Genomic DNA, 114,523 nt, shown 5'->3' with positions numbered 1-114,523 from the left:
CGTGGCAGATGTGTTGTTGCCTACCCTTACCACCTGGGGGCGGCCCGTCAGGAAGTCCAGGATCCAGTTGCAGAGGTAGGTGTTTAGTCCCAGGGTCCTTAGCTTAGTGATGAGCTTCGTGGTGTTGAACGCTGAGCTGTAGTCAATGAACAGCATTCAATCAGTGTAGATGAAGGGGAGTATACAGGTTAAAGAAGGATTTTTAAGCCTTAAGACAATTGAGACATGGATTGTGTTTGTGTGCCTTTCAGAGGATGAATGGGCAAGAAAATATTTAAGTGCCTTTGAACGGGGTATGGTAGTAGGTGCCAGGTGCATCGTTTTTTGTCAAGAACTTCAACACTGCTGGGTTTTTCACGCTCAACAGTTTCACATGTGTATAAATAATGGTCCACCATCCAAAGGACATCCAGCCAACTTGACACAACTGTGGGTCGCATTGGAGTCAACATGGGCCAGCATCACTGTGGAATGCTTTTGACACCTTGTAGAGTCCATGCCTCAACAAATTTAGGCTTTTCTGAGGGCAAAAGGGGGGGTGGGGTGCAACTCAATACTAGGAATGTGTTCCTAATGTTTGGTACACTCAGTAAACTTTCCCTCTTACACACCAAGGGTCCTGCAGCAACAGTAAACTTTCCCTCTTACACACCAACGATCCTGCAGCAACAGCAAATGTAAATTATAATTAATGGGGAAAGAATGCTTGGGTTAATACACTTTTTGTTAGGGCAAATCAAGTCTGATATTTTTAAGTGGAAATTCCAAACTTTAGAAGCCTTTTTAAACCTAGAATACACTACAAGTTTGCATGTCCTGCTGTACAGGAAAATTCCTGCAACAACATCAGGATTATCAAATTAAGATACTGTAAGGTTCTACATTTATTTTCTTCGTCAACCTTGTGTCCTATTTTGTTGTGTTCTTGAACGTAGCCCTGTCTTTCATTATTTGTTCATTGATTTCACCTGTGTTAGTTACCCACCTGGTCTCATCAGCTCCTTATTTAGTTCAGTTCATTCTGTTTGTGCCTTTGTGAGGTATTGTTCGTTTTGACTCTACTAAGCCTTTTCCTAGCACGCTTGTGAGAACCAGTTATAGCCTTCAGTCCTAGTTATGATTCACCTGCCTGTTTGCCTACCTGTGTATGACCATTGCTTGTGACCACGATTCCTGCCTTCTGTGAAGGCGAAATAAACACCTACCACGCTCTGCTTTTTCTCCCTGAGTATTCATTACAGATACGGCATCTGTATATGCATTTGACTATGAAGGGCAGAGCAGGTCAATTCTGATCACAACTTTAAAGTATCATCAGGGTACACAAGTGGCTGTTAACCTGAAGAAGTATGCTGTTTTATATTCCGGAAACCTGGTAAGAGATTACCATCTGAGTCATCACTGCACTCTGCTAGGGGCTGACCCTTGACCTTCAAATGAAATCAAAAGTTATTTGTCACATGTGCCGAATACAACAGGTACAACCTTACAGTGAAATGCTTACTTACAAGCCCTTAACCAACAATGCAGTTTTAAGAAAAATACCTTAAATAAAAGTAACAAATAATTAAAGAACTGCAGTAAAATAACAATAGCGAGGCTATATGCAGGGTGTACAGAGTCAGAGTGCGGGGGCACCGGTTAGTCGAGGTAATTGAGGTAATATGTACATGTAGGTAGAGTTATTAAAGTGACTATGCATAGATAATAACAGAGTAGCAGCAGTGTAAAAAAGGAGGGGGGGGGGGTCAATGCAAATAGTCTGGGTAGCCATTTGATTAGATGTTCAGGAGTCTTATGGCTTGAGGGTAGAAGCTGTTTAGAAGCCTCTTGGACCTAGACTTGGCGCTCCGGTACTGCTCGCCGTGCAGTAGCAGAGAGAACAGTCTATGACTAGGTTGGCTGGAGTCTTTGACCATACTTGTGCTAGTATGGTGCGAGAGTGGCGAGAGTGGTAGCTGGTCCTGTGCAGACTGATTACAGAATCATACAGCTCTACACCAGCTGTACTCTGTGAGACTAGTCTATTTATTCCGAACCTGCAGGCAGAGAGTAATCAGAGGAGAACTGACACTCAAGAATGTTGCACTGAATAAAGGCTTGGCAAAACTCAATTTCCAAGGCTTCCCTACTTTGCACAGGAGAGAAAGACAGAGCACACATGCATGAATTCATTTTTGTATTGAGGAAGTATGGCTCTGGTGTGTGTGTGTGTGTGTGTGTGTGTGTGTGAGAGAGAGAGAGAGAGAGAGAGAGAGGTGGGCATGACACTGAATTGTGGCCAGTGAGGAACATTTCACATGGTGAAATATGTAAAGTATACATTTATATGTAAAAGCAAATAATACACGTTTTGTGAAACTTTGCTGAATCTATCCAATGAAATATGTTTATCTTGACCACAAGGATACCATAAATTTGCTCTTTGATTTCAGATGTCTAAGGAACAAATCTGTGGCACGTATGGCAAGCTGTTAAAGTATCTGAGTTGTTATGTACAACATAATGAGTTATTAATATATAGGTCCCCTTCCTTGACGGTTTAAATTAGGAAGTATTGCTGTTTTACTTAATTTCGAACTCGAGATCTTACTATGCTTGTAGAAAAGGCCTTCATATTTAGATTTCAGTCAATCACCCATCATTTTCTGTCCAATCAGAGACATTCTCTTTAGCCTGCTCAGAGTCCTGCCTCAAGTTAGTGAGTTGCGGTGAAGACGGAGAACGGACAGTTGGTGATTATCCACAGAAGTAATAAGAAGACAAGTTGCAGCATGTTTTATTGTATTTGTGTGAGAAATAATATGTGATGTTTATCATACTGTGTGCTGTCGGGGGGATAAAGTAATCCGGGATATTATAAAGTTGTATGTTGTAATTGCTTATGAGTCGTTATTGCTAGCAAATAGCTAGTTTGCCAGGCCAACTATTTTCTATGCGTCATGCACATGGTGCATGGCATGTTATGTTCATGCTTGAGATATAAGAATATTTGTCATTTTATTATCGCGGTCATTCTATGCAGAGTTTGTTAACATTTTACAGCCTGCTTGCAACCGCACCGGCTTATTAAAGATAACATGTTTAAGTTGTGTTAGTGAGCGCTCTCGCTCTGTCCACCAATTTCATGGTCAGTATGCAGGTATTGCACCTTGCAGTGGTCACATGTCCTTGCGGGCCACTTTATAGTTTGCCGTCTAGCATTCTAGCAGTGCATTGTGTAGCAGTGTATAGACTCCAGCTGTATTCTGCTATTGTAATTCATGTTGTCTTATTCCACATTATTTAGATGTAATATAAGCCTATTACATACAGTTGAAGTCGGAAGTTTACATACACCTTAGCCAAATACATTTAAACTCGCCTTTTCACAATTCCTGACATTTAATCCTAGTAAAAATTCCCTGTTATAGGTCAGTTAGGATCACCACTTTATTTTAAGTATGTGGAATTTCAGAATAATAGTAGAGAGAATGATTTATTTCAGCTTTTATTTATTTCATCACATTCCCAGTGGGTCAGAAGTTTACATACACTCAATTAGTAGCTGGTAGCATTGCCTTTAAAATGTTTAACTTGGGTCAAACGTTTCGGGTAGCCTTCCACAAGTTTCCCACAATAAGTTGGGGGAATTTTGGCCCATTCCTCCTGACAGAGCTGGTGTAACTGAGTCAGGTTTGTAGGCCTCCTTGCTCGCACACGCTTTTTCAGTTCTGCCCACAAATGTTCTATAGGATTGAGGTCAGGGCTTTGTGATGGCCACTCCAATACCTTGACTTTGTTGTCCTTCAGCCAGTTTGCCACAACTTTGGAAGTATGCTTGGGGTCATTGTCCATTTGGAAGACCCATTGCGACCAAGCTTTAACTTCCTGAATGATGTCTTGAGATGTTGCTTCAATATATCCACATAATTTTCCTCCCCATGATGCCATCTATTTTGTGAAGTGCACTAGGCCCTCCTGCATCAAAGCACCCCCACAACATGATGCTGCCACCCCCGTGGGATGGTGTTCTTCGGCTTGCAAGCCTCCCCCTTTTTCCTCCAAACATAACGATGGTCATTATGACCAAACAGTTCTACTTTTGTTTCATCAGACCAGAGGACATTTCTCCAAAAAGTACAACATTTGTCCCCATGTGCAGTTGCAAACCGTAGTCTGGCTTTTTTATGGCGGTTTTGGAGCTGTGGCCCTTGCTGAGCGGCCTTTCAGGTTATGTCGATATAGGACTCGTTTTACTGTGGATATAGATACTTTTGTACCTGTTTCCTCAAGCATCTTCACAAGGTCCTTTGCTCTTGTTCTGGGATTGATTTGCACTTTTCGCACAAAAGTACGTTCATCTCTAGGAGACAGAACGCGTCTCCTTCCTGAGTGGTATGACGGCTGCGTGGTCCCATGGTGTTTGTACTTGCGAATTATTATTTGTACAGATGAACGTGGTACTTTCAAGCGTTGGACCAGACTTGTGGAGGTCTACAATTGTTTTTCTGAGGTCTTGGCTGATTTCTTTTGATTTTCCCATGATGCCAAGCAAAGAGGCACTGAGTTTGAAGGTAGGCCTTGAAATACATCCACAGGTACACCTCCAATTGACTCAAATGATGTCAAGTAGCCCATCAGAAACTTCTAAAGCCATGACATCATTTTCAGGAATTTTCCAAGCTGTTTAAAGGCACAGTCATCTTAGTGTATGTAAACTTCTGACCCACTGGAATTGTGATACAGTGAATTACAAGTGAAATAATATGTCTGTAAACAATTGTTGGAAAAATTACTTGTGTCATGCACAAAGTAGATGTCCTAACCGACTTGCCAAAACTATAGTTTGTTAACAAGAAATTTGTGGAGTGGTTGAAAAACAAGTTTTAATGATTCCAACCTAAGTGTATGTAAACTTCCAACTTCAACTGTAGGTGTTCCTTTTGCCCAGATGGGAAAGGGCAGAGTGGAGTGCAATAGAAATTGCATCATCTGTGGATCTGTTGGGGTGGTATGCAAATTGGAGTGGATGTAGGGTTTCTGGGATAATGGTGTTGCTGTGGGCCATGGTCAGCCTTTCAAAACACTTCATGGCTACAGACGTGAGTGATACGGGTCGGTAGTCATTTAGACAGGTTATCTTAGTCCCTGTGCACAAGAACACTATGGTGGTCTGCTTGAAACATGTTGGTATTACAGACTCAGACAGGGAGAGGTTGAAAATGTCAGTGAAGCCACTTGCCAGTTGGTCAGCGCATGCTCGGAGTACACGTCCTGGTAAACCGCCTGGCCCTGCGGCCTTGTGAATGTTGACCTGTTTAAAGGTCTTACTCATGTTGGCTACGGAGAGTGTGATCACACAGTCGTCCGGAACAGCTGATGCTCTCATGCATTTTTCAGTGTTACTTGCCTTGAAGCGAGCATAGAAGTAATTTAGCTTGTCTGGTACTGTAGGTTTGTGTCACTGGGCAGCTCACGGTTGTGCTTCCCTTTGTAGTCTGTAATAGTACTACACCGGCGTCGGAGCCGGCGTAGTACGATTCAATTTTAGTCCTGTATAGAGCTTACAGTGAGCTTACAATGAAAAATGAAGGTATTTTTTTGCAGAAAGTGGCCATGGCCAATATTACTAATGTTTATAATAGAAGGAACGTAGCCAGCTACATTTACTAATGTTTTACTGAAAGTTAATCTTGCATTTTACCGGAAAAAAGTAGGCTGGCTACACCAAGAAAAGTACTGAAAAAAAGTAGCTACACATCACAGAGCGCTGTCTGCTGATATAATGCCCCTTTGTGAATGCCCATCTGATTGGAGAAATGCAACTGTGTCTCCAATCAACAAAATGTGTCTGCTGTTGAGCAGAAATTACAATTAGAAGCATTTTAGATCTACGTTTACAAAATGCAGCAAGATATTTCTTATGCGTTATATCTCTTTTTCCTGTGTGAAAAACAAAGAATTCTGCGTTAACGCGACCCCTAAATTTAACTGGCTAGTTATCTAAGTGGCTGAAATAATAAGGTGACGGGGGCATCATCACATTGTGTTAGCGTTATGCCGTGTTTGAGAAGTCAAAGCCCTTTGGATGAGTTATCTGTACAGCTACCACTGCTATCTTTTGATTTTCTTTTTTTTTCTTCTCCTCTCCATGCTTGGTTGTCTGCTCCTCCCCATCTTCTCCAAGCAGAGCAGGCAGACCTGTTGCCCTATGCCCTAGTGACTCTAGACTCCACATAGACACAGTGTGTACACATGCTGCTCCAGAGCCCATGCTGTTCTTCCTTCAGACAAGCATGCGTCAAAACTTGGTTCATTTGCACAATGTCTCTCGTTCACATTCGCTTGTAAATGTCCAAACTCACCAAATATGACATTCGGTAGCTCTTACCTATATATGTATATCTTTAAGAGCTGGATTGCCTGTCTTAGCATTTTTTACATTTTTGTTTGCTCTTATTAGCATATGTACCTAGCAGCCTCAATGAAAATTCACTATTACTTGTGCTAATTTTGTTAGCATTCTGGTAATAGACGTCCAATGGGCTTTTTACATTTTTTGGAACCCCTTGGGTACTAAGCCGATAAGACTGTAAATCCCGGGATAAGAGAAGGACTGTATGACAATATATAAAAACCTGGATACCGCCCAACCCTCATTTGTAGACTGCAAATTGACTACAAGAATTCCAAAGAGATATAATATTTGACTAAAACAACAATTTCAAACTTTGCTTACATTTGTATACGATCACACGTGCCTCTCTATTATGCGTGGGAATACAGATTTCCTAAATTAAAATCCCTTGGAGACAATTTCCTGGTGTTTTTACAGTCTTTTTTTACAACAATAAGTTTTTCCCAATATATAAAAAATTTGCTCAGAAAAAATGAAACCCCTCACGGGCAAAATTCTGCCCACCAGTTGGGGAACCCTGCTATAAGCACCACTGAATAATGTTAAACTTTGAAATCACCCAAGTCCCGTCTTGGCCAGGCAGGCAGTGATTGGTCCCGCCGACCAATGACACTGAGGGTATAATGCGCACTGCCCTGACCAAGAGTGTCACTCTTGCTTTATTCAGACACCACTGTTTATTGAAAGCCACCATTCTACTCATCATTAAATTAATCTTTACTTATTTTTTGTCTAAATTGCTCAACTTCGGACAGTCTACGCCGTCGACCGAGCGGTGAACATGATATTTTAGATTTTATTTTAGATTTATTCGATGTCGGTCTGTTTAGTATCCTAAGTCAGCTAGCTTGCTAGCCACTCCTTGCTAACAGTTCTTCTAGCTAGCTAGCAAACACGTCACTCCTGCAGGAGACTCAGGATTCTGAAGTAATTATATTATAATTGCCTTCCCCAATGACACTCAAACAGTTTTCTTAACCTTTGAGTGAGGGTACCAGAGGGATTCCTTCTGGGTTTTTTGTTTTTAAAGATTTTTTCTCCTCAGGTCGGGATTGCCATCCCCTGCCGGGATAAAACAGTGTGTCAAGTGTAAGGCGCACATGTCGGGGAGGGACGGACACAGAGAGTGCGCCCGATGCCTCGGACCAGAGCACGCGGAGGTGGCTCATACGGACTCCTTCTTCTGAATGACCTGTCCTTTGCCTTTTCAGTTTCAAGACCCTCGATACAGCTGCATCCTTTAACTGAGCCTGCATGAGACAGTTCCTCTTGCACTGATAGCCTTAGTGTGACCGTGGATATCCAAGTTACACAGTCATGCTGTTGTGCCTGAACATTACTGAGTGTTGCTTTTACTGTCTCAGGTGAGTTTTTCTCTGTGCATTCCTTCATGTAATTTTCAGCATGCAAAGGAGAACGTGACAGAAAGTCTGCATCAGTGTTTACCTTTCTAGGACGATAATTCAGTGTGAGATTGAAGTCAGACAGCTCTGCCACCCACCAATAACATTCAGTCTTTCTGTAGTTAGTACATACAGTGGCTTGCGAAAGTATTCACCACCCTTGGCATTTTTCCTATTTTTCTGCCTTACAACCTGGAATTAAAATGTTTTTTTGGGGGGGGGTTTGTATCATTTGATTTACACAACATGCCTACCACTTTGAAGATTCAAAATATTTTTTATTGTGAAACAAACAATAAATAAGACAAAAAAACAGAACTTGAGCGTGCATAACTTGTCACAACTTCCGCCGATGTTGGTGCCTCTCCTTGTTCGGGCGGCGTCACCGGCTTTCTAGCCGCCACCGATCTATGTTTCTTTCTCTATTTGTTTTGTCTTGATTGTACTCACCTGGTTTCCATTACGTTATAATTTATTCCCTATTTAACCCTCTGGTTCCCACATGGTTTTGTGCGTGTTTTTTCTTTGTTAAGTGGTCGCTCTTTTGTGTCAAGCTGGATTGTTTTCCCTGTATGGAATTAGTTTGTGATTTATTTCGAGTAAAGTATGTTTTTACTCAGTTCTGTGTCCTGCGCCTGACTCTGTCCTACCCGCTGCACACAGACACCTAACATACCTATTCACCCCCCCAAAGTCAATACTTTGTAGAGCCACCTTTTGCAGCAATTACAGATGCAAGTCTCTGGGGGTATGTCTCTATAAGCTTGGCACATCTAGCCACTGGGATTTTTGCCCATTCTTCAAGGCAAAACTGCTCCAGCCCCTTCAAGTTGTTTGGGTTCTACTGGTATACAGCAAGCTTTAAGTCATACCACATATTCTCAATTGGATTGAGGTCTGGGCTTTGACTAGGCCATTCCAAGACATTTAAATGTTTCCCCTCGAGTGTTGCTTTAGCAGTATGCTTAGGGTCATTGTCCTGCTGGAAGGGGAACCTCTGTCCCAGTCTCAAATCTCTGGAAGACTGAAACAGGTTTCCCTCAAGAATTTCCCTGTATTTAGCGCAATCCATCATTCCTTCTATTCTGACCAGTTTCCCTGTCCCTGCTGATGAAAAACATCCCCACAGCATGATGCTGCCACCATCATGCTTTACTGTGGGGATGATGTTCTCGGGGTGATGAGAGGTGTTTGGTTTGCGCCAGACATTTTCCTTGATGGCCAAAAATATAAATTTTTGTCTCATCTGACAAGAGTGCCTTCATCCATATGTTTGGGGAGTCTCCCACATATGCCTTTTGGCAAACACCAAACTGTCACGACTTCCGTCGAAGTCGGCTCCTCTCCTTGTTCGGGCGGCGTTCGGCGGTCGACGTCACCGGCTTTCTAGCCATCGCCGCTCCATTTTTCATGTATCCATTTGTTTTGTCTTGTTCCCTGCACACCTGGTTTTCATTCCCCAATCAATCTACAATATTTATTCCTCTGTTCCCCATCATGTCTTTGTGAAAGATTGTTTGTGTTACGTGTTTATTGTTGACGCGCCAGACTGGTTTGTTTTTTCCGTGGTATTTCATGAAGATGTTTATTGTTAAACATAATTCTTGTGACTGTTTTTCACTTTTGCCTTAATAAAGTGTGCGCCTGTTCACCAATCTCTGCTCTCCTGCACCTGACTTCGCTACCAGTACGCACACACCTGACACAAACGTGTTTGCTTATTTCTTTCTTTAAGCAATGGCTTTTTTCTGGCCACTCTTCCGTAAAGCCCAAATCTGTGGAGTGTACAGCTTAAAGTGGTCCTATGGACAGACACTCCAATCTCTGCTGTGGAGCTTTGCAGCTCCTTCTGGGTTATCATTGGTCTCTTTGTTGCCTCTCTGATTAATGCCCTCCTTGCCTGGTCCATGAGTTTTGGTGGGCAGCCCTCTCTTGGTAGGTTTGTTGTGGTGCCATATTCTTTCAATTTTTATAATGGATTTAATGGTGCTCCGTGGGATGTTCAAAGTTACCGATATTTTTTTATAACCCAACCTGATCTGTACTTCTCCACAACTTTGTCCCTGACCTGTTTGGAGAGCTCCTTGGTCTTCATGGTGCCGCTAGCTTGGTGGTGCCCCTTGCTTAGTGGTGTTGCAGACTCTGGGGCCTTTCAGAACAGCTGTATATATACTGAGATTATGTGACACTTAGATTGCACACAGGTGGACTTTATTTAACTAATTATGTAACTTATGAAGGTAATTGGTTGCACCAGATCTTATTTAGGGGGGCTTCATAGCAAAGGGGGTGAATACATATCACGCACCACTTTCCCCCCCAAAAAATGTGTTGAATTTTTTTAAATAAGTAATTATTTTCACTTCACCAATTTGGACAATTTTGTGTATGTCCATTACATGAAATCCAAATAAAAATCTATTTAAATTACAAGTTGTAATGCAACAAAATAGGAAAAACTCCAAGGGGCTGAATACTTTTGCAAGGCACTGTATGTCAAGGGGATTTATTATGACTGTACACTGCCACAGAGGGAGCATAAAAGAGGTAATCTCAGAACCACTCAGTCACTGCCCATTTGAGGGCCAAGAATTCCAGTTTCCCTGAGTGAAGGTGATAGTTTCTCTCTGCTTGTGTCAGGGTGCGGGAGCCATATCCAATGACTTTCAGTTTTCCACTGTAAGGACCGACGCTGGAGAAGAGAAGCAGGTACGGGGAGTTGAACATTTAATATGGAACGGATATGCAACAGGACAGGAACAGCGTCAGAACCAGGTAACAAAATGACAAACAAACATTAATCCTGAAGCAGGGAACAAAGCTTGGGAACAGACAGATATAGGGGAGGAAATGACACAGGTGATTGAGTCCAGGTGAGTCCAATAATTGCTGATACGCGTGACGGGGGGAAGGCAGGTGTACGTAATGATGGTGGCAGGAGTGCGTAATGCTGGGGAGCCTGGCGGGAGGGGGAGCGGGAGCAGGCGTGACAGCACCCTCTCCTAGAGGCGCCATCCCGGTGTCCCACCTGGGCGAGCCTGACGGGCCGGCCGAGGCCTGGGCGCTGGACCAGCCAGTTGGGGCGTAAAAGCCTGACGAACCGGCAGAGGCGTGGGAGCCTGACGAACCGGCAGAGGCGTGGGAGCCTGCCGACCCGGTTGAGGCATGACAGCCTGATGATCCCGCTGGAACATGGGAACCTGATGAGCTGAAGCATAGATGAGCTGAAGCATAGACGCCTGGCGAGCCGGCTGAGGCGTAAAACCCTGGCGATCCGGCTGAGGCCTGACTTGGGATGGGCGCCTGCCGAGCCAACCGGGAAAGGAAAACCTTTCGAGCCAGCTAGGCGTGGAAGCCTGATGAGCTGGCTTAGGCACCCCCGGTTCCATCGGCGGTGGCCCATGGACCCGAAGTCACCACCAGTCAGAAAGCCAGCGCTCCCCGATACTTAGTTTGATGGCTTCAGGATTCTGTAAGGACCGATGCTGGAGAAGAGAAGCAGGTATGCAGGCATCCTTCTAGACCTATCTGCTGCCTTTGATACCGTGAACCATCAGATCCTCCTCTCCACCCTCTCTCCACCCTCTCCGAGCTGGGCATCTCCGGCGCCGCCCACGCTTGGATTGCGTCCTACCTGACAGGTCGCTCCTACCAGGTGGCGTGGCGAGAATCTGTCTCCGCACCACGTGCTCTCACCACTGGTGTCCCCCAGGGCTCTGTTCTTGGCCCACTCCTATTCTCGCTATACACCAAGTCACTTGGCTCTGTCATATCCTCACATGGTCTCTCATATCATTGCTATGCAGATGACACACAATTAATCTTCTCCTTTCCCCCTTCTGACAACCAGGTGACGAATCGCATCTCTGCATGTCTGGCAGGCATATCAGTGTGGATGACGGATCACCACCTCAAGCTGAACCGCGGCAAGACGGAGCTGCTCTTCCTCCCGGGGAAGGACTGCCCGTTCCATGATCTCGCCATCACGGTTGACAACTCCCTTGTGTCCTCCTCCCAGAGTGCTAAGAGCCTTGGCGTGACCCTGGACAACACCCTGTCGTTCTCCACCAACATCAAGGCGGTGACCCGATCCTGTAGGTTCATGCTCTACAACATTCGCAGAGTACGACCCTGCCTCACACAGGAAGCGGCGCAGGTCCTAATCCAGGCACTTGTCACCTCCCGTCTGGATTATTGCAACTCGCTGTTGGCTGGGCTCCCTGCCTGTGCCATTAAACCCCTACAACTCATCCAGAACGCCGCAGCCCGTTCAACCTTCCCAAGTTCTCTCACGTCACCCCGCTCCTCCGCTCTCTCCACTGGCTTCCAGTCGAAGCTCGCATCCGCTACAAGACCATGGTGCTTGCCTACGGAGCTGTGAGGGGAACGGCACCTCCGTACCTTCAGGCTCTGATCAGGCCCTACACCCAAACAAGGGCACTCCGTTCATCCACCTCTGGCCTGCTCGCCTCCCTACCTCTGAGGAAGCACAGTTCCCGCTCAGCCCAGTCAAAACTGTTCGCTGCTCTGGCACCCCAATGGTGGAACAAGCTCCCTCACGACGCCAGGACAGCGGAGTCAATCACCACGTTCCGGAGACACCTGAAACCCCACCTCTTCAAGGAATACCTGGGATAGGATAAAGTAATCCTTCTAACCCCCCCTTAAAAGATTTAGATGCACTATTGTAAAGTGGTTGTTCCACTGGATATTATAAGGTGAATGCACCAATTTGTAAGTCGCTCTGGATAAGAGCGTCTGCTAAATGACTTAAATGTAAATGTAAAATGGGAGTTGAACATTTAATGTGGAACGGACATGCAACAGGATAGGAACAGCGTCAGAGCCAGGTATCAAAATGACAAACGAACATTAACCCTGAAGCTTTTCGAGATGGGCGTTTTAATGTTTCACTACCTGACTTTGTAGGTCCAGGCCCCAGTTTATTCTCACGTCCGGTTCAAATAACACTGTTGAAAAAACAGTTGGTCGCTAAATCTGTCGAGAACGAGGACCATGAAAAAATGTCCAATCTGAGCGGTTGGCTTCTGAGCCACTATGTACTTAAGTGCTGATTCGTTTTGGTTCTGCCCACTATAGTGCTGTCCGGTTAGAACGTGATGTTGACGCTAGAGGTTGACCGATTAATCGGAATGGCCAATTAATTAGGGCCGATTTCAAGTTTTCATAACAATCGGTAATCGGCATTTTTGGACACCGATTATGGCCAATTACATTGCACTCCACGAGGAGACTGCGTGGCAGGCTGACTACCTGTTATGCGAGCGCAGCAAGGAGCCAAGGTAAGGTGCTAGCTAGCATTAAACTTATCTTATAAAAAACAATCAATCTTAACATAATCACTAGTTAACTACACATGGTTGGTGATATTACTAGTTTATCTAGCTTGTCCTGCATTGCATATAATCGATGCGGTGCCTGTTCATTTATCATTGAATCACAGCCTACTTCGCCAAACGGGTGATTTACCAAGCGCATTCGCGAAAAAAGCACTGTCGTTGCACCAATGTGTACCTAACCATAAACATCAACGCCTTTCTTAAAATCAATACACAAGTATATATTTTTAAACCTTCATATTTAGTTAATATTGCCTGCTAACATGAATTTATTTTAACTAGGGAAATTGTGTCACTTCTCTTGCATTCTGTGCAACAGAGTCAGGGTATATGCAGCAGTTTGGGCCGCCTGGCTCGTTGCGAACTGTGTGAAGACCATTTCCTCCTAACAAAGACAGCCAACTTCGCCAAACGGGGGATGATTTAACAAAAGCGCATTTGCGAAAAAAGCACAATCGTTGCACGAATGTACCTAACCATAAACATCAATGCCTTTCTTAAAATCAATACACAGAAGTATATATTTTTAAACCTGCATATTTAGTTAAAAGAAATGAATGTTAGCAGGCAATATTAACTAGGCAAATTGTGTCACTTCTCTTGCGTTCATTGCACACAGAGTCAGGGTATATGCAACAGTTTGGGCCGCCTGGCTCGTTGCAAACTAATTTGCCAGAATTTTACATAATAATGTCATAACATTGAAGGTTGTGCAATGTAACAGCAATATTTAGACTTATGGATGCCACTCGTTAGATAAAATACGGAACGGATCCGTTTTTCACTGAATAAATAAACCTTTTGTTTTCGAAATGATAGGTCATTAATATGGTCAAATCCGGAAACTAACGCTCATATTTCTGTGTGTTATTATGTTATAATTAAGTCTATGATTTGATAGCGCAGTCTGACTGAGCGGTGGTAGGCAGCAGCAGGCTCGTAAGCATTCATTCAAACAGCACTTTCCTGCGTTTGCCAGCAGCTTCAAGCATTGCGCTGTTTATGACTTCAAGCCTATCAACTCCCGAGATTAGGCTGGCAATACTAAAATACCTATTAGAACATCCAATAGTCAAAGGTATATGAAATACAAATGGTATAGAGAGAAATAGTCCTATAATAACTACAACCTAAAACTTCTTACCTGGGAATATTGAAGACTCATGTTAAAAGGAACCAGCTTTCATATGTTCTCATGTTCTGAGCAAGGAACTTAAACATTCGTTTTTTTTACATGACACATATTGCACTTTTACTTTCTTCTCCAACACTTTATTTTTGCATTATTTAAACCAAATTGAACATGTTTCATTATTTATTTGAGACTAAATAGATTTTATTGATCTATTATATTAAGTTAAAATAAAAGTGTTCATTGTTCATTCAGTATTGTTGTAATTGTCATTATTACAAATATATATATAAAAATTGTCCGATTAATCGGTATCGGCTTTTTTTTGGTCCTCCACTAATCGGTATCGGGGTTGAAAAATCATAATCTCTAGTTGACGCCCATACCTCTAGTTGACGCCCATACTGAACACTTGGTCACCACCACACGCACACAGACACAGCTGATTCCATTAAAGTTCTTTATATTTTTGTGGTTATTCCAATTGACGCACAGCACTTTCGTTAGCCAACAGCGTGTGAAAGTCCGTCAGCATCAAAAAACGTATTTTCTCCAGATGGCAAAGCACATCTAACATCAGGTGTGTGTGTGGAGCCCTGGAGTGAGTCCACGCACCCTGATTGGTTGGAATGAGTGGAAGCTTGAAGGGTGATTGACAGGGATGCAGGCCAGTCAGGTTGAAAGGGCCGGCCTTTATTTTTTTATTTATTTTTTACAACTCATCATTGAAGAGGGCCTCTCTTGGGAGACAGGGAAGAATCCATTTTGTTTTTCCACCTGGAATGACAATGTGACATCTGCCTGTTGTAAGCAAGCATTCCTCAGTGTACTCTGAGTGCTGACGCAGTTTGAGTAGTCTCTGCCTCACCCTGTCCTAGCTTAAGTGCATTTCTTAGCAGCTTTTATGCCCAATCCATAAGATTGCTAAATAGCTAACTAAATACCTAACAAATGGCTACACGGACTGAGTTGAACCTTGTATTTTACTTTTATTCTTGCACTGTCTCTATGCACACTCACAAAGCCCTACACACTTGCGCACACTGACACTCCAACACACACACACAAACTATCACTCCATCATTTGCTCACACACGCATAATATTCACATATATTTATACTGACTCTACACACACACACACCCACTCACATACAATCATCATATACGCTGCTCTGTTTATCATATATCCCGATGCCTAGTCACCTTACCCTTATACATATCTACCTCCATCACTCCAGTACCCCTGCACATTGGGGTAAGGTGACTAGGCATCGCTACTGGAACTGACCCTGTACTGTATATAGTATGCTTACTTTCTTTCTCATGTTCTTCTTATTTTTATTTCTTGTGTTTTTGTTCTACCTTATACTTTTTTTAGTATTACATTGTTATTGATTACTGCATTGTTGGGTTTGGAGTTTGCAAGAAAGGCATTTCACTGTACTTGTGCATGTGACATTAAAACTTGCTCTTTACTGTATACATCAGCTCTGAGGGCTCATTTTTACTTTTTGTTTTGACTATTTCTTCAATTACATTAAACCCAATGATTGGTTTATCCAGTCTTTCATTTGTGACTAATATAGGAACCCGCAATTATGTCCCTGTAATGACATAAACTTGGGATCAAGCAAACTAAAACAAATGTCCATCCAACCCAGAAAAGGAATTTCAGTGCCATTGGCTGCCCTCAGATCCAGTTTCTCCGTATTGCCCATGATTTCTGCCAGTGGTCTAATTTGTGAGCTGGCAAATACGGTCTCCTCCATTCCTCAATTATTATGGATGCTTGAGCCCCTGTATCCTACAGTGCTTACGTCTTTACACTCTCCATATAACACCTCACTTCACATTCTTTCCCCCAATGAGCTGTGCTACATTACCATGTCCTGTTACCCATCAGGAAGCACTTGTGGCTAAATTTAAAGACTGTGACTTACAGAATGTGATGTAGCATGTCGTGCGTGTGGTAAACATTAATCTTGCGAGGGCACTGAATCACTGGCAATTCCGCGAGTTGCTGGAGGAATACCAGACAGAATACTGCGACTTGATATTTCACAATGAGGTGCGATCGCTGTCTCGTGGCAGAGTTTTGAAAAGATTTCTCTCTCTCTCTCAAATCTGTGAATTTGTTGTAAGCAAGGGGAGAGAGGAGCCAGAGCTGGATGATCCACAGTGGATTTAAAGCTGTTTTTTTTTTAACTGACATCACCTTCCACCTGAACACAGTGAATCTCCAGCTCCAAGGGAAAGTTAAAACTCCGGGCAAAATGCTACGTCTGGTCACACCGTTTCAAAATAAAATCACCACACTGTTCATACCTGACAGACAGTTTGTTCATTTCCCAAAACTCAGATCAGTCACCACATACAACCCAGACATAGTGCAACATTTTAGCTATGATGCATTTGTGCGTGTGTTGGAAGAGCTGAAATTGGAGTTTGAGTCAAGATTCAAGGATATCATGTACAAGGAGTTTTTCAACTTAATTGAGAACCCCTTTCATGTACCAGTGTCATCTCTGACCCGTCAGCATAGCCTTCTGTCCTAACCGTGCTGGAATAGAGAGTGAGATAGTGGAGCTGCAGGCAAATGACACATTGCAAGGTGAACTAAGATCAGGTGTTACCCATTTCTGGAGCCTTGTGTCAGACACAGAGTATCCACTTCTGAAGCAGTGTGTACAAAAGGTGACATCCTTTTTTTGTCAGCACTTATTCATTTGAAGCAACATTTTCAACAATGAACATTGTGAAACAAAAACATAGAAACTGACTGATCAATACACACCTGGATTGCCTTACAAGGATAGCAACAACAGACTATACATTTAGAATGAATTCAGTCAAGGAGCAGAAGGGACATTTTCACTCATCCAACTTCTGAGGTAACCCTTAATATGGGTCTTATACATGTGATGCAGCCTATTTGATGTGTGTATGTATATATTTGTGATGTGCTGTACATCAAATCAATTGCATGCAATTGATAATATTGGAAGAAAAAGTACAACAAATTAAAGATCTGTGTGGCCCTCTGAATGATTGTCTCAACCCAAAGTGGCCCCCTTACAAAAAATAGTGAGTAACACTGCTTTAGGCCCTACATGCCCACACTATAATCCCTTCTACCAGTGCATAGCTGTAGAAGTAGGTTGTTCTTTACAACGGCCTGTGTTACCTATTTCTTATTAATTCTGTCACATAGCCTGCAGGCTTTGTCTGTCTTATCCCGGTATTGATTATGTTATGTCAGGGGTATTCCAGTGGTGCCCGTCCTGGTGACCAGCAAGGTTGGTTATATACGATATAGTATAGTGGTGTAGATCAAACTGTTGATGGTTTTTAAAGTTATACATGACCTTGCCCCCAGTTACCTGTCTGGATATTTTCAATTCATTAGAGACTCTCGTAGCCATCACACCAGAGCCAGTGTTGCCAATATCAGACCGCTGCGCTATAGAAGCATGGCTGGAAAAAGCTATTTCCTTAACACTGATGCAGAGGAATGGAATGGTGTAACAAACCATTTAAAATCCATTCCTATGCTAGGGTATTTTAAGATAAACCTTAAGAAATGGTTTATGGGCAAAATCATTTAAAACTGCAGACTTAAAGAAAGTATACTGCTCAAAAGAATAAAGGGAACACTTAAACAACACAATGTAACTCCAAGTCAATCACACTTCTGTGAAATCAAACTGCCCACTTAGGAAGCAACACTGATTGACAATACATTTCACATGCTGTTGTGGAAATGGAATAGACAACAGGTGGAAATTATAGGCAATTAGCAAGACACCCCCAATAAAGGAGTGGTTCTGCAGGTGGTAACCACAGACCACTTCTCAGTTCCTATGCTTCCTGGCTGATGTTTTGGTCACTTTTGAATGCTGGCGGTGCTTTCACTCTAGTGGTAGCATGAGATGGAGTCTACAACCCACACCAGTGGCTCAGGTAGTGCAGCTCATCCAGGATGGCACATCAATGCGAGCTGTGGCAAGAAGGTTTGCTGTGTCTGTCAGCGTAGTGTCCAGAGCATGGAGGCGCTACCAGGAGACAGGCCAGTACATCAGGAGACGTGGAGGAGGCCGTAGGAGGGCAACAACCCAGCAGCAGGACCGCTACCTCCGCCTTGGTGCAAGGAGGAGCACTGCCAGAGCCCTGCAAAATGACCTCCAGCAGGCCACAAATGTGCATGTGTCTGCCCAAACGGTCAGAAACAGACTCCATGAGGGTGGTATGAGGGCCCGACGTCCACAGGTGGGGGTTGTGCTTACAGCCCAACACCGTGCAGGACGTTTGGCATTTGCCAGAGAACACCAAGATTGGCAAATTCGCCACTGGCGCCCTGTGCTCTTCACAGATGAAAGCAGGTTCACACTGAGCACGTGACAGACGTGACAGTCTGGAGACGCCGTGGAGAACATTCTGCTGCCTGCAACATCCTCCAGCATGACCGGTTTGGCGGTGGGTCAGTCATGGTGTGGGGTGGCATTTCTTTGAGGGGCCGCACAGCCCTCCATGTGCTCGCCAGAGGTAGCCTGACTGCCATTAGGTACCGAGATGAGATCCTCAGACCCCTTGTGAGACCATATGCTGGTGCGGTTGGCCCTGGGTTCCTCCTAATGCAAGACAATGCTAGACCTCATGTGGCTGGAGTGTGTCAGCAGTTCCTGCAAGAGGAAGGCATTGATGCTATGGACTGGCCCGCCCGTTCCCCAGACCTGAATCCAATTGAGCACATCTGGGACATCATGTCTCGCTCCATCCACCAACGCCACGTTGTCCCACAGACTGTCCAGGAGTTGGCGGATGCTTTAGTCCAGGTCTGGGAGGAGATCCCTCAGGAGACCATCTGCCACCTCATCAGGAGCATGCCCAGGCGTTGTAGGGAGGTCATACAGGCACGTGGAGGCCACACACACTACTGAGCCTCATTTTGACTTGTTTTATGGATATTACATCAAAGTTGGATCAGCCTATAGTGTGGTTTTCCACTTAAATTTTTAGTGTGACTCCAAATCCAGACCTCCATGGGTTGATAAATTGGATTTCCATTGATTATTTTTGTGTGATTTTGTTGTCAGCACATTCAACTATGTAAAGATAAAAGTATTTAATAAGATTATTTCATTCATTCAGATCTAGGATGTGTTATTTTAGTGTTCCCTTTATTTTTTTGAGCAGTGTATAATTGTTTTCAATGAACATTACATGGTAATCTATTTCATTCCTTTTACGGTTTCCCCCTATTGATGAGATATATTTGAGATGTTTTGTTTTCATGCTATAATTTTGTGTATATTTTGTTTTCATGCATTTTCATGAGGACCACAATGGAAATATGTTCTAAAACTTTTTTGTGTCATCCTCAATGATTTTAATGGTATTGGTATCCACGTGTTAATAGTATCCACGTGTGGTTGTACTATGTTTTAAAATGTTCAAATAAATCAAAACAACAACAAAAAACTTGAGTTCGAAATGAAGTAAAGAATGGGTTGTAGGGTACTAGGGGGTAACTACCCCCTCACCCCCATAATTCACATATAGACCACAAGATGTCACCAAATTATTTCCCCCAACACTTTCCCTGGCTGCCACTGCTCTTGCTAAACAAAAAATGTCCTCTGTGTCATCACAACTTTTAGATATTTCAACAAAACGATTTTGTCAAATCGATCAATTTTTTTAAATTTAGAAAAAGTTGTAGATATATTCCAATGACGTTAAATCTATAATTGTTCTTTAAATATAGAAGTAAATAATCCACTCGTTAAGAGAGAAAAATCTAGATCATGTTTGAGTAAAGTAGTAATATGTTGGATGAGTGTGTTGGGGGCAACATTTCATGAAATAACAAAAAGAAAGTGTAAACCGTAGCCCTTTATTTCCCTTTACAGTTTATCCGCTTAAGACCTTCATCCACATACCATTCTTTCCCCAAATGTTGCTTTTTTTGTGTCAGCAAATAGACATTGTTACTAGAACCCTGGTTTATGAAATGTGTGACACTCTCCGGCAGGGCATTACGTATTATACCCGAGGGAAGTTACAAAATGGAAAATTATTCAGTGGTGCTGTCTGGAGACAGTAAGTAAAACCTCATGACAAAACAAGCAAGTATAGTGTAGAACACGTGTCAAACTCATTCCACGGAGGGTTTTCGCTCCTCCCTTGTATTTGATTGATGAATTAAGGTCACTAATTAGTAATGAACTGTCTAGGTCTTAATTGAAAGGAAAACCAAAAACCCTCAGACACTAGGCTCTCCATGGAATGAGTTTGACACCCTGGTGTAGATAATCATTGTATCATCTAAACTGCTCTGAAATATATTTTCCATAACCAAAAATATTGTATTTTCAGCTGTTTGAAGCTGGTGTTCAAAACCGAAAGTAAAAGACAAAATGAAACTTCAAAATGGGAAGCATAGAAATATTGCACATATAAACAGCTCTACCACTTCTTAGACATGTTTTCAATGAGAATGACAGGTCAATAACTCACATTTCTGTGAATTTGATCTGGTTGCCCAAAAAGTTACATATTGCAGCTTTAAATTGTGTATGCATAGCTGTGGGAAGTAGTTTGGGGTGCTGTGATTTTTTTGTGTGCCTGCACTTAAGACATCAATATGGGGGCTCCCGACTGGTACAGTGGTCTAAGGCACTGTATCTCAATGCAAGAGGCGTCCCTACAGACCCTGGTTCGATTCCAGGCTGTATCACAACCGGACGTGATTGGGAGTCCCATAGGGCGGCGCACAATTGGCCCAGCGTCGTCCGGGTAAGGGTTTGGCCGTCACTGTAAATAAGAATGTTCTTAACTGACTTGCCTAGTTACAAAAAAAAATAAAAATTATATAAATAATTAGGTCCTCTAACACAGCACTAGTAAAGGTACACTACTTGTGTGAATTTAAAAAAAAAACTAAATGTATGAGTGTTTACCAGCATTTGTAACTTGAGTCTGATAAATATATGTACAAAACAGTTGATCTGATAATACTTGTGGAATATAAAAATACTTGCTTGATTTACAGTACCAGTCAAAAGTTTGGACACACCTACTCATTCAAGGGTTTTCCTTTATTTTTACTATTTTCTACATTGTATAATAATAGTGAAGACATCAGAACTATGAAATAACACATATACAATAATGTAGAAACCAAAAAAAAGTGATAAATCTAAATATATTTTATATTTGAGATTCTTCAAAGTAGCCACCCTTTGCCTTGATGACAGCTTTGCACACTCTTGGCATTCTCTCAACCAGATTCATTAGGTAGTCACCTGGAATGCATTTCAATGAACAGGTGTGCCTTGTTAAAAGTTAATTTGTTGAATTTCTTTCCTTCTTAATGCGTTTCAGCCAAGTTGTGACAAGGTAGGGGTGGTATACAGAAGATAGCTCTATTTGGTAAAAGTCCATATTATGGCAAGAACAGCTCAGATCTTCATTGTAAAGGGGTTAAACACTGTTTCCCATAAACAATTAATGAGCATGCACCTGTGGAACGGTCGTTAAGACACTAACAGCTTACAGACGGTAGGCAATTAAGGTCACAGTCATGAAAACTTAGGACACTAAAGAGGCCTTTCTACTGACTCTGAAAAACACCAAAAGAAAGATGTCCAGGGTCCCTGCTCATCTGCGTGAGCGTGCCTTAGGCATGCTGCAAGGAGGCATGAGGACTGTAGATGTGGCCAGGGCAATAAATTGCAATGTCTGTACTGTGAGACACCGCTACAGGGAAACAGGATGGACAGCTGATCATCCTCGCAGTGGCAGACCACGTGTAACAACACCTGCACAGGATCGGTACATCCGAACATCACACCTGCGGACAGGTACAGGATGGCAACAGCAACTGCCCGAGTTACACCAGGAACACACAATCCCTCCATCAGTGCTCAGACTGTCCGCAATAGGCTGAGAGAGGCTGGACGGAGGGCTTGGAGGCCTGTTGTAAGGTCCGTCATGGTCTGGGGCAGTGTGTCACAGCATCATTGGATTGAGCTTGTTGTCATTGCAAGCAATCTCAACGCTGTGCGTTACAGGGAAGACATCTTCCTCCCTCATGTGGTACCCTTCCTGCAGGCTCTTCCTGACATGACCCTCCAGCATGACAATGCCACCAGCCATACTGCTCGTTCTGTGTGTGATTTACTGCAAGACAGGTGGTTACCCCACTCTTCCTTGGTGGAAGAGTGGGGTAACATCTCACAGCAAGAACTGGCAAATCTGGTGCAGTCCATGAGGAGGAGATGCACTGCAGTACTTAATGCAGCTGGTGGCCACACCAGATACTGACTGTTACTTTTGATTTTGATCCCCCTTTGTTCAGGGACACATTATTCCATTTCTGTTAGTCACATGTCTGTGGAACTTGTTCAGTTTATGTCTCAGTTGTTGAATCTTGGTATGTTCATACAAATATTACACTTGTTAAGTTTGCTGAAAATAAATGCAGTTGACAGTGAGAGGACATTTCTTTTTTTGCCGAGTTTATATCCCACTTAGGATGACCCTGGTATAAGTAAGTCAGATGGCTGTCAGCTTGCATTTCACTTGTTAAAATGTCAAGAAAGGGGCCACTATCATTGATTTTTGAAGCTTGTAAGGGTTTCATCTTCAATGCGTGAAACAGATACAGCAGAACGAGCCAATTAGATCACAAGTGGTGTAAACATAGATTTACCAGTTGTTTTAGGTAACACAACATAAGATAATGGTGTGTTCTTTTTTGTTACGTTTCTTATAGGCCTAAATATAATTATTTGATCATTTGTCTGCACCTATTTACAGACACAGCTGCAGTAACTATTACTTGCCTATCCGTACAGGCCTAATTTATCAAAAGTAACGAGCACTGAGTAGTGATTTACAAATCATAAGTGTCAGGAACACAGTATAATGTATGTCATATACTACCAGGCTTTTTAACTACCTATAGAAAATATATTGAGATCTGCAAATCAGTTTAGCATATACTGAAAAGTGGGAGATGGCCAGAGGATAATCTTCTGGCGCAACATGACATTTGGCATTCAGTTCTACTGCTTATTGTAGGAGTTGTTTTGTCATCACAACCTTTTTTAGGTTAATAGCTGTTAATAATTTATCATGCAAAGAATTAGGTACAGGTAACAACGTAACAAAGCCTGATATAACAACGTTCCAATGGTCAAAAGACAATGATTAAAAGCTCTCTCTCTCGTTCTGTGTGTTTATGTTTTTCTAAGAAATGTGATGACAAAATAACTCCTATAATAAGCAGTTACTACAGTTGAAGTCGGAAGTTTACATACACTTAGGTTGGAGTCATTAAATCTCGTTTTTCAACCACTCCACAAATTTCTTGTTAACAAACTATAGTTTTGGCAAGTCGGTTAGGACATCTACTTTGTGCATGACAAGTAATTTTTTGAACAATTGTTTACAGAGATTATTTCACTTATAATTAACTCACTGTATCACAATTCCAGTGGGTCAGAAGTTTACATACACTAAATTGACTGTGCCTTTAAACAGCTCGGAAAATTCCTGAAAATGATGTCATGGCTTTAGGCTAATTGACATCATTTGAGTCAATTGGAGGTGTACCTGTGGATGTATTTTAAGGCCTACCTTAAAACAGTGCCTCTTTACTTGACATCATAGGAAAATCAAAAGAAATCAGCTAAGACCTCAGAAAAAAAAATCGTACACCTCCACAAGTCTGGTTCTTCCTTGGGAGCAATTTCCAAATGCCTGAAGGTATCACGATCATCTGTACAAACAATAGTACGCAAGTATAAACACCATGGGACCACGCAGCCGTCATACCGCTCAGGAAGGAGACGCGTTCTGTCTCCTAGAGATGAACGTACTTTGATGCAAAAAGTGCAAATCAATCCCAGAACAACAACAAAGGACATTGTGAAGATGCTGGAGGAAACAGGTACAAAAGTATCTATTTCCACAGTAAAACGAGTCCTATAATCGACATAACTTGATAGGCCGCTCAGCAAGGAAGAAGCCACAGCTCCAAAACCGCCATAAAAAAAGCCAGACTACGGTTTGCAACTACACATGGGGACAAAGATCATACTTTCTGGATAAATGTCCTCTGGTCTGATGAAACAAAAATAGAACTGTTTGGCCATAATGACCATCGTTATGTTTGGAAGAAAAAGGGGGAGGCTTGCAAGCCGAAGAACACCATCCCAACCATGAAGCACAGGGGTGGCAGCATCATGTTGTGGGGGTGCTTTGCTGCAGGAGGGACTGGTGAACTTCACAAAATAGATGGTATCATGAGGAGGAAAATTATGTGGATATATTGAAGCAACATCTCAAGACATCAGTCAGGAAGTTAAAGCTTGGTCGCAAATGGGTCTTCCAAATGGATAATGACCCAAGCATACTTCCAAAGTTGTGGCAAAATGGCTTAAGGACAACAAAGTCAAGGTATTGGAGTAGCCATCACAAAGCCCTGACCTCAATCCTATAGGACATTTGTGGGCAGAACTGAAAAAGCATTTGCGAGCAAGGAGGCCTAGAAACCTGACTTCGTTACACCAGCTCTGTCAGGAGGAATGGGCAAAAATTCACCCAACTTATTGTGGGAAGCTTGTGTAAGGCTACCCGAAACGTTTGACCCAAGTTAAACTATTTAAAGGCAATTCTACCAAATACTAATTGAGTGTATGTAAACTTCTGACCCACTGGGAATGTGATGAAAGAAATAAAAGCTGAAATAAATCATTCTCTCTACTATTATTCTGACATTTTACATTCCACAATAAATTGGTGATCCTAACTGACCTAAGAAAGGGAATTTTTACTAGGATTAAATGTCAGGAATTGTGAAAAACTGAGTTTAAATGTATTTGGCTAAGGTGTATGTAAACTTCCGACTTCAACTGCATATAGTTGTCAATAATTTATCATGAGAAGAATTAGCCAGGTAACAGCAACATGTTCAAGCCTGATAAATAACAACGTTCCAATGGTCAAAAGCTCACACACACACACACACACACACACACACACACACACACACACACACACACACACACACACACACACACACACACACACACACACACACACACACACACACACACACCCTGCACTGCCCTCTTGTGAGAGAGACGTAAACTAAGCCAGAATTTTCATATGGCTTCTCCATATAAAAGTTATAGTGCACCGTCTCTTTTCAACCTTCAGCCATATTCACCATGTTGGGTTCTGACGCTGCTGCACCGGGGCTCTGCAAGCTCTTAAGCCAGGGTTTAATACCCTAGAAGCATTCAGTAGAGCCCCAGCCGCTCTCTCAACACTTGCCTGGGGACCAGACGGAAGAATTTCTAAATCCACCGTCTGGGACATTTCAGTGTTTGTGTTTGAAATGGTCCTCTCAGGTCCTCTACAAGCCTGGATGTTGGATAAAATTACATTTTAACTTCTCTACCGTTTGTCTGCATGGTTAGTCGTTATGTAGGAATGAATTCAAAACAATATATCCACAGGAAGTTATAATTAATCCAAATGTTCAATGCGCAGGTAGTATGTTCAGATTTCTATCACATGAAGCATGTGCACACAATGTAAATACACCGAACAACAATATAAACTCAACATGCAACAATTTCAATGATTTTACTGAGTTACAGTTCATATAAGGAAATCTGTCAATTGAAAGTAACTCATTAGGCCCTAATCTATGGATTTCACATGACTGTGCATGGGCACAGCCATGGGTGGGCCTGGGAGAGAAGTAAATTCATACTCTTATCTTATTACATCAGTGAATGGGTGGATGGAATGGTAGTCTTAGCCAATCATATGGCGCAGCTTGGCATTTAACTCCTTTTCCTTTTCAAGTAGGTCGGTGCTGTGGTTTTTATAGGCTTCAAAATCCTATGAAATAATTGTGTACAATTGAGCACGATAGAACTTCTATAGCAACTCTTTTGCAATATTGCAAAGTCAGTTTATCCCAATGATTTATACATACACACTAGATGAAGAATTAGACGGCGGTGTGTTGAAGACACCGTGCCTCCATCTTGGCACTCCCCCAACATTGTAAAAAATATTTTGGAAGCTATAGAAATGCATTCATTCGTTTTTGTCACATGTATTCTATTACAGACACCTTAATGGATACTTTTAAATTATATTTTATGAGATAAACATAAAATAGAAACAAATTGAAAAACATTTTATTTAAAGTATTCATTTAAGAGATGACTAATTATACTGTCCCCACTACAACAAAAAATACATAAATATATGTAATTTTGTCCTTCATACATTTAATTGAAATACTGGAGAATTCCATTGATTCCTTGCTATGGAGGACTGGGGAGTGCAATATGGCCGACCAGTGTCTTCAAAGCCTCTCAATCGCCAATACATAGCATTAGCAATCCAGGTTTTATATACATCATTGGTTTTTCCACATTTCAACTAACCTTCTTCAGCTTGTTGCAAGTGTTCACAGACTGATCAAGAGCATTCTGGAGTTCTTTGACTTTCAAATTAGTGTTCACCACAGCTGCCTCTCTTTCAAACCTAAAGCAGAGACATATTTGATATACAGACTGTATGTACATAATATGTGCCACTATTGGACTGCATTTTAAAGGCCCAGTGCAGCCGTTTTTTTTATCTCAATTTCTCAAGCAAGAATTTTACTAGGACTGTCTGGGAGTGGTATGAGAGGGGAGAGATTTGGAACACTCGTTCTTATTGTTCTATTCATTTTAACTAATTTACCACCTGGTGATGCCATCAAGCAGGCCAAAACTCCATCCCACCAAAACAGCTCTTACACTAAACAGGCATCATCATCATTTTCACAGTATTATAACTTCATAGTGTGGAAATATATATATAAAACACAGGAAATCACATTTTTGACTGCACTGGGCCTTTAAACCATTAAATACATACCTTTCTTCTGCAGCAGCCCTGTTTTTTTCCACCTCTTGCCTTTTTGTCTCTAACTGCTGGATTTCCACCTGTTTATCCTTTCAAAAGGCAGAACTATTATGAATTGGCTGAACTGCTTCCATGTGTGGTTAAAACTGCCATTCTGTTTAAAAAAAAATTATGTATGTTATGCATTACCTGTATTAGTTTCCCCCTTTGCATTGAAAGATCCAAGAATTTGTCTTTTTCCTTGGCCAAGACCTCAATTTGTTTCTGCATCTCTGTCTCTTTCAATGAATCATTTTCTCTTGCTTTTTTAAGCTGTTGATCCAGTTCTGGTCGAGAGAAATCAGAAAAGCGGTCATATTTCTCATTTAGGGCAGATATTTTTTGGGAAACAGAATTATACAGCCAAACTCACCCGTGCACATCTCCACTGCATCGCTCAGCTGTCTTTGAGCATCATGCAATTCATCTTGTAAGGACGTCTCCTTAGTTTGATGGAGATCTATGAGCCCTTTAAGTTTGGTCTTGAATCCAGTTGTTTTTCCCCTGTTGGGAAAAAATATATACCTATTGTTATACCACTCCTACATCGGATGAAGTCAGTCCACATTCACTAAATGCAACCATAAATCTAAATAGAAAAACAAATGGTGCATTCGTACTGATATTCATCATCCAGACTTCTATGTTGCTCAGCAAGGTCTCTCAGTTCTTGCGTTAGTTTCAAAACAACTGCTTCTTTGTCTTGTAAGTCTTTAGAGAAAAGTTTCTCGTTCTCTTCCCGAAGTCGTTCGTTCTCCTGTTTTAGTTTGGCATTCTGTCTTTTGTACTCGTCCTTGAAATGTATCAGTTCCTGATGGTTGGCTGCCAGATCCATAAATCTTTGCTCTAACTGCATGGATCTCTTCTTTTCCTTGTCAAGTTCGGTCTGTACGTCTGCTCTCAGGTCTTCTAACTCAGAGTTGATCCGCTCCAGAGCCTGACAACGAAGAAGCATGTCGTCTGCTCTTTGTTTCAAAATGCAAATCAAACTCGATTGCTCGTCTATCCTTGACCGCATCATCCCTGACTCCGTCCTCTCTTCCAGGGAAAGGCCACGCAGTTTCTCTAAAGACTTGTGGACATCGTCCATGTCCTGGAGGAGAAAATAAATCATGTGAAATGTATAGACATGTAGCCTAGCCTAGTTGACTTACATTAGGCACTCATGTTACAGTGATACTGTTAACCAGGTCTCTCTTGCTATAAAAACACTCATCTGAGGCAATTTTCTTAGATTTTACGTACCTGTAAGGTCCTGTAGTTATGAAACATTACCAGAACCAAATTGTTTTGTGTTTTATTTTCTCTTGTGGGCCACATTTCATATAATTTTATAAATGTTGCAGGCCACTTTAAAACTGTTTTTAGGCTGCACTTGGCCCACGGGTCGTAGCAGTACTACATACATCCTTTGGCTTAACTGTTCCTAGTCCAGTCAGGCTGGTTTACACTAGTTACCACAGCCGCAAAGTAAAAATGGTCTATATCGTAAAAATCGGCGTTTTGGTCTTCATTTAAGGTTAGGCGTGAGGTTACCAGTGTGTCCCAAACTGAAGTTTCCTATCAACCGCGCAACCCTGCTGTCACCAACATTGCAACATTTTACTTCCACTGAGAAGTTCCACGAGAAAACTATTTGTTTCCAATCATTCGTAACATTGTAGCAAACATTTCCCGTCTGCAAGTGCAAGCAGCCTGGAGCAAGTGAACAGCAGATAATCTGTCAGTCAGACAATTAGCTAGCTATACATTATTCATTGCAATGCAATCTTGTTTTAATTCGAAGGAATTTAAATGTATATTCCCATAAGATTGGCCATGCGGTCTTCAGATATCCTAAATTAATGCAAAACAAAACGTGTTTTACTGCTAATGTTGACGAGTAAATTAGATGGTTAACGTTAGCTAGCTAGCTAGCTACAGTAGCTTGTATCTGGCAGAGCCGGACGTCGACGTTTCTTGAAATGATAATAACCTGGTACTGTTTCTTACTTGTTTGGTCTCTCTTATCATCTTCCTTAAGTCTTTTGGACTTCTGTGGGGTGATGCCATGTCGACTGCCTTTAGAAAAAGGTATACGAGCTTCGAGATGCGTAAATCACTATCGTTCACTTAACGTTACTACTTCAACGAGTCTTTCACAACGGGTCTTGTTGGAGAGCCGCAAAGTTTCAGCTGTTGCTACTGGCAACTGTCATTTCAGTTGCTTCTACCCGAAACCATTTTCTCCCCTCCCGTCTTTACATTTCATCGCACCATTTCTTTGTGAGCGGTGGCACACACCAACATGAATCATGTTTGACCAGAATTGTTACATTTATTAATAACGTAGTTGGTTTTGTATGTATTCATTTGGCTAATTAGCTTGTGCCAAATGACATGAGCCACGGAATTATACAGCTCGACACAAATGCACAATGGAAATGGAAAAGGGAATGCTATGTTACGTTGTTCGGAATTTCCTCCTCTGCACCACATGATGGGGCTGCTGCGCCTCTCATAAGTGGGTTTGCATGCTACACATCGAAACGTGAGGCCCATCTAAAGTGGCTCGCAAACATGGTCCCAGACCCAATCCTTCGTTAATTTCCGTAACACCAATATTTAAAAGCAATGTACACAAATAGATAGTTATCGAGGAGTACAAAAACAATAAAATGTATTTGGCTATGCATGATACCCAGCACATCATGATTTTTTAAGAAAAAGAGCGAAAGTGCAAAGCTTGAGGCACAGTTTATATTTCAAATCAAACTATTTTTGGATATTCAATGGATTTATTGGGTGAAACCTTGCTTGTAGACCTAAAGTATGTGATTATTAGACAGTCATTTACAGGATTAAATAGTGATCCAACTTGCAGGACTATATTTATTGATTAGTCGATTTCATCTCATTTTACAGCTTTAAAAAAAAACATTTATCATGATCTGGGTCTTGAAATGATGGTCCTGCCCCAGTGCACCCCATGTAATTGAAGCGAGCCTTGACCCCGGTGTAGTCCCGTACCAACACACCAAGGTCACCCTGAAGCTGAATAACGTTGAGTCCTTTCAGTCAGAACAAAAAATAACATTCAACAATGCTCTGGCAACAACATAACCTATAATTGATTCGTTTATTTTACTCTTATGACAAATAATTGTCTTATTCATTTTAGACATCACTCACTGGATGTGAAAGATCATGTGAGCATGGTAGAAGAAGAGCAACAGTTGTGTTTTTTATTTGCCTGCTGCTGAGTTAATCAAATAGGCTACTAAATAAATAGTAAATAGATAAACAGTAAATTAATACATGTTTAAGACCTAGGACATAAATCTTTCAATTCAGCTTTCTAAAAAATAAAGGCTCCAGGGAATTATTTGCGAATGGGGCTATTTTAGGCGATATCCATGTTGTTTTGATTTACATCGAGAGTAATTATTATCGATGTTTAGACAACAAGACAACAAAATGCTGCGTTATTATTTCACTAATGTTGCCACCATTAGGGCCTACCTAGCTGTCTGATGGACAACGCAATGTCAAGTCACGTGTAGATGAGACACCCCGGGCAATGGAATAATGCAGATTCCAGGGCGCGCGGTTTAAGGGTTTTATCGGCAGGGCCGGGGTTGGGGGAGCGACCGTCTCTGGCTTTGTGCACGCCCCTTTTCATCAACTAGCGGGACAAAAAAGAGAGAGGCAAGCAACAGCATCTCAGTCCCTAGAGCACCTCCATCTGCCCGGCTTCATGAGGAGCTGGACGGACCAGCCGGGACCCAGCATCAGAATGTGGAGAGCAGTACTTGCAAAACTTCTTGTTATATTGATTTTCTGTACTTTCCGCTGTCATTCACAAGGTAAGAGTATCCTAAACTCATCTAAACACAGCCTTTATTCATTGTGAACCTGCTGAGAGTTGTTTGTGTAGCCTATATCTGCCCTGGATGAGAAAATGTCAACCACTTGTACATAGACACCAGTAACACCTATCTGGTAAAGTGGCCTGATTTGTAGTTATTGGGGTTGTTTTTTGAAGACATATTTTACTCAGCTAAGATGTTGATAGGCAAACAATCATCTAATTTGGCTATCTATAAGTCAAAAACAAGCCATTTAGCCATGTTTGTACAATGCTTGGCCTATTTTAAGTGATAGGCACTAGCGGTTAGAGCATTGGGCCAGTAAGTAACTGAAAGGTCTCTTGTTCGAATACCTGAGCCAACAAGGTGACAAATCTGTTGATGTTCCCTTGAGCAAGGCATTTAACCCTAATTTGCTCCAGGGCCACCGTACTACTATGGCTGAGCTGTAAAACAACAAATTTCACTGCACCTGTCCAGTGTAGATGACAAAACATACAGTTATATTTTTATAAAGTGATCTCTACTTTCTATATAAAAAAATCAGAATTTATTTTGTCAAATCTTACCAACTCCTTGACCAGTTATTTCCCCAGCACTACACATATTTTTTTGCAACCAATAAATACAGAATTAATTTAATATAATTTACAATATCTGACTTATTTAACAAAACTATTCCACTCTAAACATTATTAAAGCTTGTATTGAGCACAAAGCCTGCCTCAGACCGATTTGAAGTTCTCTCTTGGAGAACTTTTGCCTGAGCTTTGTCGTTGCTAGGTAACAGAAGTGAGCATGTGACTTGCAGACAATCTGTGTGGACTGCAAGCTACTGGTACAAATCTTATTCAGAGGAACTCAACGGCTTGCCTAGTGCAAAACCTCTATAGATGCTAACTAATTATATGGCCTTAATTCAAGGACCCATTTTCTTTAAAATGTGGTAGAAACTAGTCATATACCTTGTTTGATAGATCTGAAATACTGTTATCTTTGTCTCTTGCATACTAGTGTAGCCTATACCCTACTGCTCAAATTGTAATCTGCTTTCTTTTTGCTCAACCCTTAGTATGTAATCTCCTTAGTGTGAATCAAGCAACTAATTACGCTGCAGCTGCTGCTGCTGCTGCTGCTGCTGAAAGTGACTATTTCTACCTAAGCAACAACAGGCAAAAGAGTGTATGTAAACTTCAAGGGGAAAGTTCTTACAACCTCTTCTTTCTTCTTTATTTTATTTTAGCTGCATTGCACTATAAAGGCTATTGTACATTCCAAGGCAATACAAAATAAGAAAGTATGACAAAATAATCAAATAAAAAAACACAAATATCTCAATCAAATGTAATAATTGAAATTATCCAGTGCCATTTTTTAGTACATAATATGGTAGTGATCTCTACAAGCTGAGGCTATGAGCATGGTCTTCGCCATAATTCATTATAATATTGAGTCAAATCAGGGCTTGGCCAGCGTTTTCATGTTAGTAATTAGCAGGCTTGTCCCTTAGAAATGAACAATGATGTACCAAGGATTTGTGTCATCGTAGTTTAAAAAGACATTGAAGTAAATAGGTCATCAAAGTCGTCTGTTTCAGTATATACCAAGTTTTAACTGCATTGACTAGGAATAGGCCTCATGTACATCCTGCATCTTTTGCAGTTTTGCATCATGGCACTTGTTGATCTCCTCAGAAATTTGAGGTAGGAATGGTTGATTTAATCCAGATTTATCCAGCATGCGTTTGAGAGGAAATGACAAAAAGGGCCTTGGAGGACAGGTTACTTTCTCTAATCCATTGAGCCTAATTTCCGCTGGGTCCTCCAGGGATAGGGTTCACACTCATTTTTGCCCTGTCAAAGTTTCTCCAATGCTGGGGCAGCAGGTAGCCTAGTGGTTAGCCCGTTGGGACAGAAACCGCAAGGTTGTTGGATTGAATCCCAGAGCCGACAAGGTAAAAATCTGTCATTCTGCCCCTGAACAAGGCAGTACCCCGGTAGGCTGTCATTGCAAATAAGAATTTGTTCTTAACTGACTTGCCTAGTTAAATAACGGTTAAATCAAATTAAAAAAAAGCTAATGTGGCTCAACTTGATGATAATGTAATGTGTGACAGACAGTCTTTTGTGGCTTATTATCAAGAGGCATTAAAAGTGTTGTAAAACGCCTGTGTTGAAATAATGGTTAGTGTGACACACTTGTAGGGTGATTTAATGTTACAATAGAAGGTAACAAAGGAACTGGACTTGGTGGCAAGCATCTCTCTACACCCGCAATAACATCTGCTAAATATGTGTATGTGACTGATACAATTTGATTTGATTTGACCGTGGCCGTTCAAAACATGTTTTTGCAGGTTAATTGATTGAATATTGGGGCTAAATGCCTTTCAAACCTCAATCATTTGCCAAACAACCTTGGTCATTCAGGATCTTGTGAGAAACATGCGCGATTTATTTTGAAAAAAAACATACAATTAAACCAGGATGAACAAGATGTTCAAAGTGTTCCACACGTTATCTAGTACAGCGGGATATGGGGTTGACTAATTAACATTTCCCCTACTAACTCAAATAGGTGTTTTCAGTTGCTCACATTCATTGAGCCTAACCTATTATTAGTTCATTTGTTTTATAGCACTACAAAAAAACACTTGCGGGTTGATGTTGAAATTTTAGAAGGCACAGAAACCTTGGCCAGCATGTGCGTGCTAAATCTTAAAGATGCTGCGGCCTTTTCCGGTGTAAATCCATGAGCAACGTTAACGCTGTTTTGGAAAGGGGAGCAGAAGTTAGCACAGTTGACTCAAATGAAGGGCTAATCCTTTCCCACTATACAGCACTCTCAACCCAGGTCCCAGACTATTATGTGATGCATAGGGTGCAAGGTTTAGGCTAACAATGCTCATGTTGTGTTGAGTGACAGTTTGTCAGAGGCAGTGTGAACAAAACCCTTTGACCTCCTGCAGAAGTGTAGTGTAACATCTCCATCTCTGTTGCTTTTTACACATTTCTAGTCAAATCTAGCCTTACAAATGTGTTAAAACTTTATACATGTTTTTTTCAAGTTAGAATTAGAAGTACAGCTTCATTCCTCACTCACTATTTCTTGCCTCCTTTTGTACCTATGCCAATACCAAACTCCCTTGGGCTTTTCTCTGTTTTGTGTGTGGCAGCAAGAGCCAAAGTCAGTTGTTCAGCAATTGACTGCATTCTGTTGAATTGATTTCCATATGAAATGGAGCAGGAGCACTTCACTCTAACAGCATGGACGGATCCAGCGCTCCACGCTGCCAGCCGTTTTCTAGACACACATTCAGAGAGTGCGAGGGGACGCACAAAAACAAGGCGGTATTGATGAAAGAGGCTACAACTCTCTCAGGGCCCCCACATGATTGGAAAGAGATGTTTTGGGGAAGGGGGGTGGGGGGGTGGGGGGGATTCTGTTAAACTTGTGTTTTTTTGCAGGAAGCTATACTGTATTCTGCATTCTGCTATCCCTCTCCATAGTCCATTTGGCGTGGTGACACTTCCAGTTATGAGGTTGAAGCCCTGCTGGCTCTTCCATTGTGCCATTGTGATTTCACAGTGGGGTCTGAGGCATTGGCAGGCTTCATTCTAATGAAAATTCCTCTGCTGCTCCTCTTTGTTTGGCAGTAGTAGGGCGCCCTTATCTTTCTCTGTGGATAGTGTGGGGTTCTCGCCTGCTGTGGGTTTAAGATGGCTAATTACAAAAGACATGGTCAGAGAGAGGGACAAAAAGAAAACACCAAACTAAACAAAACAGGCTAAACAAAGACACTAACGAAAAAGTACCAATCCTTAGACACCACATTATTAAGAGTTTATTTGCATCATATTGGCCACTTTCTCTTAACTTTATTTTAATAGTAATTGACTGCCCCTATTTTGATCATTGTTATTACATTTTGGCTTAAAAAAAAACAATTTACCAATTTATTCCTGAAGGAATAGTTATTCAGATGACTTAAAAAAAGACTATGGCTGAATGTAAGAGCAGCTCACATTCATTTAAAAGTCCACTTTAGTCTGCCAGTCACCTTTCCCAGAACTGATACTGTCAGGAAACACTGGCTTCATTTGAATGTCTCAGAAGATTGGTTTCCCTTTGGCAAAGGTTGTTGAAAGCTGTTAACCTAATGCATAGCAGACAGGGATTATGAACAGGGATTATGAACATCGCCATTGATGCTAGAAGGCCTCAGGAGTGTCCTTCCTCTGAACTTGAAGTCCATTGTTGCTAGGAGGCCTCAGGAGTGTACTTCCTCTGAACTTGAAGTCCATTGATGCTTAAAGACACTTTTAATATTTTGCCCTTTTGAAAAATATGTTGGTGTGTTATGTTGATAAGCTGGTGGACGTTGATATGCAATCCTACTTGTGGGTGAAGCAACGAGTGAACATGGTTTTATTTGTCTGATATCTACCATATATTGTCAAATATGACATATTCAGAGTTGATCTTATAATGATCATAATGGCATTGAGCATTAGACCACTGAATGTCTGTTCAGGGGTACGGAGATAAACCAAAATGTGTTTCAGTGGTGTCACTGTGCTGCTCCGATACTGTATGCACCGTTGGTCTTACCTGCCATGTTACAGATGATGCTGAAACCTCCCGGATCATTTCCTCCCAACAAAGGCACCCTTTGAGCTTATGGGGAAGCAATTTTATCATTAGTAAACTGAGCAGGAAAAAAGCTTGCTTCTCAATTGGCTGCTGAATTAGTTAAATATGAAGCCCCTTTGGCAGGCATAGTTTAAAAGCAGTTTGGTGGTGTCGGCTAATTCATCTGAGACCAGACCTCATGGTATGAGAAGCTCCTCACAAGGCTTTTAGCACAGTCATGACCCCACAACTCAAGTGGAAGTGAGTCATCTTTCAAGAGCACATCACATAAAAGAGATGATTAACTTCTGACTCGCCTATAATAAAGTGCCCGCTCACACAACATTTGTCAACCGAATGGGCTGAGATTTTCCAAGTCAATTCGTTACGTTGTTTGTCTGTTTGACGAGGAAGGAACATTTCCCTTGGCTTTTGTCGTTTGGTCCAGTGCTGGTCACATTGGAAGTGCTCTTTTTTCACCTGTCGGAGGTAAATGCTTTGCCAGACTTGTTCTTTAATTAAGTAGGCAGACTCTTAACGTCAGTGTCCAACAATTCCATCTTGTCCTTGAATAGCTCCTGGTGTCTCTACGTCCTGCTAAAGGATACATGTCAGTAGAACCCGTGCAACCGACGCCGTATCAGTTTATGTTTATTTTAAATGAGAAGACGAAAAAAGGCAGCAGTTTCCTAAGAGATTTCAATTTATCAGCACAAGATCAAAGGATGACATCATACTAATGCTTAGTTCAGTGCCTTATCTCATGAAAGCTCATGTTTAGCATTAGGCCTAGATGGGTGTGGCCGGATTGAAAATCCTTTTTCTCGTACAAAATCGTCCAGTAGCTATATTTTCAACACGTCGGTTTCTTTTTTTTGTTTGCAATTGACCACTGTCTTCTTGTTTTGCATGTCCTTATCATGGAACATGCTCCTATGCCATTGGAATTTGAAGTAATATGTTGATAGCTGGAGTGGGAGAGAAGCACCACGTGAAAGGTTGTGCTAATAGAAACTCAATGCACATGCTGACTGGTGATGGCACAGCTAGCTGATGCAATGGAAATAGCTGATTACTTGCATATTTGCTTCTAGTAGTCACAATACATGTATAACATATGATCGATCGATGGATATCGCCCATTGACACATTTATGTTATGTGAAAACTGGTAATGAATCAGTATCCAAAAATCTTACCGCCAGTGTTTGGAAATGTAATGTTGTTTAAAAAAAGATATATATGTTTGTGTTTCGTGTCTAATTTGATTGGTCGGATGGCAGTGTTTGATTCATAGATTGGAAATAAAACAGAGGTCATTTGTATTACTGGTTGTACTTCTCAGTGTCGTTTGTTTCTAGAACAATGTCTCCAGTTTGTTTTGCAACTGAGGTGTTGACGCAATGTAAAACCTTTCACTTCAGCACATATTTCACCAAGCAGGGACTGTGATTAAAGGTAGTCGATAAGACACTGTAGACCACCAACCCCAGACATGCACCACCAACCACCACCTTACATCTCCCTCAGCAAAGAATTTGGGTTTAAGGGTTGCGGTACCACCTGGTACCACTATTTATCCCAATTACATTTCTGACAAGGAACAGCATGCACCATAAATCAGGTTGTCAGAGAGAGACAATGAGAATTGTACATTCCAATTCGGACGGGTCTGACGGAGCGCTCTGCCACTGAACTATGCTGCTTCAGTTGATATCTCCTGGAAAACGTCAGGGAAGGTAGAGTGGGGGTACCTTATCTCCTCAGATGCCACTCAGTGAGAACATCAAAAGGAAGCTTGGGATGAGTGTGCTGAGGGTTGTGTAACTGTTTTGAGGATGGCTGGCACGCTCATCTCCAGGCCCTGTCGATGCTGTTAACACCATGCTTCATCAATAAGAGACATTCCCAAACACACCCAACACTGTTTAGATGTTTTGATAAGAGACACAAAGAGTCCCTTCTATTTATTGGACTAACTATAGTAGAGAGGGACATTTTTGCAGGAAATGATTTCTTATTTCTGACCTAGTTTAGAAATACACATGATCATGATCAAGATCATGAAGAATTATGCACCTGGGGACTGAAGGCATTACAAAATAGGATTTGAGAATTGGTCTAAAATATGGAATGGAGATAACTTTAGAAGTTAACTTTAGTAATATTGTGTCTCCTGTATGAAGGTTGTGAGACGGGGCAGTTCCGGTGTGGGACAGGCCGATGCATCCCACAGCACTGGCGTTGTGATGGAACGTTAGACTGTGTAGACGATTCTGATGAAGCCGACTGCCGTGAGTAACTTCTCCTCTTACAGTGGACTGGGCTGCACAAGGACCCTCTCCCTTTACATGTTAACGGGATTTGTCCCATTTACTCACGTTTCCCTGTTAAAGAGCAGCAAAAGCGTTGCTTCGTAGAAGTATCTTGTGTAAGAATCACCTGGCGTTGTCTTACTTTTAGACCTTCACCTACATGTTGAGTGTTGTTGCTGGTAGTGTGGAGACTAATATTGGATGTGCTGTGTGTGTCCTCAGCCCTTGTAACATGTGATGAGAGTCATTTCCAGTGCTTGAGTGACGGGGAGTGTGTCCCAGATGTCTGGGTTTGTGACGACGAAGAGGACTGTGAGGACGGCTCAGATGAGAGACACCGCTGTCGTAAGTTCTCGCACTTTCTACATTAGAGGAAATCAATACACAAGTACTGTGTAGACCATACAGTGTACAACATATTCTATTTAGACTTTTCACCAGTGTGACAGGTGCCACAAATGTTAACCCAAAAATCAATGACAAAGGCAATTAAGGGGGTAGAGAAATGCTACACTTGTGGTTAAGTTGCTCCTCAATCTCTCTGCAGCTGGTAGGATGTGCTCCAGTGGGCAGTTCAGCTGCACCAATGGGGCCTGCATCCCAGGGGAGTACAGGTGTGACCGGCTGCCTGACTGCTCCGATGGGGCTGACGAGAGAGACTGCCGTAAGTTCCCCAGTGTGGCTTACTTACCTTCTTCCCTCAGGCTCCTGTGGCATTTTAATCAATTTGTAAGATTAAGAGGCTTGCTGACTGACAGAATGGCCACAATATGCTTCTTGTTGTCAGAGGTTGATTGCAGATTCCTTGGGGATTAGTCAAGCTGAAGTTCAGCTGCTATTCCATTATTGTGCCGACATGTTAGACTCACAGCACTGCACACTTTGGTAATCTCACAATGGCAGAAAAAAAGCCAGGGCTGTTTGTGGCGCTATTAGAAAACTTACTGTAAGTGTTTTATCCTCCCATTAGCTTTTAGCATTTTCTTTGCGCCATTACAGGCTGAGCCTGTTTGCCATAATTACGTACAAAGCTTTATATTTCAGAGGTGAATTGCCAACGTGACTTCATGGGGGAGCATTCAAGGGTATATTTTCTACTGTTAATGAGATTAAAAGGGGGTTAGAGCTGCCAATGCGGCAGCTAAGTTAATGATCTGCTAGCAGCAGACTGTTACATTTGGCTAATTGCATAGTTGTGTTAATACTTGAGTACTTGAGAACTGTATATAGGAATGCTTAAGACTACTGATATTTGAGAAATTTCATGTTTGAGAAATGTTTAAGACTAGTAGAGACATTTGACGTTTGAAAGGGAAAGCATTATGCACCTCTTTGAACAAATTATTTGATGCTTATTCCTTATATTCTTTGAATATTCCACAGATGGGTTTGTTCTATGTCAGTCTGGTATGATTTGTCGTGTTTATTTCCCTCTCAGACTACCCTGAGTGTACAGAGCTGAGGTGTGCCAACAGTGCCTGTTATAACCGGACCCAGCACTGTGATCTGGTCATGGACTGCCGTGACGGGTCAGACGAGGCCAACTGCAGTAAGTGTTCACTTCTGGCCGTGACTAGGGCTGTTACGGTGACCGTATTACCGCCACATTACCAGTCACGAGTCATGACGGCAGTCAAATTCCATGTGACCGTATAGTCACGGTAATTATGATTCTCCAAGCTCTGATGCTGCTGATGGTCATTAGTAGCCTACCAAACTTGCTAACTGCCTGGTACTCAGCACTCTATTGTCCCTCTAATCACTCTGACATCAATGCAAATGTAATCGAAAATCTAATCAAACACTTCATTAGAGCCCATGAGCTCATGTTGCGCAACATTTCTATAGGCTATGCAATTGCGTGAGAAAACAGAGTGATGGCCTCTATTAAAAAGAGGAGGATCCCATCAGCTTTCAATAGCCTAGGCCTACTATATTTATTTCTCAACTTTCCTAATATTAAGCACATTGCTTCTCTTTAAAACAGGAGTATAGCCTACCTGGCTGGCATGAAAATGAACCACGGGAAAGCGTCCTCCATTCTCTATTTAAATGCATAGATTACATGTATTTTGTTCCGCTGCCCCTGTTTCGAGACAGGTGCATGATAATGGTGAATTATAAATCAAAACAAATTTCACACATATATTATTTTGTATATGTAAAGACAAGATTAAATCAAAAATAGTGTGATGGGTGACAATATTAGCTTATCACTTGTGAATGATGCCCAGCTTAAGGCAAACAGCGCATGCTTTTTTTTGTGACTTTTCAAATCAGAGTCACACACCTCGTGTAGCCTAGCCCATAGGCCTATATGTTTTGATAAGGTTTGTATCACAACTAAAGTGGACAAATAACTTCTTAAAATTAAGCACATTAATCCGCTTCACAGTAGTTGTAGAGCATAACTGGCATATATATGTGAGTTTCAAGTTTGGGGAAGATAATTTTCATCATGAAAATACACCTTTATAATAAAAGCATTACATGCATAATCGCATTTGTGGTCACTTTTGAGAATGGTGTTTTCCTGCTAATGGAACATTTACGCTTATAGCCTTCTGCCGTGTGCGAATTGCTACGCTTATAATGTCAAGAAATAGCCTTAGTTTATCAGCATTTTAAGCTAAACATTCTAATCTGTTGCATCAGGCTCATTGCTTAAAACAGTTTTTTTGATGCTAGTGGTTGTATTAATTTGGGATCTATCGCATCCCACAACTGTCCCAGACTATGTTTGGAATATGTATTTCTCGCTCAGAATACAATAGGTCAACTTTTGTACTATGGGGGATAGTAGATTGACATAGGCTAGTGCTTTTGCTGTTTGTTAGGCCGACTCATTTTGTTGGCTGATGAAAAGTAAATGTGGATAGTTCTTCCTATATCTTCAATATGCGCCTCGGGAATTGGATAAGGACTCGAGCAGTTGCGTCCCCGATGTGTCTGTCTTCACTTGTAGCCTGTGAAAAAGACCCAATCAAGTCATGTGAGTGAGAGGTGCTCCGGCACACACCCGGGAGAAGGGAATTATAATTATTATATTCAGCCCAAGGGCACAACAGCCACTGGCCTCAAAAGACATGGATTTATTTAGGGGCATTACGGCCATACAAAGGGGATGCAGCCGGGAAATTCGAGGCATTATCAAGTGCTTGCCAAATTGTTAATGAGAGACTATTGGAGTGTGTACAGCCATAAGCAGAGCTTATGCCTTTCATGCAACTTCTTTCAAATTATCATTGGAGTCGCATCATGCAGCCTTAGAATGTACAAAACATATAGCCCAACATTTGTATCACAACTAACGTTACATAAATAACTCTAAATGAAGCATACAGGAGTACCTGTTTCTTTGTTAACCGCTCAACACAGAATAGCCGCATTCGCACACTCTCTCAAATCATTTGGAGAAAATATCCTTTCTATTTGATTTCGCTTTGTTCATTTGTATTCTTCATACTACAAAACAATATAAAATAATGCCACGGAATTCTAAGCAAATCTTGTCTGCTAAATGAACTAGTGTAGCCCACATCCATATGGCACAGCCAACATAAGGACAACTCAGACAGTGCTATTCTGTTCTTCTGAAATAAACTACATTTTCTTCATGTCATGTTTCTTTAGACCTGTCTAAAATAAATCATGGATTTATTGTGATGGTGTAGGCTATATTACATGGATTTATTCGACTTTTTAAAATGTAGATGTTCCAAAGTTCTGCATCAGTGTGTGGAAGCCAGGAGATGCTAAATGTGTTCATGTTAATTAACGGTCACTTACCGTGAGACCAGCAGTTATCTGCTTGACAATCACCGGCTGACGAAATTGTATGACCGCCACAGCCCTAGCTGTGACGAATGACCACGTATTTCACCAGGCCCTCGTCCGGTCAGTGCAGCAGGGATAAGATGAAAAACTGACACATACAGTCAGTCACTGAAGGGGTTTTGTGTCTGTTTTATTCAGCACAGCACTGCAGCAGTGGCCTGTTCCAATGCGGAAACGGAGAGTGTGTCCCTCAACGCTATGTCTGTGACCATGACGACGACTGTGGAGACCGGAGTGATGAACAGAGCTGCAGTGCGTACCTCTACCCTCCTCGCACCGCTACTGCTATCTGTCAACCCATAGTCTGCACCTCTAATCTTAACTCCTCACCCAGATGTTTCTCCCCCGAATTTGGACTTAATCTGACCTTTTCGATGTGCTTCTCTCTCTCTCTCTTTCTCTCTCTCTCTCTCTCTCTCTCTCTCTCTCTCTCTCTTTCTCTCTCTCTCTCTTGCCCTGTAGCCTATCCCACTTGCAGAGGGAGTTACTTCACGTGCCCCAGCGGTCGCTGTGTTCACCAGGTCTGGCTTTGTGATGGAGAAGACGACTGTGAAGACAATGCAGATGAGAAAGGCTGTGGTATGGATGCTACAGAGTGACAGCTCCCCTTCCTCTTGACACATTTCTAATATTGGACCCAGAACCCTGAAAAAGAAACAGTAAGCGGGTTCAGTAGAAGCACACTTGAAGGAGTGAGAAACACTGCTGTGTCGAAACCTGATTCACCTCCGGTCTCCATGGTTGGAATGGGCTAGGCTCTGTGCTCCTTAAAGTGTGGTAGTCAAGTCCCTCTTTGATCGCTCACCCCTCCAAAGAGCTTTAGAATTCTTCAAAAGATAGTAAAGTTACGGGAGTTAGTGTCCTTGCCTGTTTTTAAGACTCTGATCGACAACACTGTTTGTGATAGTCGCAGTTGTTTCTAATCTTGAATTGTATCTGTAACTTGTGACGCTTTTGTGTGTATTTTGTATTTTTCTGTAATATTTGATGTACACGCTGCCATTTCCCGGTTTTGCCTTCTTACTAGTACACCCTCGCAAAATAGGTTTTTAACCTCAATGGGTCTTACCTGGTTAAATAAAGGTAAAAAAAAGATCGATATATATTTTTCCTCCACACTGAAGAGTGTTTTTGGAGGATGGGCTGCAGAATCCTCCGATAAGGCTGCTGTCTTCAATGCATACCTCACACACACTGTTGCTGTTTTCTCAAAGCAAGGCAATGAAGATGACTTTGTTTTCTCTGCAGACGCTGTATCGCGTGAGTGCTATCCTGGAGAATGGCCCTGTCCGTCCTCAGGCCTGTGTATCCCCATGGACCAACTGTGTGATGGGACAGCCCAATGTCCAGACGGAGAGGATGAGACCAACGCCACTGCTGGACGCAACTGCAGTCAGTAACAACACAACCAGTTTAAAGTGCATGCACGCGCACCCTTTATTTTGAGAAGTGACATTGGAAGTAATGTGCGTCTGTCTGTGGTTGTCAGGTATCTGGAGGTGTGCTTCTCTGAGCTGTGAGCATCGCTGTCATGCGTCTCCTGAGGGAGGAACCTGCACATGTCCTTCTGGGTACACTGTCAACAACAATAACAGCCGCTCTTGTATCGGTAAATACTGATAAATTGACTCCGTTACGGTACATTGAAAGAACTGGAAACTCAGGCTACTAGAGGTAGAATATGGGATGTGTGCTTTGAATTATTCCGTTTTTTCCTTATTTTATTCTTGGGTGAAGACTTTGACGACTGTCAGATGTGGGGCGTCTGCGACCAGCTCTGTGAAGACCGGATAGGAACCCATCGCTGCAGCTGTCGAGAGGGCTATTTCCTGGAGCAGCACCGATACTGCAGAGCTAACACCTCAAGTGAGTGGCCAGTGTTGAGCTTCAATATAATTCAACATATCAAAGTCATTCCTGCTGGCTAGAGGCCCTCAACCCAGCCTCCTGTCTGCCAGCCTCTGTCCGCCTGCTCTGCTTTCTGGTGCAATGTTGCACACAGTGTTATTTCTGCCAGTCGTTTATGTCTGTGGACCCCTCTGACTTTGAGGCCAGCAGCAAGGATGGATTTGCTGTGTTAATAATACAGATCAAATTATCTTGACCATTTGAGTTTCTAAAAATGACATAAAATGAAACATTTTATTAAAGGATAGATTAAGATTTGAATCAACCCAATAGTATGGCTTCAAAACTGACAGACAAAAATGTATTGTTATTTATTTTCTGTTTTCCACTGCTGAGTAAATGAATGAATGATTATACAGTATATACAGTCAACAAAAAGAAAACTGCTCAAACAGCATATGACAGGGGTTTATAAGAGATTATGAAATGTTTGAGCGTGTTATATTACTGATTGCCTTGTCTACTGTCTGTAGCTAGCGTAGCCTCGCTGGTCTTCTCCAATGGCCAAGACCTGCTGATTGGTGACATCCATGGACACAGCTCACGCACCCTGGTCCATTCCCAGAACAGAGGAGTCCCTGTCGGGGTGGACTTCCACTACCTCCTCAATAGAGTCTTCTGGACGGATACTATTCAGAACAAGGTAATACTGGCATTAAAATACTTCACATGAGTGGTTCCTGTGGCCCTGTTAAGGCATCAGTGCATCGTTAGAATTACATGTACAGTGGACCGTAGTTACAGTCCACAGGATAGAAAGGCTTATTGTTTGAGGAAATGCTTGAGTTGTACAGGAACCTGCCCCCCTCAAAGGAGAGGGAATACTTTGACAGATCTTTTAAGATACCGCCACTGTTAATACTGTACAAATGGTAGACCTGTCGGCTCCCAAATGGCTGGGTCATAATGAAGGGGAAGTAGGTTGGAAATGGAATCCAAAATGTCTAATCTGGAAAACTGTCTGATATGCTGGTATGATGTTCGCATAGCTCAGTGTAATTTTTGTAACCCAATCGTGTTCAAAGTAATCGTGCAGTATTTGTTTTCAACGAGTCCACCCTGTTATATGCATTCTTTGGCCAGCTCAAAGGGCTTTGTTCAGCAACTTGGCTTCTGTATGGTTTGAACCCCAGCCATGAGGCTGAAAAGCGGGGACATACCAGCAGTGGGGTATCTGTGTAGATCAGTCACCTCCATGGCGGAATGTCAGCGTATTTAAATTGCGGGGACCACAAACAGGCCATGTGAACGTACTAGGAAGGTTAAACTAGCAGGCTACTTCCACATATTCAGTTTCTCTTTAAACAGGTCAGCTGAAAATCCTGCTTTTTAGACGTCTGGGTCTTGTTTCAAACGAGCCAGAGTTGTAAAGAGCACTATCCCTTCCGAGGTGCCAAGGCTTCAAGCCTGAGAAACTGGTGCCATCTTGGAATCAGTAGGGTAGAGGTTTCAGAATACTATCCGACAGCACTGCTCAAATGCTACTAGACAGACAAGATGGAAGTCAGACAAGCAACCAAAGCCCAGCCTTAATGACAGTAATTTCCTTCTCATGTTGAGGTATTATGTTGACATATCCTCGTCCCTGTTTCTCGGACTGTCTCTTTTTTCTTTATATGTCCATGAATTTCCGGAGCCTTAACCACCAAAGAGCTAATCTCTTAGCAACAATGCTTTCTTTTGTGGCCAGGTGTTTTCGGTGGATATGGACGGTTCCAATATGCAGGTGATTTTAAATGTATCAGTTGACTACCCAGAGAACCTAGCCGTGGACTGGGTGAACAATAAGCTGTATGTGGTGGAGGCCAGCGTCAACCGGATTGACATGGTGGACTTTGACGGGAATAACCGGGTGACGCTGATCGCAGAGAATCTGGGAAACCCCAGAGGGCTGGCCGTGGACCCAACTGTGGGGTGAGTCGACCAGACCTCCCCTATCCTCCATCCCTCCATCCTCCATCCCTCTATCTATCTGTCTCTCTCTCATGCTGTACCAATAGGGAGTAATGAGTGTGTTCGATTTGCAGATTTTCCTGGCGGATTAGTGAGCAGTATTAAAAGTGATGAGCCTCATTGTAATCCAATAGTGCAGTTCCAGAGTGGAGCCTGGGCCAGGTGAATTGGGAAGTGATGCTAAATGTACACACTTGTTCTACCTCGGTGGGATTTAGGGCTGGCCTACCTGTAAGACCGGGAACAAAGACAGTGGAGGATGTGTCTGTTTCAAATTCAATTAAAAAAGGAAATCCGCTTATGTATCACCTTTTGTTGAGTTGCAGTCTTGGTCGTTTTATAGCTAAAAGGATGAATAACTTTGTTGCTATGGAATCCAGGTTACCAATGGTCAATATTGCATCCAGTACATAAATCAAATTGTATTTGTCACATGCTTCGTAGACAACAGGTGTAGACTAACAGTGAAATGCTTACTTACGGGTACTTTTTCAACAATGCAGAGTTTAAAAAAATCAAATGAAAAATTTAAATAGTGAAACGAGGACACACAGTGAACGAAAAAAAATAAAGACAAAAAATATCATGGCTATACACAGAGTATACAAAACATTAAGAACACCTGCTCTTTCCATGACAGACTGACCAGGTGAATCCAGGTGAAAGCTATGATCCCTTATTGATGTCACTTGATAAATCCAAGTGAGGAGACAGGTTAAAGAAGGATTTTTAAGCCTTGAGACAATTCAGACATGGATTTAAGTGCCTTTGAACAGGGTATGGTAGTAGGTGCCAGGCGTACCGGTTTGTGTCAAGAACTGCAACGCTGCTGAGTTTTTCACGTCAACAGTTTCCCGTGTGAATCAAGAATGGGCCATCACCCAAAGGACATCCAGCCAACTTGACACAACTATGAGAAGCATTGGAGTCAACATGGGCCAGCATCCCTGTGGAACGCTTTCGACACCTTGTCCATGCCACGACAAATTGAGTGTGTTCTGAGGGCAAAAGTGGGTGCAACTCAATGTTAGGAAGGTGTTCCTAATGTTTTGTACACAGTGTATTTAGGGAGTAGAAAATAACATGGCTATATACAGGGAGTACCAGTACCAAGTCGATATGCAGGGGTACGAGGTGTGTGTGTGAGTGTGTGGCATCAGTATGCATGTGTGTGCATGTTTTGTTTGTGTGGGCGTAGGTACAGTTGAAGTCGGAAGTTTACATACACCTTAGCCAAATACATTTAATTTAAACTCCTAGTAAAAAATCCCTGTCTTAGGTCAGTTAGGATCACCACTTTATTGTGGAATGTAAAATGTCAGAATAATAGTAGAGAGAATGATTTATTTCAGCTTTTATTTATTTCATCACATTCTCAGTGGGTCAGAAGTTGACATACACTCAATGAGTATTTGGTAGCATTGCCTTTAAATTGTTTAACTTGGGTCAAACGTTTCGGGTAGCCTTCCACAAGCTTCCCACAATAAGTTGGGTGAATTTTGGCCCATTCCTCCTGACAGAGCTGGTGTAACTGAGTTAGGTTTGTAGGCCTCCTTGCTCGCACACGCTTTTTCAGTTCTGCCCACACATTTTCTATAGGTTTGAGGTCAGGGCTTTGTGATGGCCGCTCCAATAACTTGACTTTGTTGTCCTTAAGCCATTTTTCCATAACTTTGCTTGCAAGTATGCTTGGGGTCATTGTCCATTTGGAAGACCCATTTGCGACCAAGCTTTAACTTCCTGACGGATGTCTTGAGATGTTGCTTCAATATATCCACATAATTTTCATTCTTCATGATGTCATCTATTTTGTGAAGTGCACCAGTCCCTCCTGCAGCAAAGCATCCCCACAACATGATGCTGCCACCCCTGTGCTTCACGGTTGAGATGGTGTTCTTCAGCTTGCAAGCATCCCCCCTTTTTCCTCCAAACATAACGATGGTCATTATGGCTAAACAATCCTATTTTTGTTTCATCAGACCAGAGGACATTTCTCCAAAAAGTATGATCTTTGTCACCATGTGCAGTTGCAAACCGTAGTCTGGCTTTTTTATGGCAGTTTTGGAGCAGTGGCTTCTTCCTTGCTTAGCGGCCTATCAGGTTATGTTGATATAGGACTCGTTTTACTGTGGATATAGATACTTTTGTACCTGTTTCCTCCAGCATTTTCAAAAGGTCCTTTGCTGTTGTTCTGGGATTGATTTGCACTTTTCGCACCAAAGTACGTTCATCTCTAGGAGACAGAACGCATCTCCTTCCTGAGCGGTATGACGGCTGCGTAGTCCATGGTGTTTATACTTACGTACTATTGTTTGTACAAATGAACGTGTTAACTTCAGGCGTTTGGAAATTGCTTCTAAAGCCATTTCGTCATTTTCTGGAATTTTCCAAGCTGTTTAAAGGCACAATCAACTTAGTGTATGTAAACTTCTGACCCACTGGAATTGTGATACAGTGAATTATAAGTGAAATAATCTGTCTGTAAACAGTTGTTGGAAAAATTACTTGTGTCATGCACAAGTAATAATTTGCTTACAAGAAATTTGTGGAGTGGTTGAAAAACGAGTTTTAATGACTCCAACCTAAGTATATGTAAACTTCCGACTTCAACTGTAGCGTGTGTGTGTATGTTAGGGTATAAGTGTAATTAAGTATATGTAGGTAGAGTCCAGTGTGTGTGTGCAAGAGAGTTAGTGCAAGAAAGGGTCCATGCAGGTAGTCTGGGTAGCCATTTCATTAGCTATTTAGCAGTCTTGTCTTGTGGCTTGGGGGTAGAAGCTGTTCAGGGTCCTGTTGGTTCTCGACTTGGTGCACTGGTACTACTTGCCAAATCCGGTAGCAGAAAGAACATTCTGTGGCTTAGGTGGCTGGAGTCTTTGACAATATTTGGGCAATGTACTGTGCTGGTAACCTGTACCTAACTAAGCCAAAATACATTTTCTTCACAGGTTCCTGTTCTTCTCAGACTGGGACTCTCTGAATGGAGAGCCAGGTTTGGAGCGGGCTTACATGGATGGCACCAATCGCTATGGGATCATCAGGACTAAATTGGGCTGGCCAGCAGGGATCACACTGGATATTGATGCCAAGCGAGTCTACTGGGTCGACAGCCGCTACGACTATATTGAAACCACCACATATGATGGGCTTCATAGGTAAGCATACCAGATATGTTCCTTATGAAAGAGCTCAAGTGTGATGTTTTTTGGCCAAATGTCTGGAGAGACCATATGTAAGAAGTCAAAACAATGCCGTTTCCCTGTCTCTCACAATGGAAAATGTACAGTCTGCTCAGGGTATTGTCTCCACCTTTCAGGAAAACAGTGGTCCATGGAGGTGCTGTGATCCCCCATCCCTTTGGCATCAGTCTGTTTGAGCACACTGTGTATTTCACTGACTGGACCAAGATGGCCGTGATGAAAGCCAACAAGTTCAGTGACACAAACCCTCAGGTGGTCTACACCACATCTCAGACCCCACATGGAGTGCAAGTGGTACACCAACTGAGGCAACCATATGGTAAGCATGTCACGGGTACAACCACGCCGCTGATCTTCCCCACTTCTGAATGTTCTATCAGTGACTGAGCGTGTGTTGTGTTCACAGTGGCTAACCCTTGCGGGGTAGACAGGGACGGCTGTGAGCAGATCTGTATTCTAAGCCACAGGTCAGACAACCAAGGCCTGGGCTACCGCTGCAGGTGTCGCATGGGCTACGACCTGCATGCTGATGGCAAGAGATGTGTTGGTAAGGCCAACACACAAACCTCGTTTCGCTTTTTCCCTATTAACATTGGACTTGGTACACTTCAATGTGCTGTGTCCTTTATATGTGTCCTTTATACTGTGAGTGCCCATGTGGTGTGAAATATGAGGTAGAAGATCTGGAGGTTCATGGTGGATGTCTTCTTCTCACTCACTAGCGGTGAGGCAGTTCCTTCTCTTCTCCAGCCAGCTGGCTGTCCGAGGCATCCCCTTCAACCTGTCCTCTCAGGAGGATGTCATCCTTCCTGTCACTGGAACGCCCTCCTACTTCGTTGGGGTGGACTTCAGCGCAGAGGACGATGCCATCTTCTTCTCAGACACGGCCAAAGACATCATCTACAAGCAGAAAGTGGATGGCACCGGTGAGAGCATCCTACATTTATTTGATTGGATTGATGACTCGATACTGTATATTAGAATCAAACACCGAATTTTCTGTGAAATATATTTTTAGAACTGAATTTGTAGTTCATTATTACTGAATGCTTTTTTTCATTTTTAGAATGTGAGGAAATACTTTTTTGTAACCATGGTTACATCCCTACATATATCCTTTCAAGCAGAGAGCTCAAGCATGTGATCCAGCCAAGCTTATACCGGCAGTTAGGGGAGTGCCTTATGGAGCCGGGGAGTGCAGTGGGGGAGGGAGGGGGAGAGGGAGGGAGGGAACAGGCAGGAGCAAGGACAGCAGTGAAACTCTCACGTAACAGCTCAAAGTCAGGCTCCAGAATGTGATAAAACAAACACTGGGAACATAATTAATACAAGTTGTAGAAGATTTAATATTTATCTTCCAACTTCCATGTAAAATAAGTTACTAATGTGGTAAAGTTATTACAGTACAAAATGAAACCACAATCTGTACTGATCAGTGGTGTTATTTTTGCAACATAGGGTTGACCAGCCCTAGTTTTCTCTATCAGGTTTACATAGCGCAAATGCAAGCTGACAGTCTATTTACTTAAATGTGTTCCTCTTTCATCTCCGTATTAAATGGCGGTGTCACCGCTTTGATCTGCACAGGCAGAGAGGTGCTAGCTGCCAATAGAGTGGACGGCGTGGAGGACTTGGCTTTCGACTGGATTTCAAAGAACCTCTACTGGACGGACCCGCGCTTCAGGAGTATTTCAGTCATGAAGGTGGCCGATCAGTCCAGGAGAGCCATCATACGCAACCTGAACAACCCAAGGTCCATCGTGGTGCACCCTGTGATTGGGTAAATACAGCTTGGCTGGAGCTCGGGGGGGGGTGGCGGCTTGGCGCCACTTCCAGCCTTAATGTTGCAACAAAATCAAGAGAGAGGCAGGGAGAGCAGACACGATAGGGTTATATATCTTGTTGATGCTTGAAGAATGCTGACTTTACCGATGAATACATGTTTTTTACAGCATAATATCCCAACGTTTGATTCTATTCAGTTCATTAATATAAATGCGGATCGGATTATATTTGTTTAAGATTCATTTAAAGGACCATAGAATGTCAAAGGGAGACAAAGATAGTGTGTGAAATCGGTGAAGTACTCCAATGTCCTGGGCATGCACAATTTAGTAAGGGCATTAGCCAGAACCAGCAGGGCTCAGAGGCCCATGCTTTCATCCTGGATCCCTGCCTCTTAAGAACATGAAAAAGCATTAGCAAACTGAGCAGTTGTGTCTAGTCACACCTAGTATAATGCGAGAGGTACCGACCCATTCATAGATTGTTCGTACTTTAAATCCCAAACCTGATAAAAGGACTCTTTATTTAGTGCTAGTGGGACATTTCCAATAGCTTCAAAGTCATAATGCCTCTGAGTCCAACAGCCTAGATTAGTGCTGCATGAAGGCCGGTATTGTAGTGAACACTAAGAACTTGGCTTAAACGGAAAAAGCCCTGTGGAGCTCTGAAATAAACTGTCTATATTTCTCAGTTCATAAAAGACTAGACTAAAGCCATAGTCTACTTCGGTTGAGGTGAAAATGACACTATGATCTTTTCCCATATAAATGTGAGTGTTGGTTAATGTGTATGTTTTATTTGGCAGGTATATTTTCTGGACCGACTGGTACCGTCCAGCGAAGATTATGAGGGCCTGGTGTGATGGGTCACATGCTCTGTCGATTGTGAACACTACTCTTGGCTGGCCCAACGGCCTGGCTATCGACTGGAGGTGAGCCAATGGCCCCCAGAGCCTAGCAGGACCAAAGGAATGGCCTCACAATACACCATTCTTCATCTTCCAGTAATACTCAGTCAAGAAAACAAATAGCAATTTCATTCATAACAAATCAGATGCATAGGATTGACTTCGTCACTACATTTAGAAATTGTGACACTATGTGCGTTGCTTGATCAGTTGTAAGCTATTAGCTGGTCAAAGTGAGGCTGCATGAAAAGGGGAATACTGTTAATATAACCATATGTTAGTGCGGTTTTTAGTGAATTTATGTTAATCACGATGCTCATCTGCATTTCCTGCTGTCCAGCAAAATTCTCAGCAACAAAAGAGTGATCAAATTAAGATCCTACGTCTGTAAGATCTCATTAAGCCTCTTATCAGACTGATCTTCCCTAATCCTCCTCTTGACAATATGTTTGTGCAACAGTGTTTAAGAATGTCTGTTCTACTCGTCCTGTCTCCCCCCAGCTCCATGCGCCTGTACTGGGTGGATGCCTTCTTTGATAAGATCGAACACAGCACCTTTGATGGACAGAACAGGCTGTCTTTGGAGCGCATCACTCAGATCTCACATCCTTTTGGTCTCACCATCTTTGGAGGTGATTCAATTTTCTCCTTTTTTAAATTCACGAAGAATGGAATGCAACACTGTTCCATCAGATGCATTAAAGTTACCTTGTTACTGTACAAAATCTTTCATCGTTAGAATTTCATTACTACTCGTCCGTCCATCCAGCTTGATTGATGATCATTAGAGAGAGCAATTACCGTGTCATCTCAAACATTAGTTCAGTGATGATAAGAGATAAAATAGCTAATGTCATAGGTTGTACCCTGGTATTCCCAACGCCGGGTCTCAGTTTCATGAGCATTCCTGCTTGGCCCATCCAGGTTATGCATATTTCACTGACTGGCGCCTGGGTGGGATCGTGCGGGTGCGCAAGACTGACGGGGGAGAGATGGTCATCATCAGGCGGGGAATCAGCCACATCATGCACGTCAAAACATTCAACTACAACTCCCAGACCGGTGAGAAACTCTTTCTTTGTTTTCCCTGCCGCAGTGTTTATGTGATGGAGGATAACTCTGTGGCCATCACTGGATTCATTTACTACCCCTCTCAGGTTCCAACTTCTGCAATAGGAATACTAACCCTAATGGAGACTGCAGCCATTTCTGCTTCCCGGTGCCGGACTCCCAGAGGGTGTGTGGCTGTCCGTATGGCATGAAGCTGGCGCCCAGCCAGCAGACGTGTGTAGAGGACCCTTCCAACGAGCCCCCCACGCTGCAGTGCGGTTCCAATTCCTTCTCCTGCACCAATGGGAAATGTGTCCCTCAGAACTACAGATGCGACGGCGTTGACGATTGCCATGACAACAGTGATGAGGCCAACTGTGGCGGCGCTCATAGTAATGCATTATATTACGTTTCAATGGAGTATGCTGTTTGTCATTCAAGGCACTTTATTGGGGCATTAGTAATAATGTTTAATATACTTATATTTTGTATACTTTAGTATACTTAGAATGGCTTGTTACGGTGTTAAAAAGTAGCCAAAAAAATGATGTTTCATTAATCCTTACTTTTCTTTCTCAGACACCACCTGCTCACCCAGGGCATTCACCTGTGCCAACCAGCACTGTGTGCCCAGTGGATGGCACTGTGACGGGCACAACGACTGCTTTGACAGCAGTGACGAGCAGGACTGCCCCACCCAGACCCCTGGCACCTGCGCGGCCAACCAGTTCACCTGTGCCAACAACCGCTGTATCCCACACGTCTGGCTGTGCGACACGGACAACGACTGTGGAGACGGCTCGGACGAGGCCAACTGCAGTGAGTCTCCTAGTCGAGGATCACTTTTTTTATTTTCGCACATTTACTATAGGAGTAATCCCTCTGTTGTTGAGTGTCTTTTTTGAGAATGACCGTCAGTCAGGATGTGTTGCATTTAACTGTTAGCTCCATTGGTCTCTCTGTGTTGGTAGACCTCAGTGGTACATGCCACCCGGAACAGTTCCAGTGCCCAGACCACCGCTGTATAGGCCCCAGCTATGTGTGTGATGGTGACAGAGACTGTACGGATGGGGCTGACGAACAGGGCTGCAGTGAGTGTCTCTGTATTATTTCCGCACTGTACTGTATTTAGGAACTTGCGTAGTTGGACAGCACCAACAACAAGCGCCACACAATTTCAAGCCAATTGAATATACCGTAAGCTCACGTTAGCCTCTTATCCCATTGATCTTATTCCATGTGTATTAAACACTACACACAATGACTTTGCATGTTCTAAATGGCATCCTTTGTTGTTGTTTTTGTTTCAGTTTACAACTGCACTCTCTATGAGTTCAAGTGTTCTAATGGACATCAGTGTATCAACTCCTACTACCGCTGTGATGGGGTCTTTGACTGTAGCGATCACTCAGATGAGTCTGGCTGTCGTAAGTATTCAAGCTCTTTTTTTTAAAGTTACAAGAAAATGTAATGATCCGTTTATATATTCTCCTTTCTCGCCTTCCTCACTGCTATCAGATGATCGTGAGCCTTTACCAGGTAGGAACAGCCTCAATCATTAGTAAAACCTTTTTTTTTTGTCTGTAGTCACGTGTGTTCTAGAATGTCCAAATAGTGGGTTTTGATACAGAGTACAAATGCAATGGCTGTTGTAAGTATACCAACTCAATGTTTTGAGTCACAAGAAGAAAATACAAGGATCAGTTTCTACATACAGAGTTGATCAACCAACGGGTCTTAGAGCACAGCAGTTTGAGCATTACTCTCAGTGAAGTGACATCATCTCCGAGGTTCTGTTGAGGCTTCCCCCTGAGCTTCAGCCACGCTTCACTACACTGTCTGACCTTGCCTTCTCCTGCTGTGCCCAGCCACCAGACCCCCAGGGATGTGCCACCATGAGAGTGAGTTCCAGTGCCAGTCGGACGGCAGCTGTATCCCCTCCACCTGGGAGTGTGACGGTCACCCGGACTGTGAGGACGGCTCGGACGAGCACCACGTCTGTCCCCTCCGCACCTGCCCCACCACCCTGTTCCGCTGTGACAACGGCAACTGTGTGTACCAACGGTGGCTCTGCGACGGCGACAACGACTGTAGGGACATGAGTGACGAGAGAGACTGCCCCACACCACCTTTCCGCTGCCCCAGCTGGCAGTGGCAGTGCCCGGGCCACAGCATGTGTGTCAACATCAGCAGGGTGTGTGACAACAATCCTGACTGCCCCAATGGTGCAGACGAGTCCCCGCTCTGCAGTAAGTCACCATCTCTCTCTGCCTTTTAGGCCAGCATGCTAATAGTGTCATGTTACGAAAATGAAGTGCACTCTCTGTACATTTTCCTTTGTAATTTTCTTGTTTCACTGGTCACTTGAAATCTTGACATATTTTGCACCGCATTTCTGGTCACAACCAATTGAGTGCGTTAATGTTTGTGAGGAATTTTTGTGGAATCTTGTGTTCAAATCATGCATGTGTTGATTTGGTCTGTATTAACTTAAAAGTGATCTATGATTTTCCTTTCTTGCCTTCCTCACTGCTTTCAGACGAGCCCTTACCAGGTAGGAACAACCTCAATCATTGGTAAAACCTCACGCGTGTAGCTTTGATCCATCCCAAAACCTGCCATCCACACTAACCAACTCAATACGGGTAGAATAGTGCAAAACACAATTGAAGGATAAAGGGAAATTCTTGTCTGTAGTTACAAATGTAGAAAATGTGTTTCAGAATGTACAAATGGTGTGTTTTGATGAAATTCACAAAATATTTTCTAGGGTAGAACGCGCTATTTGTAGCACTGTGATTGAGCAGCTAGCTACAGTAGTGCCTTCATTCAGTTTGTTAATGTATCCACATTACCTGTTACGTGTCACCAAGGTGTTTCATTTTCTTACCATCTCTTATTGACTCTCCTCTTTTTACCGTCCTAGACCAGGAGAGCTGCACTGACAACAACGCAGGTTGCACCCACGGCTGCATCCAGGGGCCGTTTGGGGCCCAGTGCACGTGTCCCATGGGCTACCACCTGAGTAACGACTCGAAGACGTGTGATGACATAGACGAGTGTAGCCCCCCTGGCCTGTGTAGCCAGCATTGCTTCAACGAGAGAGGCTCCTTTCGCTGTCACTGCTCCGACGGATACACTCTGGAGGCTGACCAACGCACATGCAAGGTCTCAGGTGAGGAGGAGGATGTGTGTGTGCGGGGGGGTTGAATTGACATCTGCCGCATTACCATTTTGTGCTCTTAGAAACGATTTACGTACATTTTCATACCAATCCATCATATAGATTTGACCAATCCATTTAGTCCACAACATACTCAGTTATGTTTCCTCTAAACATAATTGGCCTAATTTCAAAATAAGACACATCCTCCCACTGTGGATTAAATCCAGTCTCCTAGATGACAGGCAGAGATGGATATGCAGTGCATCTGATTGGCCCACACAGACATGATAAACTGTCCAGTGGCTAGACAGGACAGGACATGAATGGTCTGAAGGGAGCCGGTGTTGGCACCAGACCACCGGGCGGATGCACTCTCTCTCTTCTTCATTCTCTCCCCACTCTACTCTGATTTCCCCAGATAAGACAAATAACATATATGTCACTCACTGACTCTCTCTCCGGGTAATTAGGACATAATCAACAACAAAGGGCTTGTTTATGAGCAGTGTGCCTGACATGAGCCCATCTACCTCAAAGATAACCAGCTGAAAAGCCCTGTAATTCAATCTGCCATTATTCCCAACAAGGCTGCATTGATTCCCTGCTGTAGATACCTGAGGAGCTCAACTTATCTTGTTTTGTAGTTTAAGGAAGAATTTTCTACAGCTGATGAGAAGTCTTGTTTGAATTGTAATGCACAGGTGAAAAGAGAGTAGTTTTTGTTTACAGGTTCACGTGAGGCTTTCCTTTTAGTCGCCAGCCGAAATCAGATTGTATCCGATGACATAACCACTCAGCCCAATGTGGTCCGCTCGCTGGTCCGGGATGGACGAAACATTGTGGCGCTGGACTTTGACTCAGTGACTGACCGGGTGTACTGGTCTGACACCAGCCAGGACAGAATATGGAGCGCTCACAAAAATGGCAGCGACAGGGCTGTGGTGAGTACCGAATGCCCTTCCATTTCCCACAAAAGAGATGCTACGTTTTCTACATTCTCTAGGGTAATGAATGAACTCCAATAAGTTAAACATATGTGTGTTGATTTGACAGGTTTTTGACAGTGGAGTGACAGTGACAGAGAGCCTGGCAGTGGACTGGGTCGGTAGGAACCTATACTGGACTGACTACGTTCTGGAGACCATTGAGGTGTCCAAACTGGACGGCACCCACAGGACTGTCTTGGTCAGTGAGAATGTGACCAATCCCAGAGCCATTGTGCTGGACCCTAGGGACAGGTGAGGCTCATCTTTAGAGAGTAGAGTACACAGTGGAAATTCAAAATGTAACGAATGAAAACAGCGTAATTGACTGTAACTATAACAGTTAATCTACTGTGCAGTGCTCACCTCATGTTCTGGACAGACTGGGGGAGGAACCCTCGCATTGAGAAGGCCAGTATGGACGGGAAGATGAGGACAACCATCATAAGCAACAAACTGTACTGGCCCAACGGCCTAACCATTGACTATCCCAACAATCTGCTCTACTTCGCGGATGCCTACCTGGATTTTATTGACTACTGTGATTACAATGGCAAAAACAGGAAACAAGTTCTGGCCAGCGATCTGGTGAGCAAATTACATTTTTTATTTACATTCTTTACATAGATATCAAATCATTGATACATAATGACCAAAAATATGACTGCAACATGTAAAGTGTTGGTCCCATGTTTCATGAGCTGAAATAAAAAATCCCCGAAATTTTACATGCGCACAAAAAGTGTATTTCTCTCAAATGTTTGTTTACAACCCTGTTATTTCTTTCAAATTTGTTTACAACCCTGTTAGTGAGCATTTCTCCTTTGCCGAGATAATCCATCCACCTGACAGGTGTGGCATATCAAGAAGCTGATTAAACAGCATGATCATTACACAGGTGCTGGGGACAATAAAAGGCCACTCTAAAATGTACAATTCTGTCACACAACACAGTGCCACAGATGTCTCAAGTTTTGATGGAGCGTGCAATTGGCATGCTGACTGCAGGAAAGTCCACCACAGCGGTTGCCAGAGAATGTAATGTTAATTTCTCTACCAAAAGCTGCCTACAACATCGTTTTAGAGAATTTGGCAGTACGTCTAACCGGCCTCACAACCGCAGACCACGTGTAACCACACCAGCCTAGGACCTCCACATCCGGCTTCTTCACCTGCGGGATCATCTAAGACCAGCCACCCAGACAGCTGACGAAACTGTGGGTTTGCACAACTGAAGAATTTCTGTACAAACTACCAGAAACCGTCTCAGGGAAGTTCATCTACGTGCTCGTTGTCCTCACCAGGGTCTTGACCTGACTGCAGTTCGGCGGCGTAACACGACTTCAGTGGGCAAATGCTCACCTTCGATGCCCCCTCTTCACGGATGAATCCCGGTTTCAACTGTACCGGGCAGATGGCAGACAGTGTTTGTAGGTACTTTAGGTACTTTTAAGGTGAGGACCTTAATGGGTTATGAAAAAAGAATTCACTACAAAACAGTTCTGACATCTGGGATGTGAAAACTGACTCTCAATATCTCAGAACTATGCTTAGTGCTGATAGAACCATATGGTCCCAAGGTCACGAAATCTTTGTCTATTTATTGAGGCTACCAGACAGCCCTATTCATTATTTTGTCTACAACACATTTTGATTATCTAATAATTAACAAATGCAAGGTTCATAACTCAATTATACATTTCAAGCAATTTTGACATACCAAACGACCAATAGGCCTATGCTAGTAATTGTTGCTTGATGCCCCATTGCAGGTGACCATGAAAAGTAAACAGTTAATATTCTTGATCACCAAAAATGTTTTGTCACGTCTGCTCCCGCTCCCGCTCCCCCTCTCTGGTGCTCGAGGTCGCCAGGCTGCTTATCATTACGCACACCTGTAACCATTGTTACGCGCATCAGCGCTTCATCGGACTCACCTGGCATTCATCACGTTATTAATTACCTCCCCTATATCGGTCACTTCCTCAGTTTCTTTCCCTAGTCAGCATTAATGTCATTATGTGTCCCTTGTCCAGACGGTGTTCGTGTTTTGGTTCCTTTCTGTTTTTTCATTAAATATTCACTCCCTGTACTTGCTTCTCGTCTCCCAGCGTCTGTCCTTACAGAATGCCGACTCCACAATTTGAAGCATCAGGGAGTTTTAGTTTTTTAGTTTTTGTTTGTGACGTCGGGTCCGTGTGCCGCTGCCGAAGCAACCGGGGATGCCTCAGCTGGCTCGTCAGGCTCCCATGCCTCAGCTGGCTCGTCAGGCTCCCATGCCTCAGCTGGCTCGTCAGGCTCCCATGCCTCAGCTGGCCTGTCAGGCTCCCATGCCTCAGCTGGCTCGTCCAGCTCCCATGCCTCAGCTGGCTCGTCCAGCTCCCATGCCTCAGCTGGCTCGAGAGGATCACAAGCCTCGGTTGGCTCGGCAGGCTCCCACGACATGCCTCAGCCGGCTCGTCCAGCTCCCATGCCTTAGACTCGCCCAGGTGGTACGCCGGGTGGCGCCGCTAGGGGGGGGGGGGGTGTTTGGTTTGAAATATACTTAAGTATCAAAAGTAAATGTAATTGTTAAAATATACTTAAGTATCAAGAGTGGCGCAGAGGTCTAAGGCACTGCATCTCAGTACTTGAGGCATCACTACAGACACCCTTGGTCAATTCCAGGCTGTATCACAACCGGCCGTGATTGGGAGTCCCATAGGGCGGCGCACAATTGGTCTAGCGTTGTCCGGGTTTGGCTGGTGTAGGCCGTCATTGTAAATAAGAATTTGTTCTTAACTGACTTGCCTAGTTAACTAAAGGTAGAATAAAAAAATTAAAAACATCAATGTAAGATCAGATACAGTAGGGATGACCAGGGATTTCTTCTTGATACGTGCGTGGATTGGACAAGATTCCTGTCCTGCTTCAAAATGTAACGAATACTTTTGGGTGTCAGGGCAAATGTATGGAGTATAAAGTACATTCTTTTCTTCAGGAATGTAGTGCAGTAAAAGTGAAAGAAATAGTATAGTAAAGTACAGATACCCCCAAAAAACTACTTAAGTAGTACTTTAAAGTATTTTTACTTAAGTACTTTACACCACAGATTTTTTAAAATGTATTTTTCTCATTCAGTTTCACACTCTCGACCCCGCAAAACGTTCTCACTACGCTACTGTAGCTCACCCGACCTGTGTTGATTGACAGTTTGCTGATCCAATCAGAGGGCCGAGTGTGCGTTTCACTAGCCAATATATATTTTTTGGGGGTAAGTGCGATACTGTCTCTGGCTGCGTGGAGAGTAGCCTAATCCACGGAGACTCTCTGCCACAAAATGAGTGACAAAACGTAACAAAACCTGGGCAGATGTCATCGGTCTCAAATATAAGTCGAGTCCCAAGTCTTGAGACTCCAAGTCGAAGTCAAGTCTGAAGTTGTTTTATTTTCTATCAAGTTGAGTCTCAAGTCATCAAATTTGTGACTCAAGTCTGACTCGAGTCCAAGTCATGTGACTCGAGTCCACACCTCTGCAAAGAACCCTAGAACAACATCCAGGGATCTCTAGGCCTCTCTCGCCTCGGCTAAGGTCAATGTTCATGATTCCACCATCAGAAAGACACTGGGCAAAAATGGGATTCATGGTGGAGTAGCAAGGCGGAAACCATTGCTCACTAAGACGAACATGAATGCTCGTCTAAAGTTTGCCAAAAAGCACCTGGATGATCCTCAAGAGTTCTGAAACAATGTTCTATGGACCGATGAGTCAAAAGTAGAACTCTTTGGCTGACATGGGCCCCGTTATACCTGGCGAAAATCAAACACTGTATTCCACAGTAAGAACCTCATACCAGCGGTCAAGCATGGTGGTGGTAGTGTCATGGTTTGGGGATGCTTTGCTGCATCAGGACCTGGATGCCATGCCATCATTGAAGGAACCATGCATTCTGTTCTGTATCAGAGAATTCTACAGGAGAATGTCAGGCCATCCGTCTGTGAGCTGAAGCTGAAGCGCAGCTGGGTCATGCAGCAAGACAATGATCCAAAACACACAAGCAAGTCTACATCAGAATCGTTGAAGAATAAGAAATTGAACGTTTTGTAATGGCCTAATAAAAGTCTAGACCTAAACCCCATTCAGATGTTGTGGCAGGACTTGAAATGAGCAGTTCATGCTCGAAAACCCACAATTGTCACTGAGTTGAAGCTGTTCTGCATGGAGGAGTGGGCCAAAATTCCACCCCGGTGCAATGAGAAACTAATTGATAACTACAAGAAGTGTTCGATTGCAGTTATTGCAGCTAAAGATAGTGTAACCAGTTATTGAGTTTAAGGGTGCAATTACTTTTTCACACGGGGGCATTGGTTTTGCATTACTTTCTTTAATAAATAAATGAAATATGTATACATTTTTTATGTTATTTGTTCAGGGTCAGGGTCCCTTTTATATAACATTAGGTTTTGGTTGAAGAGCTGATAACATTCAGTGTAAAAAAATATGCAGAAAAAAAAGACGGGGCAAATACTTTTTCATGGCAGTGAATGAACAGTAACTCAGTAAAATCTTTGAAATTGTTGCATGTTGCGTTTATATTTTTGTTCAGTGTAGATGCTATTGATACTGTTTTTAAGCTAGGAGAACATTACATACATAATATAATTTTTATTCAAATTAGCTTATTTCCCCTTTGTGTGGAATAATATCAATAAAATGCACTTCTTGTCTTTTGCTGCTCTCAATAAAAAGGTACTGCAACATCCCCACGCAATTACCATTTTTGAGGATTTTGTGTATTGGACCGACAGATACATCAACCGCGTTATCCGAGCCCATAAGTGGCACGGGGAGAACCAGACAGTGATGCTCTACAACCTCCCTCAGCCCATGGGCCTGGTGGCGGTACACCCGTCCAGGCAGCCCGCAGGTAGGACAAGGACATACATATTTGGCATGGTGATAGGCCGACTGAAAATATATATTTGGCATGGTGATATCATAAGCTGGTATTGCCACAGTACAGTTTTGTCATTGTATTTGAAATTACATTTCAGAATGAAACCAGAGGTGACTGAACACTGTTGACCTTTTTTTTCTTGTGTGTGTTATGGGACCCGTGTGCAGGTGAAAACCACTGCTTTAGCAGCCCCTGTTCTCATATCTGTCTGCTGTCGGCCGTGGGGCCCAGCTTCTACTCCTGTGCCTGCCCATCAGGCTGTACCCTGGCTGCAGACCAAATCACCTGTGCCAGAGGTAGGCTCCATGCCAACCTGAGGGAAACGCTCATCACTCACAGTTTGATTAAAAAGGAAGTGAGGTCAGATGGAACAGATAGATTGTAACAGTCATAACTCATAAAGCTTTTATTAATGGAGTAGGAATTGCTGTAAATCCTTCTCAAACCTACATACAGAGCTGCTCTTTGATAATATATTTTAAGGGGGACTATCCAGCTCCTAGAGCGCCAGACTCATATTTTAGAGGCTAGGGACTTGTCAACAGTATCCCATTTAAATTCTGTTGTAAAATCCCTTTCCAGAAGTAAATATTTAGGATCATAAAAGTGTGGCTAAGGTTTCAATAAGACAAGGGACCTTTAATGTGAAGTCCAGAGAGTCCTCTTTAGGTCAACAGCTTAACCCATATCAGGTTGCAGGGCTTCAGCTTTTTCTAGCCATGCAGAACACATTCTCCCCTGAGAGGTGAATTACCCAAGAATGAAAATGCCCCCGAGCTATCCATTGATTCTAATCTCTGATGACAAAGCAAATCAGGGCTGTGGAACAAACTTTCACCAGCCCATCTGAACCCCCTCCTCTTTCAACCTTCTTTCAACATTAAGAGGTCTTAGGAAGAAAGTATGGTGATACCAAATTGTAGTATTTGTTTCTGTTTTAAAAAAGAAAATCAGCGCCCCGTAGGCTATAGACATGTCCGTTTGTAGCCGTCATATCTTGTTTGGTGATGAATAGTTTGGTTTTCCTGCAGTTGAGGATCCTTTCTTGGTGGTGGTGAGAGATAGTGTCATATACGGCATTCCCTTGAACCCGGACGTCAAGAGCAACGATGCCATGGTACCTGTTGCTGGACTTCAGAATGGATACGATGTGGACTTTGACATCACTGAGCAGACCATCTATTGGGTGGAGCACCCGGTAAGTGTTCGCACTGTCCACACGAACAGAGACGTGAAGTGAGACTACTCTACTGTCCCTAGGCTCTGACCAACCCTGTCCCTTCTCCTCTGTAGGGTGAGATCCACAGAGTGAAGTCGGACGGTACCAACAGGACAGAGTTTGCCCCGGCAGCCATCCTGGGTTCCCCTGTGGGCCTGGCCCTGGACTGGATAACAGAGAACCTGTACTACACCAACCCAGCCACCCAGTCTATTGAGGTGAGCTGAAACATCCATACTCTCTATGCTCCTGTAGAAAACAACGCAGTTATTTTGGAAAATGAATGGTACTGACGGTGATCATCGTATTTAGAAAAATAAAGTCGTTATCTTAGTTGGTTTCCCTCTGTCAGGGGTATATCTGATACAGTATGTGCGTGCATTTGTGTGCTTTGTCAGGTTTTGAGGCTGAGAGGGGAGATGCAGTACAGAAAGACTCTAATCACCAATAATGGCTCCCCGACTGGCGCAGGCACTCCGGTTGGCATCGCTGTGGACCCAGCACGCGGGTAAGCCCATTTTTAACACTGCTCTGGCACGGCTGCTCATCTCCACAGTCACTGAGCCCTATCTGCCTGCCTGCCATTTGCTCCACCCCCAGAGAGAGACTTACCACTGTTACTGTATACCACACAACACACTCCAACAAGCCACCACCAGGGAATATGTACACCTATTACCTATTCATTGTTAGCATATCGAATGTATAATGACATAATAAAAAAAGGGGGAAAATATGCAAATCCAGCTTATCAGCTGCAGGACAGAAGAACGTATCAAAGAAAAAGGAATGTCCGCAAATCTGGTAATCAGAAGCACAAAACAGTTGGATCAAAACGTTGTCCTTTTTGTGCGTCTCCTTAAATCACCATGGGAGTTTACCAGAGTTGCGAACATTCCTTTTTTCTTTAATGACATAATTGAGATATACATTTCTCGCTTAATCTCACACATTGATTGAATCTGTTGTAGATGTTCTCATAGGAGGTGATTGAGCTGCTGAGGGGCTGTATTCATAGCTGTGTCTCTCTGTAAGGAAACTGTACTGGACAGACCAGGGCACAGAGAGTGGCATCCCTGCCAAGGTAGCAGCTGCAGACTTGGACGGCTCCAACCCTGTCACCCTGTTCACCAACAACCTGGATCAGGTGGAGTTCATCACTGTGGACATCAGCGAGAACAAGCTGTACTGGGCTGTCACAGGCGCTGGAATGGTGGGTCGTCATCACTACCTTAACCACTGCCTGTGACTCAAATGCCACCCTATTCCCTATATAGTACACTACTTTTGACAAGGGCCCATAGGGCTCTGGTCAATTAAAGTGCACTATATAGGGAATAGGGTGCCCTATATAGTGTCTGACTCTAACAATATACCACTTATGTAGTCCACCTCAATGCCTATTACACATATATTTGACATGTTATTAATGGCAGTCTTGATATTATTAAAACCCCACAGATTGAGCGTGGCGACCCAGACGGGACCAATCGCATCACTATAGTGACAGGCTTGTCCCATCCCTGGGGTGTTGCTGTTCATGAGAGCTTCCTGTACTTCACTGACCGGGACTTTGAGGTGATAGAGCGCGTGGACAAGGCCACCGGGGCTAACAAGGTGGTGCTGCGGGACAACGTGTCTGGACTGAGAGTACTGAAGGTGCACTACAGGGAGAGTGAGTATCTGAGGGACCTGATGGTACACAGCCAAGCAAATATGAACCCCGCTCCATTGATCCGGATTGAGACCTAAGCGTTGGTTAAATAAGAACCATTAACTTGTTGGAAGCGTCAAGACTACCAGTTTATTGGATTTTTTTATTTTTATTGTGTTGAGTGTTTAATCAGTATGCAAACATACATATTTTGTCTGTTCTGTTTTTTTGTGGTAAAGAAATAGCATTGCTGAATTATGGTTTTGCTTCGGTGTTTTTGATAGCTGTTGGGTAATTACTAGGGAGATGGAGTGGGTTATTAGTTGACCAATTCCTCTTCCCTTATTAGGAACACTGGGCATTGTGTACGGAACAAGCAGTGTTCCTTTATCCCCTAAAACAGAGCAGATATTGTAAGTGACATGGTTTCTAGGAATAAAACAAGCCTTGAGCCTGATTTGGCAACAATGTATCAAAAGTGGTGTTGGCGTCAGATTCTTCCAATGATGACTAAGAAATGAGGCGCAGGTTACTTTCAGTTCCAGTAATGTCATTTGTAATAGTTTAGTTTCATTTTGAGAAGTCCCTGGCGTTGCGCTTGTCGCCCAAGACCTAGAAGTTGTTTCGAAATTCTTAATAAATGTCTAGTTCTATTTGGCCAGACTCCCGTTGTATATGAACGATGTCCTAATCAACCATGTGGTCTTTGCCTCTGCAGCCTCGGCTGGTACATCCAACGGCTGCAGCAACAACATGGGGCTGTGTGAGCACCTGTGTCTACCGCGGCCCGGAGGCCTGTATACCTGTGCCTGTGCTACGGGCTTCAAGCTGAGCGCGGACAACAGAACCTGTGCTTCATACCAGTCCTACGTGGTCATCTCCATGCTGTCTGCCCTCAAAGGCTTCAGTCTGGAGGGGGCTGACCACTCTGAAGCCATGGTGCCAGTGGCTGGGAGAGGTAGGTGTTGTTCAGATATAAAACTCCTGCTGCAGGACATTCTAACTCTTTAAGTCATGCATATGGAGGTTTTATGGATGCTTTATGAATGCTACATGATACCAAGGAAACAATACTTTGTTTGGTTTCAGACAATATACTCTGATGTGACAGTGTGACGTTGAAGCAACCACTGGAGTGTTTGTGTCTTACATCTCTGGTTGTGTCGTGCAGGCCGCAATGCTTTGCATGTGGACGTCCACATGGCCTCCGGGTTCCTCTACTGGTGTGACTTCAGCAGCACCGTGACATCTCAGAATGGAATCCGCCGGATCAAGTCTGACGGAGCAGGGTTCGACAGTGTGGTCACATCTGGAATCGGACGCAACGGGATACGAGGTATCGCTGTGGACTGGGCTGCAGGTAGGCATGTTCAGAGAGCTCAAATGAAAAGTGTTTAAATTATGCCAGTTGTAGGGCCCTATAAAATCAGTTTGATTTTTTTGCCTGATTCTGTTTTGTTTTTTCCCAAATTCCCTTTTTTCCGTTTTGTTTTTCCAGGTTTCCGTTTTTCCCATTTTTTGGGGGGGGGATTTATTCAAAATCACACTTTGTTAATAGAAAAACATCCTAAATTTGGTGATTTAAGTCCACAACAATCCTTAAACCACATCAGGAGACTACCTTTGAATTCTGGGAAATATCTAAGACATTTAGAATTTGGGGTGTAGTTACCCTTTAATTAAACTGTGCACCAGCCAGAGACCATTGTTTGGTTAGCTGTGTTTCTGTAGCGCTTGTGTGATTGCAGAGTTTGCAAAACAAATGGCCACTGGATTGATACAAATAATCATGATATCATTCTGCCAGGTAGGCACAACCCATTGGAACCCCTGCCCAGTTGACTACTTTCACTACTTTAAAATGGCGGAAGCATTGTAGAAGCCCACAATGGCACTGCCTATGCTAAAACGGCCTTTTGGCCGCTAGAGGCCTCTATCATTCTCTATGGGCCCTACAGCAGGTAGAGGAAGTAAAGGTCAGCCAGTAGTAGGTATCCATGGATACAGCGTAAGAGGCTTCAACACAGGGCCTGACTCCAGAGAGCAGGCTGGTTTATATAACAGTCAGTTGACTGGAAAGAAATGAGTATAATGGACAGGAGAATGCTACTTATCTTGGTACTGTGGCCAATAAGGATTTAAATGATGGTTATACTAAACAAATGCCGGTTTCCCGGAACCAGACTATATATAAGCCTATTTCTGCTTTTGCTATCCAGAAATAGGCATAATCTGGATGTGGGAAACCAGCTCCTGGTAACTATGCAAATTAGCAGGCTTACCCTGTCCTTATGCAACCATTCAATAAGAACTGCACAACCAGAGGCCTTTCCTACATCATTTAATCCCCATTACCCTTTCACTTACATATGTCAATTTGGCTGTCACTTTTCAGGGAACCTCTATTTCACGAATGCTTTCCTGACGGAGACCTATGTGGAGGTTCTGCGCTTGAACACCACTTTCCGACGTGTGCTGTTGAAGACTCAAGTGGACATGCCACGCCACATCGTGGTGGACCCTAAAAACAGATACCTGTTCTGGGCAGATTACGGACAGAACCCCAAGATTGAGCGAGCTCTGCTGGACGGGACCAACCGCACTGTGCTGGTGTCATCTGGGATTATAACCCCGCGAGGTCTGGCTCTGGACTACCAGACTGGATATGTCTACTGGGTGGATGACTCTCTGGATATGATAGCCCGGGTCAACCCTCAGGGAGGCGAGACAGAGGTAGTCCGGTATGGGAGTCGTTACCCGACTCCCTATGGCATCACTGTGTTTGAGACTAGCATCATCTGGGTGGACAGGAACCTGAAGAAGGTGTTCCAGGCCAGTAAGGAGCCTGGCAGTACAGAGCAGCCTGCAGTGATCAGAGACAACATCAACATGCTGAGAGACGTGACTATCTACGACCAGCGTATCCAGCCCAGCTCGGCCCAGCAGCTCAACAACAATCCCTGCCTGGAGACCAATGGAGGCTGTGCCCACTTCTGCTTCGCCCTCCCCGGGAACCAGACCAAGAAGTGTGGCTGTGCCTTTGGCAACCTGGGGACGGACAACGAGGGCTGTGTGGTGTCGCGGGATGATTACCTCATCTATACAACAGAGAGTGCGGTGCAGAGCCTGCATCTGGACACGGACGACCACGGACTGCCTTTCCCTGTGGTCAACGTGCCCGGCACCTCTGTGGCCCTGGACTTTGACCGCACAGACAATAGGATCTACTTCACCCAGAGCTCAGGGGCTGGGAGCAGCAAGATTAGCTTCATCAGTCTTTCCTCTCCTACCTCACCTCCAGTAGTGGTGGCTTCAGGTAAGACACTTAACAACTAGATTTGTTTTGTTATGTTACAAAATCATACTGTAGTTAATTATCTGGTTTCACCTTTTCTGGGCTATTTGCTTATTGCAGTACTTTTCTACATTATGTGTTGTGTTTTGTGTCCATGCAGATCTAGGAGCTCCTGATGGTATTGCCTATGACTGGATCAATAAACGGATTTACTACAGTGACTACATCAACCAGACTATCAACTCCATGGCAGTGGACGGGACACAGAGATCCATCATCGCTCATGTGCCTCGGCCTAGAGCCATAATGCTGGATCCCTGCAGGGGGTAAGACTGGCCAGAAATGCCAAGAATGCTAATACCGTTTCACTCCTTCTGTTATGATAACAAGAGCGCTCACTCAGTATCTTCAATAGATATTCAGCATGTGTTGAATGTGCACTGTGCAATCATTGATTAACAATGGGAAAACTCGTCTTCTTCCATGCCACACAGATATATGTACTGGACAGACTGGGGGACGAATGCGAAGATTGAACGTTCTACTTTGGGAGGGAACTTCAGGGCAGAGATTGTAAACAGTAGTCTGGTGTGGCCCAATGGACTGACCCTGGACTATGAAGAGCAGAGACTGTACTGGGCAGACGCCAGCCTGTAAGACCCTCTTATAAAGCTACACTCTTCTCACAAGTCATTCGTTGTCCTTTCGTGTTGATGCTAATGATATGTGCTGGTTTTGGTTATCAGACAGAAGATTGAGCGCTGCTCTCTCACCGGGGCCAATCGGGAGGTCATCGTCAGCACAGCCATTTACCCTTTCGCCATGACCATGTATGGCCAGTACATCTACTGGACTGACTGGAACACACGCAGTATCTACCGGGCTAACAAGCACGATGGGTCTGACCAGAGGGTGATGACGCAGAACCTTCCATCCAGGCCCATGGATGTCCATGTGCTGGCCAGCAACAAGCAGCAACAGTGCAACAGCCCATGTCAGCAGTTCAACGGAGGCTGCAGTCACATCTGTACCCCAGGTACTAGAAGTTAGGCCCTGTTATAATCCTCAAGTTTTCTGATCAAATAGAAGCATGCTGTAGTTCCTTAGCTAAATGTCAGAGTTGGACCAAACTGCCATTGAAAATGTGATCTTCTCTAGCATCCTATTGTTTTGATGTTGTAATGTTGTTTTGGGATAGTGTGAGTTGGGCTGTGGCACACCTGTCTGTCATACCCCCCCCATCCGTCTGATGCCTGTCCCCCTGTCCCTCTCCGCAGGGCCCCAGGGTGCTGAGTGTCAGTGTCCCTCAGAGGGTCGCTGGTACCTGGCCGACAACAAGCACTGTATCCCTGACAACGGGACCCGCTGCCAGGAAGGCCAGTTCACCTGTATGAATGGACGCTGTATCCGTGCTCAGTGGAAGTGTGACAATGACAACGACTGTGGGGACGGAAGCGACGAACTGGAGAGAGTCTGTGGTATGGTGCTCAGTGGCCACAAGTAGAAACCTGTTTTCTCGAATCATATTTGTTTGTCCCGTCTATTTAGAAATATCTTGCAATGTGATGATTTTGCATGTCTTGAATGTGGTTGTGATTACAGCTAATTATGATTGATTTATCACTACACCTGCTCTGTCCTTCACTCTCTGAACTACTCTTAACTGTCTTTAACATGCTGCCTCTAACCAGCCTTCTGTTTCTCACTGCAACAACAATTTTACAGGATCCAAGAATGATTTCCAAACTTCCGGTGTGTATGCTTGAAGTTCACTAATCTAATGTAGCTATTTAGTGCTGCTTGTTTTTTTCTACTGACCCCATCCTAAACTAATGAATACATGTACTTATATCTTGCATGCAGTCCAAGTGCAAATGGCAGCAGCATTTATTGCCTTGTCAGGTAAAGCCCGCCTCTCTATTGTACACCAGTCTATCTTCACCTGCTGTCCCTGTCCATTGGCTAGAGCTCTGATAATGTTGAATCTGGTTTGATTGACAGCCTTCCACACCTGCGAGCCCACTGTGTTCACCTGTGGGAACGGTCGCTGTGTGCCCTACCACTACCGCTGTGACCACTACAACGACTGTGGGGATAACAGTGATGAGGTAGGCTGCCTTTTCAGTCCGTGCGACCCCAACACTGAGTTCCCCTGCAACAACGGACGCTGCATCTCCAAGGACTACATCTGCAATGGCATCAACAACTGTTATGACAACGGCACCTCAGACGAACAAAACTGCCGTAAGTCCTCAAAACAACACTTACAAATCTAAAGTAGAAAGATTAGTTCATGAAGATTAGATACGTTTTTGTGTCGTAAAAGTCACTAAAATATACAGTACCAGTCAAAAGTTTGGACACCTACTCATTCAAGTTTTTCTTTTTCTTTTTACTATTTTCTACATTGTAGAATAACAGTAAAGACATCAAAACTATGAAATAACACATGGAATAATGTTGTAACCAAAACAAGTGTTAAACAAATCTAAATATATTTTATTCTTCAAAGTAGCCACCCTTTGCCTTGATGACAGCTTTGCACACTCTTGGCATTCTCTCAACCAGCTTCATGAGGTTGTCACCTGGAATACTTTTCCCACAGTCTTGAAGGAGTTCCCACATATGCTGAACACTTGTTGGCTGCTTTTCCTTCACTCTGCGGTCCAACTCATCCCGAACCATCTCAGTTGGGTTGAGGTTGGGTGATTGTGGAGGCCAGGTCTTCTGATGCAGCGCTCCATCACTCTCCTTCTTGGTCAAATAGCCCTTACACAGCCTGGATGTGTGTTTTGGGTCATTGTCCTGTTGAAAAACAAATAATAGTCTCACTAAGCGCAAACCAGATGGGGTGCCGTATCGATGCAGAATGCTGTGGTAGCCATGCTGGTTATGTGTGCCTTGAATTCTAAATAAATCACTGACAGTGTCACCAGCAAAGCACAACATCACACCTCCTCCTCCATGCTTTACGGTGGGAACCACACATGCAGAGATCATCCGTTCACCTACTCTGTATCTCACAAAGACACAGCGGTTGGAACCAAAAATCAGACCAAAGGACAGATTTCCACCGGTCAAATGTCCATTGCTTGTATTTCTTGACCCAATCAAGTCTCTTCTTCTTATTGGTGTCCTTTAGTAGTAGTTTCTTTGCAACAATTCGACCATGAAGGCCTGATTCACGCAGTCTCCTCTAAACAGTTGATGTTGAGATGTGTCTGTTACTTGAACTCTGTGAAGCATTTATTTGAGCTGAAATCTGAGGTGCAGTTAATTGCCGATTTCTGAGGCTGGTAACTCTAACGAACTTATTATCAGAACTCATGACAAGACCCAGTTGCAGACAGTTCGAATCACAGAAGTTTATTTACAAAACAGGGGACAGGCAAACAACATGTCAAGGGCAGGCAGAGGTTGGTAATTCAGGACAGAGTCCGTAAGGTACAGAATGGCAGGCAGGCTCAGGGTCAGTGCAGGCAGAGGTCAGTAATCCAGGGCAGTGTCAAAAGGTACAGAACGGCAGGCAGGCTCAGGGTCAGTGCAGGCAGAGGTCAGTAATCCAGGGCAGTGTCAAAAGGTACAGAACGGCAGGCAGGCTCAGGGTCAGTGCAGGCAGAGGTCAGTAATTCAGGGCAGTGTCAAAAGGTACAGAACGGCAGGCAGGCTCAGGGTCAGGGCAGGCAGAATGGTCAAAGCCGGAAGAACTAGAAAACAGGGACCAAAGAGAACAGGAGTACGGAAAAGAGGAAAGAGGAGACAGAGGCCTGTGAGACAGACGTTTAACCTCTCTGGGGCAGGCGGGACTAATTCGTCCCACCTACGTAACAGAATTCGTCCCACCTACGTAACGGCGCGATTTTCAAAACCTTTGAAATGCTATTACTTCAATTTCTCAAACATATGACTATTTTACAGCTATTTAAAGACAAGACTCTCGTTAATCTAACCACACTGTCCGATTTCAAAAAGGCTTTACAATGAAAGCAAAACATTAGATTATGTCAGCAGAGTACCAAGCAAGAAATAATCAGACACCCATTTTTCAAGCTAGCATATAATGTCACAAAAACCCAGAAGACAGCTAAATGCAGCACTAACCTTTGATGATCTTCATCAGATGACAACCCTAGGACATTATGTTATACAATACATGCATGTTTTGTTCAATCAAGTTCATATTTATATCAAAAACCAGCTTTTTACATTAGCATGTGACGTTCAGAACTAGCATACCCCCCGCAAACTTCCGGCGAATTCACTAACAATTTACTAAATTACTCACGATAAACGTTCACAAAAAGCATAACAATTATTTTAAGAATTATAGATACAGAACTCCTCTATGCACTCGATATGTCCGATTTTAAAATAGCTTTTTGGTGAAAGCACATTTTGCAATATTCTAAGTACATAGCCCAGCCATCACGGGCTAGCTATTTAGACACCCGGCAAGTTTAGCACTCACCAATATCAGATTTACTATTACAAAAGTTTGATTACCTTTTGTTGTCTTCGTCAGAATGCACTCCCAGGACTGCTACTTCAATAACAAATGTTGGTTTGGTCCAAAATAATCCATCTTTATATCCGAATAGCGGCGTTTTGTTCGTGCATTCCAGAAACTATCCGAAATGGTAAATCAGGGTCGCGCGCATGGCGCAATTCGTGACAAAAAAAATCTAAATATTCCATTACCGTACTTCGAACCATGTCAACCGCTGTTTAAAATCCATTTTTATGCAATTTTTCTCATAAAAAAGCGATAATATTCCGACCGGGAATGTCCATTTAGCTAAACAGAGGAAAGAAAACAAAGCTTTCGGTCGACGCGGGCACGAGCCTGAGTCTCACAGTACTGTAACCAGCCACTACCCAAACGCGCTACTTTGTTTCAGCCAGAGCCTGCAAAGCCACGATTCAGCGTTTTGCCGCCTTCTGAGAACCTATGGCAGCCGTAGGAAGTGTCACGGGACAGCTAAGATCCTCACTCTTCAATTAACAGAGACAAGAAGAACGACACCTTGTCAGACAGGCCACTTCCTGCATGAAATCTTCTCAGGTTTTTGCCTGCCATATGAGTTCTGTTATACTCACAGACACCATTCAAACAGTTTTAGAAACTTTAGTGTGTTTTCTATCCAAAGCCAATAATTATATGCATATTCTAGTTACTGGGCAGGAGTAGTAACCAGATTAAATCGGGTACGTTTTTTATCCAGCCGTGTCAATACTGCCCCCTAGCCCTAACAGGTTAATCCTTGATACATGATAAGTGGGATGTATACGGAGGGTGCGGGCAACAGAAGACAAACAGCAGAGGGGCTAAGAATCTTAGAGATGGGGGAAAGGTCCGATAAAACAGCGGGAAAGTTTGCGGGACTCCACCCGGAGGGGCAGATCCCGAGTGGACAGCTATACCTTCTGCTCGAGACGATACCCGGGAGCCATGGTCCGGTGGCGGTCTACTTGTCGTCGATACCTGAAGGTGGTCTTTAGAAAAGCCGACCGGGCTCTCTTCCAGATACGGTGACAGTGGCGGATGAACATCTGGGCCGAGGGTATGCTGACCTCTTCCTCTTGCTCAGGGAAGAGTGGGGGCTGATAACCCATGAGCTCCTTGGCTGAGGGTAGCTTAGGGAGGGGAATGAAATGGTCAGCTTTGGAAAACATGTCCACCACCGTAAGGGTAGTGGTGTTGTCATCAGACGGAGTGAGACCAGTGATGAAGTCCAGAGATATATGTGACCAGGGACGGTGAGGGACAGGAAGTGGTTGAAGGATGCCAGCAGGAGCTTGCCGAGGAGTCTTATTCTGAGTACAGACAGTGCAGGCGGCGATGAACGCGGCGATGTCAGGGACCATGGTAGGCCACCAAGAGCGTTGTCGAACAAAGGTCAGGGTCCGACGGGAGCCAGGGTGACAGGCAAGCCTGGAGGAATGAGCCCATTCCAGGACCGTGGGAGCAGCAGCGTGAAAGCGCATATAGCTTAACATTCTTGGACACCGGGCGGTAGGAGATGGTAGAGTTGAACCGAGTGAAAAACAGCGATGGAATTCGCATTTTTCTGCTTTCACACAAAGCTGGTTTTCCAGGAGATGCTGGAGGATTTGTCAGCCTTAGAGAACATGTTCTTGAGCTGAGCGGTAAAAGATGAGGATGTCGTCGAGGTAGATGAACACGAACCGGTTCAACATGTCCTGGAGAACGTCATTAACCAGGGCCTGGAACACAGCAGGAGCGTTGGTCAGACCGAATGGCATCACCAGGTATTCGTAGAGTCCGCTAGCCGTGTTGAAGGCTGTCTTCCACTCGTCACCTTCCCATATACGCACCAGATTAGAGAAAATGGTGCCCCCCTGGAGCGGCTCGAAAGCCAAGGCGAGTAGCGGGTAGCGGTTCTTAACAGTGATGTCATTGAGGCCCCAGTAGTCGATGCACAGGCGCAGTCTTCTTCCGAGCTCACAGGCTGCGCCAACTTCAGGTAATGAGCGTGGCAGAACGGGCTCCAGCCCATGATAGCACCAGCAGTCCAGTTGATAAGAGGATTGTGATGCTGGGGCCATGAAAAACCCCAAAACCACGGGTACCTGAGGAGACTTGATGAGCATGAACTGCATAGTCTGACACTCACAGGTTGATAGGAGTGGTATTGTTGCTCCCGGGCTGCAAGCTCGTCTTTCACCTCCTCCGATAATCCGTGGAGGAACATGTCGAACAGGGATTCCTGGGTTCCAGGCACTCTCGGCAGCCAACGTGCGGATATCAACAGCATAGTCTGCCACACTGCGGGAGTCTTGATGAAGCTGGAGTAACTTCCGGGCAGCCTCTCTCCCGGACAACAGAGAATTGTTGTTCCCACACCGCCCTAGCCCAGGCGAGGGCCCTCCCAGACATCAGCGTTATGAGGTATGCTATCTTCGAGCAGTCCGAGGGAAAGGACGAGGGCTGCAGCTCGAAGATGAGGGAACACTGGGAGAGAAACGCCCGACAGGTTCCTGACTCGCCAGCGAAGCGTTCCGGAAGAGATAAGCAGGGTTCTCGGGAAGCTTGGGAGGCCTGGAGAGACGCGCTTCTGACAGAGCGGTTACTGAGGGGCTGGGAGGTTACTGTCATGGCTGGCTGCCTAACAGACAATCCACCGAATTGCTCCAGCAATGTATTCAACCCTTCCATAAGACCTCAAAGTAACTCCTTGTGTCTCCCAATGGTTGCTCCTTGGGAGGAAACGGCGTTGCGGAGCTGGTCCGAGTCTGCTGGGTCAGTCATGGCCAGTTCGTACTATCAGAAAACACAGGTATAAATGCACAGAGGATAATGGGGAAAATGGCCGATACCTGGAGGGGGGTGGAGACAAGCACAAGACAGGTGAAACAGATCGAGGTGTGACACTTATCCTCTGCAGCAGAGGTAACTCCAGGTCTTCCTTTCCTGTGGTGGTCCTCATGAGAGCCAGTTTCATCATAGTGCTTACCATGGTTTTTGTGACTGCGCTTGAAGAAACTTTCAAAGTTCTTGAAATTTTCCGGATTGCACTGACCTTCATGTCTTAAAGTAATGATGGGCTGCCGTTTCCCTTTGCTTATTTGAGCTGTTCTTCTCATAATATGGACTTGGTCTTTTACCAAATAGGGCTATCTTCTGTATACCAACCCTACCTTGTCACAACAAAACTGATTGGCTCAAACGCATTAAGAAGGAAATAAATTCAAAAAATGTACTTTTAACAAGGTACACCTGTTTATTGAAATGCATTCCAGGTGACTACCTCATGAAGCTGTTTGAGAGAATGTCAAGAGTGTGCAAAGCTGTCATCAAGGCAAAGGGTGGCTACTTTGAAGAATCTCAAATATAACATTTATATGACACTTATTTTGGTTACTACATGATTCCATATGTGTTATTTCATAGTATTGACATCTTCACAATTATTCTACAATGTAGAAAATAGTAAAAATGAAGAAAAACCCTTGAATGAGTAGTTGTGTCCAAACTTTTGACTGGTACTGTATACTAAAATATATATACTAGACAATAACACCAATCCTCCTCTTGTCGTGTATCTCAGCGGAGCGAACATGTCAGCCAGAACACACCAAGTGTACATCCACCAACATCTGCATCCCCCGCTCCTACCTGTGTGACGGGGACAATGACTGTGGGGACATGAGTGATGAGAGCCCTACACACTGTGGTGAGTCCCACAGGTCTGTTCTGTACAGTAAGGGCGCGTCCGAAATGGCACCCTATTCCCTTATATAGTGCACTATATAGTGAATAGTGTGCCCTTTTGGAAGCACCATAACTGGGTTTTGGTGCTTCCAAAATGACCTTACCATGTCTGTTGTTCCCCTTCCAGCCACCTCCACGTGTGCCCAGAACGAGTTCCGCTGCTCCAGTGGCCGCTGTATCCCAGCCCATTGGTACTGTGATGGGGGTACCGACTGTGCTGACGGCTCCGATGAGCCCTCCTCCTGTAGTACGTACCACAGCTCTCCTTTACTCACTATGCTAAGCAAGAGAGATTCAACTTGGTTCTCAGAATGGAGTCATTATTCATTTGTTCTCCTGAGTTGAAGAGTCTTGAATGATTCGTTTATTTTCTGTGTGTGTGTGCGTGCTGTTGGTGATGTGTCAGTAGTGTATGCCTTTGTTAGTGATGTGGTCAGTCAGTCAGTCCAACCTCCCACTGTCTGCCACATTCCTCCATACTGACGCCCACTAGTCTCCTCTGACAAACACAGCCCCTCCCCTCCCCTTTCCTCTCTTCCGTTCCTCTCTTCCTTTCCTCTCTTCCTTTCCTCTCTTCCTTTCCTCTCTTCCTTTCCTCTCTACCTTTCCTCTCTTCCTTTTCTCTCTTCCTTTCCTCTTTCTTTTGTGCCAGGGTAATTACACAGCCTCAGTGTTTCAATAGAAACCATAGATTGGAATGTGGAGGAGATGCCATGACTATTTTGATAGCTTCACTTGATTAATTTTGGTTCAGATATGCATTACATGTTGTCTTTTCGAGATGAAGTCAATCAGAAAATGTAAAGGAAGTTTTAAGTAACTGACATATTTGTATTTAGAGGACAATAGTATTCTAATCAGCTTTTGCATGGTTTGCTTTGACCTTTGATTCCCTGCAGCCACCCTGGTGAGAACCTGCAACACTGACCAGTTCCCCTGTGACGACGGCAGGTGCATCGCTTCTTCCTGGATCTGCGACGGGGACAATGATTGTGGAGACATGAGTGACGAGGACCAGAGACACAACTGTGGTGAGTGTGAATTCCTCTCCTCTACCTCCTCTCTGTCTCTCTCTCTCTCTCTCTCTCTCTATCGCTCTCTCTCTATCAGGAGTCAGACACTGAGGGATCAGGATACATGCTGGGTTTGTGGGGAGGTGGATACTGGCTCTTGTTGAAGGTCTCCGGCCAGAGTCCAAGGAGCTCACATTCCTGATTTCCCCTGCCTCACTCATTACTTTGTGTCTGTCGCAGCTCCCATGCTCAGGGTGGAACTGAACTATTATGTCATCCCTTACCAATGTGGGCTCTGACAATAAGGAGCCTGGAGCGCATGTCTTCAGCGCACCACAGGCCTCGGCAGGAGTCTCACTTCAAACAATAGGGCTCAATCACATTAGATGGATAGGAAACTGAAGTCACGGCTAGAGGTCCTGAGATACACTTAGGAATGTTTGGACCGCGAGAAATTTCAGGTCCAGTCTCGGGAGACTTCATAATCTTGAAACGTCTCTAATTTGGTGTCATTTATCCTGCCCCCCCTCTGTTTTGTTAGACAACCGCACATGCTCAGTCTTGGAGTTTACCTGTGTGAATAACCAAGCGCCACAGCGGAAGTGCATCCCTCGTGATTGGGTGTGTGACGGGGATGCGGACTGTGCGGACGCGTTGGACGAGCACCAGAACTGCACGCGCAGATCGTGTGGCGTCAACGAGTTCACCTGCAGCAACGGCCTCTGCATACGCAGCTCCTACAGGTTTGGCAACTCAGACTTGACAGAGACATAAAAATGACATTTGTCAGATGTCTTGAATGAGTCATTGTTCAGTAGATGATTAGACTACAGTGTGAGTGTGTGGACTGGGCAGCAGCACCCCCTGGTGTACAGGGAAGTACACTGCGTGACTGATTGTGTTTGATGGCAGGTGTGACCGGAGGAATGACTGTGGGGACAGCAGTGACGAGCAGGGCTGCACCTACCAGCCGTGTCAGCAGCACCAGTTCATCTGTCAAAACGGACGCTGTGTGTCCCGCGACTTCATATGTGATGGGGACAACGACTGCGGGGACGAGTCCGATGAGCTTGACCACCTGTGCCGCACGCCACCGCCCACGTGCCCCCCCGGGCAGTTCAGGTGTGACAACGGACATTGTGTCCCCCTCTTCAACGTGTGTGACCGGACCGACGACTGCTCAGACAACAGTGACGAGAAGGGCTGTGGTGAGTGCATGATGTCTTAAAAGCAATAAAACATATTAAGTTACATAAAATATAAAACCATAAACTACAACGCCCATATAGCCATTTAGTATCACAGCAGAGCAGCAGTGTGGTGTTGGATTTATAGTCAATCTCCTCTAAAGCCTGTTCTCTCTTATCCTGGATGCAGGTATAAATGAATGCACCAACCCCTCCATGCACCACTGTGACCACAACTGCACTGACACACCCACCAGCTTCATCTGCACCTGTCGCCCCGGCTACCGCCTCATGTCCGACAACAAGACCTGCGACGACGTCAACGAGTGTGCGGAGACGCCCAGCGTGTGTAGTCAGGTGTGTGAGAACACGGTGGGCTCCTACATGTGTAAATGTGCCCCCGGGTTCCTACGGGAACCGGATGGCCACAGCTGTCGTCAGAACAGCAACATTACGCCCTACCTCATCTTCAGTAACCGCTATTATCTTCGTAACCTGTCCACGGACGGAGAGGCCTACTCCCTCATCCTGCAGGGCCTGACCAGCGTGGTGGCCATGGACTTTGACCGCGTGGACAAGAGGTTCTATTGGATTGACGTGAGCCGCAGGTTGATTGAGCGGATGTTCTATAACGGCAGTAACAGGGAAGTGGTGGTGAACGGGGTACTCCATGGAGAGGGCCTGGCGGTCGACTGGGTGGCCAGGAAACTCTACTGGCTGGACAGCTTCCTGGACTGTCTCAAAGTGTCCGAACTGGACGGACGCTTTGTGAAGAAACTGGCTGAACACTGTGTGGACGCCAATAACACCTACTGCTTTGAAAACCCCAGGGCGCTCGTTCTCCATCCCAAATATGGGTGAGTAAATCTAATCACTAATCATTACACGGTCCAAAAATTAGGAATAGTTCATTTATTCTTGATTCATTCGATAAGCCAGTAATCTCAACCCATTTGATCCCTGTCAGATATGTCTACTGGACGGATTGGGGGGACAAAGCCTTCATAGGCCGTGTTGGAATGGACGGCACCAACAAGACCACAATCATCACCACTAAGATCGAGTGGCCCAATGGGGTCACTATCGACTACAGCAATGACAAGCTCTACTGGTCGGATGCCCATCTCAACTACATTGAGTAAGACCCTGCTTCATATTGCCATGTAGTCTTGCTTTGTTTCCGAAATGCCTAAAGGCCTCCTGTAATCTTACTCCTCTTCTCATCAGGTTCTCAGACCTGGAGGGACATCACAGACACACCGTGTATGACGGGATACTGCCCCATCCGTTTGCCCTGACTGTGTTTGAGGAGACCGTGTACTGGACTGACTGGAACACCCGTACAGTGGAGAAAGGCAACAAATACGACGGATCCGGCCGCCAGTCTCTGGTCAACACCACACACAGACCCTTCGACATCCACGTGTGCCATCCCTATAGGCAGCCCATAGGTCAGTCTCAGTCTAGGAGACAGTAATCTGAGTCTTCTCTTCTCCTGGATCAACATCCATTCCTTCACACTCAGATTGCTATCACTTCCTTATCCTGACGTTTCCTGCCTGTTAGATCCATTCAAGTGTTTACATTACACAATGCCGGGCCTGTGTTTGCCCAGCTGCATTGAATGCCTGAATGATTCTCTGACCCCCTCTCTCCCCCCAGTGACCAACCCCTGTGCAGTGAACAATGGAGGCTGCTCCCACCTGTGTCTGCTCCGCGACGGGGGGCGGGGTCACACCTGTGAATGCCCCGACCACTTCCTGACTTTACAGCTGGGGGGGGTGGCTCGCTGCCTGCCCATGTGCACCAGCACCCAGTACAGATGTGCGGATAATGAGCGGTGAGTGGGAGTTCACCTCAGAGTTCCACTGCGATACACACGTTCTCTTTGTGGCATTGGTGAGCCCTGAACAGTATTGCCCTTCCTCCCCTCCACAGCTGCATCCCCATCTGGTGGAAGTGTGACGGCCAGAGGGACTGCAGAGACGGCTCTGATGAGCCCTCCACCTGCCCCAGTCGCCACTGCCAACTGGGCCAGTTCCAGTGCAACGATGGAAACTGCACCAGCCCCCACTTCCTGTGCAACAGCAACCAGGACTGCCATGACGGCTCTGATGAAGATCCTGTGCTGTGTGGTGGGTGGGATTTAGCTCTGTTATTTCTGTTTTCAGAGAACACATGAAACATTCTTTGTAATTGTTTGATTACATTGTTATTGAATTGTTGATTTCCCATGAGTTGCGATCTTTGTTGTTAAATACCAGGTGATTGGACTAATGTTCTTCAGTAGAGTGTTTCAACTGAATTGACTGTTTGTCTGTGCAGCCACTCATCAGTGCGAGACCCACCAGTGGCAGTGCACCAATAAGAGGTGCGTCCCCGAGGCGTGGCAGTGTGACGGGGAGGACGACTGTGGCGACGGCTCTGATGAGGAGCCCACCCACTGCTCCAGCAGGACCTGCCGGCCCGGACAGTCCAAGTGCCGTAACGGACGCTGCATCCCCCAGAACTGGAAGTGTGACGTGGACGACGACTGTGGCGACAACTCTGACGAGCCTCTGGATGAGTGCAGTGAGTGATGCGCCCAACACAGAGAATCACGTGGTGAATTCACGCCCAGTGAACTATAGGGATTGAGTGGGATTGCCACAGTGAGCCCTACTGAGATCTGTTCATCCTAAACTGTGGAAAATCACAATTGATAGCCGTTTGCTCCTGCCAGATATGATTGAAAGACTTTGTCTTTGTTATTGACTTCCTTGATGTGGTCTTTTCACAGTGGGGCCGTCGTACCGCTGTGACAACCACACCCAGTTTGACTGCAGGACCAACTACCGCTGTGTGCCACTGTGGTCTGTGTGCAACGGTCACAACGACTGCAGGGACAACAGTGATGAGCAGGGCTGCGGTGAGTCCACAGAAACACCAGCATCCTGACATAAATCAACCAATGGTGCAAACCCACAGTGCTGAATAATAGAGTCTTTGTATGAGGTAACAATGTATGTTGAGAGTGAATGAAGGGTTGTTAGCGGAACATTACATAGTGTGACAGCAGGAGGTAGTGATGGAGAGGTTCTCACCGCCTGCTCTATTCACCTCCCCGTGAGAGAACGCTCTGGATTTATGGCCTGTGTGTGTGTGTGTGAGAGTGTGCGTGTGTCTGCGTGCGCATGTGTATGGGGCAAGGTTCACACTGTGCTCTTTGTGCTGCGCCCCGATCCACACAGCAGCAGCCCTGGCCCTCCCATCTCTTATCAGAGGCCCTCACTCCATTAGTGCCATCCCCGCGCTAGAGGGGAGATCCGTGCTAATCTCTGTTAGAGAATGCAGCCAGCGGCCGGGCCAGGTGAAGAGCAAGGAGGGCCTGGATCCACTATCTTTCAAACCTCCGGCGCTGTGTGGTAGAGACAGCACAGCTCTGCTCTCCTCCTCTCCTGTCCTCTCCTATAGACCTGGCATAGCTCAGAGCTCACCCACTTCAGACATGCTGCACTCCCCTCTGCATGATGAGCTCTGCTTTAATTAAAAAAACCAGAGGGCACCTCTCAGTTCAGCTCTGTGGTCTAGTAGTTATCATCGACGCTATATTAAATAGTAGGAGGCACAGTGTTGAAGAATTTCTCATTAGTCTGATAGTGTCTTGCAGTACCAATGGTTGGTTGTAGCTGGGACATCATAACAGTCTTGTAATTTGGTCGAAAGTGGAGAAGTAACATCGCTGTAATGAGCCATTGATTTTTCAGCAAGTAAAAAAATCAGCTATATGTGTTTGCACCGGTGCAATGTTTGACCGAAAAACATTAAAGAAAAAACGAATGGATAAGAACAATAAGAAGGAGAAGAATGATGAGAGGGATAATAAGGAGAAGAATGGTAAGAACAATAAGAATGATAAGAAGGATAAGAATGATAAGAACAATAAGAAGGATTAGCTGAAGTGTAAATGTGCCGTCTTTTGTCTCTTATCGCATGTCCATGTGTGTGTTTCAGAGGAGGTGACCTGTGACCCTCTGGGGGACTTCCGCTGTGACAACCACCAGTGTGTCCCTCTGCGCTGGAGGTGTGACGGGGACAACGACTGTGGGGACAGCTCGGATGAGCGTGCCTGCAGTGAGTTCTACAGTACATCTACCCACCATAACTGTCTAGTACTGTAGCTACACTGAACAAAAATATAAACGCAACATGTGAAGTGTTGGTCCCATGTTTCATGAGCTGAAGTAAAAGATCCCAGAAATGTTCCATACTTACAAAAAGCTTATTGCTCTAAATTATTGGGCACAAATTTGTTTACATCCCTGTTAGTGAACATTTCTCCTTTGCCAAGATAATTCATCCACCTGCAGGTGTGGCATATCAAGAAGCTGATTAAACAGCATGATCAATACACAGGTACACCTTGTGCAGGGGACAGTAAAAGGCCACTCTAAAATGTGCAGTTTTGTCACCAAGACAGTGCCACAAATGTCTCAAGTTTTGAGTGAGCATGCAATTGGCATGCAGACTGCAGGAATGTCCACCAGAGAAGTTTAATGTTAATTTCTCTACCATAAACCACCTCCAATGTAATTTTAGAGAATTTGGCAGTACTTTCCAACCGGCCTCACAACCGCACACCACGTGTATGGCGTCATGTGGGGGAGCGGTTTGCTGATGTCAACATTGTGAACAGAGTGCCCCATGGTGGCGGTGGGGTTATGATATGGGCAGGCATAACCTATGGATAATGAACACAATTGCATTTTATCGGTGGCAATTTCAATGCACAGAAATACCGTGACAAGATCCTGAGGCCCGCTGTAAGTCCCATTTCTTTTAAGATACAGTATCTTTGACCAACAGATGTATATCTGTATAACTGTATTCATTAGGGCCTAATGAATTTATTTAAATTAACTGATTTCCTCATATGAACTGTAACTCAGTAACTCCGTAACTTTTTCTTCAGTATACTTAACACCTTAACCTTAGATTACCTGGCTGGCTCGCATTGGGACCTCTACACTGAGCCTTAATGGGCTGGTTGCACAAGTTGGGCATAACTAGGTCGTAACTCTATCTCATCCTTTTAAGCCCAACCTTTTAAAGTCCAACTGGTGCAACTGGCCCTATGTGTCCGCTTAGCAGTTATGGGCTAACTCAAACAACTGGATACTTATAGTCATGGTTTTGGTGAGTCTCTGAGCAATTCTAATGGGGGTATTCCATTGTAGCTCAGACACAGTGAGTCACCCAGATGAAATAGGGGTGTTGATGGCAAAGAATGGACCTGTTAAGATAACAAAGTGCTCTTGCAAAAGACAACACTCCTGTCTTCGAAGCAGTGTTGTGTGGGGCGGGCTTATCAGCTGCTGGAGAAACAGCTTGTCCTCAGCATGTCAGAGGGAGTTAGGGAGTCAGCCACCTCGGCTCTGGAGAATTTAAACAAGTCTGAGAACATGCCAGCTAATGAGGATAATATCTATGCTTCAAAGAACAACTAATGCCTCACAGACAATCACTGTGTTGCATGATGAAATTTGCTCTGGTGCTTTTTGCTGCCACTCCCCTTGTAACTGTAGTGGTTCTGCATAGTGAGAGAACACCTCCAGTGAATTCCATCATGAACTCACCACAGGAAAACGACTGACATGATTGGTCGGGGTCTTAGAGATCATTTGATAATGTACAAAACGAGTCACAGCTATTGCAATAACCCAAATTGAGGGAATAGAACTATGGTATTTATCCAAGCAGTGTCTGTTTTGTATGGAAAACAGCAAACAATCCCAGAATAATGTAGTAATACTGGGTCCACCCTCTGTCAGCTGTGTCTACATGGTGTTTGTTTGGACTGTGGCAATGACGACTAATTTAGTATTCTCGTGTGCGGTGCTAATTCTTTAGTTCCCCTCTCTGTGTTCCCCCCAGGCCCGCGTGTGTGCTCCGAGAGCGAGTTTCGCTGCGATAATCTGCACTGCATTCCCGACCGCTGGGTCTGTGACCATGACAACGACTGCGAGGACAACTCGGATGAAAGGGACTGTGGTGAGTGGAGGCTCTTTGTTTTGCCGCTGGCTTGGCTTATTCATGTGTGAGGGAATACAGCGCTAAGCAAAGAGGCACTAAAACGTCACCTTTTTGAGGAACGGGATACACAGAAAGGACCACCAGGATGAATTGACTTAGCTTAGTGGAAAACATGACATTCCTTCTTCTGTTGCCGATTATACTGGTCAGATTGTGAATTCAAGTCCATTCTAGATGTTTATTTATAGTAGTCATGAACACAGGGTCAGAATCTGAGATACCTCAGTACTTGGCATGACTGTAAATGAGTGAAGTGTATGGAGTGATATTAGTGCCAACTGAAATAGAATTTGTATTCCAAAAGTGAATTTGAATTCAAATGGGTTCATTCATACCTATTAATTATGAGTTGTGCTGGCATGGCTGTGCTGCAGAGCTGCGGACCTGTCACATGGGCTACTTCCAGTGTGGCAGTGGCCACTGCATCGCCGACCGCTTCAAATGTGACGGCAACGCCGACTGCATGGACTACACTGATGAGATATCATGTCGTAAGTGTTAGATATTATAATAGATGTGTCTATGGGCTGATGTCAAATACAACGCTCCCAGTGAGCAAAACTGGTTGAAATGACTTCTTTTCAACCAGTTTTACTCACTGGGCTCCTATCTCCTCAGAGGAACAAGGCACATTGTGTCCAGAACAATCATTATGTTACTATAGCACCCTCTACAGTTATCTAAATTAAAGTTACAACGGTGAATTTGATTTGTAATGGTCCATTTATCTTTCATTTGCAGCAACCCGTTATCCCAATGGCACTTATTGCCCACCGTTCCTATTTGAGTGTAGGAACCATGTGTGTGTGCAGCCCTACTGGAAATGTGACGGAGACAACGACTGTGGAGACAATTCAGATGAGGAGCTCCATCTCTGCTGTAAGGCCAATGCACCTTCAATGGTTACACGGTCCTTTAAATGGTTACACTGTCATTTAAATGGTTACACTGTTCCTTTAAATGGTTACACTGTCATTTAAATGGTTACACTGTTCCTTTAAATGGTTACACTGTCATTTAAATGGTTACACTGTTCCTTTAAATGGTTACACTGTCATTTAAATGGTTACACTGTTCCTTTAAATGGTTACCCTGTTACTTTAATTGTTACGCTGTTCCTTAAATGGTTACACGGTCCTTTAAATGGTTACACTGTCATTTAAATGGTTACACTGTTCCTTTAAATGGTTACACTGTCATTTAAATGGTTACACTGTCATTTAAATGGTTACACTGTTCCTTTAAATGGTTACACTGTCATTTAAATGGTTACACTGTCATTTAAATGGTTACACTGTTCCTTTAAATGGTTACACTGTCATTTAAATGGTTACACTGTCATTTAAATGGTTACACGGTCCTTTAAATGGTTACCCTGTTACTTTAATTGTTACGCTGTTCCTTAAATGGTTACACTGTCATTTAAATGGTTACACTGTCATTTAAATGGTTACACTGTTCCTTTAAATGGTTACACTGTTCCTTTAAATGGTTAACCTGTTACTTTAATTGTTACGCTGTTCCTTAAATGGTTACAGTGTTCCGTAAATGGTTGCACTGTTCCTTAACCCTATTACTGTCTCTTCTTGAAAAACTTGTTGAAACAATTATTTACCCTTAAATTCCTGTTACTAACAACTCAAATTAGAACTTCCAATAGTTCTTTTTTTAAACTTTATGTTTATTTTGGAAATTACAGAGCTCTACCAGGCGGTTGAGAAGTCAAAATAACGTCATACCCGCAATGCCATATTAGAATGGCAATTTGCATAGCATTTTTACTAATCTCAACAATATTACCAAATGTACGTTAGGTCTGGTTCAATGGCTTTTATAGGTTGGTGAATTGGTAATTGTGTATGCCCAAACATGAGAATTCAATTTCATTGTAATGAATGCTTTTTCAGGTGGTGTGTATTGCAATGTCCGTCAAAATGTTTTTCTTACATTTCAAATTATCCAGATTCTTCCACCATGTTTCCCACATGTTCGGACTACATTTTGAGTTAATATATGACAAAGTGCAGTTTTTATTACTATTATAGGTATTATTTTATAGGCGACCTTACGTCTGAGTATTGATTAATTGACCCCATGGGTCATGTAATGTAGTTTAACCAATTTATGTTGCCTAATATATAGTGTGTAGTCAACAATTAAATTATATTTTCCCCCATAATAAGTATATATATTTTTTTAAGTATACCCTATTCTGAGTCCACCATACTTTTTACTGACATATCAACCGCCTGGTTGAGCAAAATATTTTTGACAAAATTCCTGCTAATCATTTTAACTATTTATTTTAATATTCCTGCTTAATTCTATAGCTAGAGGACTCCTGATATCTCCAGGAGTGATAAGTATAATTATTGTCTTAATCTGTTGTGGTCTAGTACAGTCTTTTTGCTAGCTAAGGCCATCTACTTTAAGTGCTGCCTGTCTTAACTAACACTCTCATTTGACTTTTCCCCCTTATTAAATCTGACTTTGCTGATAGCTACTTCATAGAGGAAAAATGTACTTACTATGACTGTGGTATGTGGTTGTCCCACCTAGCTATCTGTAGATGAATGCAGGAGGGCTGGGAGAGTTGACCAATCAAGTTCAAGTAAAGATTATTTTTATTTCCAAATCCATTGTCAAAACATGCTCTACCAGTCGGTTGAGAACAGGGTTAAATAGTTACACTGTTCCTTAAAGAGTCACACTGTTCCTTAAAGAGTCACACTGTTCCTTAAAGAGTCACACTGTTCCTTAAATTGTTACACTGTTCCTTAAAGAGTCACACTGTTTCTTAAAGAGTCACACTGTTCCTTAAATTGTTACACTGTTCCTTAAAGAGTCACACTGTTCCTTAAATTGTTACACAGTTCCTTAAATAGTTACATTGTTGAATGTGATGGTCTTTATTCTTTGACGGGGAGAAATGACATTGAGTTCATGTCCTGGTCTTCTCTCCCTAGTGGACATCCCGTGTGACACGCCGTTCCGTTTCCGCTGTGACAACAACCGGTGCATCTACAGCCATGAGCTCTGCAACTCTGTCGACGACTGTGGGGACGGCACTGACGAGAAAGAGGAGCACTGTAAGTACACGCCAATCACAAGTTACAGTAGTGTCATGTAGGGCAGGTTTCCCAGACACTGATTATTAAGCCTAGTCCTGGACTAAAAAGCATAGTCAATGAAGAATCTCCATTGAAAAGATTTTTAGTCCAAAATTAGGCTTAATCTGTGTCCAGGAAACCGGCCTATATTGTCCCATCTCCGTGGGAGTTTGGAGTAAATGTAGCTCATCATTTAGGGCTCCCGAGTGGTGCAGCGGTCTATCGCACTGCATCTCAGTGCTAGAGGCATCACTACAGACCCTGGTTCGATCCTGGGCTGTATCACAACCGTCCGTGATCGGGAGTTCCATTAGGCGGCGCACAATTGGCCCGGCGTCGTCCGGGTTAGGGGAGAGTTTGGCCGGGGTAGGCCGTCATTGTAAAATAAGAATTTGTTCTTAACTGACTTGCCTAGTTAAATAAAGGTTAAATAAAAAATCATTATGTAATAATACCAAAATTGATTGTCCAATTCATGTCAATGTCTTTTACTCTCTAAAATGATTGACATCTTAACATGATGATTGACATCTTGACATGTTGTGTTTGTCACAGGCCAGACCCCCACACATGGGCCATGTTCAGCAGATGAGTACAAATGCAGTAATGGCCAGTGCATCCCTCTGCAGTATACCTGTGATGACTATGATGACTGTGGAGACCATTCTGACGAGCTGGGCTGCAGTGAGTAACCCACCCAACTCATTTACCACAGTCTTCACTCTACATCTCAATCATCACAAACCTTTATCTTATGCTAAGCTATACGGCTGTTTGTATAATACTTAAGTGAAAGTAAACGTCGACCCTCATAATGTGACACGTGTACATGCTCTGCCCAGACGTTGGCAGTGGGCGCTCCTGCAGTGACAACATCTGTGAGCATAACTGCACAGATCTGACAGACGGAGGCTTCCTCTGCTCCTGCAAGCCTGGATACAAACCCAGCCAGATAGACAGGAACACCTGTGAAGGTACAGGAAGCAGCAGCACCACCTGAGTGTACAGTCGTAGCCAAAAGTTTTGAGAATGACACAAATATTAATTTCCACAAAGTTTGCTGCTTCAGTGTCTTTAGATATTTTTGTCAGTTGTTACTATGGAATACTGAAGTATAATTACAAGCATTTCATAAGTGTCAAAGGCTTTTATTGACAATTACATGAAGTTGATGCAAAGAGTCAATATTTGCAGTGTTGACCCTTCTTTTTCAAGACCTCTGCAATCCACCCTGGCATGCTGTCAATTAACTTCTGGGCCACATCCTGACTGATGGCAGCCCATTCTTGCATAATCAATGCTTGGAGTTTGTCAGAATTTGTGGGTTTTTGTTTGTCTACCCGCCTCTTGAGGATTGACCACAAGTTCTCACTGGGTTTAAGGTCTGGGCAGTTTCCTGGCCATGGACCTAAAATATTTGTTTTGTTCCCCAAGCCACTTAGTTATCACTTTTCCCTTATGGCAAGGTGTTCCATCATGCTGGAAAAGGCATTGTTCGTCACCAAACTGTTCCTGGATGGTTGGGAGAAGTTGCTCTCGGAGGATGTGTTGGTACCATTCTTTATTCATGGCTGTGTTCTTAGGCAAAATTGTGAGTGAGCCCACTCCCTTGGCTGAGAAGCAACCCCACACATGAATGGTCTCAGGATGCTTTACTGTTGGTATGACACAGGACTGATGGTAGCGCTCACCTTGTCTTCTCCGGACAAGCTTTTTTCCGGATGCCCCAAACAATTGGAAAGGGGATTCATCAGAGAAAATGACTTTACCCCAGTCCTCAGCAGTCCAATCCCTGTACCTTTTGCAGAATATCAGTCTGTCCCCGATGTTTTTCCTAGAGAGAAGTGGCTTCTTTGCTGCCCTTCTTGACACCAGGCCATCCTCCAAAAGTCTTCGCCTCACTGTGCATGCAGATGCACTCACACCTGCCTGCTGCCATTCCTGAGCAAGCGCTATACTGGTGGTGCCCCGATCCCGCAGCTGACTCAACATTAGGAGACGGTCCTGGCGCTTGCTGGACTTTCTTGGACGCCCTGAAGCCTTCTTCACAACAATTGAACCGCTCTCCTTGAAGTTCTTGATGATGCGATAAATGGTTGATTTAGGTGCAATCTTACTGGCAGCAATATCCTTGCCTGTGAAGCCCTTTTTGTGCCAAGCAATGATGACGGCACGTGTTTCCTTGCAGGTAACCATGTTTGACAGAGGAAGAACAATGATTCCAAGCACCATCCTCCTTTTGAAGCTTCCAGGCTGTTATTCGAACTCAATCAGCATGACAGAGTGATCTCCAGCCTTGTCCTCATCAACACTCACACCTGTGTTAACGAGAGAATCACTGACATGATATCAGCTGGTCCTTTTGCGGCAGGGCTGAAATGCAGTGGAAATGTTTTTGGGGATTCAGGTCATTTGCATGGCAAAGAGGGACTTTGCAATTAATTGCAAATCATCTGATCACTCTTCATAACATTCTGGAGTATATGCAAATTGCCATCATACAAACTGAGGCAGCAGACTTTGTGAAAATGAATATTTGTGTCATTCTCAAAACTTTTGGCCACGACTGTAGAAGAAAACACCACTCTGTAACAACATCACAATCTTTGATGATCTATTCTTTCCTCTTCTTACGCTATTAGTAATCTTTTGGTCTTTTCTCTGTGTTTTTCCTGTTTTTTCTGTTTGTGATCAGACGTGAATGAGTGTGAGGTCTACGGGACATGTCCACAGGAGTGTCAGAACTCCAAGGGCAGTTACGAGTGCTTCTGTGCCCAGGGCTTCCGCTCAGTCAGCGAGCAGCATGGCATGGAGTGTGCTGCTGAGGGTAAGAGCTTAGCTGGACAAGTCATTTTGTCTGCATCCTAAATGCACCCTATTCCCTTTGTAGTGCACTACTTTTGACCAGGGCCCATACAGATGTAGGATCTTCATTTGAGCCAGTTTGCTACAGCAGGGAAGATGGTGCCATTTAGGACGCAACCTCTGTCTCCGATCTGTTAGTCCTGATTGTTATGGAAGTTACCATATTTCAATATTCTCCTTTCTCCATTTCAGGATACCCACCAGTGCTGCTTCTGCCCGACAATGTGCGGATTCGTTGCTTCAACCTGTCCTCAGAGCAGTATTCAGACTACGTGGACAACATGGAGCACATCCAGGCTCTGGACTACCTGTGGGATCCAGAGGGCATCGGACTCAGTAAGACCTTCAGCTCAACTAGTTAACTAGGCAGTTCTCTTTGGCTTATGTGAAGAGCACTATGGGAGTGATACAGTGACTGGGGAGGTTTTCATTTTTACTCCACTTCATTAGGAACCAAACAGAAGCAAATGGGTCAAAACGGAGAGGGACTACCTGAACTAGTTAAATGAGAAACACCTGTTTTCCTTTTCCATTGCAAACATTTTGCTATGATGTGTACTTATGAATATGAACCTGTTGTGCTTTTAGGTATTGTGTACTGGACGGTCCTGGGCCGAGGCTCTCAGTTTGGCTCTATCAAGCGGGCCTACATGACCACTTTCAATGACAACGGCAATAACCCAGTGAAGGAGTTGGATCTGAACCTGAGATACATTGCCAACCCTGATGGCATCGCTGTGGACTGGATCGGAGGGTACAACACCTCACTCATTGCTTACTATTTTCGTTTTTTTGAAAATACCTTTTGGGTTGAATACAATCTAACATCTTCCTTCTGTTTCTCAGTCACATTTACTGGACCGACGCAGGGACCAATCGAATTGAAGTGGCAAAGTTAGATGGTCGCTACAGGAAGTGGTTGATCCATACTGACTTGGACCAGCCAGCTGCTATTGTTGTCAACCCAGCACTTGGGTAAGGAAGTGATCAACTACAGGCTTTTTGTTTGTTCCAAAGAGGAAAGTGTGTGTGTGTGTGTGTGTGTGTGTGTGTGTGTGTGTGTGTGTGTGTGTGTGTGTGTGTGTGTGTGTGTGTGTGTGTGTGTGTGTGTGTGTGTGTGTGTGTGTGTATGTCAGTGTTCACCATAAGCTAATACACTGGATCCTCTCAGCTATAACAGCAATGTTGAGTGATCGACAGTATATAGATTTCAAAGTAGTCAAAGACATTAGTTAACAAAGACTGTTTTATGTGTCTGTGCATTCCCTAGACTCATGTACTGGACAGACTGGGGCAGGAGACCCAGGATTGAGTCTGCTTGGATGGACGGACAGCACAGGCAGGTTCTGTTGGACGAGGACCTGGGCTGGCCCACTGGACTGGCTCTGGACTACCTGAATGGAGACAGGATCTACTGGTGTGACTCCAAGGAGAACATCATAGAGTCCATGAAGCCGGACGGAACCGAGAGGAAGATCATCATGTCTGGAGGTCCGAACCCACTGAGACCTTTCTTAGATGTTGCTAACATGCTGACGTTATAGAATTTGTAATAACTACATTATTATTATTTACCCCCTTAATAGTTACTGATTAAATCAGACCACATGTCCAGGACAAAGTCTCTCTTGTAAAAGAGGTATTCTGACCTCAATGGGACTTCAATAGACTGGGTCTTATGAAACTATGGCTAATTGAGTATGGTCCTTTTCTGCTTCAGATATTGGTAATCCCTACAGCCTGGATGTCTTTGAGGGCCATGTGTACTGGACAACCAAGGAGCGGGGTGAAGTCTGGAAGACGGATAAGTTTGGGAAGGGGGACAAAGTGAAGGTGCTGACCATCAACCCCTGGCTGACTCAAGTCCGCATCTACCAGGAGCACAGACACAACCGTTCAGGTTAGAGTTTGTCAAGTCTAAAACATACACTCTGTAGTTTTCTCCTGTCTGGTGAGTGTAAGGTAGTCACTGGTCTCTTCCCTCTATCAGTACCCAACCCCTGTAAGAACATGTGCAGTCACCTGTGTCTGCTGCGGCCTGGAGGCTACACCTGCACCTGCCCACAAGGCTCCTCCCTGGTCGGCTTCAACCCCAACGAATGTGACGCAGGTATGGTCATTAAATCACATCACCTCCCTGCCATGTTGGCTGCACCATCATTTACCATTGGAATCATACTCCATGCAGGCATGGCTGCTTTGATGTTGTTGTGGTGACATTGTGGTGACGTTGTGGTGACTTTGTGCGTGGCTTTCACTCCTGCAGCCATTGAGGCTCCAGTCTTAATGCCCCTTGCATGCAGATGCATGAACGGAGGGACCTGCTACACTGACGAAGGGGGCCTGCCCAAGTGCAAGTGAGTTCAGCAGCTGGTGTCAGGAAGTAGATTCGTTGTCATATTATTATAACATGTAACACCACAGCCACAAGCCATAGGAGTGTTTCGTTCCAGCAGGAAGAAACATTGTTTTTTATTTGTCTTTTATTGTGCAGGTGTCCGTATGGCTATGCAGGGAGTTACTGTGAGATGGGAAAGTCCAGGGGTGCCCCTGCAGGAACAGGTATATTATAATATGAGATAAGAAGTAGAATATCTATATGATTTCTCCCCAAACAAGTCAGTCCAATATGCCAGTCTTCATACAAAGTTTCCACTGATCAATGGTTCACAATAGAATGGTTATACAACGTTGGTCAGAGACAAATTACATAATTTGTCTGGAAACCGTTGCCTCACAACTGGGGCAGCAGGTAGCCTAGTGGTCCGACTAGTAACCGAAAGGTTGCAAGATCGAATCCCCGAGCTGACAAGGTAAAAATCTGTCGTTCTGCCCCTGAACAAGTCAGTTAACCCACTGTTCCTCGGCCGTCATTGAAAACAAGAATTTGTTCTTAACTCACTTGCCTAGTTAAATCAAGGTCATATTAGATTGTGACCTTGAGATTGATTTGGACTCAGTGAACACTAAAGGTGTTTTTCTCTCCTGTAAAGTGACTCTATAACCGTTTAACTTCAATTGGGAGAATGTCAGTCAAGTAATAAGTAATCTGCATGTAATTTACCAGAAATAACTGAGAAATTGTTTTAGTTTCCGACTACTGATACGTACATGTTTTTCTGGACACTTACAAATGAAGAGTAGAAATGTTCTGGAATAAACACTGCTGCTGATATCTCTGTCTTCAGCTGTTGCCGTACTGTTAGCAGTGATTATCATCCTCATCACCGGAGCGTTGGCTGTCGGGGTTTTCCTCAACTACAAACGAACTGGCTCCTTAATCCCATCCATGCCCAAACTACCCAGGTAGGATCTCACCTTTGACCTGATCTCACCCATCTGTGCGTGCCTCTGTTGTGTCGTTTTAAAACCAGAGCTTCATATGAGAATTGTTACCCTGGAAATTGTAAACTCTCTTTTCCAGCCTGAGCAGTCTGGTGAAATCGGGTGACACTGGGAACGGGGTGACGTTTCGTTCGGGTGACAATGTCACCATGGATCTGGGACCTCCACCCATCGGGGTTTCATTCATTGACAGGGCCATGCAGTTGGTAGGCACTGGATTGTGTTGATTTAGCACTTAGTGGTGTCACTGCACCTTCAGACTGTACTGTCAGCATTTTAATCCGGTGTTAGGCCTGGGAGACCCCGATTGACTTTGGCCTTTTGGACCTCTGTACATTTTTCCCTTGTGCATTATTTTAAGCTATGAAAATAAATTAAGAGAGTCAAACTCTCTCTCTGTCTCTCTCTCTCTCTCTCTCTCTCTCTCTGTGATATGTGTGTGTATATACAGTATATATGTATGTGTATACTACCCTAAAGGAGGCACAGTGATGCCGAAACGTTGGTATTTTACCCGAGAGGTAAAAATTCCCCAATAAATTACTGGGAGTTTATTTACATTTTTATTTTATTTCACCTTTATTTAAACCAGGGAGGCCAGTTGAGAACAAGTTCTCATTTACAACTGTGACCTGGCCAAGATAAAGTAAAGCAGTGCGACACTAACAACAACACAGAGTTACACATAAACAAACGTACAGTCAATAACATAATAAAATCGATGTACAGTGTGTGCAAATGTAGAAGAGTAGGGATATATACTGTATATATAAAGCGTGCGACTCTCTTTATTTTTCTAGCTTCCAGTTTATTCTCCGTTAGTCAGCACCTCCACACTAAATAATGTTCTCTGGGGGTGCTCCATCTCATGCTTTTAATTATTGTCTGTTATTAACAACACTAATGGACAGTCAACAGCCAGGTTTCTGTAGTTAATAAAGTAAATCACAAATTGCAGGGCATTGCATTCATACTAAACTCCTGAAATACATGTCGGTGATAGATAGCAATGCTGTTTGTATCATCTTTGAGGGACATGATGAATAACACTGTCTCTCTTTCAGGATGAAAACTTTGCCGTGGAAGCGGGGAGGCAGCCAATCACATTTGAGAACCCCCTGTATGCCACTGCAGCGGCTGGATCGTCTAGTGATCCTGCTGTCATCCACGCCACACAGGTACGCAAGGCAACACTGTTGCATGAACATTCCTAGGGCGGGTTGGATTGACATCATTGTTAAAGCAATACTAATTGTTCTGCACTGTTTTACTCCAAACAGGTGACTGTTACTGTTAGCGGTGAGCAGATAGAGAAGAACTTTGCGAACCCGGCGTACCATACAGATCAGATTGTGTGCACCGTGGACAGTTCCACAGCCAGAGCCAAGCCTGTTCAGGTGACTCTCCCATCCTGTACTTGTATCATTAGTTAAATGTAAGGGATTATATTGTAATTTACAGCAATTGTGTCCTACATTGACAGGAGTCCAGGTGGAGCTTCTTCAAAAGGAAATTTAAGCCAAGCACAACTTTTGAAAACCCTACCTACTCAGAGGTAAGGCCAATACTGCCACCCAAGCAGCTCCTATTCCTGTTCTACAGGAGAAAATGGCAAACATGCAGAGCATATGTTCCTATTCCTTGTAACTGTTTGAGGTTTGCTTCTTATTGCTACTTGGTTAAGAGGCCTTGGGGTTGTGTTGGCCTGTTTTCTGCTAGTCATCCCTTTGTTGTTTTTCAGATGCAGAATGAAAAAGCAGTAGGAAGCAATGAGGAGAGTTCCTCCACCGACCCCTCTCCCTTTGCCCCAACCGCCAAACCCTTTAAGAGGGATCGTCCCAGCACCTACTCACCAACTGAGGACACTTTCCGAGACACAGCGAACCTTGTTAAAGAGGACAGCGATGTGTAATCCCGTTTCTCACAGATGGGAATCAAAGACACACTCTCCTTTGCACAGAATCTATTTTTATATGCAGCCTGTGTAAAAAAAAGAGAGAAAAAAACCCCCAAAAAACGAAGATTGTTTTTGAGAAAAGAAATTAGACAAACGTTTCTTTAGCATACAGAAAAGAGGTCTGTCGTGACTATGCCTTCGGATATTTCTGATGCCAATTCTTTTTTCCTGATTTTTTTTTTTATTGTGATGTAATATATGTATATCTTTGCACTGAAGCTGCTGATAGAAATGTTATAAATATGTTGTACATTTGTAAATTTGAAGAGTAAGATTTTTGTCGATAATATTCTCTGGCTGTTGGAAGTAGATGAACTTATCGATAGTGCTTCATAAACAAAGTAACACATAACAGGTGAAGTGCATTGTGAATGTACAGTAGATATATCGCATTAGGACAATGTTTTGAAAGGATAACTAACTATTTTTGCCACTGAACCAAACTGAAGATGTATGCATTTTATCTTGCATGTTTATATACCTCATTTCAGGGCTTAAAAAAAAACTACAAAAAAACAGAGCAAAACAAATACAAACTGATCCAATTACCTTAGCTATTCTAAATCTATAGATGCTGTAAAAAGAAAACTACAAATTCTGAATATCTCAAAGAATGGTATGCTAAGCATACTTACATGGTACTTACGTTCAAACTTCTAAAAACAATTCCCTGACTTTTTTTGGCATATATAAATCAAAACTATCATATTTAGGTAAGACTTTTTTATGAATAATGATGGCCTCTTTTTAATATTAATTTGGAACAATACTTGAATATGCCAATGATTTTAATGTGTGAAGATGTATAATTTTGGACATCTCTAGTGACTCTGGAGCTGGTAAAGTCCAAGAGCATCTGGAGATACAGAATTTGAAGAAATTAGGAATCTGACTGTCATTTTCTAAACATGGGTTATACATCCTGTGCTCTTGATTGTTTTGTATTGTGATGAAAATGACAAATAAAGACTGTATCAATGATCATTCTAAATATGCTCAAATGGTTTTCTAGCTAGCATAGTGGGAGACAAAATTTATGCTGCTGAGACGTAAAATGAATAAATGTTTTTTTTTTTTAAACAATCTCAACAGTCTGTTTTTCTTACTTTAAACTACATTGAGATTAACACAGTAGTATATTTTCTTGGCACCTCAGGAACATTTCATTTCAATATTCATGAATTATTCACTACATACACTACCGGTCAAAAGTTTTAGAACACTTACTCATTCAAGGCTGTCTTTATTTTTACTATTTTCTACATTGTAGAATAATAGTGAAGACATCAAAACCATGAAATAACACATGGAATCATGTAGTAACCAAAACAAATCAAAATATATTTTAAATTTGAGATTCTTCAAATAGCCACCCTTTGCCTTGATGACAGCTTTGCACACTCTTGGCATTCCCTCAACCAGCTTCACCTGGAATGCTTTTCCAACAGTCTTGAAGGAGTTCCCACATATGCTGAGCACTTGTTGGCTGCTTTTCCTTCACTCTGCGGTTCGACTCATCCCAAGCCATCTCAATTTGGTTGAGGTCGGGGGATTGTGGAGGCCAGGTCATCTGATGCAGCACTGCAGGTGTGTTGGGTCATTGTCCTGTTAAAAAACAAATAATAGTCCCACTAAGCCCAAACCAGATGGGATGGCGTATCACTGCAGAATGCTGTGGTAGCCATGCTGGTTATGTGTGCCTTGAATTCTAAATAAATCACAGACAGTGTCACCAGCAAAGCACCCCCACACCATAACACCTCCTCCTCCATGCTTTACGGTGGGAAATACACATGAAAAGATCATCTGTTCACCAACACCGCGTCTCACAAAGACACAGCGGTTGGAACCAAAAATCTCCAATTTCCATTGCTCGTGTTTCTTGGCCCAAGCAAGTCTCTTCTTATTGGTGTCCTTTAGTAGTGGTTTCTTTGCAGCAATTCGACCATGAAGGCCTGATTCACACAGTCTCCTCTGAACAGTTGATGTTGAGATGTGTCTGTTACTTGAACTCTGTGAAGCATTTATTTGGGCTGAAATTTCTGAGGCTGGTAACTCTAATGAACTGATCCTCTGCAGCAGAGGTAACTCTGGGTCTTCCATTCCTGTGGTGTACCTCATGATAGCCAGTTTCATCATAGTGCTTGGTGGTTCTTGAAACTTTCAAAGTTCTTGAAACGTTCTGTATTGACTGACCTTCATGTCTTAAAGTAATGATGGACTGTCATTTCTCATTGCTTATTTGAGCTGTTCTTGCCATACTATGGACTTGGTCTTTTACCAAATAGGGCTATCTTCTGTATACCCCCCTACCTTGTCACAACACAACTGATTGGCTCAAACGCATTAAGAAGGAAAGAAATTCCACAAATTAACCTTTAACAAGGCACACCTGCTAATTGAAATGCATTCCAGGTGACTACCTCATGAAGCTGGTTGAGAGAATGCCAAGAGTGTGCAAAGCTGTCATCAAGGTAAAGGGTCGCTATTTGAAGAATCTAAAATATATTTTGATTTTTTTAAACACTTTTTGGGTTACTACATGAGTCCATATTTGTTATTTCATAGTTTTGATGTCTTCACTACTTATTATACAATGTAGAAAACAGTACAAAATAAAGAAAAACCTTGAATGAGTAGGTGTTCTAAAACTTTTGACCGATAGTCAATACATCATTGAGTATCTATTTTACTGAACAACGCATGCAACAATGCAACAATTTCAAAGATATTACTGAGTTACAGTTCACACATTACATGACCAAAGGTATGTGGACACCTGCTCGTTGAACAGCTCATTCTAAAATCATGGGCATTAATATGGAGGTGGTCCCCCTTTGCTGCAATAACAGCCTCCACTCTTCGGGGAAGGCTTTCCTCTAGATGTTGTAACACTTCCGCGGGGACTTGCTTCCATTTAGCCACTAGAGCATTATTGAGGTCGGGCACTGATGTTGGGCGATTAAGCCTGGCTCGCAATCGGCGTTCCAATTCATCCCAAAGGTGTTCGATGGGGTTGAGGTCAGGGCTCTGTGCAGGCCAGTCAAGTTCTTCCACAACGATCTCAACAAACCATTTCTGTATGGACCTCGCTTTGTGTGCGAGGGCATTGTCATGCTGACTCAGGAAAGGGCCTTCCCCAAACTGTTGCCACGAAATTGGAAGCACAGAATCATCAAGAATTTTATTGTATGTGTCACACCAACCTTCGTTAGCTGCTGCCGAACCTGCTGCTGGCAAACGCCCTTCACTCGTCAACCTCGGACTTGTCTCGTAATCATTACACACACCTGGTTCCAATCCCCACTCTATCACTGTATATATACTCCCTCTGTCATTTGTCTTTGTCGGTCATTGTAAATGTTGCTTGTTTTCCTGAGAGGAATCTCGCCTACTATTTCCTGAGTACTTTATTATTTTGGACTTTGGGTTTCGTCACGCTTTTAAATATATAGTGCTTTAATAAACTCAGTAGTTCTAAACCTGTGATTGCCTCCTGCCTACTCCTCTCTACACTTGTGACAGAATGACAGACCCAAGAGAACAGGAAGCATCAGGACATCCCGACATCTCCGTTATAGGAGCGAAGCTCCTATACCACGACTCGTGCCTGGACTGCCATGGACGGTGTGCTCCGGACCGTACGCCAGCTGCATGCTACACCACCACCTTCCCTGCTCCCCATGGTCGTTCCAGCCATGGTCGTCCCAGCTCCCCACGGTCCAAAAATGCAGTCCTATGAGCGCTTCACCCAACTCTTCCGTGCTGTTTTCGACCATCCTACAGAGGACCTGTCTACATCAGGGGTCCAGGACAGCGTCTGAGTACGCTCTGGATTTCCGGATGATGGCTGCGTCCACTTGCTGGAGTGACCAGGCCCTGTTGACGGTTTTCCGCAGCGGGCTACAAGCGGACGTCCAGACCGAGCTGGCCTGTCTCGATGAGGACCTCACACTGGACCAGCTCATTGCCATGGCCATCTGCCTGGATAATTTCCTGCGTGCCCATCGTCGCACATCCCCGGGGCTCGGGTCTCTCCCAGGAACCTCCAGCGAGGCTGAGCCCATGGAGGTGGGCATGTCAACGCAGCCGTCAACAGGGTCTCTACTCCTACTGCGGGGAGTCAGACCACCCCTGGAACACCTGTCCCAGAAGGAGAACCAGGCGAGGAAGCGTCAGGCCGAGGAGCGCTCCTGTACCTTCCCAGGAAGGCATGGACGTGCCTTGCTCCTCTCTGTCCACCCAGCCCGTCCTCCTTCCTGTCACCTTCCTAGACTATCCTGGCCCCCCACTGAGTCCTGCGCTACTGGCCTCAGGTTCTGCAGGCAATTTCCTAGACCGGTCAGTGGCCTTATCAATACGCATTCCTCTAGTCCCTTTACAACTCCTTATCCCAGTCCATGCCCTAGACAACCATCCCCATTAGGAACAGGACTGGTGTGCCAGACCACGATTCCCATTCCCACGATTCCCACAGTTGCTCAAAACCACCATGAACGCATCACTTTCCTCATCTTAGAATCTCCTGCACACCCCATAGTTTTAGGTTTCCCCTGATTACAGTTGCATAACATCAGGATATCGTGGACAAAGAGGAGGTTGTTGGGTTGGTCGCATGAGTGTCAGGGGAAATGTCTATCTGTGCCACCTCCATGGAAAGTCTGGACCAGGCCACCCACGTCCCTTTTCCTGGAGGAATCCTGGGACCTACAGGTGGCTTCTTCGAAGACTCATGCCACGTGCCTGCCCCCTCATCGCCCATGGGTCTGCACTATCGACCTACTACCTGGTTTTACCCTCCTGCGGGGGCCAATTTACCCTCTCTCGCATGCACAGACCGAAGCCATGGAGGTCTATGTCCAGGGGGCTCTGGCCCAAGGATTCCTCTGTCCGTCCACCTCTCCGGCCTCCTCCAGCTTCTTTTTCATGAAGAAGAAGGACAGAGGTCTCCGCCCCTGTATTGATTACCAGACACTGAATAAGGCAACTGTTAAATTCAGTTATCCCCTGCCTCTCATACCCACTGTGATCGAACAGATGCACGGTGTTCAGTAATTTACCAAATTGGATTTCTGCAGTGCCTACAACCTGGAGCGTATCAGAGAGGGGGATGAATGGAAGACCGCCTTCAGCACCGGCACTATGAATACAGGGTAATGCCCTACGACCTGACAAATGCACCCTCGGTGTTTCAATCCTCCATTAACGAGGTGTTTAGAGACATGTTGGGTTGCTGTGTAGTGGTGTACATAGACAACATCTTGGTGTACTCCACTACACGCGAGCAACATGTCTCTCATGTCAGGTCCATTTTGGAGAGGCTGAGAGGGCATCACCTGTACTTTTCTTCCAGCAGGTGGTCTCCTTACTGGGCTATCACATATCCACTGCGGGAGTGGAGATGGAAGAGCAAAGGGTCAGTACAGTACGGTCGTGGCCTGTTCCATCCAACATAAAGGCAGTGCAGCGCTTTCTAGGTTTTGCCAACTATTTCAGGCGCTTCATTGGGGGTTTCAGCACAGTGGTGGCCACTCTCGCCTACCTCCTGAAGGGAGGTCCTAGGCAGCTGCGATGGACTGAGGAGGCCAACGAAGACTTCCGTGCGCTCAAGGAACGTTTTACGAACGTACCTGTTCTGGCTCATCCTGACTCGTCACTGCCCTTCATCGTGGAGGTGGACACCTCTGAGGTTGGAGTAGGGGCTGTTCTCTCCCAACGGACTGGATTGCTGCCTAAACTCCATCCATGCGCCTTCTACTCACGGAAGCTGTCTCCCGCGGAGCAGAATTACAATGTGGGGGATTATGAGTTGCTGGCCGTCAAGAAGGCGCTGAAAACATGGCGGCACTGGCTGGAGCGTGCTCAACACCATTCCTTGTTTGGATGGACCACCGGAACCTAGAGTATATTCAAGCAGCGAAGAGGCTGAACCCGCGTCAGGCCATGTGGGCCCTATTCTTCGCCAGGTTTGACTTTACCCTCTCCTACCGGCCGGGATCTAAGACCGTCAAGGGCGATGTGTTGTCACAAGGGATCGGAGGGAGAAAGTGACACCCATTATTTCCCTGTTCCGCATTGTGACTTCTGTCGTGTGGAATGTGGACACGACATCGGTCGAGACCTGCGACAGGAGCCCTCACCTGCCCACTGCCCGTAGGGGCGTACCTACGTGCCCTCTGATGTGTGGGACCGTCTCCTCGCCTGGGCACACACAGGACCTGTGTCGGGGCACCCGGGTATAGCCAGTACTATCGACTGTCTCTGTACTGATGGCCCACCATGGCCCAGGAGGTCTCTTCCTGCTCCACTTGCACACAGAGCAAGACACCGAGACACCTCCCCTATGGCAAACTCCACCCACTGCCGGTTCCACAATGACCCTGGTCCCATCTCTCCGTGGACTTTGTCACAAACCTTCCCCCCATGGAGGGGCACACCACCACCCTGGTCGTTGTGGACCAGTTTTCCAAAGCCTGTCATTTGATTCCTCTGCCTGGTCTCACTACGGCCATGCAGACCGCGGAGGCTCTCTTCTCTCACGCCTTCTGGCACTACGGGATCCCAGAGGACATGATGTCTGACCGTGGCCCTCAGTTCACCTCCCCTGTTTGGAAGGCCTTCATGGAACGACTGGGGGTCACGGTCAGCATTACCTCCGGGTACCGTCCCCAATCAAATGGGCAGGTGGAAAGGGTAAATCAGGAACTGGGTAGGTACTTTCGTAGGTACTGTCAGGACCGGACGGGGGAGTGGGCTGCGTTTCTGCCTTGGGAAGAATACGCACAAAACTCCCTCCATCACTCCTCCACTAACCTCACACTCTTTTAGTGTGTTCTAGGCTATGAGCCGGCCCTGGCACCCTGGCACCGGAGTCGGATCAAGGCTCCTGTGGTGGACGATTGGTTCCGGCATGCTGAGGAGGTATGGAACACAGCACACACCCGTCCCTAATGCGTCGTCCTCTGGTGGAAAGCACAGGCCGATTGTCACCGCAGTGCCCACAAAACACCAGTCTCAATGTCAACAGTGAAGAGGCAACTTTGGGATGCTGGCCTTCTAGGCAGAGTTGCAAAGAAAAAGCCATATCTTAGACTGGCCAATAAAAAGAAAAGATTAAGATGGGCAAAAGAACACAGACCCTGGACAGAGCAACACTGCCTAGAAGGCCAGCATCCCGGAGTCACCTCTTCACTGTTGACGTTGAGACTGGTGTTTTGCGTGTACTATTTAATGAAGCTGCCAGTTGAGGACTTTTGAGGCGTCTGTTTCTCAAACAAGACACTCTAATGAACTTGTCCTCTTGCTCAGTTGTGCACCGGGGCCTCCCACTCCTCTTTCTATTCTGGTTAGAGCTAGTTTGCGCTGTTCTGTGAAGGGAGTAGTACACTACGTTGTACGAAATCTTCAGTTTATTGGCAATTTCTCGCCTTAATTTCTCAGAACACGAACAGACTGAAGAGTTTCAGAAGGTTTTTGTTTCTGGCCATTTTGAGCCTGTAATCAAACCCACAAATGCTGATGCTCCAGATATTCAACTAATCTAAAGAAGGCCAGTTTTATAACTTATTTAATCAGAACAACAGATTTCAGCTGTGCTAACATAATTTCAAAAGGGTTTTCTAATGATCAATTAGCCTTTTAAAATGATAAACTTGGATAAGCTAACACAAAGTGCCACTGGAACACAGGAGTGATGGTTGCTAATAATGGTCCTCTATACGCCTATGTAGATAATCCATAAAAAAATCAGGCGTTTCCAGCTACAATAGTAATTTACAACATTAACAATGTCTACACTGTATGTCTGATCAATTTGATGTTATTTTAATGTACAAAAAATGTGCTTTTCTTTCAAAAACAAGGACATTTTTAAGTGACCCCAAACCTTTGAACGGTTGTGTGTGTGTGTGTGTGTGTGTGTGTGTGTGTGTGTGTGTGTGTGTGTGTGTGTGTGTGTGTGTGTGTGTGTGTGTGTGTGTGTGTGTGTGTGTGTGTGTGTGTAGTGCTTTAATAAACTCAGTAGTTCTAAACCTGCGACTGCCTACTCCTCTCTACACTTGTGAAAGTATGGTGTAGCGTTAAGATTTCCCTTCACTGGAACTAAGAGGCCTAGCCAGAACCATGAAAAACAGCCCCAGAACATTATTCCTGCTCCACCAAACTTTACAGTTGGCACTATGCATTGGGGCAGGTAGCGTTCTCCTGGCATCCGCCAAACCCAGATTCGTCCGTCTGAATGCCAGATGGTGAAGCGTGATTCATCACTCCAGAGAACTCGTTTCCACTGCTCCAGAGCCCAATGGCGGCAAGCTTTACACCACTCCAGCCGGTGCTTGTCATTGCGCATGGTGATCTTAGGCTTGTGTGCGGCTGCTCGGCCAAGGAAACACATTTCAAAGAGCTCCCGATGAACAGTTCTTGTGCTGATGTTGCTTCTAGAGGCAATGTTCTGTTCTGTGAGCTTGTGTGGCCTACAACTTTGCGGCTGAGCCGATGTTGCTCCTAGACATTTCCACTTCACAATAACAGCACTTACAGTTGACTGGGGCAGCTCTAGCAGGGCAGAAATTTTATGAATTGACTTGTTGGAAAGGTGTCATCCTATGATGGTGCCATGTTGAAGGTCACTGAGCTCTTCAGTAAGGCCATTCTACTGCCAATGTTTGTCTATGGAGATTGCATTGCTGTGTGCTTGATTTTATACACCTGTCAGCAACGGGTATGGCTGAAATAGCCAAATCGACTAATTTGAAGGGGTGTCCACATACTTGTGTATATCTATAGTGTATAATGAAATCAGTCAATTTAAATAAATTCACTTGGCTCTAATCTTTGGATTTCATATGACTGGGCAGGGGTGCAGCGATGGGTGGGCCTTGGAGGGCATAGGCCCACCCATTTAGCAGCCAGGCTCACACACTGGGGAGCCAGGACCAGCCAATTAAAATGTATTTTTCCCCACAAAATGGCTTTATTATTGGCAGAAATACTCCTCAGCCTTTTATTGTCCCCAGCACAAGGTGCCACTGTGTAATGATCATGCTGTTTAATAAGCTTCTTGATATACCACACCTGTCAGGTAGATGGATTATCTTGGCAATGGAGAAGTGCTCACTAACAGGGATGTAAACAAATTTGCGCACAAAAAATTGAGAAATAAGCTTTTGTGCGTATGGAAAATGTTGTGGATTTTTTTCAGCTCATGAAACATGGGACCAACACCTTACATGTTGCATTTATATTTTTATTCAGTGTAGTATCAACATCTTTGAAACGCAAATAATGAATATAAATCAATCTAAAACGTATCATAGATGTGATCGATAAAGGAAAGAGTCCAGTGGCTCACGTGTTTGCCACACCCACTTGGTTTGCATGGCTCTTTCTGTCATCTTTGGGGACAGGAAGTAGAACAGCGACTGTGAAGTCTGCTATGAATGCAGGGAGGTAGGACAGGGGGATCCAGATGAGCTTAGCATCCCAACCAGGTGAGTAGCGGGTCCGTGGGTGGCGGGCTGTAAGGGCATGCTGCATGCAACTGGTCACTTTGGAGATGTCTGAACTGCACAGGAGACCCATGGAGAAATCCTGAGCTTTTACATCTGTAATAGACCACAGGAAATGGATGAGAATCAGACATGAATGTTTCAGCATTGTAATGACATGACTCAACAATTTTAAAAACATACAGTACACAGTATTTACTCACATTCGTCAAAGAATTTGGGTCCATATGAGTGCTTGACCTCCTCAGGGAGACGGTTCCACAGTCTCTGCAGGTCTGCTTCAATGAGGTCCAGCCTGGTCACACCCGTCTTGAAGAAACCAGGCTCAATGATACTCACTTTTACACCGAAATGCTGCATATCCCGCCTGAACATAAGAGCAAGCAGCTTAGCTGTTATCTAGCTAATACACTAAGATGCTTAAATCTATGAATAACTCTGTGGTGCGAATCTACCCTGCACAGCGTTGCACAGCTCCAGTTCCATAATAAAATGCTTGGAAATCAATCCCTAGTTTACTGAGTTTATTATATTGTAAAACAATGCCACAGTACCTAAGGCTGTCAGAGAAGGCCTCCACACCATACTTAGATAGGCAGTAGCCTCCTCCGTTGAGGGCAAGCCTCCCCAGGATACTGGCAACATTGACCACCCTTCCTTGAGCCTTCTTTAAGAGCGGGAGGAACTTCAGGGTCACGTCAATCAGACCTATTAAATTCACATCTAGAACTTTCTTGAAGTCCTCCAATTGCATCCATTCAGTGGGGCCTATAGGTGTGGACCTCCCAGCATTGTTGATCAGCCCCCAGAGACCTGTGATACAGAGAGGGAAGGAGATTTCCTACAATAACGACATGTGATACAGCATTATCAAGTATTAGAGTACTCTTGTATGATGAGAAATGTGGGTAGAAAGAGATACACTGCAACTGTCCTGTAGAGTAACTAGTAACACACACTATTTTCTACTACATGTAATCCTAGAGTGATGCCCCCTAGTGCAATATGTGTCCTATCAATAGCTAGTTGAATTCTGGGAATGTCAAAAGGTAATTAATTCATCTTTAACCAGGACTGGATATGTGAAGCAAAGCTGTCTTAAATATTCCATTCACTAATCTGCTTGTGGAAAGAGGTAAAGGATGCATGGCATGATTGTTGATCTTCCACCAAATATTTAATTCTAAAGGGGTTGGGCTACAGTAAGTGCAGTAGTAATATTTCAAAGCTTATGGATAGCCATACATCAATATGTTTTTTAGTGTTTAAAGCAAGAATATTCCAATGTGGCATCTAATTCAAATCACATAGACCATTTATGTGATTCAGAGTAAACTTGGCTGGTGACTAACAAAAGTTTGTCAATGTTGTCATCACTGCGTCTAGGTAATGTTACGGTAGGTTTTCTAGATGTTTCCTCAGCAGCTCTCAAGGTGATAGCGGTTTGAAAATATGCAGATGTATGGGTCAGTTTCGGTTAGTCAAGCACCCCCATCTCATTTTTATCTCGCCCGGTGCTTGACTCTGACTAGCACCCTATCTACCCCCTGCTGCCTTCCTCACTTACCTCGCTCTCCAACCTCAGCGCGCACAAACTCCACCGCACTCTCGATGCTCCGACTGTCGGTAACATTGAACAGAACTGTCTTCAGTCTGGGAGAGGCCGCAGCCTTCAATTCCGATTCACCTTTCTCCGTGAGACATGCGCCTATTACATGAAACCCCTTTTGGTCAAGCTGCCTTGCCACCAAATTTCCAAATCCGCTATCACAGCCCGTGATAAAGACATGTTTCTTGTCAAAATCTTCAACTTTGATAGAATCTCTAATAAACCAGGCGATGGCTATGGCCGTAACTGAAATTAGTACGCAGGATAGAGCCAAGTGTGATAGGATTGCCTAAAACAGACGCACATGAAATAACAACATTATTTCTTGCATAATCAAAAAGCGATGTAATAAAGAAAGTCATGTTATGAAGTTCTATAAGATAAGGAACTGTATCAATCTCACCTGAAAAAAATCTAATAGAATATTCTCTTCAGACACCAGAGGAAATACCTGTAGGGAGTCACATTTCAGTTATATGATGGTACCTTTTCAATAACATATTATTAGCTTGTCTTTTCTTCAAAACACTTACATCAGAGAAAGCTGAGTCTTCATCCATTAGTATTCTAATTACTCATTCATTTGAAAAGTTGACATGTTTGCCAGTATAATAAAAACAGCATAACTATATTGATGAAGTGGAATAGGCTCTAAAGAACCATATTAAATCATGAGTTTTCAAATGAATAAGACAATAGCTTAGTATTTGGAGTAGGCCTACAATATAATTGTTCCGTTTCTTTTCATATGCAGTTGTTTGTCTGTGTCCTCCATCGCCATACTCCTTGTCTATCTTGCTTACAGAACTGGTACACACCTGAAGGATTATATTACTGGTTTGTCATAATCGCAGCAATCACCTGGTCATAAGCAAACTTGGCTGCAAGCAGCTCACAGCTTTTCATTTGACACAGTATACATGTCTGGCAGGTTGAAAGATAATACCTGAAAGCGTATTTCTGGTTTGAGAGAACTTGGCTGAATAGAAAATTCTACAAATCTTCTAAATTCTACAACCTTTTTTCAATAGTTATTTCTTATTCCGCAGTTGGAATTAATGGTAGCAAGTCACAGGTATATCCAATGAGAGAAACATTTGATTAGGAATTTGTTGCACAGGAAGCTTTTGTTTTTGATAGGAAGAATCTGCTGTAAGTCATACAGCAGGCTTGGCCTATTTTGTTTTCTCATCATGACACTATTCTGTCATAGTAGTTTAATGGCAAACAACTGTAACAGTGTTTATCTAACCACCAGATGGCATCTTGGTCTCTCCTAAATGTGTACATAAACACTGTTGTAAAGTAAATAATGTACAAGTCCACACACTGTTGTCAACAAGGTTAAAGGTAACTTATTTCTGGCAGTGTTATGTTTATGTAAAAATTTATAATATATAGCCACACAATTATATATATACCTATATTCACAAATGCAATAAGTATGTTGTGTTGAATTCAATTTGTTCACAATTGATCATTAAAAGGGTGGAACATTATTACTGCTTACACTTGCATGGGATTAGGGTTACAACGTTCTTGTTAGCTTCCCCAAATTCTAGGATTTCTGAAAAATCCAGGAATTTAGGGACATTTTGCATCCTATACAACATCTTCTGTAATGTGAATTCATACAATTGGACCTACCATGGCTACTTGCAAGTTTGGTATTTTCTCATCCAGTATATAAAAAAGCAGAATGGAGTTTGTTCCTCAGTCCAACCAACGTGCTTCCCAGTGGCTACTATAAAATGACTTATGAGGGGCTACAGAATAGGAGCCGTGTCAAAGGTCTGTGCTGCTTGATTGTGTAATATGTCCCATTGACCTTCAATGGTTTACATGACCATAAAAGTCCTGGTAAATGCATCCTCTTTCACCTGATTGCCACTAGGGCTAGGCCACTCATGTTTTTCTTTTGAAGGTGCACTGCATTCTGCAAAGTCATACAGTATCATTGAGCAGAGCAGTGTAAGTGTGACATTGTTCAAGACCAATGAATGAGAAGGGAGCCAGCAGCAGCCATCTCCCCTTAGTAACCTGGGAAACAACAACTATTGGTTGTATCCTTCATTGAGATTAGGTAGCTATAAGCTCATCAAAATGTATTTATAAAGTACTTTTTACATCAGCAGATGTCACAAAGTGCTTATACAAAAACCCAGCCCAAGTAGATCTAGACTAGAGTTTGGATTTATGGTCTAGAGGACAGAATATCATTTACTGTATGTATCAAGTGGACACAATGAAAACATCTTCATTTAAACCCACAAACTCTTTCCATTCAGTTTTATTATCAGACCAGTGAAACACCGTACAAATACAAAATGCAATTAGACAAAATACAAATCCCAACTCTGTTTAAGTTTGAAAAATCAACATTCATTGGTTGAATCAAATGCTATACTTTTTTCTCATCGGAAAAAATGTATGCCATTTATTTTGCTGTCTCGTGGGTGTAAATAAAGACTTGTTCTTACTTTTGGTCAGACAACCATTAACATTAACGAATAGATCCTGTTGGTTTGGCCATATCTTTTAAGAGCATTTTGTCAGCGATCCAAGTTGGCAGGTAGGACATTGGCAACCATAAGAACTTGGCATCCCAGCCAGGTGAGTAGCGTGTCCGAGGGTGGAGAGCAGAGATGGCGTGCTCCATGCAGCTCACAACCTTCATCAGGTCCCCATCCAGCAACGTTGCAACATTCTTCTCCAATGTCACATTTGCTGGAAGAAAAGGTATTACCTCCATTAACAAGCTGAAGTCAAAGGCAGGCTTAACTTGCCCAGTTCATTTGCCCTGGGCAATCCCTGTCAGCCTGTTCTTGGAGTGCTTGTCATTCTGTCACACAGGTTTTGATAAACCTATTTGCGTCAATCCTACTACAGCAGCATGCACAGGTTCATGTGTATATTTGTTGGTTTAAAGAAAGTACCTCTCTCTGGGTAATCATGCCCATATTGATCCTTGACTTCTTCAGACAGATTGTCCCACAATGTCTTCACATTTTTTCTCAGGAGATTTAGATCAGTCACACTTGTTTTGAAAAATCCTGGTTCAAGACACAGGACTTTAACTCCAAATGCTGACATGTTCATCCTGGAATTCAAAAACAAAAAAGGTGCCACAACAAACATTAAAACATGTCTGCAATACAGTATCCATATAAAGTCAGAGCCATAGAGAATAATGCTTTGAGCATCACTATTCAGTTTTGCTACAATTCTCTAACTCATTCAAATAAACGTGATACAGTATATTCTTAGACAAAAAGCCAGGCCTCGCACCGTAGACTGTCATTGAAAGCCTCCACTCCATATTTTGACACACAGTAGGGACCCCCAAAGGCGCTTATCCTCCCAAACACGCTGGCCACATTCACCACCCTGCCCCTGGCCTTCTTGATGAGGGGCAGGACACTTAGAGTCACACCAATAACTCCAATAAGGTTAACATCCAACATGGACTTGTAGTCGTCGACGGTCATCCAGTCACAGGGGCCTGATGGTACAGAAACTCCAGCATTGTTCACCACAGCCCACAGACCTGAAAAAAACATTAAGGCAGACCATATAGTACAAACAAATCACACCCACAGCAGGACACAGGCTGTAGTCACAATGAAGGACGGAGGAAAACATTCCATGCCTACAAATGTCAACAAGTGCTGACATGCCAGTTGTCACATGTGGGAGTGAGGTATCTTACAGTGAGAAAGGTTAACTTAAAAGGCCCAGTGCAGTCAAAAAACAGATTTTCCTGTGTTTTATATGTACAGTTGAAGTCAGAGGTTTACATACACTTAGGTTGGAGTCATTAAAACGAGTTTTTCAACCACTTCACACATTTCTTGGAAAATGAAAAGAAATCAGCCAAGACTTCAGAAAAAAAATTGTAGACCTCCACAAGTCTGGTTCATCCTTAGGAGCAATTTCCAAACGCCTGAAGGTACCACATTCATCTGTACAAACAATAGAACGCAAGTATAAACACCATGGGACCACGCAGTCAACATACCGCTCAGGAAGGAGACGCGTTCTGTCTCCTAGAGATGAATGTACTTTGGTGTGAAAAGTGCAAATCAATCCCAGAACAACAGCAAAGGACTTTGTGAAGATGCTGGAGGAAACAGGTACAAAAGTATCTATATCCACAGTAAAATGAGTCCTATATCGACATAACCTGAAAGGCCGCTCAGCAAGGAATAAGCCACTGCTCCAAACCACCATAAAAAAGCCAGACTATGGTTTGCAACTGCACATGGGGACAAAGATCATACTTTTTGGAGAAATGTTCTCTGGTCTGATGAAACAAAATAGAACTGTTTGGCCATAATGACCATCGTTATGTTTGGAGGAAAAAGGGGGAAGCTTGCAAGCCGAAGAACACCATCCCAACCATGAAGCACAGGGGTGGCAGCATCATGTTGTGGGGGTGCTTTGCTGCAGGAGGGACTGGTGCACTTCACAAAATAGATGGCATCATGAGGAATTAAAATGATGTGGATATATTGAAGCAACATCTCAAGACATCAGTCAGGATTTTAAAGCTCGGTCGCAAATGGGTCTTCTAAATGCACAATGACCCCAAGCATACTTCCAAAGATGTGGAAAAATAGCCTAAGGAAAACAAAGTCAAGGGATTGGAGTGGTCATCACAAAGCCCTGACCTCAATCCTATAGAAAATGTGTGTGCAGAACTGAAAAAGCGTGTGCGAGCAAGGAGGCCTACAAACCTGACTCTGTTACACGAGCTCTGTCAGGAGGAATGGGCCAAAATTCACCCAACTTATTGTGGGAAGCTTGTGGAAGGCTACCCGAAACATTTGACCCAAGTTAAACAATTTAAAGGCAATGCTACCGAATACTAATTGAGTGTATGTAAACTTCTAACCCACTGGGAATGTGATGAAAGAAATAAAAGCTGAAATAAATAAATAAATCATTCTCTACTATTATTCTGACATTTCACATTCATAAAATAAAAGTGGTGATCCTAACTGACCTAAGACAGGGAATTTTTACTAGGACTAAATGTCAGGAATTGTGAAAAACTGAGTTTGAATGTATTTGGCTAAGGTGTATGTAAACTTCTGACTTCAACTGTATATATTTCCACACTATGAGGTTTGAATGTGAAATTGTGAACATTATGATAATGCCCTTTTAGTGTAAGAGCTGTTTGAAAAGATTGCATGTAATTTCATACTGTTTTAGTGGGATGGCGTTGTCGGCCTGTCTGGTGACATCCAAACCAGTCTACCAATAACAGCTAGTTTTCAGTTCTCCCCACTCAGACCACTCCCAGACAGTCCTAGCAAAAATCTTGCTTGAGAAATTGTTCTTTGCTAAGAAGCAAGTTGTTTCTTTTTGACTATTTGAATTTAAAAAGAAATCAGAGTAAGGTACTTAATTCTTACCCAGAAAGTATTTGATATCGAGATAATAACAGCTGCATTGGACCTTTAAGAAGTTTGTGGTTGGAAATTCCATAGCAACAGTTGAATCTGACTCATAGTAATATAATCATTGAGTAGACCAAAAAATGTTGCATTTGGCTAAATTGTACTTCAAAGACACACACCCTTCTCCCCAACCAAGGTTTTGATGAACGCTGTTGCTTTGTTGACACTGTCAGTGCTGATGACATCCAGGTGGACTGTGTTCAATCGTTCAGAAGAGACCTTCTTCAGCTCATCCTCCCCCTTCTCAGTGTAGCAGGCTGCGATCACACAGAAGCCCAGCTTGTCCAGATGTCTGGCCAGAAGGTTCCCGAACCCAGAGTCACAGCCAGTGATGTAGACATATTTCTCTCCTTTATTGGGTACTCTTGCGAGTTCCCTGTACCAGCGGAACACAAACCAAAAAGCCACCAGTCCAATAATGTACAGGAACATTTCTGAGAGGAAAGAGGTTCATTCAGATAAACATAATATTTGATCATATTAAAAATATACATTTTCTATTTTCAAAGATATGTAATTGAAGGTTCATTGGGGGCATATCATATTACGTTCCATTTCACTGAGGAGCACAAACTAGTAGAAAAATCAATGCAATCAGTCCTATGGGGAAAACAGCAGAATCTTGTAGGATACTATTTTGCAAACCATTGACAAATTAGTAGTTTACAGATAGTAGGCCAAGAGCTATGGTGAAAAAAAGTATATTTCCATCCATTTTAATTGGATTTTAGAAGGAAATTCATATCATATCTGCTGTGCTGTTTGCACTACGACGTTTGTTAAAGTATTCAAGGGCTATTTACATTTCTCTGGTGTGCAACTGAAAGTTCTGCTTAGTGACTGTCCTACAGCTAGAGCTGTGCTTCTTAATCCTGTTCCCTGGGACCCAAACGGGTGACAATTTTGTTTTTTGTCTTTGCACTACACACCTGATTCAAATCATTAAAGCTTGATGATGGTTTGATAATTTGAATCAGCTGTGTAGTGCTTGGAAAAAAACAAGAATTAGCCCAGGAGGACAAAGGTCAATTTGCTTACAGTAACTACAGAATATTTCCAAGTGAAATATATAGTAGACAGTCTGATGACATGGCCATTTGAACATAAAGTGAGGCATGGAATTAGAGGAAACTTGATGGCTAAATCAACTTGGCTACAAAAGATGATGCATTATTATAAAGTATTATACCTCCAAACTGATTAGCCTGCCCTATTCCCCGGATCAACAAAACCATAAACTGTCTACATAATATCTAAAAGAATGATAAGATCTCCTGTTTACCATTTTAACCATGAATGATCTCTGACCACTATAGGTTATCTGATAGATTATGCCTAGTTTCTATTGAGCAAAAATTATTCGGATCTACATTACTAGCTCCTACTACATACATACATACATACATACATACATACAACTTTGCGCCTCACATGACAGCAATGACCTCAGACACCTACGCATAAAATCTGAACATCAATCAGATTCAGACGCCAAGAACTAAAAATCACCTCGTTATATTTCATCACATCTTTCAATAACCACGTCAAGGAAGTTAACCCGTTCTTTGAAAGAGGATAAACATGAATCACTTGTTCAACGAACTGCAACTTTATCAGCTCGACTAATGTTTGTCCTTTAACATTTAATGTTCATCAAAAACTGAACTGCTTGATAAATATCCTTTCTCAGACATGGCAAAGAAACACTGGAAACTTACCCCAGGCGACAGAATTGCACTCCCCTAAGTACGCTTCTTGAGTGGCTGTATTCCTTGTCCTAAAATACTTTTTATTTTCTCTGTGTTCCTTACCTTCCGGTGTGTGAAGAAACTTTATTTAACACATTTTTATGGACGGTCAACGTACTCCATCTGCTGGACGTTATAAAAGCTATAACTACACTTCAACCACAGCTGAAAACCAGTCGTAAATTTCAAATGTTCGATTTGCAACCTATTTATGTGGATGAGTGAAATATATATGTAAACACTAATGAAGTGTAAACATGATAGTGTTGAAATGATCACCTACTGCACCAAGCCTACTGGCCTACCATTCAGGTGTGGTGGGTATGCTGGTATAGGATGTTTTCATGATGGTATCTGTCTATAATGATAGCCTATGATTATCATAGATCTATCTTGCATCACTACCCTTATTCATTCAGGGTCGTCACTCTAGCTACATTGTGAG

At 43.7% G+C, this 114,523-nt stretch overlaps 4 protein-coding genes across 9 annotated transcripts; 1 reads left to right on the top strand and 3 right to left on the bottom strand.

Moving 5' to 3' along the window:
- Positions 1-25,383: 25,383 nt before the first annotated feature.
- zgc:172182 (coiled-coil domain-containing protein 89) lies at positions 25,384-29,672 on the bottom strand. Its single transcript, XM_014164076.2, has 7 exons — positions 29,273-29,672; positions 27,901-28,373; positions 27,654-27,784; positions 27,431-27,567; positions 27,254-27,330; positions 26,773-26,872; positions 25,384-26,215 (listed from the first exon to the last, which is right to left on the bottom strand). The coding sequence occupies exons 1-7, from the start codon at positions 29,330-29,332 to the stop codon at positions 26,129-26,131; spliced, it is 1,065 nt and encodes a 354-aa protein (XP_014019551.1). The 5' UTR covers positions 29,333-29,672; the 3' UTR covers positions 25,384-26,128.
- Positions 29,673-30,947: 1,275 nt separating this feature from the next.
- On the top strand, positions 30,948-96,741 carry lrp2a (low density lipoprotein receptor-related protein 2a). 4 transcript variants are annotated; one of them, XM_014164077.2, is made up of 82 exons: positions 30,948-31,125; positions 37,946-38,053; positions 38,297-38,419; positions 38,622-38,738; positions 39,513-39,623; positions 42,050-42,163; positions 42,374-42,490; positions 43,160-43,303; positions 43,401-43,520; positions 43,649-43,777; positions 44,293-44,462; positions 45,510-45,733; positions 48,721-48,927; positions 49,089-49,291; positions 49,379-49,519; positions 49,695-49,898; positions 50,560-50,752; positions 51,563-51,688; positions 52,166-52,296; positions 52,589-52,726; positions 52,822-53,106; positions 53,294-53,533; positions 53,686-53,805; positions 54,025-54,141; positions 54,233-54,253; positions 54,583-54,963; positions 55,254-55,268; positions 55,641-55,889; positions 56,610-56,821; positions 56,934-57,118; positions 57,223-57,451; positions 61,593-61,770; positions 61,968-62,096; positions 62,832-62,998; positions 63,094-63,237; positions 63,418-63,527; positions 64,055-64,232; positions 64,481-64,694; positions 65,392-65,631; positions 65,845-66,033; positions 67,069-67,989; positions 68,129-68,294; positions 68,463-68,621; positions 68,715-69,004; positions 69,246-69,446; positions 69,694-69,720; positions 69,832-69,870; positions 69,970-70,212; positions 76,038-76,163; positions 76,329-76,448; positions 77,101-77,232; positions 77,756-77,957; positions 78,127-78,422; positions 78,592-79,258; positions 79,369-79,539; positions 79,629-79,852; positions 80,064-80,241; positions 80,340-80,536; positions 80,727-80,972; positions 81,181-81,309; positions 82,395-82,514; positions 84,315-84,431; positions 84,848-84,964; positions 85,215-85,352; positions 87,440-87,562; positions 88,139-88,267; positions 88,426-88,557; positions 90,279-90,410; positions 90,641-90,784; positions 91,037-91,202; positions 91,295-91,423; positions 91,719-91,939; positions 92,169-92,348; positions 92,439-92,558; positions 92,715-92,805; positions 92,943-93,010; positions 93,637-93,754; positions 93,873-93,999; positions 94,858-94,971; positions 95,074-95,190; positions 95,277-95,348; positions 95,535-96,741. In XM_014164077.2, exons 1-82 carry the CDS (start codon positions 31,017-31,019, stop codon positions 95,703-95,705), a joined length of 14,112 nt encoding a protein of 4,703 aa, XP_014019552.1. In that variant the 5' UTR covers positions 30,948-31,016; the 3' UTR covers positions 95,706-96,741. The 4 variants fall into 4 exon arrangements, with proteins under 4 accessions (XP_014019552.1, XP_014019557.1, XP_014019553.1 ...); XM_014164078.2 differs by lacking the exon at positions 54,233-54,253 and having other exon boundaries at positions 30,964-31,125; XM_014164081.2 differs by lacking the exons at positions 69,694-69,720; positions 69,832-69,870 and having other exon boundaries at positions 30,964-31,125.
- An 8,235-nt stretch (positions 96,742-104,976) lies between these two features.
- rdh1 (retinol dehydrogenase 1) lies at positions 104,977-108,883 on the bottom strand. Of its 2 annotated transcripts, none has more exons than XM_014164084.2 (6): positions 108,513-108,883; positions 107,269-107,316; positions 106,824-107,154; positions 105,811-106,069; positions 105,460-105,623; positions 104,977-105,352 (listed from the first exon to the last, which is right to left on the bottom strand). In XM_014164084.2, the coding sequence occupies exons 1-6, from the start codon at positions 108,513-108,515 to the stop codon at positions 105,096-105,098; spliced, it is 1,062 nt and encodes a 353-aa protein (XP_014019559.2). In that variant the 5' UTR covers positions 108,516-108,883; the 3' UTR covers positions 104,977-105,095. The 2 variants fall into 2 exon arrangements, with proteins under 2 accessions (XP_014019559.2, XP_014019558.2); XM_014164083.2 differs by lacking the exon at positions 108,513-108,883 and adding an exon at positions 107,399-107,682.
- A 256-nt stretch (positions 108,884-109,139) lies between these two features.
- On the bottom strand, positions 109,140-114,319 carry dhrs9 (dehydrogenase/reductase (SDR family) member 9). 2 transcript variants are annotated; one of them, XM_045704473.1, is made up of 6 exons: positions 114,049-114,319; positions 112,450-112,764; positions 110,154-110,412; positions 109,802-109,965; positions 109,331-109,592; positions 109,140-109,188 (listed from the first exon to the last, which is right to left on the bottom strand). In XM_045704473.1, the coding sequence occupies exons 2-5, from the start codon at positions 112,760-112,762 to the stop codon at positions 109,369-109,371; spliced, it is 960 nt and encodes a 319-aa protein (XP_045560429.1). In that variant the 5' UTR covers positions 112,763-112,764; positions 114,049-114,319; the 3' UTR covers positions 109,140-109,188; positions 109,331-109,368. The 2 variants fall into 2 exon arrangements, with proteins under 2 accessions (XP_045560429.1, XP_014019560.2); XM_014164085.2 differs by having other exon boundaries at positions 109,140-109,592.
- Positions 114,320-114,523: the final 204 nt, after the last annotated feature.

This window comes from Salmo salar, chromosome ssa21 (genome assembly GCF_905237065.1).
Source record: "Salmo salar chromosome ssa21, Ssal_v3.1, whole genome shotgun sequence".
Lineage (NCBI taxonomy): Eukaryota > Metazoa > Chordata > Actinopteri > Salmoniformes > Salmonidae > Salmo > Salmo salar.
Note: the sequence above shows the minus strand (reverse complement) of the source record. Positions and strands in the feature narration are given on the sequence as shown.

Bases quoted from the DNA above. Each gene is read 5' to 3' on its own strand.
- lrp2a (XM_014164077.2), top strand. From the start codon at position 31,017: ATGAGGAGCTGGACGGACCAGCCGGGACCCAGCATCAGAATGTGGAGA. The intron at 79,259-79,368 runs GTGAGTAAATCT...GATCCCTGTCAG, and splicing joins GTTCTCCATCCCAAATATGG to ATATGTCTACTGGACGGATT. The intron at 93,011-93,636 runs GTATATTATAAT...CTCTGTCTTCAG, and splicing joins GGGTGCCCCTGCAGGAACAG to CTGTTGCCGTACTGTTAGCA.
- rdh1 (XM_014164083.2), bottom strand. From the start codon at position 107,425: ATGGATGAAGACTCAGCTTTCTCTGAT. The intron at 105,624-105,810 runs GTACTGTGGCAT...TCTTATGTTCAG, and splicing joins GCCTTCTCTGACAGCCTTAG to GCGGGATATGCAGCATTTCG. The intron at 105,353-105,459 runs GTGAGTAAATAC...GGTCTATTACAG, and splicing joins ACCCAAATTCTTTGACGAAT to ATGTAAAAGCTCAGGATTTC.
- zgc:172182 (XM_014164076.2), bottom strand. From the start codon at position 29,332: ATGGCATCACCCCACAGAAGTCCAAAAGACTTAAGGAAGATGATAAGA. The intron at 26,873-27,253 runs GTATGTATTTAA...TCTCTGCTTTAG, and splicing joins AGGGCTGCTGCAGAAGAAAG to GTTTGAAAGAGAGGCAGCTG. The intron at 26,216-26,772 runs GTTAGTTGAAAT...ATTATTTCATAG, and splicing joins CTTGCAACAAGCTGAAGAAG to GATTTTGAAGCCTATAAAAA.
- dhrs9 (XM_014164085.2), bottom strand. From the start codon at position 112,762: ATGTTCCTGTACATTATTGGACTGGTGGCTTTTTGGTTTGTGTTCCGC. The intron at 110,413-112,449 runs GTGTGTGTCTTT...TGTTTTTTTCAG, and splicing joins AACCTTGGTTGGGGAGAAGG to GTCTGTGGGCTGTGGTGAAC. The intron at 109,593-109,801 runs GTACTTTCTTTA...CTTTTCTTCCAG, and splicing joins GCATGATTACCCAGAGAGAG to CAAATGTGACATTGGAGAAG.